At 41.8% G+C, this 144,179-nt stretch overlaps 4 protein-coding genes across 13 annotated transcripts; 3 read left to right on the forward strand and 1 right to left on the reverse strand.

Annotated features, from left to right (window-relative positions):
- Positions 1–398: 398 nt before the first annotated feature.
- Positions 399–3,402, reverse strand: c20h2orf81 (chromosome 20 C2orf81 homolog). The gene is made up of 4 exons (XM_078250497.1): positions 3,294–3,402; positions 1,854–2,106; positions 1,472–1,669; positions 399–1,367 (listed from the first exon to the last, which is right to left on the reverse strand). Exons 2-4 carry the CDS (start codon positions 2,091–2,093, stop codon positions 507–509), a joined length of 1,299 nt encoding a protein of 432 aa, XP_078106623.1. The 5' UTR covers positions 2,094–2,106; positions 3,294–3,402; the 3' UTR covers positions 399–506.
- wdr54 (WD repeat domain 54) lies at positions 3,381–7,578 on the forward strand. 3 transcript variants are annotated; one of them, XM_078250500.1, is made up of 10 exons: positions 3,381–3,452; positions 3,821–4,106; positions 4,598–4,660; positions 4,879–4,945; positions 5,428–5,484; positions 5,574–5,701; positions 5,834–5,934; positions 6,220–6,382; positions 6,847–6,921; positions 7,066–7,578. In XM_078250500.1, the coding sequence occupies exons 2-10, from the start codon at positions 3,882–3,884 to the stop codon at positions 7,195–7,197; spliced, it is 1,011 nt and encodes a 336-aa protein (XP_078106626.1). In that variant the 5' UTR covers positions 3,381–3,452; positions 3,821–3,881; the 3' UTR covers positions 7,198–7,578. The 3 variants fall into 3 exon arrangements, with proteins under 3 accessions (XP_078106626.1, XP_078106625.1, XP_078106624.1); XM_078250499.1 differs by having other exon boundaries at positions 3,451–3,542; XM_078250498.1 differs by lacking the exon at positions 3,381–3,452 and adding an exon at positions 3,647–3,745.
- Positions 7,579–25,609: 18,031 nt separating this feature from the next.
- On the forward strand, positions 25,610–72,179 carry rhobtb4 (Rho related BTB domain containing 4). 8 transcript variants are annotated; one of them, XM_078250505.1, is made up of 12 exons: positions 25,610–25,695; positions 26,447–26,574; positions 48,370–48,571; positions 49,415–49,518; positions 53,504–53,689; positions 54,064–54,883; positions 55,067–55,286; positions 56,362–56,480; positions 65,129–65,279; positions 65,554–65,642; positions 65,864–65,969; positions 66,522–72,179. In XM_078250505.1, exons 3-12 carry the CDS (start codon positions 48,380–48,382, stop codon positions 66,698–66,700), a joined length of 2,166 nt encoding a protein of 721 aa, XP_078106631.1. In that variant the 5' UTR covers positions 25,610–25,695; positions 26,447–26,574; positions 48,370–48,379; the 3' UTR covers positions 66,701–72,179. The 8 variants fall into 8 exon arrangements, with proteins under 8 accessions (XP_078106631.1, XP_078106636.1, XP_078106632.1 ...); XM_078250506.1 differs by lacking the exon at positions 25,610–25,695 and adding an exon at positions 25,890–26,372 and having other exon boundaries at positions 26,429–26,574; XM_078250503.1 differs by lacking the exon at positions 25,610–25,695 and adding an exon at positions 25,890–26,372.
- Positions 72,180–80,794: 8,615 nt separating this feature from the next.
- LOC144518105 (uncharacterized) lies at positions 80,795–115,714 on the forward strand. Its single transcript, XM_078250511.1, is given in 17 exon segments — positions 80,795–81,143; positions 99,656–99,711; positions 99,973–100,085; positions 100,930–101,004; positions 106,780–106,923; positions 107,159–107,236; positions 107,411–107,562; positions 107,687–107,741; positions 109,435–109,509; positions 109,709–109,817; positions 111,164–111,703; positions 112,266–112,402; positions 112,404–112,662; positions 112,839–112,937; positions 113,050–113,183; positions 114,318–114,369; positions 114,484–115,714. Coding segments are annotated over 17 exon segments (2,307 nt in total). The 5' UTR covers positions 80,795–81,051; the 3' UTR covers positions 114,621–115,714.
- The last annotated feature ends 28,465 nt before the right edge of the window (positions 115,715–144,179 follow it).

Below are 144,179 nucleotides of genomic sequence, written 5' to 3' on the forward strand. Positions count from 1 at the left end.
ATTGTTTTGAGTTTCAGGTAATGTTCAAGAGGGATGAAAACACAATTTTGTATCACAGTAAGTGTTAATATATTGCATATGAAAAGCATGGACTTGAAAATAAGAGTTCTGATGAGAGCCCCCAGTCTTAATATTCTATAACCGAATTTCCTTTCTTCACAGTGGTAGTTTTTTTGTGTGAGGTACTTTTATCTTTACTATATGTTGTGGGAGGCAATGATAGAACACATTTATATATTGTAATTGTTTATTAATTTCAAAGAAATAACAACACATACTGTATTCAGTTTATCAGGTACTGTTTTTTTAATATGTGAACAAGTGTATCTCACTACTGTATTGCAAAGATAGAGAAAGTAGAGATGCAACAAATACATGGATTGAGTCTAAATCTTCAATTTCTTTTTTTGCCTACCCTATATGACGTGTTCTTGTATTAGAAGGGTATTTTTATTTCCTTAACATGAAGATCATTCTGCTGTAAATACAGCCACAGACATGTATCACTACATTTTAAAGTCACAGTCCTTGGACTGAAACAATGGGGTGACCTGAGGTGGTGGACCTGTAGTAAACTGATCAACGGAAAACAGTGGCACAGCTGCATCACTTCGTATCGGCTTCAGCTTGGTAGACTGGGCAGGAGGGTAACATTTGAGAGGGTTATTTTCAATTGCCTGGGGATCCAACAGAGAAACACCCTTGGCCAAAACCATTGTGTCCAGCCTCATAGACTGAGAGGACACAATCCCTTCATTTCTTTGTCTAGAAGGAGACAATGTCTTCAGCCAGACATCGGCCTCATTTCTCCTCTGAAACTTTGCTGGCTGATCCTTGGAGCTGGTTAGTTGCTTCAATGAGGTAGCTGTCTCAGTTTGCTTCTTGTTATATCTTGGTTCTAGTTTGGATAGTCCACTTGCTTTCTTGGAGTTGGGTTTTGTGTAGTTGCTATCCACAATCTCATACTGAGGAAAGATGCAGTGTTGAGGCAGGCAGGAGGGATCAAGCCTTGGTATGGGTTGGAAGTTCTTATGCTGATAGAATGATCCAGTCTTGTGGTTATAAACAGAACATGTCCAATCTTTACCTTCTACATCCACATCCTCTTTTTCTGCTGAACAGGACAGGGGTGGCAGTAATTTGCCTGGAACAGACATGGGAGGTAATTTAACCTGCTGCTTTTTCCTTAGACCAATTTTTGTTGAGTGGTGAGGACTATGCACTTTAAAGCACTCGTAACGGACATGCCTCCTGTGATTTGTTTCCTTTCCAGGTTGCTTTGGAGAGCTGTTTGTTTGGGCCATAACATTACATGGCTGATCGACTCTTGGTTCTGTTTGTACTGGGACCTGGCCAATGTCAGCCTCCTGTTAGAAACGAATACATGAATACATACTGTAGATACGGATACATATAACCTCTTGGTTGAAATTTAAAGAGAAGACTTGCAGAAGAGACATATCAAGAGTACCTGTGGTGAGGCGGGGTGAGGTGTAGCATTTACAACAGGCACACATCCTTGAACCCAGGCATCTGAAGTTGGCATAGGCTCTGAGTCTTCTGTTTTAGATGATTCCTCTGGTGCCTCTCCTTCATCTGGGCACAGGATTTGCTGCTCTAGAATCTGTGTGAGGTAGCTCTTGGCCCAGGATGCGGAGAAAGGTACTAGCTTAAGGGCAAAGACAGACAAAATCAAGGATGTTATGTACTTGTATTATGTGTGGTCAAAATGGAAGACGGCAAGTTAAAAAAAAAGAATGTATTGGTCTCTCCACAAGTGTCAATCAGTAAGATTATGTTCACACTGAAGAGAAATAAAAATAAAAAAGTTGTATATGCCTTTTCAGTTTTACCTGTCTTTTAATTTTTAATTTAAGACAGCGTTCCATGACTTTGCTCAACACGTCCTCTATGATCACCGCCACTGCCTCATCTGCATCCTCCCGGATCAACATGTCTGTCCATTGGGCCTGTGTTAAGCGACCAGGGATTATATCTTCCACTTTCAGGTCTGGCGTTGGAGGTGTGTTCACTGGGACAGACGACTTGGGTCTTTGCTTCTCAGCTTGGGACTTGGCTGCAGAGCGGGGCATCTTGGCTTAGAGGCTGGTGTGAAATATGAAACACAAATGATGAATGACAGAAAACTGATGTGTGTGATGATGAACAGTTTGATATATTTACTGGGCAAAAAACTAAACAATTAAACATGGAACAACATCAAAACATCAGTTGGCATGTTGCTATGAAACATGTATTTTGGTAAACATTAGCACACTCTGGTGGATGTGATCGAACTTGACAGTTTTCCTTTCTCCATGGGAACTTTGATGTTAAATTATAATGACCGGAATCATTACAGGACTTTCATTTGCATATCAACACAATCCTTCCGCTTACTGTAACTCCTTGCAGAATTTGAACAGTAACTAATGTTAGAGTTTGGACAACAATGTTTGAGAGGCACAAATTCAATCCATTACTAAGACTGTGTGAAGTGCTTCCTATATTAATAGTAAATACTTAAAACTATTCATCAAATCGAGTTGCACCATTAGAACTTATAACAGTCTTAGCTATAAGTTTTTAGTTAATGTGTAAGTGGTTTTCTAGAAAACATATGTAGTGACGTCCAGTTAACAGTAATCAAGTTACCTTAAACCAAGGAAACAGTCACTGTAGAACCCTAAACTGGAACAGAACTTCCAGAAACAACAACTTTTTGGGGAGCAAATGATAGTGACTAAACTAAACTGCCATATATGTATTATTTTGTTTTATTAATGCATGAAGAAATACATATTTTAGAGTTGGTAGTTTTCATGCTGTGTATGAGTGGGGAATATCCCATAATAATTAGCTAACTATTGTGCTAATCGAGATAGCATAACTTTTAGTGAAATGTAATTAGCTAGCTACCCTCCCAGTCATTAAACATCATTTTAATCAAGTGTCATGTCGACCATTTTTTTTCACGTTATTGAGTTTACTCTTCAATCTAGCTAAACAATTCACATAATATCAAGCAAGCTAACGTTATGTTGCCAGTTGGTTCAGTTAGTTAGCTAGCTAGATATCGTTACACCCATCTATGGCTAAAGTTACACCTGCCACCACTGGGTCTAGCTATGTGTATTTTTTTTCATGTTATGTAGCTAGCTAGCTAGCTAAGCACCATTCGAGCGCAACTCTATAGGCTAACGTTACTTCCGTTAACATAATACATCTATGGTTACTTCTTACAATGAAATGCTGTTATAACGTTAAAATTTCAAGTCTGTTTACAACCTTACCATACACATTCCTTTGTAACGTTACACCCTATCCGTGTAGTCTACGGTTGCTCAGCAACCGAGGACGTAAGGATGACGTTTTACGTAGAGGTAGTGGCGTTGTCTCTATGGCTGCAGACGACGCGGAGGGTAATCCTGTTGCTAACAAGAGCTAAAAAGGTGCTTCGTTTACGTTAGCTTTATATGTAAGGGTCGATAACGACAGCGCCAATGGAGGCTGGACCAATTGTTATGTAATCTAAAGCAAGAGTATGTGAAATGTGTCTCACAAAAGTAACGGTGTCCTCTTTTATTTACGCTGCGTTATTGCATTTGGTTTCTTGCTACCATAACAAGGTTAGCTTGCTGCTAGTCTCGCATTGCTAGTCGGTCTTATCCCTACAGCGCTGCGGAAGAAGTATGCTAACTGCTAGTATTGAGTACATAGCGTTGCCCTTTGCCATTAAATTACGGTATGTTTTTTTAATGAAATGGTTCATCTAATTTTACCAGACCTAATTGTGGTGACCTTTACTTTCTTCTCTTAGACTGACACCAGATTACCTACTGCCATTTCAACAAACCGCTCTGCCAAGAGAAGACAGCTCGATGTATCACAAAGAGAAGAGCATCCAGGTCAAAAACAGCGCCTCGGCGCTGTACAACAACCTCGGCGTGCTACGCATCGCCCCGCGGCATCTCACCTACTTCACGGTGGTCCATGCTAACGTGGTCAACATGGTCAGCGCGTCCTGGGACGGCCTCAACTATTCCCACCGTCAGCTGCAGTCCAAGGAGCCCAATGTCGCCACAAGCACATCACTCATCATGCAGGTCAGGCCATACATAGTGCAACTTCTGCTGTGTGCTCTTAATGTCTTCCGCTGTTATTGTCCACCGTGAGAGCAGGTTGGACAGGGTGTGAGTGTGGTCCTTGAGTCCCCTTTAATATTCTTTCTAAATGTACGTGCAGACGGAATGCGTTAGGACAGTGGGTCAAAACACTGCATTTGAAATGAAACAATGGCTAGGACTGTTTCTGTTTAATTTAAGGGGGCATGTGTTCAAATCAAATTAATAGAGTATGAATTAAATCCTGTTACCCAATATGGATGTGAATGACCTCAAACACTTTAATGTTGAAAATAAGCACATAGTGTTTCATTTCCACTTTTTTGTGCTGCAGTACAGTGCTAAACTTGACAAACAGTTATGACCGGCAAATATGAAAGGTGAATTTTAACATTGTTTTATTGTGGCTTTTGCTCTGGCATACTGCATTTGTATTCATAAAAATAAAGAAATCCTGTGTTCTCTTGTAACAGGCTGCGTTTTGTCCTCTGCCCTCTCGTGATCTGCTGGTGGTGACCTCTCAGAAAGGCATCCAGGTGAGTTTTTGTGTGTGTCTGCTCTCCTCTGCGGTCATCGGCAGTCTCCACATTTGGAGGAGGCACTGCTGCTTCTGCTACTTTTATACTTATAGGAGCTGGGGTTGTATATGGGACTGAAGTGTGTTTTGTGGAGTGTTTCGTAAATGTGAACTTAAACAAAAGTATGAATGAGTGTTTTTGCAGCCTCTTGCATTCATATACATCCATTGTTTTAGATGTATGAATCTGATGGCTCCATCATGGTGTACTGGCATGCACTCGATACTCCGGAAACACCTACAGGTAAACTTACAAATAAACTACACATGTAGGCGGACCTGTCTCAATTATTTGCATGACAACTTAGAAAATAGTCAATATTTTATATGATGCAATGCAATAAGATGATACAGTGTGATATGATACAAAGGAATATATGACACGAGTTTACTTGGTTGTTCCAGAAACTGTGCAGTTTATCCATCCTCATAACACAACCATATTTAAAAACATGTTTATTTCTATTTTATTATAGTGAAATAAACAATTATCAGGCATCTACATTATTATATCTACACAATCATGAACAATGGTTTTCTGCTTTGTCAGGTTTACTCATAAATACTACTGGCTTTTTTTGCCCACACATTTGTTTGCATGCACATTTACACACGTTCATATACCGTATGCATATTTGTGCAATCACGCATTTGTGTGCGAGAAAAGTATTAATCAAGAGTTTTACACTAAATTGAGTGCACTCACAGAACTTCTTTGTGTCCCAGCTCAGGCCGTATTTGCTCGGGGAATATCAGCAGTGCGGGACAGTTATATATGTGTGGGTAAGCACTGAGTGGAATATATTTAAGTACTGTATATTCAAAATACATGGCAAAACTCTACAGTCTACTGTCTCTTTCTCTCTCTCTAGGCGTTTCATCCGGTGCAATTCTAGTATTTGATGTTCCCAGTAAAGGCAGTAATATTACCCTGTCTGAGGTCCTGAAGGAGCACAAGGAGTCCATCACTGACATGGCCCCGGAGTGCTCTGGCAGCCAGGTATGGTGTGTGTGCACTTGTTTATTGTGAATTTATTTCCATGAATGTCAGACAAACCGATAAATTACTACTTTATGTAATACGTCTAGGAACTACAACCATTCCACTCTGTTGCTGTCTTCCTCCCTTCAGGAATGCATTGCTGATCTGGTCAGTGCAGATGACGGGGGCAACCTGTGTGTGTGGAAGTCTGGGGAGGACTTTCAGCTGCTCAACAACATCCCCGGCTTTGAGTAAGATGTTGACTGTATTATAGTATCATTTCTGGTGTGCAATGTAAAATTGAGCTAATATAGAGTGACTTATGGTAAAACTGCCACATCACTCCTCCTCTTCTACTCTTTCTTTCCTCTTTATCTCTCTCCGTTCTTCACGCATTGTTGTACGTATCTACTCTGTTCCCTTCCACTGTCCTTTGTTTCTTTTTCATTTCCCCTCCTCGCTCTAATCTAATGTCCATTATCTTTTTCTTTAATTCCCTGATGGCAATCATTGTCCATGTCCCTCGCTGCTCTCAGTATGAGCTGCTCATCTGTCAAGTTGTGGAAAGGCACAGTGGTGGCAGGTTATGGCACAGGCCAGATTCGTCTCTATGAGGCAGTGACAGGCATCCTGCATGCTGAGATCAACGCCCACGCTCGCTGGATATACTCACTGGACATTGCTCCTTTTTCTGGGCTGGTGAGTTGAATGAACCAATTTGATAAAAATTTGTTTCTTTCACTGACTCACTGTTTATTATGTTGGCATTAATCATTTTGGAAAGTGTGAATACACTGGGATAACTGGAAACTGACAAAACTAATTTTGTGATTGTTCTGTCATTCATTTTTTACATATTGTAATTTGGGTATTGTTTTATGATCATATTATTTTTATGATCATATTATTTATTTGTACTGTAATTGAGATCGTTCTTTTTATTTGTGCTGTAATTAGGAAAAGAGAGCTTGCTCTCAATGGCCCTCCCTGAATAAATAAAGGTTGTAATTTGAAGTGGCAAAAACAGATAACTATATGATTTTTTTAGTGAAAGTTAATAATTAGTTAAATTATTAAGTTTATTTAGCTCTAAAGCATGTTCAGGGAGTCTTCATTGTTTTTTGTGGCATAGCTAATACCACTTGATTTTGCCTTTGCTTTAGCTTCTGTCTGCTGCTGAGGACTCTCTGGTCAGGGTGTGGCACCTGACAATGACCCCAGAGACCAACAGTGTTGAGGTAACTGGTCTAAACACAGAATACACAAGTTATTTTCTTAATACGTTCTGAATCAAGGCACAATTGACGGTGGTTTGCCCCAGGTTTAACTTATACTCACTCTCAATGAGACCCTGACTGTGTGTTTTCCTCATTTGCTTTCAGGTTGCCCATTTGCACAATGAGTGTGTGACGGACACTCAAATATGTGGCGCCAAGTTCTGTGACGGCGATGGTTATGCTTTTGCGGTGACAGGCTATGACCTGAGTGAGATTATCCGTTACACACAGTCGTAGGACTTTGCTTCCATTGAAGCTAAGTATACTATTAATGTGAATTTGGTATGTTGGAGTGTTTCTGGAAAGATAACATGACCCAGAGGAAACAACAGTCAAAAGTGGCCAGGTCAGGGTCAGGTTGAGATTCTGTAAGGACGGGGGTATTTAACATAATCTGGATTCATGGCATTTCTGTCTATATCTACAAAGGGTAGAAGGAGATTAGCATATAACAAGATAATGCAAAAGTAATCTGTTAAAGTTTCTATAAATATTTTTAAGTACAAATGTTTACATGTATGTGAATGTAGTTTTTGAAAGTTACAAAGATTCTATTATTCTTTCTGATATAATTATTGTTTCAAGCAGCTGTTACCAATAAACATTTTTGTGAAGAAAGCTGCCGTTTTTGGTTTTAATTTTACACTTCACAAATGCACCAATAGATGGTGTAGTACACACAGATTTCACTAGAGTGCAGGGTGGAGTTGCCCAAAAGGTTATAGACTGAAGACAGACTTTTTGAAAAACTTTACATTGTAATTAAATACTTTGTGCAGACCACAGGACAATAATGTCAAGCAATTAACATGAGCACATCACAGAGGGAGGTCATAGACATTTACTTTTCAATGTATTGGCTCCTTTCTTAGATAAGATAAACCTTCATTGATACCCAGAGGGGTAAATTCAGTTGTTGCAGGACAGCAATAGTACAGATACATAGAGAAAGTAAAAGGAAGAAATATGTATTAGCAAGATTGTCTCCTATGCATCTTCTCTTCCAGTCATGTCCACAGTTTAACATGTGAAAGACTACAATGTATAATTTTATTTTTACTTTTATGTATTTGTTATTATAATTTTATTTTACTGTCCAAATAATCTACATTTGAGGCAGGTGTGTTTATGTGTCTATGATGTATTTGTTACCCTTTGCTTTCTGGTTACACATTATTCTTTTTTTAATTGTTAACAGGCATTTAAATTGGATGAAAAGAGCACTGTGTTCAGTGCAGTTACAGTAGAAACAGAAGGTCTATTGTTGTTTCCTAGAAATTACAGAAAAAAGGCCTTTTATTGAAAACAAATACAACTTATTGAAACCATTTTCTTTCAGGAATACTGTGCAAGACCAAACATTACAAAGTACAACAGAGATATTGGTTTCTAGGATCTGTTTAGACGAGCGGAAAATGCCTTAATTGAAAACAAATCTTGCCAACTCAGCTGTAAAAGCAGGACTTATGAGTTTTTTAAAGTTTACATCAGGCAACCAGGTATCATACGAATCCCACCCACCTTATTGTGACGAGATAAGAAGAATCAGGTCAGCGAGGAATTGTGTGTTGTTTGTCAGTTTAGGGCTAAGCGTGTATTAAATCCCTGAGTTTTCTGGTTTGCAGTCAAAACTGGTCACATAACATCAACTGACAAGACTGTTTTGAATCCACACACAAGTCAGTTTACGTAACTCAGATTTGGTTAGGTACCAACTGACAGTCATGTTAATGCTGATGGCAGGGTCAATTGTAAAGAATAAACGTGCACTACAGTGACATTAACACACAAAATCTTAATGGAATCAATCATTTTCAGTATGTCATGTCGTGTCATGCCTCCCAGTTGCCTGGGGGTTGGGGTGGCTAACCGCATGGGCTAGAGAGGCAGTCAGTGGTGGACTAAACTGTCAATATGAGGTCCCAAATGACACTGAGATAATATAAGTAACTGGAACAGTACGGAGGGAGGGAAAGATTGGTCAAGAGAGATACATGAAATGAGCAAAGATGGTAAGAGCAGAGGAGGTACAGAGCGGAGTAAAAAAAAAACTTCAAGAAAGGGCTGAGAGTAAAGAAGACATCACTTTTCACAGAAAAACATGTGGAGACAAACAACAGCAGTCCTTTATTCCTTGTTAACTAAGTCAATAGTTCTGTGAAACGCTTTAGTCCGTACACAGCCCCGAGGCCACTCATGCTGTGTACTGCTACAATACTTGTCAATAGTCGGCTCTTAGGTGTTACACACAGCTGAGCACACAATGTTGGGGAGATCAGACTTTAACATGAGCTGTTCTCAGATATGGATTTGAATCTATGTGGACTGTGAATACATGTGTGTCAAGTAATGAGGGTGTTAGAGCAACATTCTACCACTCATATTCCCTACTTTGAATTATTTTATTAATGAGAGTCACATGAGAAAAATAGATCCTGTAAGAACTTCAACAAAAGGCCCCTAGTGGTACGACGTGTCACTTTGATAAAATCGCAGATAACCACACTGATCATAAGACTTTTTGAGAAGTCATCATGGCATGATTGAGTCACTGGACTTTTAGTTTATATCCACGACGTTCCACTTCTCGGATTGGTCCGTTGCCGCCGGAAATTCCGCCGGATGTCACTCTTTACGGCCGGATGTCCGTTATCTTCCGCTTTCTTTGTGTTGGCATTGTAAACTCTGGTCGATTTCTAAGGACTATGGTTAACTGCTCCTCAGATCTCTGCAGGGTGAATCCAGACAGCTAGATAGACTATCTGTCCAATCTGAGTTTTCTGTTACAAGACTAAAACAACCCTTGAACGTACGTTCACATGTTCCACCAAGACAAGTTCCTTCCCGAGGCTATTTTGCAGCGGCACCGGGGCCCCGTCCGACGCTTAGCACCGCCCAAGACGATTGTGATTGGTTTAAAGAACACGTTTTTTTCCCATCCCGGAATTCTGTGTGAACTAGCCAGACCTGCTTCCGCAGCACTGTGGAGGAAGGTCTGGCAACGCGAGACTACATGGGCTTATTATCAGATGTCCAGCTATTAAGGCCTTTATTTTCAAGTCTCTCACTCTTATGAATTAAAATTGATTCACGAAAAAGACACGTTTGTCAGTGCACAACTGTACATGGGTATTGACCAAGCATGGATTGTCAAATACCATCAGGGGTGTAGCACAAAATTCTGGGCCCTGTAGAAAGGCATTTTCTATGGGCCTCTCCCCACATCCACAGCTATTCATTCTAGCATCTTTTTGGGCCCTCCTCACATGAGGGCCCTGGGTACTCAGTCCCCTTTTACCCCCCAGTCCGACGCCCTGAATACCATGCAACAATACAAGTTGATTCATCAGGGCTAGTTGTGATCTTTTGTGTTAGTGGGTGGTAGTTATCTGTATGTGTGTTTGTGTGAGCGCCACAGCATGAATATATTTTGAGGCTGTTTGTTTGTGTGTCTCTTCATTATTCTGGTGCAGAAAGAGCAATTTATCCCATGGCCATCCAGCCTTGTGGCAGCTGCCTAGGCCTGTGTTGCTAAGCCTACTGGGATAGAGTCTCACCAGGGAGGATGAAGTGCCTAAAGCCTCTTCAGCCTGCTGCCACAAACAGACCAGCTCTCTGACGAAGCAACCAGGAAACTGTCTCCTGTTGACATGCTGTATAAATAGATCTTCCATTTTCAAAACACTTAAAATGGGAAGGAGGGGGGGTACTACAAACTGACAGACCTGAAAAACTGTCACTGCTGACTGACAGACGTGCACACATAGAGGTGCAAACCAGATCTAGGTCAAATAACATTTGCAAATGAGCATAAAATAGCATGTGTCAGTTTTTTGTATATTTTAGTTTGGGATGGTGATGGCATGATGGGCTGGCCTGCTAAATATTGCATGATTGCAGCTAAGTAAATATTGCTTGTAAATGGTGTTGCTAATAAAACAGATTAATAGTGTTTACTGATAAATAGATCCCCCCCAAATGGTCGAGGCAGATGGCCACCCACCAAGAGCCAGGTTTTGTCCGAGGTTTTTGCCTTGATGCAGCTGCAATACAGTAAGTCCAATTGTTCTTGGGGGAATTGTTGGGTCACTGTAAATTATAGTGTGGTCTAGTCCTACTCTATCTGTTACGTTTGCTGAGATAAAGGCTGTTATGATTTGACACTATATTTGACATTTGAATTTAATTAAAATAACATGCAATACCAATAACTGCACTGTATGTAAAACATGCACATGTACAGTAGGACTGTTGGTTTTCAGTATTTTTTAGTGTTGGCTAAAATGTTTCTGTAGAATTGAAACACTGCCACTGTATCATAGAAGTACCAAAAAGATGGCATTAAATCCCTTGTGAATTCTTAGTCTTGTTTACATACTGTAGAGATATTTTTAGATTTGAACCTGCATAACTGATTTCTTTGGCCACTTTGGAACAACATTGACATATCATCAACGATAAAGTTGATATGTTGAACTTGTTAGCGAACAGTTGCTTAATACACATTTAGCTGTTACACAGCAACATTATCGTACATTTGGAGTTGTGTTTCTGGTCACCTGGCAAAAGGTTTTCATTCTCTTTTAGCTCTGTTTTTGGTCTCCACCAACTCCTGAGGGAAATATCTGACTCTTTGTCTTGGTTACATGAGCAGGTAGTGTAAACAGTGAGTTTTTAAAACATTTTTGCTGAAAACAGCTGCCTGCTGCATGCAGAACACGACACTATGAGAGCGGTAAGAGTGAATCAAATCAGTTACGGATCGTGCTGCTGAAACCCGCTATAATGCCCTGAAGACCAAGGGGAGCTAATTCACTGCATTATTGTTTTCACACTGCCATTAGATTATGTTACTATAAACATATTGATTATAGCTGCTTTAAATAATTTTTTTTGTTGCTAATTTAGACTATTGGGGCACTCTGCTAATATTTGGAGTAGTTTAGGCTGGTTACGTTACATTATTTTTATATGGACTTTGTAATTATTCTATGTGACTGACGTGGTCAAATGGTATGCAGCACACTATGGCAGGTGGAACAGGTAAGAAGAGGAGAGAAAGGGTGTGTAAATATTTGTTATTTTGTCTTGGTGATTATGATAATTGGAATATGGAGTGACTGAAGTGACTCACCCAGTCAGCAAACATGCATCGACAGAAATGGGTGGATAGCAGGTGCAGTGCTTTAGCTTTGATTTATTGCTACAAACTCCATTATAGTTGAGCCATGCCAACCTGAACCCACCCACCGCTGCACCCACAGCTTCTCTGCATCATTAAAGGAGAATTCCGGCCAATTTTTACATTAATCTTGATCGCTATAGCTATGCGAGTACGTTCGATAGAAAGAACCCCGACCCGAATCAGTGCAGGTAACACGGAGAAGCTGCAGCTACGTACTACAAGCGTCCCCTGAGCTAAAACGGCAGGGGTCGGGGCAAGCTTTAGAGTGCCTTTGTGCCTCTTAACAGACACAAAATGCAATTAATATGTCTGTGCCACATGAACAGGGCCCTTACGTGTCAACAAGATGCGTTTTAAACTCAGACATTGTTTAAATTCACCTACCCTGGTCCTTGTATCGATCCTGCTGGTAGCTAGCTTGCCCTGCTAGCTGATAGCCGTTAGCCGTTAGCTGCTAGCTGCCGTCCAGTGAGTGTAAGACAGGCTTCTGTAATAATCATCCCAATAACAATCCACGGAGCGGTGGTGGTGTGGATATGTCTTCCAGAGGACAGGTCATGTCACGTCTTGAAGTGTATTCCCCCCTAAAATAAACAGTAGTGCGGTAGTAGCTGTTAGCTGCTAGCTGCCCTCCAGTGAGTGTGTACAGCAAGATAGCCGTTAGCCGTTAGCCGTTAGCTGCTAGCTGCCGTCCGGTGAGTGTATTCAGCCAGGCTTTTGTGATAATTATCACAAAAGCTTCCCACAGCTTCTCCGTGTTACCTGCACTGATTCAGGTTGGGGTTTTTTCTATCGAAAGTACTCGCGTAGCTATAGCGATCAAGATTAACGTAAAAATTGGCCGGAATTCTCCTTTAAGCTGTACCATGGAAAACCACACCCACACATGTCCTTGCAGGACAATCCCAGGTGTCAGGCAAGGTTAGGCGGGGCAGCTTAGAATAAAAAAAGAGGACATGAGGCCATCCTTGAATCCAGGAGGAATTGTTTTATCTGATATTATACCATTTAAGTTGTTAAAAAATGAGAGGTGAATACATGGTTAAGTGGACACTGACCACTTAGGTGTAGTCCATTATACGACAGCTATTAGTCCGTCCGTCCTACCCTCTCCGCAAAAGCACACACACACACACACACGCACACACGCACACACGCACACACACACACACACACACACACACACACACACACACACACACACACACACACACACACAACTTGCATATCCCCAGTAACATCATTTAGAAGGCATGGGACTTAAGTGCATTAGATTAGAGTAAAATAAACATGATCAGACCTTGCCATCTGCACAGGGATAGCATGGTTGCCTAGCACTGGGCACTGTTTGAATTGTCTGACGTTGTGCTGACGTTGGAGTGTGTGTGTGTGTGTGTGTGTGTGTGTGTGTGTGTGTGTGTGTGTGTGTGTGTGTGTGTGTGTGTGTGTTTATAATTATGTGTGTATGTGGCCATATGTGCAGATGGCACCATTGAAATGATGATGGATTCATTTTCTACAGTCTTCCAAAACAAAGTCAGTCTTGTCAGATTTAAAGCAGTGTTCTGTGTACAATTGTGTGTGTGTGTGTTTAGTCTAGGTTTAGTTTTGGCGGATATTTATTATAATACTAATATGATCAGTGATAATTACTGTGAAATGAGCCTGGATAACTTGTTTCCACACCCTCACACCCTTCTTTCAGTAAATAAGATTTTATCATTAAATTAATATAGTTCCATTATTGGAACAATAAACAAAACTAGCCTGGCATGTTTGTGTTGTTTATTCTACTCAGGAACATATAATATAATATTATAGATCACTCTCATGGTTCATTTGTAGACATTTGCTTCAAAATCTCAACATGTGGTTGCTTTTAATTCCCAACCACTGTTTTTCTCACACATAACCACCTCTCTCATCACCTTGAGCGAGTGGATGAGAGAGTTATTGAGTCTCAAAATAGAGTCACAGCATGATAACAACAATATCCGGCAACCCATATATTGTGCGCCGTCAGTGACACTGCTAATAGGGTTAATATGAAAGAGATGAATGGGTGTCCTCAGGGTACAAACAGAATTTGAAATACATAAACATTTCCATCAAATATTGGGTCATATGTGTTCTCTGTTTCTCTGCATTGGCACATAGGTGTGTGTGTGTGTGTGTGTGTGTGTGTGTGTGTGTGTGTGATACAGTGTGTGTCAGACAGAGAAAGAAAAGAGAGAGAAATACAAACTTTAGGAGTTGACCAACTTGGCATTCACCTCATTGCGCACACACCAATCCTAATTGGCAACAGTGAAACATTACACAGAGGTTATCTGTTGAACCAATGGAAAACGTGTACAGATCATTAATTTTAATCATCTCACGGTCAAGATGTACCATGTTCAACAGTAAAAAAACAAAAGAGTGCATTTAGCATTTAAGAAAAATGTATGGTAAGGGAACAAATGTGCATGGTGACTTTATAATATTTATTTTTTTATGGTTATTTTTAATGTAGGTAAAACAAGTGGTTGCTTTTTAATGTTACCTTAACAGTACCACCACAAAGACAGTAGATTCATATAAAACCTGCTGTGTTTCAACAGAGGGTCTTCAGTTCAGCACTGGTGTGTGTGTGTGTGTGTGTGTGTGTGTGTGTGTGTGCGCGTGTGTGTGTGTGTGTGTGTGTGTGTGTGTGTCACATTCTTGCTCATGTGTGTGTCACATTCTTGCTCATGTGTGTGTCAATGGTTAAATAGGAGTTCATTATGAAAGTACAGTACAAGAACAAAGCATTTTAGTTAAACAACATGTATTTACTTTAACTGTTGGATTCATTCTTCAGAGATCGTGTAACTTTTGTCATCATGGTCAGGAAAGCTCTAATTCAGGTGCATGCTTTTCATTCGTCGTTGTTTGAGTAACCTTGTCCAGGGGTACGGTAACTCAACAGCTCATATCTAGTGATGCTCTACATTCACACCTGGCTGCATCCCAGTATGAGCATGATGTGGTCTTTAACTGCTGGACACTGTTGAACACTGTGTCTATAATTATTAACAATTCAATAACTTTTTTAGTTTTTTTTTTTTTAGATCTTCCCTGGCTTGCCACACTTTCTTCTCCCATAAGTCTCTACTTAGACAATAATACTGTTTTAATATTAAGCATTTGGAACTGTAAACTTCTCATATTTAGCAATGTAAACATAAAGAAAAACATTATGGTTGCAAAGTATTTATTCAGCTATTAGTTTTGATTAGAATTCTATTTTTTCTAATGAATGAAAGCATAAGGATAACATGCGTTGGTTAAGATATTACGACTACATTTAGTTAAAGTTTCAAACACACATTTTCATATCAGAAAAGATGGAGTGGTGCCCTACTGACCCCCTTACCCAAAAACATTCCACAGCTGTTCTGTCACTCACCATTAATTCACATGTACCACCAAAACACACACATTACTGTAAATGTGTGCCCATATATACACACCCACACACACTATTTTAAACTTTAATTGACTGGCTCTGACTTAATTATTGTCAGTTAATTGTCCCTGGACATGAACTATAAATGACACCTTTGAAAAGTGTGCGTCATAGTATCATGTATCAGTACTCTCACATGGTGTATAAGAGAGCGAGGCTGGGAAAGAGTCTTGCCTCTGGCTCTGACTGTTATATTGGAACTTTTGTACTCTTTGTGCTTCATGTTGCATAGGGTAAATTGTTTTAATAGAGGATTTCAACTCCTCTGATAATGCCAATAATGCCAAAACATTCAGAGAGGTTACTGTATGAAGGAGGTGTTTTAATATTCCTTCTCAAATTATAACATATTTAATCACAATGACAACGCTTAAGATGGGCAAGAAAGGCTGTAGGAAGAGAAGGATGATTATCATTGTTTTGATATAAACCAGTGAAACTCTAAAAGCAGGGATCTGTGTCAAACACACACTCTGCAGGAGATTAAAAACTTCAAAACCACAATACTGGGTAAAGGATGCGGCTTTTGAGTAAATCCTGTCTTTTAGTTTTGTTTTATTAACTTAGTACCTGTCCCCTCCACCCATCTGGCCTCCTGCCTGCCAGCCAGGACACAGTCAATGGCATGTGGTAAATGGAGCAGAAGTACAAACACTGCAATCTGCTCATTTATCCTGAGAAAGCTGTCCGACCTCCGTGAAAAACGCAATGATCTACTGTTCCACCCTTCCATTATGGCCAGTCACTCTCACACCACATGACTGCGTGGATGGAGGGAGGGAGAGGAAGAGAGAGAGAAGTTTGGCTATGAGAGAAATCCAGAGGAGAAGAGAGATGTGACAGACCTCTTGCTCGACTCACCGGTGAGAATATCATGACACACACAAACACACACACACACACACACACACACACACACACACACACACACACACACACACACACACAGACACACACACACATACACATACACACACACACACACACACACACACACACACACACACACACACACAATCACTTAATCCAAAGGAGACTTGAAGGACCAGACCGTGCATAAACATCTCCAGTTCATGGGTGTGCTCCTGTATTTTTCATTAGACGAACGAGAACAACAAAGACTTTAACAGCTCATAAATATAAAGCCCTCTGGATAGAATCTCAAACCTCCCGTTCCCTGCTGAGCGTCATAGTCGCATAAACAAGAGACACAAAAAGAAAGACGGAAGGAAAGAAAGAACGACAGAAAGAAGAAAAGGGAGAAAGATGGGAAAAGAAAGACAGGAGGAAATAGAGAGATAGAGAAAGAGATCAGAGTTTGTCTGAAAAACACAACCAATGGATGTCAGGGCAGAGGGAGCTGGGCTCGTCCCTGTTTCCATGGCAACCCAAATGTGCTGTCGTTGCAGTGACGCCAGTTGGGAGCATTGCGTTGCGGCCGTGCTGATATGAGCCACACGTGCCAATGTCCAGCTGACAGCACTGAGCATACGCCCGTGTCTATTCATAGCACCTATAAGTGACACTCGGGATGGACACAAACAGCCCAGAGTGTGACCCAAGGAGGCCAGGTGCCCAAAACTGAGAGGGTGCCGGCCCAGGATTGGACAGCACCCCTTTATGGAGGTGGATGGATGCATGGAGAGATTGAGGGATGAACTCATAGTAGGGGTTATGTCATCCTTTCTCTGATCTCTGTCCACACTGACAAAGTGACATCTGGCCCCTCAGTCATCACAAATAATTGCACAAATCCCTGCTTTTTGGAGGTCTCTAAACATATATGCACATGCACAAATTTGTCATGAGGGGTCAAACAACATTTGTTTAAGGCCCAATGGTTCAGGGTTTAAGTTCAGCTTTATTTGGGGCAAGGTCCAAGTCAGATGCAAAAAAGTAGCATATGAAAATGCACAACATACTGAAATATAGACAACATAAGAACATGGTGCAGAAAACATACTAAACTTAGCACAAAAAGTAAGGACATTTGTGTTTGGTAGATTATTTCTCTGTGGTAACAATGCTTTTTGGCAATAAATCTTAAACCGTTGGAAAGCCTGTTTAGTTCCTTTCAAATGGTGTCCCATTTGTAAGGAACATGCATTTGTGGGATGAGCAGCAGCGCTGAGTATGTGGGTTGCACCCATGAAGAATTTGCCAAATCTTCTCTGCCATTTCCAAACAGGTTATTTTGCTGTTGCTATTGACACTTGTTTTGAGGCTTGCCATCATTGGAGGCAATCTCAATGCAGAGAGATATAGAGATGAGATTCTGCAACCAGTGGCAATCCCATATCTCCACAGTCTGGGACCGAACTCTATTCTCCAAGATGACAACGCTCGCCCCCACGGGGCAGGGTTTATCAGAGACTACCTCCAGAATGTGGGAGTGGAGAGGATGGAATGGCCTGCCAGCAGTCCTGACCTCAACCCCATTGAACTCTTGTAGGATCAGTTTGGGCGTGCCGTTCATGCCAGAGTGACCAACACAACCACGTTGGGTGACTTGCGACAAATGCTGGTTGAACAATGGGATGCCATCCCACAGCAGTGTGTGACCAGGCTGGTGACCAGCATGAGGAGGAGGTGCCAGGCTGTTGTGGCTGTGTATGGTTCTTCCACACGCTACTGAGGCTTCTGTTTGTGAAATTAATAAATTGTTAAATTGCCAATATGTCTTGTTTCTTCAAACTTCAGTCATCCAATCCACCAAACACCAAACGAGTCAATGGCAGAATAAGTTGTTTGGCATTAGCAGAGAAGATTTGGCAAATTCTTCATGGGCGCAACCCACAAACTCAGCACTGCTGCTCATCCCACAAATGCATGTTCCTTACAAATGGGGCACCATTTGAAAGGGAACTAAACAGGCTTTCCAACGGTATAAGATTTATTGCCAAAAAGCATTGTTACCACAGAGAAATAATCTACCAAACACAAATTTCCTTACTTTTTGTGCTAAGTTTATATATGATGGTATCGCAGAAAAAACAACCCTAAAAATGCATAGCACCAATCTAGGAAGTATTAAAGAAGGTAAGGATGGTGTTGTAGAGTTTAAGGGGAGGGTTTTTCCAAACTGCCAGTTCCTGGAATAACAGTTTAGTGACCTGTAGTTGATTATTATTTAGGACTCTAATGACCCACCACTTCCTAACTAGGCAGAACACTGGGGTAAGAGATGGTTGTGCTTTCTCTGTGTATGACTCAAAGTCATTACTACTTCATTTTAGTTATAGTTCCTGTTTTGTTCTGGGATGTGTAATTGACAAAGATTAACATACACAGTATCTTTCTTCTACATGTTCTTGTCTTTTGTCTTCAGAATCATGTTTTGAATCAAATTAAATCAGCTTACATTTAATTGTGTGTAAATATAAACATCACAAATATGGAGAGCAACTTACATTTTAACACCCCTCCTCCCTTCAAAGCAGAGACTCAATGTGCGAATAAAAGTAGAAAGAACTGTTCTTCTGACAAGATGCCAAAAATAATGCTACTTTCACTCAAAATGTAACAGTAAGTCTCTGTTGAAATGCCCTGGAATCTCATTTTTTTCTGACATGCATACAAAGTATTTAAATAATTTTGTATTTAAAAGAAATTTGATTTAAAACATATATATTTTCTCTTGAGACTGTGGCTCAAATCAACTGGAAAATCTCATGAGATAATTGTTTGCAAATCAATAACCATGCCACAAAGTGAAGTTGTAATCATCTTTCTGAGCACAGCTGAATATGATGCCAATTTACCTTCAAACCACACAAATGTGGTACAGTTGGCAAGAGGGCTGGAAACACCAAGTCAGTGCCTCCTTTGTGAGCGATTGTTCAAGCTCAATTGATACTTCTGTGACACTGCTTTGTCTGAGAGATCAGGCAGAAGAATAGCAGAGGCTCTGAGGTGAAGAGAGGCCCATTGTGGTCAGTCAGCGTCCAAAGTTCGATGGCTGGTGTCGAAGGCCATTGTGACTCCTAACATGCCACAGTGGAGGTACAGAGTTGCTGAGTGAAATTGATCTGAGCGGGGACAAAGATCACTGTTTTGTGTGCATGCGCTTGTATGTGTATTTGTATGTGTGAGTCTGTGCTGTGTGCTGTGTTTGTTTGTCGAAATTCAGCCGACGCAGGCCTTTCACTCCCCTGGGATCAGCAGTTTGCCCTCTCAGGAGAGAGACTGACAGAGAGAGGGGTGAACCATGTGGACGCCCCCATTATGCCCCTATTGTGCCCATGTGGCTGCATCAATAGTGCTATAGCAGAGGCCACTGGCAGTGGAAAAGTGCTGTACAAGACACTTTGAGATAAAGGTTCATTACACCTGTGTGCTGCATGAAGAAGAGAGGGGACAAAAGGCCTAATGAGAGCAGAGAAGTGGACAGACTGAATACACGCAGTCACATGACCGTCAGTGTGTCATACTGAATGTCAGCAGAACACATTAAACAAAGTTTGTAGAACATAAATTAGGCATATTCTTTTTTTTTTAGCATTCACAGTAGTAGTTCATCTCAACGGTATCCATTTGATGGCTACAGCAGGATGTCGCACCACCCGTCTATACTAGTGTGTGTGCATCTGCGTGTATGTGTGATGAATCATCCGTGCCTGCTGGCTACAGCCTGAGGATGGTTGCCTAGGACTTGCATGCATGCTGAGATCAGAGCAAGCCTGGGCAGGTCGCTTCATTCCCTTCACAGGACAATGGCTATTTCAGATGCTTGGCTGAGCAGGAGTCTTAGAGAATCTTTGAGACACAAGAGGCCTCTCACAGCCCCAGCCTGACATTTATGTTTTTGCCAAGTTCAAGACAGAGTACATGCATACACAGAGAACAGCATTCTTTTTAGAAAGGCTGATGCAAAAATGCTTTTCTGACAGCTCAAATAAAAAGGTTGACACTGAGGCCTGAATTAGAAGTGCTGATTTTTTCTTGTTGTGTCATTTTGTACATTACATCCTGTCCCTGACTGTTTCTAAGTGGAAAATGAATACTTTGTAATTTGATTAGATCTCCATATCTGAGTTCAGCAAAACCTTGAAAACACCAAAAGAGTCTATACGCTTCACACAAGCTGTCTGGCTGTTGTTAGAACGTGATGACTGCAGAAGTCGCTTCATTCAAAGGGACCCAAAGGAACCCATACAGAAGGATGTTGTGTACTGCTGTCATGATGCCAGTGAGTACACTGTTCCAGAGGAGATGCTGGGGTATTACTGGGCATCTCCTGGGTATCAGTGTCAGAAGAGCCAATTAGGAATGTGTTCAAAACAATTAATCTTCCTTGCATTTATAAAATGTCTATATCTTGATTAGACTGAGCACAAGCTTCTTCTTTTTTTAAATCAATTTAATGCTTCATTTCTTCTCCGGGAACCATCACCTTATCGTGGTGGAGAGGTTTGTGTGTCCCTATGAACCTGAGGGCTGTGTTGTCTGGAGCTTTGTGCTCCTGGTAGGGTCTCCCAAGGCAAAGTGGTCTCAGGTGAGGGGCCAGACAAAGAATGGTTCAAAAATCCTATGAAAAATCGAGGAAGGGATGAAGTGACCCTGCCCGGAGGAAGCCCGGGGCCCCCGTCTGGAGCCAGGCCCAGATGGAGGGCTCGTCAGCGAGCGCTCTGGTGGCGGGTTTGCCACGGAGCCCGGTCGGGCACAGCCCGAAAAAGCTACGTGGGCGGACATCCCTCCATCCCATGGGCCCACCACCTGTGGGAGGAACCGCTGGGGTCGGGTGCGCTGCCACATGGGTGGCAGTGAAGGTCAGGGGCCTCGACGGACCAGACCCGGGCAGCAGAGGCTGGCTCTGGGGACGTGGAATGTCACCTCTCTGTGGGGGAAGGAGCGCCGCTACGTTGGAGTTTAACCCGGTGGACGAGAGGGTCGCCTCCCTACGCCTGCGGGTTGTGGGAAAAACTCTGACTGTTGTTTGTGCATATGCACCAAACAAGAGTTCAGAGTATTCGGCCTTCTTGGAGACCTTGAGTGGAGTCCTGCATGGGGCTCCAGTTGGGGACTCCATAGTTCTGCTGGGGGGACTTCAACGCGCACGTGGGTAATGATGGAGACACATGGAGAGGCGTGATTGGGAGGAACGGCCTCCCTGATCTAAACCAGAGTGGTTGTTTGTTGTTGGACTTCTGTGCTAGTCATGGATTGTCTATAACGAACACCATGTTCGAACATAGGGATGCTCATAAGTGTACTTGGTACCAGAGCACCCTAGGCCAAAGGTCAATGATCGATTTTATAATCGTTTCATCTGATCTGAGGCCATATGTTTTGGACACTCGGGTGAAGAGAGGGGCGGAGCTGTCAACCGATCACCATCTGGTGGTGAGTTGGGTCAGGGGGTGGGGGAAGACTCTGGACAGACCTGGTAAGCCCAAACGGGTAGTGCGGGTAAATTGGGAACGTCTGGAGGAGGCCCCTGTCCGACAGACTTTCAACTCACACCTCCGGCGGAGCTTTTCGTGCATCCCTGTGGAGGCTGGGGGCATTGAACCGAGTGGACAATGTTCAAAGTTTCCATTGCTGAAGCTGCGGTGAGGAGCTGTGGTCTTAGGGTCTTAGGTGCCTCAAGGGGCGGTAACCCACGAACACCGTGGTGGACACCGGTGGTCAGGGAAGCCGTCCGACTGAAGAAGGAGTCTTTCGGGGATATGTTATCCCAGATGACTCCGGAGGCAGTTGCAAGGTACCGACAGGGCTGCAGCCTCTGCCGTGAAAGAGGCAAAGCAGCGTGTGTGGGAGAAGTTCGGAGAAGACATGGAGAAGGACTTTCGGTCGGCACCAAGGTGCTTCTGGAAAACCGTTCGCCACCTAAGGAGGGGAGCGAGGGAACCATCCAAGCTGTGTACAGTAAGGATGGGGACGCTGTTGACCTCAACTGAGGAGGTAATAGGGGCGGTGGAAGGAGCACTTTGAGGAACTCCTAAATCCGACTAATACGCCCTCTATGGTAGAGGCAGAGCTGGAGGATGAGGGGGGATTGGCATCAATTTCCTGGTGGAGGTTGCTGAGGTAGTTAAACAACTCCACAGTGGCAAAGCCCCAGGAATTGATGAGATCCGTCCAGAAATGCTTAAAGCTCTGGGTGTGGAGGGGTTGTCTTGGTTGACACGCCTCTTCAACATTGCGTGGAAGTCTGGGACGGTGCCTAAGGAGTGGCAGACCGGGGTGGTGGTTCCCCTTTTTTAAAAAGGGGGGACCAGAGGGTGTGTGCCAATTACAGGGGTATCACACTTCTCAGCCTCCCGGTAAAGTCTACTCCAAGGTGCTGGAAAGGAGGGTTCGGTCGATAGTCGAATCTCAGGTTGAAGAGGAACAATGCGGATTCCGTCCTGGTCGTGGAACAACGGACCAGATCTTTACTCTTGCAAGGATCCTGGAGGGAGCCTGGGAGTATGCCCAACCAGTCTACATGTGTTTTGTGGATCTGGAGAAGGCGTATGACCGGGTGCCCCGGGAGATACTGTGGGAGGTGCTGCGGGGAGTACAGGGGTGAGGGGGTCCCTTCTCAGGGCCATCCAATCTCTGTACGACCAAAGCGAGAGCTGTGTCGGGTTCTCGGCAGTAAGTCGGACTCGTTTCAGGTGAGAGTTGGCCTCCGCCCGGGCTGCGCTTTGTCACCAATCCTGTTTGTAGTATTTATGGACAGGATATCGGCGTAGTCGGGGTGGAGAGGGGTTGCAGTTCGGTGGGCTGGGGATCTCATCGCTGCTTTTTGCAGATGATGTGGTCCTGATGGCATCATCGGCCTGTGACCTTCAGCACTCACTGGATCGGTTCGCAGCCGAGTGTGAAGCGGCTGGGATGAGGATCAGCACCTCTAAATCGGAGGCCATGGTTCTCAGCAGGAAACCGATGGAGTGCCTTCTCCAGGTAGGGAATGAGTCCTTACCCCAAGTGAAGGAGTTCAAGTACCTTGGGGTCTTGTTCGCGAGTGAGGGGACAATGGAGCGGGAGATTGGTCGGAGAATCGGCACAGCAGGTGCGGTATTACATTCAATTTATCGCACCGTTGTGACGAAAAGAGAGCTGAGCCAGAAGGCAAAGCTCTCGATCTACCGGTCAGTTTTTGTTCCTACCCTCACCTATGGTCATGAAGGCTGGGTCATGACCGAAAGAACAAGATCCAGGGTACAAGCGGCTGAAATGGGTTTCCTCAGGAGGGTAGCTGGCGTCTCCCTTAGAGATAGGGTGAGAAGCTCAGTTATCCGTGAGGAGCTCGGAGTAGAGCCGCTGCTCAGCTGCGTCGAAAAGGAGCCAGTTGAGGTGGTTCGGGCATCTGGTAAGGATGCCCCCTGGGCGCCTCCCTAGGGAGGTGTTCAGGCACGTCCCAGCTGGGAGGAGGCCTCGGGGGAGACCCAGGACTAGGTGGAGGGATTATATCTCTAACCTGGCCTGGGAACGCCTCGGGATCCCCCAGTCGGAGCTGGTTAATGTGGCCCGGGAAAGGGAAGTTTGGGGTCCCCTGCTGGAGCTGCTACCCCCGCGACCCGACCCCGGATAAGCGGATGAAGATGGATGGATGGATGGATGGAATTTAATGCTTCAAGTTAGAGTTCGCAAAGTTGTCTGTTAGTGACAGAGGACAAACAATTACAGGTTCAAAGGGCTTAAAAAATATGGTTTAATATCCTGTGTCGCTGTCGCTAATGCTATGCACCTGTAACCCAGTCAAGGAAAGTTTTATTTTTTATTTAGTTATTGTTTACATCTCATTATCAATTCATTTGATTCTGGTAGTCCTCCTCCCTGAGAAGGGTGGTGACCTACTATACTATACAATAGCATTTTTCTAGACTTGAACATCGACATTTATCAAATAGATTAAAAATGAAATGAGTGGGTAGTTGTAAGGATAAAAAAAAGTATGGAAATTCTGTTACGCAACCTTGCACAAACAGGCAAGTTCGGCAAGTGGACATGATGAAGTCAGCAGTGTGACCGACCGAGCAAGTAGGACCTGCTTTCAAGCTATAGAGGCGCTGAGCACCAGCCCATCTGAAGTGCTCTTGAGCAACATCACAACATCTTTCTGTAAATTTTCACACTATTTTATGTACACGTGTAATTATATTACAGTATATTAAGTGTTACATTGTATTGTGGATAAGGCCGCTACTAACAATTAGTGTTGAGTAATCCTACGAATATTTTCTTGATTAATCGATTCATTATTTGGTCAATAAAATGTCAGACGGCTATCACAGTTTCCCAAAGCCTAGAGCCTAAGGCGATGTCTTCAAATGTCTTGTTTTGTCCAACCAAAAGTCCAAAACTTAAAGATATTTCGTTTACCATCATAATAGACTAAGAAAACAAGTGAATATTCACATTTAAGATAGTGGAAACAATGAATATTTGGCATTTTTGATTGATTGATTATCAAAATGTTCCATCACTAATCAATTAATTGTTTTCAAGCTTTAATTAAAAAGTTTAAAACATACACAGGTCGACTAATACAATGAAATTTAATTAGCCTAAGCCTAAGCTATAATGTAGGTCTACATGTAGATAGCCAATACTGTAGCAGGCAAATCAAGGTTTTCATTCTTCTGAAAAAGGACTTTTCAATTTCTTAAGATGGTAGGAGTCATAAAGTGCTACAAATATACTATACAATTCCTAATTAGAATATGAGACGCACATGAGACATATGTCCCAAAATAATATCATATCCATTTTATATGTCCCTATAGGAATATAATGGATCTTCTACTAACTCCTTGCTGTGCGCACTGCCCGGCCTGGAGGCTGGCACTCTCTCTACTTTATGAATGGATGGGTGTGACACTGGTGACCAGCAATGAGGCTGTCGTCATTGCGCTCGTTGATTGGCGCTGGCGTGCAGCGGCTGAAGGCTGGTCTAAAGTGAAACATAACTGGGCTCTGCCACGGCATGGGAGAGACAACGAAAGAAGGAAAGGGGAGGAGAGGGGGGAGAGAGAGAGAGAGAGAGAGAGAGAGAGAGAGAGAGAGAGAGAGAGAGAGAGCAGCGTCAGCCCACTCCCCAGCGAGGACTAAACTTCTGGCGAGAAATTTGGTGAGATAGGGGTCTATAGGATAAAAACATGGGTGCGGTAGAATAAACGGCAAACTGACTTTTATTTTAGGATGTGTTATTTTTTTTAAAGTAATAATAATATTAGCCTAATAATGAATAATATGAATAATTAGAGATGAGGTGAGATCAGACAGATGCGATAAGGATGCAATGCATGCGAGCTGATAGAAAATCGTGGGGAAATCCCTCGTGCATCTGTGATGTAAGGTCAGAGTCGAATCATTATTTAAGAAAAACAGACTCATCCAGCCATACCGAGCAAGCTCTGCTGTGTAAAAACAAACAGACTGACAAAAGAAAGTCGTGGTAAGGGCTCCCTCCTCCATGTGCTCCCTCCTTGTAGGTGTGACAGAAACAACAAAGGGACGTGGAAAAAGCTCGCATCAGGACCACAGGCGGACAATAGCCCAGACAGATCGCAGAGCACAATAGCGGGGGCCCGCAAACAAGAGCATGTCTGCTGCTTTTTTTGCAATATGCAGCAGTCTTCATGTAGCCTAATTACATTCCTCCTGGCGTCTCTCGGCTGCAACAGTCGGGAGTCTTTTTCTTCTGTCAGTCCTGTCAGATCTTCAACAAACAAACGCATTTAGAAGCGAAGCCGATAATTTGACGACGTTCAAGTCCAGGCTGGGACGGAGCAAGTGTTAAAACATGTGAGTTATGATTAGATGTTATCATGCAGAGATGAATGCTCTGAAGTGATGCCTAGTGTGTTTGTGCCTTGCAGGAGAAGCAAGAGACGATCGCTGCCGAGAATAAACTGAAAGGAAAAGAGCAGCGGAGAGGTGGGAACTGAAAGTGGACTTCGAGGGGAAAGACACCTGAACTGATTCCAGAGGTGAATGTCTTTTGAAGGTAGGAGGCATGGGGATCATTGCCCTGTGTTTTAACTTGTATATGCTTGCAACAAAATGGTCTATAGTGCAGACCACATGTAGAGAGATAAGATAAGGATTGCATAACGTTACAGATAGTTTGGGTTGTTCACAGTTTTAGCACTTATGGACCAACTTCAGGTTGAACTTGCCTGATTTTTTTTAACTTCGGACAGAATTTGTTAACATGTTTGGGAGATAAGACCCTAAAAAAACACATGCTTAGACCATGATACAAACTAAAGTGTATGAACTCAATTAGGGTGTGTCACTTTAAGTCAACCCAAGGCAAAAATCTGCACATGTGGCTTCTGACCTAAAGGGGCAGTTTTATTTTATGGCAAGTCAACGTTAACTGCCTTATATGCGTTTGTTCTTAATTCTTTTTAAAGTATAGAGATATTGAGTTAAAAATGGCATGCTCACAAAAGGATATTTCAAAGATATACAATGTTACAGTGAGGAATGATAGTGGCCTAGGGATAAATATGTTTTAGAAAAAAGCCAATACACATGACTTTTTATAAAAATCAATGAGGATGTGATACTATACAGTATGCAGTCAATATTATAATGGTTTTTTTAGAACAAAGATGCCAAAATACTTAAATTGCCACAATCTTAATACCATCTCACTGTAAGTACCTCACACTCCGTGTATTTCCCTGTGGGGATATTTAATAAAAGCTTGGCTAAGCCCAGGTCAGCTTTAAACTACTATAAGCAGGTTCTCTTTTGCGATACAGTAAACAATCAGTGAGTTAGTCTGTGCTTCGCAAAAGTTTAGTTTGCTTGGCTTGGTTCCATAATCAGATATCTCCACCACCTGCAGCCTGGATGAGTGAGTCCAGATTGAAGACATAGCTGAGGCGTGGAGTCACTCAGGGTCCACAGAGCAAAACAGTGGCTACTGTAAGCCAAAGAACACAAAGGCCAAAGCATGGGAGGACACTTGGTATCTCTGACTATGGCTCAAACAGCATCCATTTATCAGCTCAACCAGCAATGCCCACAAGAGTTTTTTTTGTTTGTTCCTTCCTTCCTCTTCATTTTTCTGACACTGTAAGAACAGAACAGATGGTGGGTGTGAGGGGACGGTCTGATAGAGTTGACATCAGTTCCTCCGCTTTGTCCCACTCTTCTGTGTTTTTCTATTAGCTGTGGAATTTGAACCATTCTTCCTTTGGGGTGAGGCCTGTTCCTCTGTCTGCCCCTACTCAAAGGAATAGGGTTGTCTCCAGAGGGGGCTGTGAGTGAGTGTGTGTGTGTGTGTGTGTGTGTGTGTGTGTGTGTGTGTGTGTGTGTGTGTGTGTGTGTGTGTGTGTGTGTGTGTGTGTGTGTGTGTGTGTGTGTGTGTGTGTGTGTGTAACTGGGGCTTTCCAGGAGAGTTGCACACCGAACATTCCTGGCTGCTGGATGGCCATCCAGCAGGCCAAGTCCACACAGCTGGGAGTCATAGAAGAAGCTGTGTCTTTGTGTGAGTTTAGCAATATCGCGCACACACATTCGGTCACATGCACACACCTGCTGACACACAGAAATATACACATTCAGAGTCTGCTTCGAGCCCCCACCTCCCCTTAACTGGAGCCGGAATGACTGGAGGCTGTGAGATGTGTGCTCGGGAAGGTTTGTATTGTTTGTATGTGCATGCATGTATGGCTGCATACTGTAAATGTACGCAAGGATGTGGAGTTGTGATTATTAAAATGCTCCAGCGAACCTTTTTAGATTTCTCAAATGCACATTTTTGGACGCCAACACAGGCATTCACACTTATAAAAGGAAAAAAAAAAACTAAACTAACAGAGACTCACAGTCACCGTACAACAGTGTCTTCTTCTCTTACCAGCACCACATGATGTTTGTCCTCTTAAGTACATTTAGGAGAGAGAGAAAAATCATGGCGGGGAGAGAGAGAGAGAGAGAGAGAGAGAGAGAGAGAGAGAGAGAGAAGCAAGTGATTGTGTTGGTGATGGCAACTGTGCAGTTTGTTTCTCTCTTGTTGGCTGCCTCTTTGGTTGTTTTTTTTAACAGGGTGTCAGTGAGAAAAGAATGTGTATGCAAGAGCAGAAAGCAGAGCAAGATAGCAATGAAAAAGTTAAGGAACATAGGCCTTTTGTGCTGGGAGAAGAGAAGCTCAAGAGAAGAGAAGAGAAGAGAAGAGAAGAGAAGAGAAGAGAAGGAGATTGTTTGAAAATGAATAAGAGAGAAAATGAGCTGTGGAGAGTAGAATGGAGGAAAAAGGAGTGCAGATCCTGAGGAAGAGGGACACGAAGGGGTTTTGGCTGAGGGGAAACTAGAGCAGAGCAGGCTGAGGGAGTGAGAAAGAGAGCAAGTGAGAGAGAGAGTATGTCAGGCGCTAGACTGACTGTAAACATGCTAAAACCTCACATCTTCCCACCCGCATGTTTAAATAGAAAAGCAAATTGTGAAGAAAGGATTTAAATACAAAAAAGAAATGAAATAGAAACAGTTACCCTTCTTAAAGAAAGCACTTTGTTAGCTTCTCAGAGCAAAAAAAACCCTCAAACTCCTTTGAACATCTGTCTTAACTTCCTCTTATGTGATCATCCGCTGCCCTGTTTCACTAACACTATCTACTTTTACTGTATGGTTGCGAGAGTGGGTGTGATTAGTTTTATAGTCCTTTGCAGCTGGTTTGAATTACAGTGAACAAACAAATGTCATCATTACTTTGGTCCATTTAACAATTACAGCAATATTACAGTAATATGAATTAAAATAACATGCATATAAAACACACCTTTAAAAGTCCAGACAGCTCATGTGTGAGGGAATGAGCTGTTTTGTGTGTGGTGAGAGACTTGGATAAGAAGGTGTCGTGTTGTCAGCGAGGACAGGACAGGGCAGGGTTGGACCAAGAGGGCAAGAGGAGAAAAGAGAGCCAGTTCATTTCAGGGAGGGAGTCTTCGACCATTCGTGGCCGCTGGGCTGAGGCCAGGGTCTGACAGGGGATTGTGGCTAGAGATCTAGAATGGCTGCACTGATAGGGGGGTGTATTACCCACACTCTCACTGTTGACAGAAAATGGGGAAAGAGTTCTGGGCCGAAGGTTTTTACAAAGCTTCATTTTTAGTCAATGCTTTCAGAATGTAATTAATGAACAGAATCACACAATTTCATGTAGTTCCTTAAATCAACCTCAAAAAGTCAACTTCACTGGTTATTTCTTAGTGTCACTTTCTGTCCTTCAGGTTCTGTGTCATTTTCTGTCCACCGTCACCTGTAGGAAACTTTGCCTGCTCACATGATCGACGTTGTGTGGCTTCAAAATGACAGATTACCACAGGCCTGAGATAAGACAGGGTCAGGGTCAAGGTCAGCTAGCATTCCAGCTGCTTTAATATTTTGAGGCTGCTTTAAAATGGTTGGTGGATTGACTGGGCATTTCCTTCCTTTACCAAATCTATGCGCCCTCCTGAGTGTTTGTGAGTACTTGCACGTGTGTTCAGAAAGAGACAGCATGTTATGCCACAGACACCAAGAGGCACAGATTGGTTGCTTGGCTGTAGCTCCTTTCTATTTATGTTCATGTTTGTGTGCGTGTACTTCCGTGTATCATAATGGTGTGGATCACTGTAACATATATATCTTCCTGTGCACCTGCGTCATTATGCATGAATATTTTTGTATGTGTACAACTCTGTATGCAATTTGATCCCTGGGTGTCTCTTTCTTTAGCATCTGCTCCTCTCATTTGTGGCGGAAAGCCGATCCACTTGGGTGAATTGGCTCCAAAGTCATATGACTGAGGATATGCCAACTAGGTATTTAGGTGTGTGTGTGTGTGTGTGTGTGTGTGTGTGTGATGAAATGTTGTCCTTTCATCCCCTACAGGAGGCTGACCCACACACTAACCACTTCCCATGTCTGCCCCATATGTCTGGCTTCTGTGTCGTTCACACACAGTGGTAATCTCTAGCCTGCAAGCCTCGGCTGGCCGTCTCTCTATCTTCCTGTTTGTTTTCACATCTTGTCTGCCTGTCTATCCACCTGCCTTCCTGTCATAACTCACATCCAATCACACACACTATTCAGTGGCTGTGGCTTTCATTAATTGAGAATTAATAAACCCAAGTTAGCACCCTTAGCAAAATCAGTGATTACACAGCATGCTTAAAGTCACATAGACATTTGCCCTCATGTCAGTTTAGCACTGCTTGTTGGTGTTGGGACACTTATGGATTTGATGGAGAACAGTGGTTAGGTGGTTTCTTTAGGTTTTCCATGACATTGGGTGTTGCTGTGTTTTGGCAGTTAGTTACTTTGATTGTACCCAGAAAGCATCTCATTTCTCTGAGTGCTCTCATAATACATTTTCCTCTTGCACCACTCCCCACTCTGCCTTCCTCACACCCTAACCTAACAGCATCACAGGAATGCATTCAAAAATCTTCAACACACCCAAACTCACACACACCGACATACATATACAAACACGATGACTCAGAGGAGAACATGAACGCCTGAACCCACATTTGTAAACACCTTCATATAGACATAAACACATTGACACACCCGTATGCTCTCTGCCTGTCTACTGCCTCTGTGTCTTCTCGCTGGAGGCTTTAAACTAATCTGTAGTGTGAGAAACCCAAGGGTGCCTGCTAATCAGGGTCAGGCCAGTTTCAGTGTTGGCAAGGGGACTCATGAAACCACAGGATTGTAATCCATAGTTGTGTTAAGGTTAAGGTGTTTCTCTGTCTATTTTTATACATTTGCATTGTTGTCTTTGCGCTCATAATACCCACATGCATTTGATTGAGGGCTGCCCGATTTAAAGCTTTCAAGGATACAATACACACACACACACACACACACACACACACACACACACACACACACACACACACACACACACACCAGATTTGCTAGATTTGAAGTTGCAGATGAGAGCTCTGTTGTCATCCCAGTCAGTGTTTGTCTGACTCCAGTCTCTGTGGTTTGCACCCCATGAAAATCTGAAATTGACTACACCGTATATATGTGGTTTGGTTAGCCAGTTTCAGCTCGGATCTTTTTTCAGTCATTGCATACTCCAGGAGCCCTTACAGTAATCAAAACAAATTTAAGGAAAACGTTCATAAAAACGTAAAAGTCATGTTTGGTTTTTGTTTTTCAATAAATGAGAGTACAATGGCAATTAGAGTAAGCTATTATATGTCAATCAACCATATTTGTAACTGTAAATCAATACAATTCAATGGCAACACACTGAAACCTGGTTATATTGTGTGAGTTATAGCTTGTGTATAGATCAATCTATATAATATATCACTTTGTAAATCAGTCATAGTCATCTAAGGACAGACCATTTTCAAATTGTCATACAGGCAATAAAATAATCTCCCTCTTTGTTTCTCTCTCTCTCTCTCTCTCTCTCTCTCTCTCTCTCTCTCTCTCTCTCTCTCTCTCTCACTATAATACATCACATTTCAACATAAATATTTAATCAAAATCATTCCTATTTAATATCATGCGCTACTTAATACCGATGCATTTCTCAACAGAGGTCATGTTATGCAGACATATTGACTTCCTGAGTGTATCTATGCTCCATTATGGCTGTTATAGTTTTCTGTTTAATTGCTTTATACTTCCCCCTCGCTGCGATGATCAATAATACAGTAGGGGCATACTGTTTATTTAAACTAAGTGGTTAAAAGCCATAAAGAATTGTAGATATGTAAAGGTTACATTTTGTGTACAAATTCCCAGAGTATCTCAGTGTGTTTCATCTGAACAGTTCTCTGGTCTCACTGACCTCTGTTCACAAGTGGTTTGGATTAGCTGGGATCAACAGTAGTGCACCATCCAAAAGAGCTTCCACTCTGTTGCCCCTTGCCCTTATTCCAATGATTAAAGCCTGTGTGGCAACGTTGCAGCTTGGCAAATGTATGACATGTGGTCACAGTGTGAGGTGACTATTGTATGCCAGTTGTATCACCAGGCCACGGCGCAACAGTGCAGAAATAACTGGACACCAGTATAGATTTTTCCATCACACTATTTTAGGATGCCTGCTGTGCATAGTGTATCCGTTGTGTGTGAGCATGTGTTTGCATGCATGTGTCGTCTTGTTTCATAATATATTCCCGCAATTGGAGATGAATGTTGACCTCCATTTTTGCAGTATATTTGTGGTATTGCATTCCACTGCTGTCAGGTGAAAATCATATCTTTGTATCTGAGGATTTTTGTGGCCAGCTGAAGGATTACATGGCTCCTCTACCGCCTGAGAAAATGCTTTAACCTTTTGGGGTTATAAAACCCACTCAAAGCCCTGTTGAATAAAATCCAAACTGCTTTGCCATTGAGATAAATGCGTTGCTGTTTTGTCTGTGAGATGCAAGGTTTTCACCTCACAACAGGTTTGTTTTTGTTTGTGCAAGTGCAATACAATATGAGGAACTCTAGCAGAATGGATAAACAACATGCAGGCTATTTGAAGTAAACACAACAAAGGACCTTCCTGTTATACCTCAGCTCTCTGTAATGTGGTTTATATGCCTGTCTGTAATTTGTTTAATTTTTAGACTCCTGTTCTTCTCCTCCCCTCCATTTCCTCCTCCTCTATTTCTCTTTTTGTGAGCAACAGTGTTTTGAAATAGAAGCAGGCTGATACTGGATTTTTTTTTAAGCTTAGATATGTATGATTAGTCATGCTGAAAAAGGACAACATATTGGTATATTAATATTTGACATTACCCCAAATCCCTGAAATTTGGTTATTGTGGTTATGACAAGATAAACATGTATTGAGTTAGTTATTTTAGAGTTGATACATTTCACTTAACTTATTACAGTTAAATACCACAAGTTATTACATTTCCATATCTTGCAGCATATACAGCAATACCAATATACTGTATCTTTAATAAGCCAGTAGCAGCTGATTAAAGCAGCACACAAACGTAGCATTCTGGCTGTAGTTGTCAAGGCCTAAAGAGCAGTTCTTCTTAACCTGTAGGTCATTTCTGCTTTATTTCTTATGACTTACTGGATAAGAGTCTCTCTAAACTTATACAAGTTATTCATATAAAACTGTAAATCACTCTTAAGTTGAACTGGTCACCACTTGTGGACATATGCAACCTGTGATGAGGGGTCCCAGGTAGACCAGCCAGGTAGGTCACAAGCCAAAAAGGCTGGGAATCTCTGCTATATGGTACTTTGCAGAGTTTGCGGGGTTGATGTACCGACTGTGATTTTTGCTTCTCTGTGCCAGACTGATGTCTTGAGGTGTTTGTCTTGGCTTCACTCTCTGTTTAATCTGGCTGTTCCTGGAATACTGACTGACCTGTGCCGAGGCCAAATGCATCTCTCTGCTCACAACGTCAGCATTTTACCCTTGCTCCTGTCCCTTCTCCTGGTAACTGTTACATTGCACAATTTCACTCCATTTGAATCATTTGTAAATAATTATAAATCTAGCAATATGACTGGGCCTGTATGATAATGCATTACCAGATGATTGCAACTTGGTGGGGCCCCCCATCATATTAATTACTTATTTTTTTAATGGTGCCTGATGTGTTTTTAACTTTTGTCTTCATGTTGTTGTTGTTGTTGTTGTGTTGTCTTTTTAAGTGTTTGAGCTGGTATTGCAAGACAAATTTTCGCACCTATGGACAATAAAGTGTTATCTTATCTTACCTTAAACAAGCAAACAAGATTTTTCTGTTTCCTCAGAGAGCTCCATTTGCCCTCTCTCACCTTTTCCTGTTTGTTGTCTGATGTCAACCCCAGTCCAAAGTTTACTCTGTTACATACATGAGTGTGAGAGTGTTTGCGGACCCGTCTAAGGTTCATAGAGGTTACCTACATTCCCAACATCACCACAGGTAGTAGTGAGGTGTCAATGCCCAATAATGGATTGAATGTTTATTTGGAAAAACCTCCTAGCAGATGACAAATTACAGTACTTCGTTGTTGGCCACCCGTTGATCTGCCATTAATGGGCTGTGCAATAATGCTCTTAAATGTAGCTTATAGTATAAAGTGCTCTAGAGCATGATGTTAGCCATAATGGTAACCTATCTGCACTGAACAGAACCATTATCTGCTCTCTGCTGGGTCAGTAGAGGCTTACAAACATTCCCCATTAACACTATTAAATATTATCACAACAAACAGCAGTTTGCAATGTATCTTGTATTGTTGTTGTTTCGTGGCATATTCTCTTATTCCTGCAAATACATGGCCAAAGTTGTCATACAATGACTATTAACAGGGCATCTACAGTGAAGTTTAATAGCAAATTGTTCTTCAGCTGCTTGACAGATGATCAGTAAACACCAGACTTTTAAATAAAAGAGATGAGCTTTTATTCTGGACATTTCATACTCGCAAACAGCTGTTATTCAGATAAACATATATATCATCATCAAATAGAAATAACCCTTTTAGGCAAATGCCACAATAGGCCATACCAAAGTCAAAACTAGAAGAGGTAGGATGCAAAAAGGTGTGACCCCTACACAATTTTGTTTTAGTTTAACATGTGAGGTGTTCTCTTTTACATTAAAAAGCTAAGAAATGTCTTTCTAATATCCCATCCATTTACATTTTCCTGGCTATCACCATACTATTATTGTAACAAGCTCCAGGAACAAAATATCCCATCTAAGACACTTTGCAGGTAGTCCATGATAAACTTCCCTATTATCCTGGCTGATTTACTAAATGGCATATTAAGACATAACTGGGGAATATATCTGGTGGATTAAATCAATTTCAAACTGACATTGAACCCACGTTGTATCTGCGGAGTAAGTGTTATAAATCTAATCGGATGTGGCATAGAGAACATGTTCAGTGGATTACCCTTGTTAAATTTGTTAAAGGCATGATGTAGCAGAGATGTTTGACATTGTTATGAATTTGATGAGTCAGAATTCCACCATCAAGTACCAGTCCTAGGTCTACTCTCTGATCTTCAGTGTTCAGTGCTGTGCTTTGTATTTCTGCCATTTGGTGTGTAGTCCAACATCTATATGGGAAATGTACACTGAATTGATAACTACAGGATATTCTACATCTGTATACAGGTGCATTGGGGCTATGGTATTTAAATGATACACTTTAGTATTTAAACGCTCCCTATGGGTAACATTGGACCACCAAATGCTGATTTTAGCATCAGACATCAGACTTCCAGTCTCTCTCAATTTTTTTTCTATAGTCTTTAGCTGCTTCTGCAGTCCATGTCCTTATAGGCTATGTGGTGGTTCCCTTACTAACCTAACTTCTGTCCTCAGCTTCCTAGGTTTACTCCACCCCTGGTCCTATATCCACTTCCTTCCTGACCTTATTTCCACATATATCTTTGTCTCATTCCTCAACCTGATTCTTACACCTCACCTTGACGTCATTTCCCGCCAGACCTTTGACCTAAGCACCTAGCTGATCATCATCCCCTATAATGCCCTGACCTGCACAGCCAATAAATGCACCAAGGCCCCTGACTGTCTTAGCACTCACTTCCCAATGCAGTTAAAGTGATCTTTCACTTTGCTGGAGCATTAGACACACAACCTAGTATACATGTATGTGCCCTGTTATGAGTCAACCAGCCACTGTGATCTATACAGAATTTATGTACATCACTATACAGATATTTTTATCTTCACTCTCCAATGGCTTGCAATTTTGGAGAACCTATTCTAGTGTGAAACCCATACATATATATATATATAAATATATATATATCATGTAGTATTAATTGTGCTTTAACAGGACACGACTTTCCCCAACAAAAGGGCAACACTTTAGGTTTTAAAGATTCAAATGTGCCAGTTTTCCAGCAAAGTGAACTATCACTTTAAGAGTTTGGACCAGCAGCTGAAGAGAGCCTTAATAAGATTAGCCCTGCCACTTCACAGCCACAGCTTAAGAGGCACCTCTGCTGACCTGTGTGCCTATATCCAGCAGAGACTGTGCATGTGTATTTGTTTGTGCGTGTATGTATTATAAAATGATGTTTGTTCATTGATGTTAGCTGGTTCATTTGTTGCAAAAATCAAGAGTCAATCAAGTCACGACTATTTTTGTGTGTGTGTGCGTCTGTACATGAACTTGGGCATAGCAAGACAAGCAAGATATGCCTTTACAACACCAATCCCCTCAAGGCAGAATGCAGACAGTATATTAGGTCTGTGGTATGGACATTTTGTCTATATCACGAGATTTATGCCACTCAAGAATTTAGAGTATGCACTCATCCCTTCAACCTCTCAAACATCCCTTCCACCTTGTCTATCGCCAGGCACTCTAGGCTACTAGGCTGTGATTTTTGGATGAAACAGGCTTAAAACAGGCAAGGATTTTAAACCAACAAGAAAACAATTTGTCAAACAAAGAGCACACGGAATCACTGAATTTTCTCTTCTTAGCACTCAGAGATGTCTTGACGACTGTGTGTCTTGTGCTTGAGGTCATGCCAAGGAAACCATAGCCACAAGAAAGCTGGGGTAACTTGACACGGGCACTCTATGGGCTGATGGTGGAAGAAGTGCTGTTGGTTGTGTTGGTTGGGTGTGCCAGATGCCACATGGCTCTAAATGGGCAGTCTGAGGGCACTTTGCGAAAGCCAGGCACCTCACTGGGAAACATTTAAGTTGGCATTAATATCATAATCAGAGGTCTGTTTATTCTCAGGTGGACAGCAGGCAGTTAAACAATCCCCCTCAAAACTACCCCACCATACACCCTCACCAGGGCTGCCTTTCTCCTTCACTCATTCGTCCCTCCATCCATCCCTTCTATTCAGCTATTCTGACCTCTATCCAGCCTTTGCCCCAGGACCTTAAGCCACTTTACATTCCAGACATGTTCCACCATCATGGCCCATCATCACCAGCACAGACTTGACCTGATCAAACATCAGTATTATAGTCAGTGAACACTTATCTGCAGCCAGGGAGTCAGACTCACCAACTGACTGTCATTCCACATTCGGTAGCAACAGGGGAATAATAACTAATGACAAGTTTGTTAACAGAAATAGTTTTATCTTTTGTGTTCTGTTTGGTATGCTGCAGACCTTGGGAGTTTAATAGTTCATAAATCTAAATCATACAGACTTTTACTTTGTATCCATGATTGGTTTTGAGGGCACAGCTAACTCAGTATTATATCTCGCTGTACAGGGTGCACACCTCACACACACACCCTTAAGGTCAAATTCATATTTTAATTAATTATTTATGTATTATTTTTGGCTAATTGGTTGATTAGCAGTAATTTGGAGGCCTCTGGTTCTCTAAAAGAATGCAGAAATGAAGGTGATACCTATGAAACATGAGAGTTAGTTACCGGTCTAATTAAAAATGCTCTTCAACAGCCTTTTTGACATGAAATAAATTAAACCTGCATAAAAAAGGTTTTCTAAATGGATGTGTTTTTACAAGACATAACACTTACGTTATGCTTATGTGTGTCGCCCTAGAATGAAATAGCATTTAAGAATGAATACATTTAATAGCTTCTGACTAATGGGCTCTGGCATTTTACTCCATTGTAGTGTTTTTCTTTCTGTTGTGAGCAATGAAGTGATATGTCTTCATTAGGATATAATGAGGCAACAACAGCTGTTCACATACATGGAGCTTTCCAACTGACTGTAGATAGGACAATCTACTGATAACTTAGTAAGTAAACAATATCCAGGCCTCTCTCTCTCTCTTGCACTCTGTCTGTCTGTCTCTTTCTGTACTTTCTCTCAGGCCTTATCTAGCGTTGAATGTTTTTCACTTAAACTCATACTCTGCTAACATGCCCATCACCCATCGCCAAATAGGCCGGCTGTTACAAAACACTCTGTTTCATGCCAGGGTGCTGGCTCTGGCAACACATCTCAGCCACCTCCCAATGTCATGTGTGTGTGTGTGTGTGTGTGTGTGTGTGTGAGAGAGAGAGAGAGAGAGAGAGAGAGAGAGAGAGAGAGAGAGAGAGAGAGAGAGAGAGAAAGAGATTAAGAGTGGAAATGAAAAGACTCCAAGTCAGAGATTGACATAGATGTCTGTGTGTTTCTGTGCATTTGTCAGTTGTTTACTGTTCTTCTACCCGGGATCATTTAGGAATGCTCATTTCACTTTCACCCTTCACCTTTGACCTCTGAATTTTCTTCCCAGAGGAACAGATTGAAATTCCTGTGTTGATGCATTTTTGTCTTGTTCCTCTGCAAAACAAAAATGCTTCATCTTGCCAAACAAACAAGCAAATGATCTCATACTGTAGATCTGCAGACGCACATATGATATGTCATGTTTGTTCATGTGTGTGTATGTGTGTGTGTGCGTGTGTGTTTGTCCGGGCTGAAGGTAGAATTTAATCTTTGATACTGTTATCAGTTCCTTGGTGCTGAAGGACTGTTTGGAAGACCCACTGCAGCTCTGACCTACTTGTGTCAGTGCATGGGGCTGCATGTAGACTGTTTTCATTGAGTGTGCGTTGCATGTGTGTGTTTAATAGCGCTGGATACGGTGTGTGTTTGAGGCGAACTCTCTGTGGATGTGGGGATTGTGAGAAGCTGGGTGTTTTGACAGCTTTAGAACAGTTCCAGTACAGTGCTGAGGCAGGGGGTGTGCGGCCTGTTGGATATTTGGGCGAGCTGTAGGGGTGAGAATAGGGTCAGGGAGGGGAGGAGATGAGGAGAGAGAGAGAGAGTTTCATACCAAAATGCTCTGTGTCCATAAAAGTGATACCCGATGTCCATTGCTTAATATTAAATAAACTTATGATTTTATCTGAAATCAATCAATCTGAGCCCAAATATGTTCACTTTCACCATATGACAGGTAGAGAATTTTACTGAAACACCAGCAACTGTTTTGTGAAAACAGGTGTCAGAGGAGTTGCCCTTCTTGAATGTTTGATGAAAAGTGAGATGAAGGCATTTACAGAGGTAATATTAAAGTATTATTATAAAACATTGTAAAGGGTATCCTCAGGATACCAAATTGTGATGTAATGAGCTCGAATTAAGTGTTTTTGTCTAAATAAACAAATTCAACCCTTCAACAAATCTCGAGGAGCATTGGATGGCATTGAATATACTGCGGACTAAACGGCGTATTTGTCCAAGCAGCAGGACACTACCTGTTGAGGTAGTTATGCCAAAGAATGATCTCAGCTCATTCTCCCAACTCGAATCTCACCAAAGTGTAAAAGCATTGGGAGTAGACTTCCCACACATTTAAAAAAAGAGCGATAAAGCATGTAAACAAAGCCGCGCTGTCCTTTCCATATAGCTGAAAAGGCCAGACATAGGCTCAGCCTGTGCTGCTTGAGAATTTTCTCACAAGTACACCTCTCTAACAAAGGGGCTGCCTCGCCACATTTCTAAGCTCTCTCAGTGCCAGTGCTGTTGAACCCCTGCTTTCTCCAGCAGCATTCCAGCCCATCTTTCATGCTGTTTCATTCTGACCATGCCAGCCAGGTCAGGGGCCAGAGTTTTCTCAGGGCTTCAAGACAACACTGGACAAATAGATATACAAAAAGACATCTCCACTTTGTTGCACATTAAACTATTGTTCCCTTAACTGTGGTGCTGTGCTATTGTGTGTGCGCTTTTGCATATTTTGTGCAAGAACATGTATAAAAACACACATCGTTATGAGTTTGTTGGGATAGACTGAGGAGCAGAAGGGTCAGGTAATAGATTTGTGGTTTGCTATAGCATTATCCTGCTTCATTAAACTCTTTCACTCTAGACATACAGACTGGCAGCCACTGCTGATCAACACTGTCACAAAGATGTAAGCTCTCGGTGCAGTGGCCTTCAGTGACAACACTGAGCAGAGAGTGCTTATTCCTCCTTTGTTTTCCGAGAGGTCAGTACCAAAACTTACCAGTAGATGTCTGTCTTCAGTCTCCCACAGTCATGAACGGAAGTTGGTAGATTAGACTGTCCACTGTCCCTGTATGGCCAAACACGGCAAAATGTCCAAAATGAAATGTAAGATAAAATGTAATCTAATACAAATTCCACTTTGCACCTCATATCTCAGATTGCAGGCATGGCTGTATATAAAAGATAAATGACTCAGAAGAAGGTTCCTGTCTTAAAAACATGCCTGGGCAAAGTCTTTAGCTGGATAACATCACATTAACAAAGCAATTTAAGTTTAAAGTAAAAATAGTTTTTGCTGGCAGAATAGTGACATATTTTACCTCCTACATGGCAGCATTTTTCTTCTCTGGTACAGCCTAACATTCCAGAAATGCATTCCCAGACATTGAGATCTTGGAAAAATGTGAAGGCCAAAAAAACCTTTTTTTCTTGGCTCCTGTATTGGCTTTTGTAGAAATACACAAGTGTTGCTATGTGATAGCTAGTTGCTATGCCTGAATACCCAGAATAACCATAGGAGGGAAAAAAAAATCTCTTCATTGCCTATGAGTAATAACTACACCATTGAATCATTTATCCGGATTTTTGTTTGCATAGGGAATTACTTATATGAATGAGCAAGAATTAAAGGAGAGTTCAAGCTGAGATCAGATGGATATTTATAATATAATTTATATTTTTTGGCACATTTTTATTTATATTAGTCTTGGTAAATATGCTTTATGTTTTATTTTTTTAAATGCCCAATCCCTTGTAATAATGAGAGTCATAATGACAGAGAGTCTACACATACAGCTGTGCTCAAGTGTTTCACCAACAAAAGACAGCATGCTTTGTGGGCTGTATTGAGTTAACCGGATGGAAAAAGCACAGTTTTGCAGGATATGATTGGTTCCTGTGTCCTAATCGCTTATGAAACATTCAAGTGGTAATTTTCAGCTCCGTCATTCGACACCTCAAATCTTGTATTAAATTTCTTTGGAGTCTTCAGCCGCTTTTGTTGGGTGATATTTGTGTTAAGGGATTCTATTTGATTGCGTTTCTCTAGCTCTAAGTCTACCAGCACAGCAACACTGAAAATGCAAGCGAAAATGCAAACATCAAGGGTTCAATATCATGTTGGAATGAATGCACAACCCATCCGTTTTATAATATGCCTATCAAATGTTCTTATCATTAATGTCTTCTATGCTTTCTATTCTAACCCCAAACATGTCACGGCCGTGCAGCTGGGGTAGCCTATATGTTACAGTGGAGGCTTAGGTGTGCCGTTCTACTCCAAATAATATTTCTTTCTGAGAGCACCTGAACGCAGCACAATATCAGTTGGTCGACTTGTGTCGTGACGCGCAGTCGTGGAGGCATGCCTAAGAGGAAATCAGCTGGGGAAACACCAACAGAAGGAGGTGGCTTAGACAGAAATACATTTAGGCCGGTTATGTTTACATTTTATCGTAAAGGTGTCTGATTAAAAACACAACAGCATATCAGGTCTACAGCAGCGAGTCGGTAGCCTACTTGTTGAGGACTGTGGGACGCTGGGTTAAGAAGGCAGCGAGGGGAAGTAAGAGGAGAGGATGTGAAAGGGCAGAGGTTCTGCAGGCTGTGTGCTCTCTGGCATAAACAACGGGACCACCGCGACCACGTCTTCATTCTCCGCGCGTTTTTGTCCGGTTTGAGCGACCGGCTGAACCACCAGCAGAGTGGTATGTGGGTCAATTCCGGAACCGTCGGAAGGTAGGGACCCCTCCTGCAGCAGTACAGGTCACATGCTCCCAATGCCCTTCTTGTTGTGCACTAAGCAATCCACCCAGCGCTTAATTTTAATATCCGTTACTCTAAAGATTCAGCAATCATGAGCTGTCATGCTCATTGTCCTTGATGGGTTTTTAATCTCCTCTTAAATCTCTATAATGTCCCTGTAATAGTCTTAAAGGCTCCTATATGTGACACGTTTTACATTATTTTAGCAAGACATGTTACAATGGAAGATGTTTTCTTTAATCCCACGCGTGCTGCACAGACTGCTTTAGAGCATTTCGATTCAGTGAGTGTTGTAGTGCAGCGGATGGGCTTGGCACATTACGCATGATTTATCAGCGCATCATTTGGGATGTAGGCTGAGATCTACCTGCCTTTTACAACATCGATATGTGAAATACATCTTACCGCCGTACTAAACGTGATGTCTAACCTGCATTTTATTTCACAACACAGGGATACTGATACAATAGGCTAGATTGGCCGATTCGTTGAATCGAATTCCCAAAAATATGAATGAGCCAGGTAGTTATGAATGACTGCGGGGGAGAGGGAGAGCACGAGGTGCTTTTCATTGATGAGTGTAGTGATGCTACAGCACCGTATTTAGTGGAACGGAATGCATTGCGGATCAAAAACTGTGGCAATAGACACCGTGCAGAATCTCAGTTTGTAAGAATCCACGCGCACTCGTGCACGCACGCGCATGAATAGACTCACACACATAGGCTACACACACACTGAAAAGAAATGTAATGCTGATCCTGTGGGTATGACGTCATCGGAGGACGTGTTACAGCAGGTGGCTTGACTGCTGAAGAAGCCTCTCACTATACCTGGAAATGAATAAATAAATAATATTGTACACCAGGAGCTTTTAATCTCGCCATATATTCATTTCCACTCATCAGCAATTAATCATATCTGCAGGATTTGGTTACATAAACAATTTGGCACACTTCTCTTCCATCTTGTGCAATCTTTGTCTTTTGGCCAATATATTTTTCTCTTGAAAAGATGTCTATTACTCTAATGGCTACCCTGTGACTAAGGCTCATCCTTTTGTGGAAACACCAACTGTTATACATTTTATTATTTATTCTAGCATTACTAAATATTCTTTTCACATCCTTGTACAAATAATTTATTAGCCTAGTTCTGTTAATGAATCAATGATCAGGGCTGTCATAATGTATAACATCAGATAGATCTAGTACAGAGCTTCTTATGGTTGATGATGATGCCCAACCAGTTTGTCTGTGTCAACAGCTTTGAGATAACATAGTGCAGCACTGACAAACCCACATGGAACGGTCAGCCCGCATTATATGACGTCTTGAATGTTCTGACCCGTGTATCAGGCTGTAGAGGAAGGTAGTAAGGGATAATAGACCTTGAAATTGTGTACTATATGTTTTATGCTTTCTGTGTGTGTTCTCTTAGGTTTGAACCCAGTATGTTATAACATTGACCGCAGAGCTTTGGTGGGAAAAAAGTGTTGTACTTTTAACAATGTTCAGCTCTGTTTTTGGTAGTTTGCAAATATACTGTATAATAGTTTGATAATAAGGGTCCAGGCTATTTTGAGTTGAAAGGACCAGGGCCTTATATTCTAGCCCATTTTTAAAATGTATTTTACATTATGTTTAAATCCCCTGTTACATTCCCGAAGGAAATATGCGGCCTGGAATATCGTCTTCCAGACAGACCTAATCCACCTCCCCTTCGATAAAGTTACACTCATATTTGGGTCACTGACTGAGTACTTTAGCTCAATGTTAAAGTATTCACAATCGCTTTGACTCATTTTAATAGACAAAGAAGAACACTATCAGAACATTATATATATATATCTTTTTTTTTCTTCTTCTCCTAAGCATAGTCAAAACAGTCACAAAGAAAGTACTGTAATGTTCAATGGCAAAGGAATTGACATCTCATACCTGTTTATTTTATCAGAAAAAAAGTCCAGAAAAGAAAATAGTAAAAATGGGTGAGAAAGTGGAGAGGTGATAGAAGAAAAGGGATCCTAGGAGATACTGACCAGAAAAATGTTACATACTGTGTGTGGATACTGGAAAAAATAAGGGTGTGAAATAGAAACGAGAAACAAGTTAAGACAGCTAGAGAGATGGAGAGAAAGCGTAGGTGGAAAATATGGACAGGGGAGGAGGAGGAGGAAGATGATGGGGAGGGTTAAAGGAAATTAGGGCATCAAGAGGAGCCTTCCTGTGTTTACAAAGCATAATTGCAGCAGAGAGAAGAGAGGAGGAAGGCTTTCTTAAGCAGGCTGACATGCTGCTCCCAAAGACCATCTCATTCATTAGGATTGATTGCTTACATATCGCTGTCTGCCACGGGCCGCCGCACAATAATACCAGTACCGGCATCTGCAGTGGGTGAGGCAAGTACGTGCCGGCATGCATGTGTGTATGCATGTCTGTGCTAGTATGTGTGAGTCTGAGGTCTACTGTCAGCCATCCAGGGAGCCAAGCAGAGGCAACAGACCAGGTTATGTAACCAGTCTGTGCCAGCTGTGCCTGTGGCACTCACTGTATAAAACACCCACATAACACACACACACACACACACACACACACACACACACACACACACACACACACACACCTGAAAAGCATACACCAGTACTAATGGGTAGACTTTTTCTTTCATAGGAGCAGACGTTTGACAAAAAATAGTTATAAAAGAATTAGGTTGCATACATGACTACACATGTAGCCATCATTTCTTCCAACAATTACACATGGACACTTTGACCATGCAGTCAAGCCTGCGATAGTGTAAACTCCAAAGCTCTGTGTGAGTGTGCAAGTGTTGGCCCATGAATAAAGTGGGTTGTTATTGGGGTCATTTTGTTTTGCAGTGCTGGGTGGAGGGAGCGGAGAGGCAGGCGGCCCAGACAGGGTGTTGAGGTGAACTCTAGCCCTAAGGAAGAGGACAAAAAAGAGGCGGATGGGGGCTGCGGAGAGCATTGGGATGAGCAGTTGCTGCCAGTGGATTGCTAAAGGCATTGCGTAACAGAGAGAGGGAGACAGAGGGGAAAGCAAACTGGGTGTGGGAGAGCTGTCTGCTTAATGCTTCTCCTTGATTGCTATCCAGAAAAGTGTGAGGTCGTAGATAGATGGATGACGTCTAATAAAAGGGGCGAAGGGGGCATGCTGTTGGATGAGACAGAAAAAACTGGGAGAGGACAAGAAAGAGGGGCGATGGAGTGAGGTTACTCAAAGACAATGAGGGAAGTGAAGGATGGAATAACTGTGAGCTGGAGAATTACAATTGGAGAATGAATACAGAATGGGAAGGAGAGTGGAGGGAGTTTGTGAGTGGGTCAGAATGTGTGGTTGAGTGGGCACAGCTGGGCACAGCTGGGAACAAACCAGACAGACCTAGACAGACAGAATAATAAATGAAGGATTAAGAAAGGAAGTGTATAAAAAAACAAGAGGTAAAGATGCCAGGAACTGTGCAATGAGGTAGAGCTGTAAGCCATATCCTTATGAAACCCCCTCTGGCCTTAAAGCAAAGCCATACTGAGATGCACACTATCCAAATTATGCATGAGCTTCTTTGTCTGTCTGGTCCTCCTGCACCGAACACGCACACACTTTCCAGAGTAAACCAGAAGGTCGGTGTTTGTGTTTTGAGTGGACGTTTGAGTTCCTGTCACAGCGTTCCTATCACTGTCGTCTTGCCTACACCTGTCAATATGCCACTATAGGAGTCAGAAATACATGCACAAAAACTTGGACAGAATCTCATTCTCTCGTTCACACACACATTCTATTGTTACATGCCAACACTTCTTTGCCCTTGCGGCCTCCTTTGCTGCCTTGTTGGGAAGATGATGAGGTCTAGACATCTGTGTGCAGTTAACTATAGGTCACTGGCTAAAAATGAAACCTGAGCTTTGCAGCTTCTCTTTCCACTCCTCTGAGCTGCTCTGCTCTGCTCTCAAAGTCTCCGGCTTCTGCTCATCCCTCTGTCGTGCAATTAAAAATAATTGTTTGTGAAAGCTTATACAGTTTAAATATAAACCTGAGAGTGGTGCATACGTATCTATCAAGTGCAGTGGTGTGCGAGTAAGCAATTGTGTGTTGACTGATGCATGACCAGAGTCTCGCTCTGAGCGCGATGCAGAGCCTCAGATGGAGGATGATATCTGGGAGCTGGGTACTCTTGATCCCCCTGAGAAACTGTCCACACCACCACCAACGCCACCTCCCAGTTACATCATTGCTCGCATGATTCCGGCCCTAAGCTCATTACCACATGCACACACATGCATGCACACTCACATTGCCCATATGCGTACAGACTTCCAGACCGGTCTGACTTCCAGGGGTCAGTAGTAGAGGGTGCTGAACTGTACTTTTGTCTCTTTTTTTCTATCTGTCTCTATCAGCCTTGGTTATTGTTGGTCATGCCCTTTTGATCCCAGTGGCATGACTGACTGATTCTAATGCTGGGCGGACAGTCCCTCTCTTTCTCTCTAAGACTCTAATAATCCCCTCCCTGCCTTGTCTCTCTTGCATTCCCCTTTGCTTATCTACTGTTGCATTGGAAACACTAGGAATTAACATACTATGTATCCTCTCTCCCCCTTACATATTGTTTACATATTGTGAATATTACAGAACCAATTGTGTAGTATGTCAGGCTTCATACTTGGTCCTTCATATCTCTTTTCCTAATACAGCACTAAGAGGGCTGCTGTTTTGGCAGCTGCTGTGACCATTAGGCATATAGCTGTTAAATAAGTGCAAGGTTGTGGTAACTTTTTATTGCTTCTTCTATCTCTCTCCTCTACCTGTAGTACGTGTCTCTGAAGATGTCGCAGCCAGACAGGTGGCAATGGACAAAGGGTATTTATAACTCTGAAAGGCACAGCTTTATCTGTTCCATATGGACCATTCAGGAAACTGCCTTAACTGTTCACTCTTTACTTCAGCTCAGATAGACAAAGGTAGGCTCTCTGTGCTTCCTGGCTTACAAAATTGGGAATCCTTTTGACAGGAAAGATGTCAAATCATTGTCTGAGGTATGTGGGGAAGAACTTAGTTCTATCTAGCAGCAGTGGTATTATGAACAGGTTGGAAGTGTATTTAGACACAAAGAGCAGGTCATGGTTGATTAGCAGGGTGCACACATGGCTCATGTGTCCGATGAATAGATGCCATTTTTAGCTGCTGGTGTTTGTCAGTGTTGCAGTGGCATCCACGTCAATGGAATAGCAAGTGAAGGCCTTTATGAATGTTTCAGAGGCTCTATTTATGGGGCCTTGGGGTGGGTCTTTGAACTAGTTGCTAGGACGGATGGACTGATTAGCCGACTGCAGGTCTTTCGGTGTGTGGGCTGGTTATGCAATACAGCAGATTCTTTCAGGAATGTTTTAGAAAATAGGTTCAGTATTAACATGTGTTTTGACATGTCAGAAATGTTTGTAAGCAGTTTATGGGAAGGGGATTTTGATAAGCTTTTCACAGTAATGTGTGCTTTTAAAAGAGGAAGTCGGTTGAGCTGTGTGTATAACCACTTCTGTCTTGTGCTACGGCGTTAACTGTTGGTCAAACATGCAACAAAATGTCTGCGCCTCCCTCTGTGTAAGCCTACAATAAATATGTTTGACCCCAACAGATGATGCACATCTCCCCCTGGGCTCCTGAATGACCTAAAAAACTAAATACAAATGCATTTGTGAGGGATTGGTGTCTTTTTATTGTTGCCATGTAGATATATCATCACTTTGCATTATGTTTTCTCTGAAGTGAAGATGCTATCAAGAGGGGGACAGATAGGATGATCGACAGACAAGGAGAGAAAAGGATAGAGAGCTCAAGGGAGGTCTCTCTCTTTTCTTTCTCTCTTTGCTGTTACAGAAATAGCTCTGCGGTCCCTCCATTCCTTAGCCTGCGAACCATGTGTTCTGTTGAGGAGTTTGGCAGAAGCAGCTACGGGGGCTTGGAGCCTTAACAACGCTTCCTGGACCGGGCCAGAGTTAGAAGCTACTGTGCCTGGTGCCAGTTGCTTTCATTGCGTTATCAATGTGATTTAAATATTCCATGAATGTTGAATTAACATCTTTTCTTCCACTCTCTCTTTTTACCTACTCTCCAGGGCCCTCTCCATGGATATAGACACAGACTATGAGCGGCCCAATGTGGAAACCATTAAATGTGTGGTGGTAGGGGATAATGCAGTAGGCAAGACCAGGCTAATCTGCGCCCGGGCCTGCAATGCCACCCTCACACAGTATCAGCTGCTTGCCACCCACGTGCCAACCGTCTGGGCCATCGACCAGTACCGTGTATGCCAGGAGGTGGGCAGATACATACACATAAACACACATAGCCAAACACAGTGTGGAATTAGCCACATACAGACAAACTCTGGTACACTTTTGAACAGCAAAATAGTCTTGGGAAGGAACTTATTTTGGTGGAACTTTTGCACCTCTTAAAAGAAAACACTGTTAACTGTTCACACAATACAGTGATGAAGCTATTTAAATTAGCTGGATACATTGTTGATCTTACCAGTGTATCGCCATGTGTACTTCATCCATAGCAATTCCGTCAACCGGCCCCAAAACATCCCAGTTAGATAGTAAATGCCTTAAACAAAAATTTAAATCTTTACAATCATTCACCAAAAGAACCAAGCAGAGCTGCCTTGTTCGCTCGCATGTCTGCCTGTTAACTTGTGCACGATCCAAATTTTCTTCGAATTGCCATTTTCAGTGTGGCTTGCTAGCTTGAAGTTTTTTGTTGTTTATTTCTGCAAGGATGGGGTTTTGAGAAAGGCAACATACAAAGAGTGGAAGGTGAGGGGCAAAGCCTGACACCAGGCTTTGATGTCAGGCTTTGTCCTGGAAATGTACTTCCGTTGATCCAGACTAATGGGGATTAAGTCGCTTTTGGAGCCAGCCTTGAGTGACCAGTCGATGAACTAGTGTTTTTGGCACTTCCGCGTTGGCTTCATTTATCAGCACAGCACGCTTGGGAAAATATCTATTTTTCAGGCCTATGAAATACAACTTAATTCTAAAAACAATGCAGTTTGAAATTGTACCTTTTTTTTTTTCTTCCCATGTGATTGCAAACATCAAAATGAAGTTAAGACCTTTTAACCTGCTTACATATTACATTTCTCTGTGTTGCAGGTGTTAGAGAGATCTCGTGATGTAGTGGATGAGGTCAGTGTGTCCCTGAGGCTATGGGACACATTCGGGGATCATCACAAAGACAGACGATTCGCCTATGGCAGGTGAGCAGATGCATACACGACAGACCGACACGCACGCATGCAGGCATCCAGACATTCTACAAACCAAGACCTAGTTACTGACCCAATAACACAATTACTGGCTGACCCCAAGGTTAACTACATTGCAACACGCTCCTCTTTCATAATTGGTGCAGCCAAAAGAATGCTTTGCTTTGGCTGTAGAATTTGTAAAGCCTTGACACAATTTCCTTGGACAAATATGTGACCAAATTCATTCCCGGCTCATTTAGGAGAAAGTAACTTACAATGAGAATGTAACTAATCTGTCACACCCACATAAACATGCCCACATAACATTGACTTACCCAAAAGTTGTTTTTTGTGTAATCCAGCTGCCACGCTTTTTAGTTGAACTCTCTGCCCTCAAGCTGTTACATCCTTCCTCCACCAGACATGATTGGATCATCACTCTATCCTCTTACTCCCCATCCCTTTATCAAAGCTGCTTTATTGGCATGAATTGCAAAAGTACTTATTGCCAAAGCAAAACCAGCAAATATCAATTCACATGACAGTAACAGAAAAGTGAAGATGCCTACATCATTAAATGAGTTCTGTTAATAGACAATTCATTATTAACCCACATATTTATCTAAATACAATCATTTTGGGTTTAATTTTTTTCTTTTGTAACAATGCTGATTGTATTATCGTTTACATATTATTTTATACCATTTAATCTATTTTATGCATATCTTTCATAATCGAAAGTGTCTCTTACATAGTCATACGCCCTAACCAGACACAAACATCCACACACACATACATGTACATGTTACACTGCCATCTGGGAGTTCTCTCAAGGGTGTGGGTGGATGCACTTTGTGTAACATGTCACCCTGTCACCTTTTTGCAAGTGCATCTGCTTGACAGAAGGTCCGTTTGTGCATTTGTAGGTTGCGTATAGTTTCAGTGTGTGGCTCAAATTCCCTCCCCTCTGTGGTGTCCTTCCACGTTCTCAGTGTCTGTACATCTGCACAGTGATCTGCCTCTCTTTGTGTGTGTTCTGGCGTGTGTGCGCTTGTGTGTCTGTCTGTCTGAATGTCCTGTATGCTTTGTCAGCCTGCAGTCAGCTGATAAAGACAGTGCCAGCTCAGCTGTTTTCTGCCTGCCTCCCTGGCATCTGCAGCTCCAGGCATCAACCTCCCCTCCTCTTCCAGCTCTGTTCATCCACTCATTCATTTGGACCGTGCCCTCTCCTCCAACCTGCCCTCAGACTCCTCCACCTCACCTTTACCTCCCCTCTCCCTCATAATCCCATAATTCCATAATTCAACTCCCATCATTTGCCTCCTCTATAGACCCTTTCAATGGAATTCCATTGCTAGGCAACAACCTGGACCCTTGTTAAACTTCATGTCCAATGGTGTCATTCACATACGCTGCAACAGGAAATCACCTTCATTGTCATTTAGAATGTTTATGTTTACATAACTGTGAAATGGTCTTTAGCCTTGACACTTTGCTGCTCCAAAACCCTCTCCACACCTTCCTCCACTCTCAGCCTTTTGTTGATATCAAAACATCACATTGTTAGACAATACCCAGACTGTCACATGCTTTGTTAGGAGAGGAACATTCTGGTTGGGAAAACAATCTTGGCCTGAAAATAGGCTAAGCCAAACTTAACCTGAGCCAACCTCAACTTAATTTTTTTTTCAGTCAGCAGAAATTCATTTTTGTTTTTTGGCTAAATATGCAAAACAATATCATATTGCACCTGTAAGCATTTGTTCTTGTAAGCAGTTTAAGAGGTGCCATATTAACTTTTATAATACTGTATAGTTGTGACAGACTTAATGACGATGAGGGGTGTCATGCCAGCCTGTGTGATTTCAGAGTGATACACGTATGCCTGCATAAGACCCATTTATCAATTTCTTTATTGCAACAGAAAATCAGATTATCTGGGACATCTCTGTTGTGTTTGTGCGAGGGCCTGTTTCCATATACTGTATGTGTCTCTTCTTACATAATCTGGCAGCTGATGACCTTTGTAGTTTGAATCCACCACATACACACACATGCACGGTCCGCACACACAGAAAGCAATACATAACAGTCACTGGTGGAGCTATTTATTATGCATTTGTGTTGGTGGTAAATAATTAGTGATAGAACAGTGGACAGGTTACATACATAAAAATACAATATGTAGGTCATCCGGGTTGACCTCCAGGTTGAACCTGGAAATAGCTCTGCAGTGCAAAGTAGTTGTACTAAAGGATTATTCTAGCGCTCATTTTTAATTACCTCACCTTCACTCTCAGACTTTCAAATAGCTGCTTTTTATAGATGGGTCAAGATCGGACAGATTTACAGTAAAAGCCTTCTGGGGCTCATATTTCAGTAGTGTTATGCTAACAACATAAAGTTATACTGGCACATAATGGCAGTAAATCCTAGATATGAAAAAAGAAATCATGTAACCATGCAAACAAAGAAACGTACACATAACATGACCTCAAACAGACTATGCCATGGTAATGATCCTTTGACAAAGTGCTAATGGGCATTCCTGTGTGTGTGAGAGTGTGTGTGTGTGTGTGTGTGTGTGTGAGAGTGTGTGTGTGTTGTGTGTGTGTTGTGTGTGTGTTGTGTGTGTGTGTGTGTGTGTGTGTGTGTGTGTGTGTGAGAGAGAGCGGTGATGTAATGCTTTGGTGGTGTAGTGTTATGTTATGTCCTTGGGAGTATAAGCTTTTCAGAGATTACATTAGTGAAAGTAAAGTTGGACTATGGAACCTGTGTCTACACTGTAAACATATTCCTTTGTAGAGAGTTATTTGATTTAGTGCTGTTTGTGCATGTTTGTATGTAAATTAAGTTGTTTTTTAAAACCTTTTCAAGGATGCTTCCTTTTTTGAAGATTTTTTTTTTGAACACTTTAAAACTGTTGAAATTTTGGAACCTCTCTTTGTTGGCCTCATTTGCACAATTTTTTGTGCAAATGATATAAACGTATTCACATCATTTGATTTTAAAGTTAAATAGATAAAAAAGCAGATAATATAATATTTTTTTTTAAATATAAAGTGTAGCCTTTTTCTACTCAACAAATAGACCTGTAAAAAGAGAAGTGTTTAAGTGGGTTCAGGTTTAGCATCTCACATCTGTTATAGTGGTGTATAGTGCATGCCTGACAAATGTCAAAAACAGGATTAGACATTTCATTATCTGCAGCCTATCAATGATGGTTAATGTAGCACAAAAGTTAAACAAGCGATGCTAATGCAAAATACGCCTGGTCTTGTGCTGCTGCGGTCAAAAGCCTTGTGTTGTGTTATTTTAAGAAGTAGATCATTTAGGAATTATAGATTCTTGCACTGTCAGCATTGTGCTGGTACTAAATGTTCAGTCTCACCGACACAGAGAAATTTAACATTACCTAGAAACAGGCACAAACATGCCACATAAGTATCAGCACCAGAGAACAGCTGTAAGTACTGCTGTCTGCTTGCTCAAACACGTTGGTTGAGGAAATTAATTGTGTGTGTGTGTGTGTGTGTGTGTGTGTGTGTGTATGTATGTATGTGTTCTGATCTATTCTTGGCTTTCTCTTGCCTTGGAGGGCTTAGGGATATTTATGTAAGAAAGAGAGAGAAAAAGCGATGGGCCACACAGATCACCATCCCAGAGGCCCAGACACACACACACACACACACACACACATACGTCCAGTGACCCCAGCTCTCTCGATGGCACTGTCCATGCTTCCACAATGCCTTGGGGCAGCTGAAAAAGCTTCTTCCATACACATATGACATAACTGACAAGATGTTCAGTGACTCAGTACTACCCCTTTTTTCTTTTTCTCTTTTCTGCCCCCTTTAAAGACCACTTGTCTTCTCTCTGCTGACATCTCTTGCTCATGACACAACACATCAGCTCTCCTTCTTATCTACGATTTCTGTAAGGTTGTAAGTACATGAAATGAAGACTTTTTCTCCCCCTTCTCTCCCTGTAGGTCAGACGTAGTGGTGCTTTGCTTCTCTCTGGCTAATCCCAATTCCCTGCGCCATGTACGCACCATGTGGTTTCCGGAGATCAAGCACTTTTGTCCCCGGACGCCCATCATTCTGGTAGGCTGCCAGCTGGATCTGCGCTATGCCGACCTGGATGCAGTTAACCGTGCACGCCGACCCCTAGCCAAGTGAGACGCCTTTTTCACCAAGCATCAACAGACAAACTCAGATAGAACATGTGCCACGCTGGCTTTCAGTGAAGGTTGCATGTGGGTTGCTCCAGTTAATCAAGCAGCGTAACTGTAACTGAATCACTGCAGACAAGTTGTTGTATGTTCATTGAGTGATGTTGTGACGAAAAGTGTTTTGAGTAATTTTTTGGCTGCTATAGATTTAATTCATTACCTGTAATCCCAATTGTCCCATCATATAAATAAAGTATAGATACATGTTGTTAAAATTTGCACTGATTTGGAAACATCAGTCTTGCTTTGTGTCAATTTCTAGTATTGTTGCTCAACTTCCTACTTACTTAACATCATTATCTCTCCCTGTCCTGCAGACCCATCAAACCAACCGATATCCTTCCACCAGAGAGAGGCCACGAGGTGGCAAAGGAACTTGGGATTCCCTACTATGAGACCAGCATTGTTGCTCAGTTTGGAGTCAAAGATGTTTTTGACAATGCCATCCGAGCCGCCCTGATCTCGCGACGTCACCTGCAGTTCTGGAAGTCCCACCTGAAAAAGGTCCAGAGGCCACTTCTCCAGGCTCCCTTCCTGCCTCCTCGCCCGCCTCGCCCCATAGTGGGCATCCCAGACCCCCCTCCCACAGAGGGCGAGGGCCCTGATTCCCTTTTCTGCCAGCCACTGTGTACAGATGTTCTTTTCCTTCTGCAGGGTGGTGGTACTCGCGTGTTTGCACACAAAGTATATCTGGCTACTTCCTGCTCCAAGTTCTATGACCTCTTCACCCTTGATCTTGGTGGATCATGCATGGGGCCACAGGGGGAGGAACAAGAGAGCAAAGAAAACTTGGAGAGTGGGGAGGAAGATGAGCAGAGCAGGAGAGGAGCTAAAGAGCAAGCTGGACGCACTAAGAGCCTGGACATTGATAAAGATGGGGTTGATGGAGGAGTGCGGGGCCTGAATCGACCCCAGTTGCTCCAGCAGGGCTCTTTGAGGACTTCCCAGAGTGATAATGCACTCCCCTCTCGAGCCCACTACTCCCTGGGAGCACTAGGGACTGGCCGAGCACTGTTAGGATGGGGAAGGGGGTTCCTGAGTGTGTGTCTGGAGCATGTTGATGATCCCATGACTGGACGACCACGACTCATGACTGTGGTAGCCATGGATGCGCTTATACAGGAAGAACCATTTAAGGTGCTGGAGTTAAAAGCGACAAGATTACTTAAAATATTCACACAGTATTGCAGAAAAGAACATACATCTGTTGATGTTTTTGATTATGATTAGACATGTTATGCATCATTACTGCAGGCTACAAGAGCTTTTTTTTGGTGTTTTTATCATTGTTCCAAAGCTGTACATTTGTTGTGGTTTCAGGCAGTGCTTCAGTACCTGTACACGGGCAGTCTGGACGAGGGCCGAGGGGATCTGATGCAGGTGGCCACCATCGCAGAGCTGCTTGAGGTGTTTGACCTGCGGATGATGGTGGCCAATGTTCTCAACAGAGAGAGCTTCATGAACCAGGAGATCACCAAGGCTTTCCACGTCCGCAGAGCCAACCGCATCAAGGAGTGTCTCAATAAAGGGACCTATGCTGGTAAACTACTGTGCCAACCATCCAGCGCCTCAGTACTTTCAATCGGTGTCATTGTTTTTCCACTTAAACATCAGTATGTGTTTGTCTGTACAGTAGGTGTGTGTGTGTGTGTGTGTGTGTGTGTGTGTGTGTGTGTGTGTGTGTGTGTGTGTGTGTGTGTGTGTGTGTGTGTGTGTGAGTGTGTGAGTGAGTGGTGGATGATTATGCTTAAGCTAATGAGGAGAATGTATAGAGAGAGGCTAATTTCCAGCATTCTCTTTCAGTCTTTGGAAATGTACACTTTTGATCATATATTTGCCATTGAATATTGGCTATAAAATATGTGTTTTGTATGTTGTGGTTTACCTGTTTTCTAAAGTCTAAGTGTTTTGATGACTGTCATTTGAGTCTGCTGGGTTTTCTTGTGTTTCACTCTTGTGTGCTTCCTGTGTCTTGTGTTTTTGTGGTGTTGTCTGTCCCCCTTAGATGTTATGTATGCATGTTGTCACAGCATTTGCTGCCAGAGCCAGACATCAGCTGTCTCTGAAAAAAGCGTGTCTCACATTCACTTCTTTCTATCCTTTCTATGTTGTCTTCATGATTTTAACAATAAGAATCTTCCTTTAAATGCTTATATTGAAAAATGAAGCTATCGGAATAATTCTGCTTCATCCCAGTAATTATTCAGTGATTGAATTAAAGATAAATTAAGTCCTTTGCTTTCTGATGTAGCCAATTACAACATTATTACACTAATATAGTTGCTGTGTTCCTGATCAACACTTTATCCGCCAAAGCTTTAGTCGTGAGTCCACACATAACTTACTCCTTGACCATACCACCCTGCATCTGCTCTCCTTCACTTACTCTGTGTCAAAAGCTGTTCTGTCCTTCTGTCAATTTATCTCTCTGTCTGTCTACCTGTGTCTATGTCTCTGTGTGGTTCTGTCTGTCTGGCCTTCTGCCTATGTGTGTGTCTGTCTGGCCTTTTGGGTGTGGGTGTGTGGCCGTCTGCCTTGTCTGTCTTTCCCCCTCTGTAGCCTGGGCATCTATTGCACACCACGAGATGAATGCTCTTTTCCCACCCCGGTTTTAGATGTGGTCTTCCGACTGGACGATGGCTGCCTCCCGGCCCACAAGCCCCTGCTCATCTCCAGCTGCAACTGGATGGCTGCCATGTTCCGTGGCTCTTTCATGGAAAGCTACATTGAGGAGGTGAGTTCAGACATTCCGGGAAGAGCCCGAGAATGGAGTTACCTTTAAGTTTTGAGCAGGGATTTGGTTTCTGTGTGCTGAATACTTCGAAGTAATCTCGAGCCAGCCTCTAAGGGCAACCTTATCACACACCTGTACTCAACAACAGCAGTAACATCAGATAAAAGAAGAGATTAGGCAAAGGTGAATGGGTTGCTTGGATAATGTTTAGGATGTCTTACCTTTATGACATTGTACAACCTGCACATGTGTGCTTCCAGTATGTGACATGGTTGTAGTTTGGAATTTTCAATTCGTTTTTTTTAATTTTAGTTTTGATTTTTCATTTTCATACGGTTAGTTTTCATAGTGTGTTTGCTTGTTTTAGTTTAGTTTCAGAAATGTTTAGTTTTAGTTTTTTATATATTTAGTTTAAGTTTGACTGTCCAGCCCAAGTATAACATCTCAGAAGTATTTAGCTACACATACATGGCTGGGGAATGGCCTTAGTTAAATGGGATTGACACTGGGTTAACATTTGTAGTTTGTACATATTAGCATTGCGATAGTTATTTGAGTTGTATATATGATTTAATTGTTTGAGTCATGGAGAAGGGGTATGACTGTATGTAAGTGTATACCTTTTCCTACTCCTTTTCTGACGTGATATTTATTTGTTGTTTACTTATGTTCATAAGAATTTATATGTTGAGACTTTGTTTCATAACTGCTGTTCATTTTATCATTATTGATTTTTTAAAAATTATTATTATTTCATTCAAAATGAATAAATAGATCAAATCAAAAAATTTACGTTTAATCTTGTGCTACTTAAGTGTCCGATATGAAGCAATTGTGGCACAGTGCCATCTCTTAGAATGTCAAGTCCATTCAGTTCCTGTGGTTCATTTTTTACTGCTTATTTTCGTTTCAGTTTTAGTTTAGTAAAATAACCCTGGTATGTGAAGGTTTACAGCTCAGGATGTCTTTTATCAGATTGAACTACAAACCGTTGTTTCACCTGCAAATGTAGTCTCTGCAAATACCACATCCCCGGAGGCCTTGCACGCATAATGGCCATATATAGAATTGCCTACATGAAAATGTACATGTACACACACACACACACACACACACACACACACACACACACTTTTTTTACACATCCTGTGATAGCAGAATTCAAATGTTTCACCAACGTGTCTCAGTACTCAAATTAAGCCCAGAATAGACCCTCTTTTGAGGTCAGCAGCATCCTCCAAGTGGCAGGTCGGGTTACTTTAGATGCACTCTTACTTGAGGTTCAGCTTCCGCTCGCTTGGTGCGTCTTCAGGGCCAGTGCCTGTGCACTGGACCTGACCTTATCAAAAATAAAAGACAGGAAGTTAATGTCTGTCTTTAAGTCAGACTCCCCGGACTGTGTTGCAGAACCAGATCCCCTGGAGTATGGTTACTTTCAAAGTAAGCAGGGTTAGGTTAAGTAGATTCAGGCCCTCAAAAGGATTGGAAGTAATCAGAGAGAGACAAGGAATACAAATGACGTGTATGCAGTTTAGGTGTGAAATTCAAGGTTATAGAGGGCACGTTGGAAAAAAACTAAACAATTTTGTTTTTTTGTATTTCCCTAGCCTGGATTTTATTCCAGAACACACCATGTGAGTGGGTGTGGAAAAAAAAGCCTTTGCAGCTTTTGTGGACGGTGGTGAAAACAGGACATCAGCATCACTGAGGGGGCACAGTGTTTGCTGCTGATGGACTACCGGTGTCTATGGTTACACTAAATGGTTCATGTTGATGACCATTGTGGCATTGTTTATGGCATGAAACTGGCACAGCAAAGAAAGCAGGTGTCTTGGAGACTAAGACTCAAAGACTGACTGCACAATGAAGCTGTCAGCACTTGAACATGTGCAGTGAATTTTATTTTATATGTCAGTGGCAAGCTGCAGTTACCAGATTGTCTGCTGGCTCTGGAAGTTACTTCCTCCCTCCTAGGACAGGCAAAGATAAAGCCCAAAAAGTGTTGCACAGGTTGCATTTCCAGAATTGCAATGCCATTGGCTGACTACAAATCGTATTCACGGATTTCACGGATACATGCTAGTTGAGAGGCAGTGTGAGTAGTAAGGAGCTGAAATGCTTACTAAAATACTGGTCTTTCAATAGAAGCAGAAGTTTTAGAGACCTCGACACAGCAGATGGTCTACTTCTATTCACTTACTCTAAAAGAGAATCAATACTGGACAAAGAATTAAAGGTGCTGTAGGTAGGATTGCGAAGATCCAGGAATTAGTCAAATAATTTGAACATCAACAACTTCTCAGTCCCTCCCCCCTTTCCACTAAAGCCCAAAACGGTCTCCTAAGCCCCTCCCCCCACAAGGGAGAATGAATGCGTGTGCCTGAGCAGTGATTTACACGCAGTTAGACACCCCCCCTGGCCCTGATTGGTGCATCTGAACAGGGAGCTGTGGATTTTTGCAAATCACACTACAGGCTGTAGGTGGTGCCAGAGGAGCTGGATTCTTTTTTAAATTACCTGCTTCATGTAGTTCTACTCGAACATAGGGTCAGTTTCAGCAAATATGACAGAAAGTTAGTTTTATAAATCTTACCTACTGCACCTTTTAAGAGTTGATGTTATGAGATTTACAAAAAAAGAAGTGGAAATCTAACAATGACAAAATGAGATCTGGTAAATCAGAGCAATTCATATTGTTCATTAACTTCCAGTGGAATATTATCGATAGTTACGTTATTGTAACTCCAGATTCTATGAGTATAGGCGTAGCCCTCTAAGCCACGCTATGGGTTTATCCCTTCGCGCATGCACAGTCGTGAAGATTTTCTTTCCCGTCCTTGCGTACCGCTCGGGCTTCAACTACGTCCGCAAATACTGTATATAAACAGAGCGGACCCGTTGCTCTGCTCCCAACATAAGCTTTTTCTTCAGCTAATGTAACTGGAGCAGGTGGCCCGGATCTTAGAGGGCTACGCCTATACTCATAGAATCTGGAGTTACAATAACGTAACTATCGTTCTATTTCGTATAGGCTTCGCCCTCTAAGCCACGCTATGGGTTAGGGCGAAGCTGATGTAGTCAATGCCACCTGCGACCCAAAGCCCACAAGTGGAATATAGACTAAACTTTTTTCCCCTCACTGTCTAGCTCTCTCTCATGCACTGACAGGAGACTGTATCAGATAAGCCGTTATCTAGGTAACGGAGCATGCCATGGTAATGATTTGGCCTAGCTGGCTGTAAGGCCCAAGCCGAGAGTGCAGGCATGCATGATTGGTGAGGGTAATACATGATTGATATTTATGGGACGCGCGAGTTCCTCCCAGCCACCCAGAGTGGGGGTGGGAGGACCCCAGGCAGTACACATGCAGCGGCACATATCATGATTGTAGGCGTGCATGGTAGTGAGAGAGGATGTGTGATAGTGACAAAAATATATACATATGTACATAATATATATGTATACATAGGCTACACATATATGTGGGACGCCGCTCTTCTCCCGGCACCCGGCAGCAGACAGAACACACATACGACGGGGCATCAGTCGTCGTTGAGTGAGGATAGGACCGAGTCGGTCAGAGAGGGCTCGGACGTATCCCGCAAATAGAAATGGATGAAAGGGCATGGGGAGGCCCAAGAGGCCGCTGCGCAGATGTCGGCTACTGACATGCCTCTGAACAGAGCTGTTGATGCCGATAGAGCCCTTGTAGAATGTGCCTGGATGCCCTGGGGGGGCTCCACCCCCTCCGTGTTATAGGCCTGGGTGATAGCCTCGCACAGCCAGTGAGACGGACGCTGTTTTGACAGGGCCGCTCCTTGGGAGTGTTCCCTATAGTGAACAAATGGCTGCTGTGTCCGCCTTATGTCCGCCGTGCGTAAAACGTACTGTGATAACGCACGCACCGGGCACAATCGGTGGGAAAACCTCCTCCGCATTGTTGTTATGAGGCGGGGGAAAAAACCCTTGACCGAAAGGAATTTGTTAAAATTTTCGGTGTGAAAGAAGGGTTAGGCTGTAAGGTGGCTGCGCTCCCGTCCCCTCTAATGGAGAGGCAGGACGGCGAAACTGACAGCGCGCATAAGTCGCTCACTCGCTTGGCTGACGTCAGGGCAAAGAGAAGCGCCGTTTTTAGAGACAGCAACCACGATATAGGGTCTGTTTCCCTCTCCGTGCACCAGCGCTGGAAAGCGGACCAACGCGCCACGTAACACGCTGTTGTAGAGGGGGCTCTCGCGCTCTGAATAGTGCGCACCACGGCAGGAGGCAAGCCGCTGGGTTATCACCGGGGGGTGGGATATCGCGCCATCCAGCTGTGACAGGGCGTCCTCGCGCCACGGCAATTGCCGGGGGGCCTGCCAGCAGCTGGACCAGCGTCGGGAACCTGGATGTGCTTGTGCGCCCCAGGATCACCGACAGATTCTCCTCCTGGATGCGTTCCAGGAGATGAGGGATCAGAGGGCCCGGGGGGAAAGCGTATAGGAGGGTTCTGGGCTGGGGATGGTGGGAAAAAGCGTCCACGCCAAGGGGTGGATTGTCCCGTGTGCTCAAGGAAAACCACAGAGCGCACTGTGTGTTTTCTCGTGAGGCGAACAGATCCACCTCCGCTTCCCCGAACCTGCTCCACAGCTTCTGAACGATAGTGGGATTCAATTTCCACTCGTTGTGAGAGGGCCCTCCCCTCGACATTAGGTCTGCCGCCCGGTTTAGTATTCCCGGGGATGTAAACAGCCTTGAGGGACAGCAGATGATTGTGTGCCCACAGCAGAAGGCTCCGGGCCGAACGTACGCCGGCGGGTCATCGTCATCCTCATCCCGCTGCTGTAGCCGGGGGGAGGAGGAACTGAGCGACGCTAATTGTAGCGGGTGGGCGTTTGCTCCTACTGTCTGCATAATGAGAGAGCGGTGGAGCTCCGCGAGCAGCGGTGACCTGGTGTGTGCTTGTGTGAGGAACATGACATCAGCGTAATGTTCAGTGGGAACAAGGGCTGCTCGGTTGAAGGGAAACTGCTCTTTAGAAAGACTGAAGTGGCCCTTAAAAGGGCCGTTGTGTTTCCAGTTTTCAACCGTGGAGGGACAGACGTTCCCCGCGCCCCTGATGCCGCTGTTTGTTGGGTGGCTCGGGGGTTGGGTTAGACCAGGTGGGGGCCGCCTTCATGGTTCCCCGGCTCCGTGAAGCCTGCCGGTCATGTGGGGCCGGCAGTCGCTGCGGAGGGGGACCGGGTGGAGGAGCGGAGCTCGAAGCCTGGGAAAACGCAGCCGCAGCAGCTGCCGGTCTGCCGCCTTTTTGATGCTCTCCGGCAGATCCAAAAAGCGGTGGAGGGTGGAGCTGTCGGAGGCAGAGGGGAAGACCGCTGGAGCGGTGCCCTTGGCCATTCCAGAGATGGGGAGAGCCGCAATGGGAGGGCATCGATCCCCGTTTCGAGGCCCAGTTCTCCCAGGGGGGAGGAGGGACAGCCGGTGACGGAGGCGTTATCCGAGAGAATCGAGCCATCAGACTCATGCTCGTCGACAAAGCCTTCCTCCGGCGGATCCAGGGTGTTGACGGATTGCCGTCTGTCTGCCCAGATGCCATCCCCTTCCCCGCTAGCCTGACACTCCAGAAAAGCTTCCGCCCGTCGTTTAAGCTCTTTAGATGGCAGGCGGATGCAGAACTGGCAGAAGGCGTAAGTGGCGCCAAGGCAGGTTTCACAGCGGGGATGGAGGTCCGGTGGCAGGATGCAGCCGGTCCGGCAGGTGGGACAGAGGTGAACACTGCTGGAAGTAGAGGTTGTCTTCATACTGCTAGCTTGAAGAAAAAGTGGGAGCAGAGCAACGGGTGCGCTCTGTTTATATACAGTATTTGCGGACGTAGTTGAAGCCCGAGCGGTACGCAAGGCGGGAAAGAAGTGGTTATACACCTATTTGAAAGATATATGCTTTAGCCACCTAACTGAGTGAACGAGATGCAGCTGAAGGCTACATTTACATTGCTACGTTTTGGTTTTTAAGCGTATTGAACCGATCTCCGATCTCCGTGCACACAAGTGTTTTTAGCTCCAGTAGAAGAACTAATCTGCGTTTAAACTAACACACCCAAACCGCATATCTCATCAACATTCTCGTATACTGGGCATGCACGTTAGTAGCTTAGTCTCAGAGAACGAGACATCATAACCCAATCAGGCGGCGAAACGTTGGCGTCAGTGTTGGTGCCTCAAAAGGTCTACGTTTGCAGCCGTAGAGACGGCAACAGAACCCCGGAGATTCTAAAACAAAACGGGTCGGAAGTGTTTTCAAATTTCTCCCGTTTAGGGGCTCTGAAACGCCAGAGGAGTGTGAATGTGAGGTGTCAACATAGCAAAAGATATTCGTTTTTAAACCAAAACGTAGCAATGTAAATGTACCCTTAGTCCATTTATAAATCCAATCACACTCACAAAGCACTCATTAATGTTAACAAATCAACTATTCACTTCATCCTAGTTTTACACATTCACTCAGTTTTTATACAGGGGAATATTCTCAAACTAAACAAAAATGTTGATTTCAACAAAATGTATTAAATTTAACTGAGTGGGTTTTGGTAATGTCAGGACACCACATGAACAACGACAGAAATGGTTAATGGGTTATGTATGTGAGCAGATTGTATCATCCTATTATTGTATTGCAACTGTTCCCTTGGGGAAGATCATTATATGAAAATTCATAGAACCTGTAACTATAACTGTGAGAGTTGCATGTGCCAGTGTTGTTCTATTTCCATGCTCATGTCACACTTCCTTCTCAGTATTTTTAGGCTCACAAATTTCAGTGTTCATGCTGCTGTGTGATATCATGACTATTCTATTATTATTTCTTGCATTACTGGTATACAACATTTTAGACACTTCGTACAATGAGCATGCCTGTGACAAACTCCATGGACCATAGTTAAAAGATTTTATCTTTTATATAGACCTAGTAGTCAAAAACCATGAATCAAAAGGCAGGTTTACTGTCTGTGTAGGCTGTTATACAAACTTACCGCTGAGTGTGTCATGGTAAACCCCTGGATTATGTTCTTGTGTACTGGTGTGTGGTTTTGTGTTTACCATGTGATGTGCATCCCAGTGGAGTATTACAAGTTGTCTTTAAAGCTCCTGTCTCGCTCAAGACAAACAGGAACAGGAATTCTGCAGAAATCTCAAGTTTCTTACTATTTCTTACTCTCTCTTAAACTTTGTACCTTATCTGTGGTGGCGGCTGTGTGACTCACTGCTTTTTCCTCACCCACACATTATTTTTGAATTTTGACTATAATGTATTTCTACACTCATTACGTCTTACATTTTCAATTCTTTTGAGGTGAGTTTTTTTTTTTATAAGCCTTTTAGGGACTGATATGTCATTTACACCCTTTTTTCTTTTCCTTTTTTATCATTAGATTTGATCAAATAAAACAAAGTTGCACTAAACTATTAATTGAACTCTAGGACAACAGACTGAGGGAACAAAAGAACACCTGTCAGTACAGCTGATGCATTTTTGATCCATAAATGTCCTGCGACTGTGAATGTGTCCACTCGTTAATGCTTCATGGCCCCAGCTGGGGCTTCAAGCTCTAGAGACCACCCTTGTCTTGGTGTTGTGACTTTTTAGTGGTAACGAGAGGTCGCGCCAAGCTGACATTCTCTTAATTGCCTATGGTAGTGGAGGTTGAAGAGCGTCTCAGTGGGTGCACTCAGGAGCTCCTGGAGGGGTCAGGTCATCACTGTCATCGGCATTCATCATCATTCACCTTCCCTCCGTCCTTCCTGGGCTTAGACTGCATTACCTGCTGCTAAATTGCTGTTTGTCCGGTTTTCAGTAATTGGGCCATAAAAAGGTCTTGCTCTTTTTATGCATTAATGTATACAACTACCCAAAGTGGAATAGAGAGCTTCACTTAAACACAGCATGACCAGTGCCTTTAGTAGTATTGAAGATATGGCGACATCTAGGGGTCATTACAGGTGATTGTTTTTTTTGTTTTTTTACATAGCGGACTCTGGTTTGGCACTTTTGCCCACTATAAAACATTGCCCTAATTGTTCATATGTTGTTTTACCCTAATGTTAACATGTCTGGAGTGGCCCAGTCATCTTTAATAATCACCTAAACATTTTGGTATGTCCTATGTTCATATATTATTTTATTTTATTATTAGAGCATCGTGTGCACAATGTGATGGAGTGTCTTAGGAGAACGTTGATAGTCAGTCTTATTTGGGAAAAGGGCCTGATAGCAGGGTTGCCTGTGTGTGCTTTGGGGTCTTTAGCGTTCGCCATATTGCTCACATCACAAGCCCTCAGACAGCACTTTCATCTGAGCCTAGATCAAAGAGGGACCAGGGACCAGAGCAGCATGTCCTCTGACCTTTACCTCCAAATATCCACTGCACTGCTTTCATTTGATGTTACTTTTTTTTTTTTTCACCCTACCCTCTTTCTAGCTAATACACGTAATATAGCATACCAGTATATGAATTTGCTACTATAATATTTTGTATCTATTTGTATACTTACTACGAATATAATGTTCATGAACGTTATTGTCTATATGTATGCCCATTAATCTTCTTCATTGACTTTTAGCCTTTCATTACTTATGTTTTTTTGTTTCCTCTTGATCTGGTCATTTTCCAGGTATCCATTCCTGATACCAGTGCAGCCTGTATGCGTGGGACGTTGGAGTTCCTGTACTGTGGAATGCTGACGCCCTGTCCTGGTCTGGATCCCATGGAACTAATAATTCTCGCCAACCGTCTGTGTTTGCCACGACTTGTCGCCCTCACAGGTAAAGACTCTCTCTGCAGTGTTAGAAAGGTTGCGAAGAGAACTACCTATCAACTTGAATGTCTTGTTCTGACATCCGTGGCACAATATGGTTTCAATAGAGCTTCATCTGCCTTGACAAACTGCCTTTTGTCAATGACTCAACAGATTGTTCAGTGCACTGCACACTAGCAGACACACTAAGAATGTATGACTGGGAGATAAAAATTTGGGCCCATGTCAGTGCATTTAAACAGTAAGATTGACATGTTTATGTACATTTTGTGCCTCTTCAGAACAGCACGCTGTGGACGAGCTTCTTCAGTTGGCAGCGAAAGGAGGTGACATTGATGGACAAGTGTTGGCTTACCTCGAGCTTGCACAGGTCTGTCCTTGCAAAACTGTCCTTTTAAATAATGGATTTATAATTTATTAATATTAAATTCTAGGTTGTATTAAAACAAATGATGAATAGTAATTCACCATAGATTCATTTGTTGATCCTAATCTGTTCAAATGTTGTCTCTTATCTCACCTTTTAAATCTTACAGGCCTCTACTGTCAAAGCTGTAATAACGCATATCTCCTTTGTTTTCCCTTTTGCAGTTCCACAATGCCAAGCAACTATCAGCTTGGTGTCTCCATCACATCTGCACTAATTATAATAGCATCTGCCGCAAGTTTCCCAAAGACATGAAGGCCATGTCTCCAGGTACAGGCACCTCGCCTCTCTCTGCTCTGATAATCTGCCCCCCTTCCTAAACCCCTTTCACACATGCAGCTTTCCCCTCAGTAAAACTCCTGCAATGTTTGCTTTGCAGTGCTAGGTTGAAAAAAAGTAAGTTTTCTGGGTTAAGCACGCTGCTAAGGAATTATAGCATGCTGTGACTTGTTCATAGCATTTGGTTGGAGCGGGAGAGCTGATTTTCTTTGGTCTGGAACAACACTGATGCAAATAAAGATAGTATAAGGAGAAACAGATGAGCCTCTTTTGAGCTGTTTTTGTAAAAAAATAAAAGATTCTGTCTTGCATCAAGTACATTATAGGGAACATACATCCTCACGTTTCATTAAAGATGTGAATGTAATACATTTTACACACATTGTATACATAGTAGGTTGTAATGTGACCATATTATGTATGTATGATCATATGTTAATATTCTACAATCCCTCGCTGTGCAATAATAATGGTCTTTGTTGATTCTTCCCGTTTTAATTTGTCCTTTTCTTAATGTTTTTAACTTTGTCCCCCTCTCTGTAGAAAACCAGAGGCACTTTGAGAAGCAGCGCTGGCCTCCTGTGTGGTTCCTGAAGGAGGAGGACCGCTATCTGCGCTCTCAGAAGGAGCGCGAGCGTGAGGAGGAGATCTTGCGCAAGCAACACACCAAACGGGGCTGGTGTTTCTGGAGACACCCGTCCTCCTCTCCGCATGTCTCCTAAAGGGTTTTCCACCACTGACTTCTTTACCCTGACCTGGGTCATCCTGCCCACTAACCCCCCTGTAATGCATATAGAGGAGGTCCGCTTTAAATCCTCTATCAGTGGAGAAATGACTCTCAGTGCTACTATGCCTGAATGTCAGCATGTTTGGGGGAATGTATGTGCCTCTTAATAATTGTGGGTGACTTCATTAGTGTATTCTGGTGTGCTTGTTTGGACTTAGCTGAAGGGTATATGCGTGGATGTGTGAGTGTATGTTTGTGGTTGGCATGATTGAGTGATGCTTCCGAGTTGAGTGCTTCCCAGACGCCCTGATCTATAAGGGCCTGCAGCGTCGCAGTGCAGCCCCTTGTCCCCTCCACAAGAGCTCTGTCCCTCCACCAGCACTCACAGTGTCCAAGCCTTTGAGTGATTTGCCTGGGAGCAAGGGCTCGCTCTATCTCTCTCAGTCTCCTTCCTTCACATTTACCTTAATGACTATTACACATTGACCACTGCAGCTTCTCTCGGGGAGCTTATCTCTGCCTTCACTTCTACGCAGACTGTTAGCTGGCACACACAGACCGGTGCAAAAGATCCACCCCTCTAAAACCAGCACTGGATTCCCAGGAACTGACACTTAACAATGTAATTATTGTTTTGCTTTTATTCGTCCTTTTTTATGTATTTTTGCGCCCTTCTAGGACACTCTTATCAGGGGAAATTGAGCACACTACTCCCAGGAAGTGTTGCGATCTTTGATTGCCATTGCAATGATGGGACTGTTAATCTAGAGCCCAGGTTAGGGTGTAAGGGCAACCCTAAAACCGTTAGCAAGTTGGGATGCTCCAGTCAGGAGGCTTGATCATAGCTATTAGCCTCCAGTCTAGTACTGAAGTGGTTCTTGGTGTCCATCGTTCACTCCTGTGCATCCCACCCAGTCCTCCTGCACACCACGCGTGCAAAAAAAACAAACCGCACACGCTCTCCTTGATGAGTTGGATTCACCAATCTGCACTTCAGAGACATTCAAAGTGACCAATCTATAGCAATGATGGAGATGAAGAGGGCTAGCCTTCCTTGATACCTCTGCCATTGAGGAACGATGGATGCAGTATTAAACAAATGCGTTTGAAACGTCCATGACCACTCTGTTGCATTGAAGCACCTCAGCCAGCCTGCCTTTACACCCCTACACCACTAGGGGCAGCACTGCTCAGGGCCCCGGCACTAACCTTCACACTAACAGGAGTTTTTGTGCCTGTGATTGCGTCACTCTAGTTTCAATTACTAAATCAGTATAACTTCAATCCTTGCAGAGTGTTAGGAGAAATCTAAAGCACATTGTTGTGATGAGTAAAATGGACTGTACCTGACGATTGATTTTTCACCTAATTGTGAATACCAAAGCTGTGATTCTTTTGATCTCTTTCTTCCTCACTTACTTTATTTCTGCTTCCCTGCTTCCTTTATGGGCAAGAGGGGATGGAGGAGCAAAGAGAAAGTGGCTTGTGGGAGAGGGAAGCAGTATGATGTAATATTTGAATCCCTCCTCGTGGTGGTGTTTTCAGTCTGTGGTGTCAGGAGAAAAGTGTCACTGCCTTCCATTCCTCTCGCTGGAATTGAAAATGCTGCTTAAGACACAATAAGACAGTGTCCAATAGAACACAGACACGTGATTTTATGTTCACAGTTTAAGCGTCTGTCTAGTTGTTTCGTATTTGCCTGCAATGGATGTGCAGAATAGTAATGATGGTATTAAAATGTGACACATTTCTTAAACCTTAGATTTTCTTTGCCATATGCTTACAGTCTGTAAGTATATAGTTGTAATAGGTCACTCATTTTAGAATGTGTAGATTTCTGATTTTACATACAGTGGTTACAACTTTGTGATGTCTTTAACTGGTTTTGAATTCAAAAAACAGTGTGGTCTGTTATGCTTCCTTGTTAACCAGGAAAATAATATTACTTTAGATTGAATTTGCAATTGTGATGTGTTGTCTCAACGGATTTGATATATGAGCGCAAATCTGAATTTCTTGTTAAGGGTGCTAATTTCTTTGGGCTTTAGCACTGAATATGAAACTTTGTGGTGATGAGTTTTGTATTAGCACGTTGTTCTATTTGTGGGTTTGCACCCCTCAGCTTTACCCAGGCGACTGTAGGAGATAGATGGATTGTGTGAAACATGTGGTGCATTCTGCCGTTCTCCATGGGAGGTGTGTTAAAGTCATGCTCGACTACCCAAATAGAAGTCAGATAGGATCTCACGAGACCCAAGTGAGAATTGAGCAGATTCCTCTCTGAAAAGAGTGAAAGTGGAGTAAAAGTGAACTCCGTCTCAGTCAGCATTACATGCAACCCACATAATTTGGAATTACGCCACGGATATTTTAAAGTCATCCCAGTGCTTTGCTCTGAGAATTTAAAAATTAAATCCAAAGAGGTGTAAATTGGGGGACAGTTTTTTTATGGATTTCCATGGCCTCCATTTTTCCATAGAATGGAGGGCTAATAGATTTGTCTTATTGATAGTTGGTATGACCCTAATAAGCTTCTTATCTTAGTCTGTGTGCCTTATAGTTGGACAAAACTAAAAACTAGTTTGGGATTTTAGCAAACCTGCAGACAGGTTCTGCAGTGGTTGACATGATGGATAGAGTAGACAATCTCTATGATAATTTTAAAACTGTAAAACAGATTATGGTGTGGCTTTATGCACTCTCAGCCATTATCCTTCATTTTTTTGAGCAAACTGGAGCCATGCCAGTGAAGAATCTTCAGGCCTGCTGCTTGTTTTTATGGACAGACAAACGGCCTTAAATAAAACTCTTCGTAGACTGTAGTACAGTAGGTTGGTCTAATCATATAGCCTTGTGTAGTGTGTTTTCTACAGTGGGAATTATTAGGATGTAAAAGGACTAGCGCCTTGGTTCAGAAATCTCCACTGACCAGGTGATTTAGAGGTAGCAATTAAATTGACTAACAGGTTGATTCCTGTAATTTAACTTCAAAACCACTGACTTTGGGAAAGCAAAGCTTTTTAATGAGCACTGGCTGGCCTGTGTGCTGGGAGAGTGCAACCACTTTGATGAAATGTGGTAAATTTGCGTGGTGGCCTAACTTTGTCATTATAATGACACTTGGTGTTGGAATGTACTTTCTTCTTTTTTGTTTATGACTATACCTTTCTGTGCTTAGCATGAATTGTTCCTTATGTAAGATTTTTATTTAAACCCGATGATTGTAGCCTGATATTTCCACTTAGGTCTTTCAAAATTTCCCACAACTCAATAACATGAATAACATGACTTGTTCAGTGTCTTGTTTAAGGCCTAGATGGCACTGAAGCCCACAGTAGCTCTCATCTTGCTACTGCATGCGGCTTAATGCACAACTCAGTTTGCTATAATCTCAGCACAGCTCAAGGTAGCATCACTAATTATACAACTTTAAATAATATGCTGGGATATTTGCTTGAAAAAGTAATGCAGATGATCTGTTGCAGCTGTGCTGCTGTCCCCTTTATTCTGTTACTGTAGTTATTACAATCAATCAAGCTTATTCTTGGGATTTTTAAGATATCGGGAACAGGGCATGAAACTGAAAATTATAAAAAGTTACTATTGTAATGAACATATTTTAAGAATGTTCTAAATGGCTGAAAGCCAGGTGTAATGTTTGGGCTTTAGCCTGTATGTAATGACAGTGGAATTGGGTAAAGCATGATGCCTGTTTCTGGGGTTACATAGAGGCTTCTGAATATCCAGAAGTGTGTTCAGTGTTTCTTAACCTTTGGTTGGGACCCTATCTGGGGTCACTTGGAATGCATATGGGGTGGTGGGAAATAAAACTGAAATAATAATATGTATTACATGAATTACTGTAGGTTTTAAATATATGTCCTAATCGCTATAATACTTATTTGGATATTTGAACCTCCAGTTCATGACAACTTGAGTATTCTCTTATTATCGGTGTAAATCCTGGGCCGGAAAAGGTTGAGAAACCCTGATATACAGAGAGGGGGAGATGGAGATGCCAAATTTTGAACCCTGTTAGCTTTATTCGGCCCTCAAAATTTGCTCCACGCTGACCCCAACAGGCCAAAGTCACATTCTGATGTAGGGTGTAGGGTTGTGTTATTCATCTGGATTGTCTTGTTCTATCGTATCATATCCTTTTCACTGTCACATTCTCCTCATTTATTTGAGGTGGAGCTTTTCTTCCTTTTTTCAGCAGGCCTGACCTTCCTTTTTAAATTTGAGGCCTAGTGACTGAGAGAACACATTGTTTTTAGTCGTTGGTGTCTCCTTTCCTGTGCCTTCAGTGAAATCTCACTCTTTTGGCTCTGTACAGACTGGCAGCAATGCACCTGCAGCCTTCTGTTTTAAAAAAAAAAAGTTAATTAAGCCAAGAAAATACACAAGTGAGCACAGAAATAAAAGTAGGCAGCTTTTGTTAATGTACAGTATCTCAGCATAGTTACTGGCTATTTGGGTCATAGTGATAACTTCCAATGATAACGCATAACGTTCAGTATGTAATATCATCTATGCTAAAGCTACGCAACTTAAATTATGAAATGACCAAGAAACCCAGCAAACCAGCAGTTTTAAAACAATGTTTTCGCACTCTTTCAGGTGCCTGCACTTTCTATTATGTAGCCTAATACAACGTTTTTGATACGTATGCTAAGTCTTTATATTTACCAGTTTTCTTGATCAAAACTAAAGTATCTTATCACTTTTCCAGTTTCTCGTGATCTGTTTCTCATATTCAATAGTATACCCTATTACTTCCACTATTTAGCTGCAATGTACTATGTTGCAATCATGCATGAAGTCAGTGTATTCTAAATTGGGGGAGCAACATCTGGGGACTACTGGTTGGATTAAAGGCAGATATTAGCTGTGACAACTATATATATTATGCTTTAATGAAGATAGTTGTATATTATTTGAGAAAATTTGAGTCACAGCTTGAATAACCTCTCACCTTAGAACTGCTCACCCTTCTGTATCTATTTGCTAGGCTAGTGTATACATAGGATTTTATGCGTAAAGAGGCCCAGGACAGGGAGAGTGTTCATATAGACATACATGGTGTGATTAATCCCTGGTCTATACTGTCATTTTTAAGTGGATCATATATACTGTATAGTATTGTTATGCACTTTTGTTTTGACTCATATGAGTTTTATTAACATTTACTGCTCATGGTATCGTGTGTATTACAATAAAAAGGCAAAAGAAAGAGCACATCACACTCACAAACTATTAAGGGCTTTCAAGAAAATACACAACAATCAGAATGTTTTGCTGCTGTTGCAAAAACTGTTTTGAAACTAAAAGTTTGTAATATTTTTGAACCACTGTGATTTGTACAAAAATTTAAAAAAAAGTAAAAAAAAATGTTTTTTCCTTTCTTTTCTTTTTTGCCATTTCAGTATTTTGATGTTTGACATGGATTTTATTAAAACTGTTAATCTTTTGAACTTGTCTCACAAGTGTGTTATTGTGTGTTTTCTGTAAAATTCATAGACTTAAAAATATGTATGTTTATGTATGTAAATTAATGTATGTTCTTTGTTCCACTTCCAAATTCCAGATGTAATTACGTTGCAAAGAGATGGTCATCTTTAATTTATTAAGGAGAAAATATAAAATACCACTGATAGTTCTGCATGAAAAGATTAGAGTTGAGAAGAAAGAGTAACATTGGAAAAAATTATCTATATTCCATATAAACATAATTTGTTATGAGTAATCTAATGATGGATTTTTTCCACTATGTTACCATATTGTTAAGTCTCGCTTTGCCAGACCATCCACACGCTGCGGACGAGGGTCTGGCTAGTCCACCCAGCATTCCGGGATGGGAGGAAAACGTGCTCTGGTTTATTGGCATTTCTTTAAACCAATCACAATCGTCATGGGCGGTGCTAAGCTCCGCACGTAGCCGCTGCAAAATCGTTGTGCGAGAGAAAATTCAGATTGGATAGATAGACTAGCTAGCTGTCTCAATTTATCATGCAGAGATCTGAGGAGCCACCATAGTCCATAGTTAACCATAGTCATCATAAATCCACCAGAGTTTAAAATTCCAACACAAAGAAAGCGGAAGGAAATAGACTACCATATTGTAGACAGGTCAACATAATAACATTTTAATAGAATGAGAAGGAAAACAAAAAATACAGTTGCTTCCATTCTTTCTGTGTTTTTTGTTTGTCTCTCTCAACCCTTTGTCTCACACAATGCATGCAGACTTACACACACTGCAAGTTTGATGCAACTATGCCACTTAGTGGTAAAAAAACAACTGTGCAACCTTACTGTGTGAGATACAGATTTTTTTCACATGGGTTAGGTTGAACACCTAGGTCTTCTAGCAGGCTCTCAATGCTAAGTGGGTGATTCTTTGTATGATTCACGAGACCCAGAGTTAGGTTGGGGCCCTCGGACCTGCCAAGGATCATGGATATTTATTGTTTCAAGGCCAGGACTGAGCTGCTGTCAGGAGTTCCCAGCATTAACTCATGTTGAGCAGCACACTGAAATAAGCATGTACACCATTATCCTTTATTGGTCTTGATTGGAATTCAAATTAAATTAAAATAAACACCTCAAACACCCTTACAGATTTTCCAAACACAATCAGCCTCTGTCTCATCATTAATGCTTTATTTGTTTCAATATTAAAAAGCTTCTTCGTCTTCCAAATCACCAGGCAGTTGCTCTCCTTTATATTCTTTTGACATTATCTTGGAACTTTGGATGAAAGAAAGACTGAATCAGCAACTCTAACCCAGTGGCTCCCTGAGTACATGAATCATCAAGATCTAATGCTGTGAGCTGTGACTTTTAATAGAGTGTGCTGGTAAAGGATCCCAGAAAGCCACAGAAACATGGAGGGGAGTGGGTCGAGTGTTGCCATGGTGATGTTAAGTGATGTGGCTGATGATGAGTAACTTTAGAAGAGTGACGAGGGAAGGTGGCGGTTGCGGGTAGTGGAATATGTGTGTCCATGTGCCATCTTGACGTGTGTGCATGTGTGTTACAACCAGACTCTTCTAGGAAAACACAGCAGTAAAGCTGCCTGCCATGAAACTCTTAACAACCAATGACGTACACCAGTTTCCCTCTTATTCTCTAGTAAATGGAGGAATTTACTAGCGTGCTTTTTGCAGCAGAGACCTCAGCGTCATCTATGGTCACGAGCATCAGTTTGAACACTGATTACAGACCTTTATGCTGCGTCAGCTGTTTGATCGGTAGGCTGTGTTCAAGTTTCCCACCAACCTTGCCGCTGCTCTCGCACCGCAGCCTCGTAGAACACAACTTGAGAGTCACAGACACGCGCTGACATCATCACATCTGGCTCTCATTTTCCAGCAGGGTTCCCTCGGGAGCAGATAAGAAGATCTGAATTTGAGAGCAAAAGACAAAACACTGTCGTACAGTTGAGAGTAGCATAATGGGAATGTGTTGGAGCTCTTCATGGACCATACAGGTATGACATAAGCTGAAATAATCAGATAGACGAATCTTTGCTGATGCTTGAGGCCTTGAGAAATATCATGGAGGGGTGGGAAGAAGCTTTAAATCTCTGAGAGGATGTATGACTTGAACCAACCTTGGACAGCACTATTTAATGTTCACAGTCTAAGCTGATCAGGGGCAAGATCATTTTTCCAGAGCTTTAAAGCTTTCAAGGATACAATAACACACACACACACACACACACACACACACACACACACACACACACACACACACACACACACACACACAGATAACACAAGCATGCACATGCCATGGATATTTCCAAAAGAAAGTGGACCAACAAGTAATACCACCGTACAACAGAGGTCCATTGCTTGAGGAGTGACAGACACATTCCTCCGTATATTTCACCCTCCTCCAAGAGTCATCTCATGTCATCTACATGTTGTTGGTCCAGACCTCCCGAAGGTCTGCTCCATAAACAAAACTGTCTAACCCCCCCCACACACACACACACACACACACACACACACACACACACACACACACACACACACACACACACACACACACACACACACACACACACACACACATGCATACACCTCTAAATCAGGGCCTCTCAAAGCAAAGTTTATGAATACTTTATCATCCTGACACCACGGTCTAATTTCAGGCCTGTTTAGTATGCGAAAGCAGACATGGAGCTCCTTTTTTTAACAGAGATTTGTGGTCTATTTTTGTTTCTGCATAACCCTGCCGTTTGTTTATGCTTGTCATATTTTACTGAAGCAAGGCAACCTAGAAACCATGAGGAAGTCAAAGGCTTATGTTTATTCAGTTTCAGTAAGTAAAGGTGAGACAAAGTGAAGAGAGAAAGAAGCAGCAGGCTGTTTTTTAGGTACTTGTTTGTGTTGAGAGTGTGCTTTAAAATTGCGCACAGTTCACGCATGCACACACTCTCCCACACTCATGTACACACTGAGATTCAAGGGAAAAATATCTCAAGGTTGTTGTGGAGGCCGTTTGCAGAGCAGTGACCTCACCTGGAAACCTGATGAGAAGACACTCACTCTGTCTCTCTCTCTCTCGCTCTCTCTCTCTCTCACACACACACACACACACACACACACACACACACACACACACACACACACACACACACACACACACACACACACACACACACACACACACACATACACAGGCAAATGTTATGTTTGACTTGATGTGCATTCATGCACTCTGTCTTTCTCTTTCTCTTCCCAGCAAGTGCCTTTTGTTTCCAATTTTGCCACATATCTCTGATGTTTCCTTCTTGTGTCATGCCTGTCTGATGCCTGCATTGACCTCAATTGTCTTTCAGTGCTAAGTCATGGTGTTGTGTGTAATATGTGTGTGCACCACATCATATTACTAGTGTCTAACTTCTACTATCATTGCCACTTGTAAGCCTCTCCCACATCCACCTCATTATCTACCTCCAGGAAAAGCAATAACATCCACTGAGCTCGCATTACCATGCAGGAGGAGTTCTTCATGTCTGCTGAAGTAAAAAACACATATATTATCTCATCTTTTGCCACAGTTAGTTAGTGATGTTTTTGTACGGTGGTATTAAGTTGTTGGTCCACACACAAGTGCCCACCAGTCCACATGGACTTATAAGAACCCAAAATACCGGTAAATGTGAAACATTTGTCAAGCAAGAACACAACTTCTCACATAATACCATCACATACATGCAAACATGGAACCTCTGAACCACCTGCCATAAAAAAGATTTCCCTTCCTACTGTAAAACACAGCTCATTTACTCAGAAAAACAGGAAGGAAGGACAATTTAAGTGTAGCCTTAAAATTCTCATATAATGAGCAATACAACATGAACTGGTTTTCTATAGCTAATGTTGGTTTACACAAGCTACAGTGCTTGATGGCTTCCATGGAATAAATATAAATGTACAGCAAAGGTCTGACTTTTAAAAAATACAACTGGCACAAATGGCACTGAAAAGGTTGGACACATTCCAGCAAGACAATGGGATAATGTCATAGGAAAGGCTATATTTACGACAACTTGAACAGAAGATTACAACCACTGCAACTGTTCATACACAAGCAAATATGACAGCACGTTCTCACACATAAGGAGTTAGGTAGATCCTGGCCTTGCACAACATGCAGAGAGGAGCAATGGAAAACATATTATTAGTGAAGTGTAGGGCAACAGGAGGACACAGCTCAAGCTGTGACCCCTGAACTCAAACACATCTTTGACCTTTTAACACCACCCATCAAGTCTGAGCACACGTAAACCTGCCACGAAAGCCTAGCACCAGGAAAACAGGATTTGGACAAATTCATGCCTACAAGGAAGTGGCTTGTTTAGTGGCACACATTTATTTTGTCCATTCAGAGGAAGATCACATTTTGCATTTCATGAAATGCCACCGATCATTAGACAGTGGAACAGTTGCATGTACAACAAGAACTTGTTAAAAGTCAATGAATTCTCTGAGAGACTTGCTGATGAATGAAAGGGGTTTTAATTTAAGAGTGCTCTGAGAGACTATGAGAGGATGCTGCTTGTGACTGGACCACTCAACACTCTGTTAGTTTAGACTATGTCAGGAAGGCAGGAAGCTGAAAAAAAGCCTGTGACAATTAGAGGAGTTTCAGTAAATGAGGAGAAAATCCCCATGCACGCGCACACACACACACACACACACACACACACACACACACACACACACACACACACCACCCACACACATCTCCAACTCCCCACTGGACATGCAATCATTCTCACATTTAGACCCCATCTCCAGCAACAGCTGCCACCGCACCCCTGTAGAGGAAATGCCAAAGTCCTCTGAAGTGGAGCATAACAGCACTGCAATTCACATCCACAGTGAAGCACTGAGAGGCTGGAAGGGCAGGAGAGCCTCTAATAGCAGGAAGTTGTAAGAATAATAGCGGCATGGAGATGTTTTGCCCCCTGTCCCTCTGGCATGCAAGCTTTGGCCCAAACAGCATGGGTCCGAGTGTGCTGCATGCTTGCTTTACCCTCTGGGGTCTAAGCCATTTTCCCCCCAATATTTGGGTCGCCTGGTTTCCTTGTGTAATAATGCGTGTGTAACCTCAACCCTGCGATGCACAATCAAGTTATAGACATCATTTTTTTCAGGACAACCTGGGCTAAACGGAAATTGAATCTCACAGAAATGTATTGACATCACATAGATAACAATGATGAACAAGAATTTAGGCTTCTGAAAATTGTTCTACCAGGTCTTGGAAATCAGGGGAAACAAAAATAAACATTGTAACTAACACAAACAAAAAAACTATTTAGATTTTTTTACCAGCAAAGTCCATACGCTTTTATCCAAAAAGTTAGTTGTTACATTTCCTGTCTGCTATATGAGACATTAGGAAGCCAAATCACACTCATTTACACATCCAGGGCTGCCTGAATGACCTGCAGCTCTGCTACACACACACACACACACACACACACACACACACACACACACACACACACACACACACACACACACACACACACACACACACACACACACACACTACAGGCCATCCTGCTTGTATCAGGTTAGGGTTATTGGCTGAGTGAGCTGCCTTTCTCCTGACATCACTTCATGTCTATTTCCCTGTTAATAAGTCACATAAAATATGTAAAATGCCAATAAAAGCTATTCATCCATGCTCCTTCCAAGCACCCACGGCACACACCTTAAAATACTATTAAAATGCACAAATGATAATGTAAGCATTATTAATTGCATTTACGCTATATCATAATTTCGGCTCAGTCGTTCCAGGTTTAGTATATGAAGCAGCAAAGTAACACGTAAAGTGGCAGCATCTGCAACATTGCAGCTACCGACTGCAATAAAACACCAGAGAAGGAAGAAGATAGTCAGGAAATCAGCCTCTGATTGGTCAAAGCACTCAACTGACAACATTCCAAGGGGGTAAGCTTCTCCTCGGAACGCATAGCTCCTATGGCGCCATTTTGATGCTAACAAGCCATCACCCCCCATTAGCATTCCATTGACTGTCATTCATTTTGACGTCACTTTGACAGTGAATAACTTTACATCTGAAGCGTTTCAAGACTCTATTTGTCCATTGTTTATTTCTAAAGAAACATGACAATGTATAAAAGGCTCCATTACCTTGTACCTCACGTTATGACTCCATTTTTGTAAAAATAGGCTAACAATTGTGTCATAACCACACGACTTACTGTCGCATAGTAGAGGAATTACCGTATAGTACAGGAGAAGCTCGCAGGCAGTTTCAACTTACATTAGCTGTTTAAATTTCATTACTAATGCTAACTAGCATTTTAGTTAGCAATAATTAGCCTGTGCCTATGTTATCTCCTTACATATACCTACGCTCTCCATCTCTGCAAGATTGGGAATGATTGAAATTTCTCTTGGCACAGCTACCAGAACACTTACAACTTTTAGTAACGCTCAGCCATCACTGGAAAAGTGCTTCTAATACCCTTCACTGGTCTCCGTCGAGAGCAACGGGATCTCTTGGTCCATTTTATATATATCAATGCAACATTCTAGTAAAGATGGCCGTGGCTAACACCATACCTTTTCATCTAATACATCCATGCTTTTTATACGGAAAGATGAATGAATTCCATTCAGTTGTGGATTTATCGTTCTGGATTTATTGTGCAAAGTCTCAGTAAAGACATTGCAGTTCCAGGCCGGAATATAAAGCTTATGGAAGGCCAAGGATCACACAGAAGACGTCTTTGGAAAGGCCAGAATGTCATCCTTCATGCTAAACAATCAGAACGATACCCACTTGAAGCGATGCAGAGATATCAAACATTACGCCACTTGATTTATGGATTCATCATTATGGATTTATTGTACAAAGACACTGTAGTTCCAGGCTGGATTAAAAAGCTTCTGGAAGGCCTACGATTTCTCTGCTTCTAAATAAAAACAGTACGTTTCTACACTGTATTGATCTGGAAATATTGAAAATGACGTGATGAATATCACAAGTATGTATATGATGTGTAGTTCGATGTCGAATAGTTACAGTAAGGGTTTTACCAGATGTGGGCTATTTAGGGAGAAATGTATACTTTTCCAAACAAAGAGTGATAAAGTGAGGCTTTCATGCCAGATTTATGTCACTAGTTTTACTACTTCTTTAAATTATGGCAATTTTGTTATGCATCTGTAACACCAGATTTCACAGTGGCTTGCTCTTTTCTAATGTAAATACTGAAACTGTTAAAGTATATTGTATTTGCATTATAGACTTATTAATCATTTCTGTGACTCTGGCACCATTGGAAAAAAGAAGTTGCAACCCTAACAGTGAAAAATTACTTTTTCATTATTTGAAAAATACAAACATTTAAATGGAAACGTATTGCCTTAAAAGGATGTGGTTATTTTCACGAGTCATTGTGTCGGGTGACTGTGTCAGTCCAATATTCACCATGAGCCACTGTAAACTGTTTCCAGATCAAATCTTAGCAGTGAAAAGCATGGCATGGTGTATTAAATGTTAGGAAGGTAAAGTCAAACCCACCCTGAGCCTGACACATTACAAAATAAAAACTTGTGACTTTTATCCTCTACATCTGTCCTGGATTATCTAAGAATGGCTGCTAAGTAAATTAGAGAGCTCAGGAACATTCCCATAATCCAAGATCTTAAACCCCCCACACCACTGACCCACAGTCGAAGACCAGTACATGAGTGTGTACGTGCGTTTGCATGTCAGGAGTGAGTTTGTCTGGAGTTCACTGCATGTGTGAGCCATCAGTGCATGGCAGTGTTTGTCTGTGATTGTGTGGTTAGTTTGTACGTGTGTGTGTGTGTGTGTGTGTGTGTGTGTGTGTGTGTGTGTGTGTGTGTGTGTGTCACACTGTTGGGCAGCCATTGAACAGACCCCCAGCCAGTCTTAAACACTGAAACAGCCTCTTTTTTATGTGCAGCCTGCTTCAGACTCAGTTCCCATGAAATTGGCCCTTCTTCGTCTCGTTCGGAGATTGCCTGCACTGTAAAGGGCTTCTCTGGAGTCTGCCAAGGGCCAGTCGGGGCTGACTCAAAGACAAAAAGAGACAAAGAGAGACTGACAGATCCAAAGCTGCTGCACTGCCCCTGTAGCCCCTTTAATCAACAATTCATAATCTGGACTTTAGCTCAAACAAAAGCTAAGCCATCACAATTATAAAAAATACAAAAAAATCACAATTGTGTATATTTTGGTGGATTGTTCTATGCTGTTGACCCTCAGCTATCATTCATTTGCTAGCAGTATTATGTAAATAGTGGTGATGTGGTGCAATAACCCCAATGCTCTGCTTTGCTTTAACACAGCAACGTTTGTAACTCAACTAAAAAAGGCAGGCAAGTTGCCCTATAAAAGACAAGAGTTACTAAGTGAATATCAGGATATGAGGATGCCCGAGACAGTTATGATCTGTAGGTAGCTGTGCGGTTGCGTTTCCTCCAAGTGACCCAGCTAGTGAAGTCATTATGCTTTCCACTCTCTCAACGGGAGGTGGGGCTTTATAGTGAAAACGTATTCTACCCCGCTGCACAAAGACCAGTGTGCAGTCGCAGTCTCCTCCACGCTGTGAGTACGCAGCGCCTGCACCGATCGCTCCACTTTGGAACTTAAGACCACATTGCATGAACCTGCATACCTATACTGCTGTTTTCTCGGCCGTGAACGACCCTCAGTGTTCCGCTGTGGCTGTTTTCCAGCAGATACTCCGAGCCCGAAAGCCGTCGGGACCAGTGAAGAGAGAAGCTGCGGAGTGGTCTGGAAACTTTTGCCATCATGAGCTCGCAGACGGTCAACCTTGATACCTACAGCCTGTCGTTGCTCACGGCCAAAGAGGACATCCTCAACCCCCGTTCCTCCACCAACTGGTAACACATAGTGCTCCTGAACCAAAAATTGCATAGCTGCCTTCCATACCAGAATCCTATTCTTCTGCATCTTAACAACAATGTTACATTTCTTCATTATGCTGCGTCAATATGATGCGAAATTACGAGTACGAGTAGAGTTAGTAACTTTAATGAAACTTTCAGGTTCTCCATCTTGTTTTACTGAGTGAGTCGTAGTTGTTAACGCATAACCAGGTTGGCTGTTGCGTAAGAAGAGGCTTGATTTCAATTAATCCAATGAGGGATAAGGAGGTGGCCAGCACAGGGGCAGCACGCAACCTGGACTATAGTCCAGTAATGGCAAATACATGCAGGCTGGTTTAGTAGCACAGGGTTGTTATTGACTCTCCCCATCCACTTAGAACTGATGTGAGGTGTGGATTGCCGTCCATTACGCACGCCAGGCGGCTGTTGTGGCTCCAATCGCAGCACCTGGCCGGCGGGCCCGCTGCCCTCACCCGGGCTTTGCGCACCGTGACTTTGCTATTCTCCCCCAGGAGCTGCGAGGCTTCATTCTTTGTGCTGAGGATCATGTTTCTGCTGATGTGCTGACCTCTGACAGGGGTTGTCTTTCAGGGAGAGGCTCTTTAATTTGACAGCATAGTATGCATGCATGAGTAGGCTACCATCCACATGACTAACAAATAATAATCTTTAAAATGTTCAGCAGTTACTAAGATGTGTACAATAAGCTAAAGTTATTTAAGAACACAATATTAAAGACCAACCAGTATAAGCAAACACAATGAAGTGTTTTACCAGAAGAACTCACTGTTTGAAATGTCATCGTAAATGTAGACTCTAGATGATTTTAGACACATGGGGAGTTGAAATAATTCATTCATTCTGCTCTGGCATATGTGAGACCACGTCATGCTGTAACCCGACCACCTAACACCTGGCTAATTTCTTGTGTCACAGAGTTTGGATGGTCTGTAACTATGGTGACCTATCCATCTTTTCCAAACAACAGCATTCTCCCTGTCTCATTCTCTTTCTCCATTTTTTCTCTTCTCTTATGCTATGTGTGGTATTGTCATCTCCAGCTACAGACATGTTGTCACTGGCTATACTCAGCTTGCACAGGAAGAATTAGATACATCATGGCCCAGCTCTTTCCACATATACACCCACTTAGATGAAGTTATAGTTTCGAGAAGGAGGCCAAGGCCCAAGCCCACACATGTGTGCTCATGTGGAAGTTAAGGACTGATTCTGTCCATCTCTGTTTCATCTTCCTCTGCCGCACATCTCTCGCTGCCACAGCGTTTCCCTGCCCACTTTCTCCCCTACCTTCTTCCTGGCTTATCATGACGCCATGCAGACTTAAGGAAATAGGATTCAGAACACTATGAGTTAACCTTGGCATGCTGAAATCTGACATCTTCATGAATGGGGTGGAAATAAGTTCCCCATCCAGGCAGAACATGCTCAGTTTCCATTCTTCCTTGCATTTGGAAAATCTCTAAAAGTTTCCATGTTTAGTATCACCATGGAGGTATGTCCCATGGCAACACCTCCACATTGATACTTCACTGATCTAGCAGTTTCTCATTGGAGAGTATTTCCCTAAAGTTTTAGTGAACAGCATATCCTGATTGTATCTCTGCCAACCCACTGCCTGTCAAACAATCACACACACGCACGCACGCACGCACGCACGCACGCACACAAACGTGCAGATGCATCTTCACTGCATATTCACAACAAGCACGTGTTTGGTTGAGCTTACAAGAGAATAAAAAGAGACAGAAAGAGAAAGAGAAACCCCTCAGCATTCACTGAGCCCATTTTAGAGGGCTAAATAACTCTGCTGTGACTGAATACAGAGGTGGGAGGGGGACATGATGATGTCATGATTCCCACTGTCAGTCCACAGAAACAGACACCCACCTCGCGTGTGTGTGTGTCTGTGTGTGTTGAAGGGATTTTATGTGAGTTTGCATGTGAATATATTTGTCTCTGGATGTGCATATGCGTCCTGCAGACTATTAAAGTGTGTTGGGGGTGTCGAGAAGTTTACACAGAGAGGGGTAGGAAGCTTGTTTTGTTGAAAGATCCCGCCCCCACTGTGTGGCCTTGAGGTTCCTGTGTGTATTATCTAATGACCTTGTGTCCTGAATGGGAAACAGACCCTTTTGTGGGAGAGACTCTGAAGAAAAGAGGAGCAATTTCAATGCATCCTTCATTCAGACTTCTCTGCTCAACATACAGCCTTGGAGCTCTCTTCTCAGTCTCCCAGACCACTGAGGACTACAAAGTGTCTCACTCGTAGGCTGGAAACCTGCACTGTCTGCATATGTTTACTGTTAGTGTGTGCTTTGAGAGACAGAAAGAAGGGGAAACAGTGATAATGAGTGTTCCCAAGGATATCGTCTAATCCTCTGTATAGGAAATACTTCTAATTCTTAGCAGCAGAAATTATGATTTATGTCCAGTTAACACCAAAATAAGTGACTCAAATAGACACTTTAGGTAAGGTCAGTGTAGCCATGCGCAAATGGAAATGTTCTTCCTGTAAGCAACCATGCTGACATCTTTCATACGAGCCTTTGCTTTTCATTTTGTATGACATGATGACACTTGTAGTAGATTGTAGTAGCACGAACTCAAAGATGTTTTTTTTTTTATTTATTTTTTACAATTCAATAGAATACCTTAGTGAGTAGTTTGTTTTGCACATTTTACACATTTTTAACCCAGCCAATAATAAGAGCAAAGCAGCATGCACTACCAGAGGTGTCTTCCTGCCAAGTATCAAATTGAGTGCAGCACCAGCTTAGCCAAGCATGATAAAGAAGGGGGGAGCAATCAATTTAGAAAAATGTTTACAGCATTGTTTCAGCCTTGCAAAACATATCAGATGTGAATTCCTATTGAGCCTCTCTCTATTCATCAGACTTGGGTGTGGGCTGTATCCAGACATATGTGGTTCCCTGGTGACTTTGAACCACCTTCTTCATAGACTTTTTTTCTTGCTGTCCACACTTTGATGCTGTGTGCCGTGTTAAGTGTTTCACTATGTTCTCTTGCAGGGATTATCACAGTCCACAGGCAGTGACGCATAAAGTAAATATCTGATTCCATTGTAGTAACAGAGTGATTCAGTTTAGACAGAGTATTCAGAGACCAATCAATCTTGTCTTCATTCATTCGGGGTTGAAAGCCTAGATCTAGAATTAGGTCAGCTATTTTATTTCATTTGTATGAATGGAATATACTGTACTGTAGCCATACTAACAGAAATAAAACTGCTTAGAATGTGACATTACAGAGTGTATTAATATATTATTTAGGTGGCATATATAATTGTTACTAGATTGCTGAAAGAGACACACAGTTTACTTTACCAGGTTCCTCATTGATTGTGTAAAAATTTAAGACAAAGACAAACTTACAGTTTGATGTTGAATGATGTAAGGCCTTCACTTGTGATTTTTTTTTTCTGGCAGAATGGTAGCTGTATATTGATTTGTCACCAAATGATAATGGTCATGGAATTCCAGATATAAAGTTTCATTTTTAACATTGTTTTGAAATAAAATGTAACCTCTGGCAACACTTGTTTTTTAAAAAAAGCCTCCACTTTATTTCAGTAACACTCTATAAATAATATCCAAATTCTTTTGTAGCTGTTAGAAAATAATCCAACATGGCATTTATTCCACTGAATGAATTAGTTATCTGGCTACGGATCATTTCTTTTTGATTTCACCTTCATTGAGGTTGGATTTTGACAGTCTGTGGCAAACTTAATCACTCTTACCCATTTTCATTTAAGAAGCAGCACATTATCCTCTCTTCTCCAGGCCTCTGATCTCCTCCTATGAAGGGTCTCTCCTGTTGAGAAATGGAGGAGCCTTTATTTCAGCATTGGCCTGGGGTGTTTGCGCTGCTGCTGCTACTTGCCAGAATTTCCACAGGCTCATGCATGATTAACCAAGACCTAAAGAGTTCCTGGGTCTAAAGTTAAGCACTGCATGGAATACACCTGTGGTTGTGGGGAGAGGACGGGAGGGAGCAAGGCAGGGCTGCCATTGTGTGTGGATGGAAATGCGTAAGTGCTACTGCTTGTGTACAGTATTTCCTGACTCCAGAGCGAGATTATATGTGCAGCAAGTCCGCTATCTTGTTTGTAAAGATAAACAACCATTACCATCACACTGTTCATCAAGAAGTTACTCACTGCCTGAACTACGTTGCACTTGGTTCTGCTTTTTGTTCAGTTCCTTAATTATCCCCAAACACCAACCTGTCAAAACGAGACTGGATGGCATATTAATGCTAGCTGTCGACATCTGAGCTGTTGTGTAATCCTCGTCTAGCTTGGGAAAGGTTGTCATAGCTTTTTATGTTGAAACAAATCCTTCTGATCACCTGAGCGTGGAATCCTGCAGACAAAAAACAAGTGTTCTGGTTGGTTTCCTCTATCTGTTGAGGATAGGGTTTCAAAGGCCACACAACGTGTTGTTATCAGGCAGAGTCATGACAGGACATGTTTGATTGATCCTTAATATAAATAGCGGTATACTCTAAATGGGAAGTCAAAGGGCAGTTGCAATGCACCAATGCCCAGTCCACTCTCTCACTATCTCTCTCTGTCGCCCTGTCGCTCTCTCTATCTCTGCTTCCTGTGTAATACTTTTCAGTAACTGTCTGTGAGACATAGATCTCAGTTGGTTTCCAAAGACGCATGCATCCTACCTATACAGTGCCTCATCACACTATTGTTGCTGCGAGAACCTTGCAACAAAAACACCAGTGTTGGTGTATTTCAAATAATGCATTGGTTCCAATATTGGGGCTGCCTTTCACACCACGGTGTGCACAGACTCTGTGAGGGGCAGCAGTGAAAATTCAGGATAAGGATTAATTGTACCCTAAAGGTCACGTCACCGTGGCAGGAGCTAGCAGGCCCGACGAGAACTGCTTTAATTCTTGGCTGGATACTGGGGCACTTGAGCACTAACTTGGGCTGACCAGAGTAGTGCTTGGACAATTCAAGGACTTCTAGTGTGACATTAGGGCAGACGTTAAGCATATAAGTGTCCCATTAGGCCACAGACATATCCTGGTTAACTAAATGTTTTTTAATAAACTATTGCATACCACCAACATAGTTTTTAAAATGCATGGTTTGCACCTGACAAGAGCACTGTGTAGGTTATGCCTTCTGCATATGAATACCCTTAGCTTAGCTAGCTGCTTGTGTGAGCATGTCTGTGGGTGGCATGTTGGAAGATGATGACAATGATAGCTAAAATGGCTGTTATATGTATCTCTGTTTAGATGGACTTGATTCTAACAGTAATTACTAAACAACTGCTTACTACTCCTTTAAACATTGTTTAGGTTCATATGGGGTCTAAGATGAAACTGCAGGGTAATAGTAGGTCTCAGGCATGATGAGACATGACTGCATAAGGTTATACTGCGTGTGTGTGTGTGTGTGTTTATGTTTGGGTTCCTAAGCGTGCAAACTGTTGGGTGCCTGACCACAAATTGACACCGTGTTAAAGTGTGACTTGTAATTGCTCTATAGAAGAGTCAAAAGGTTGGTACTAAATGTTTCATTACTTGGTGGCACTGCAAGGCTATTATTCTTTTCAGTGTCAGTTTTCTATTGTTAACAAAATAACCTCAAGATAAACACAAAAAAGACAATAAAAACAACAACCCTCAAAGTATATGTCAGTCATCCTCTCACCTGACCTCTCTATCAAATCCTCCTTTTGTTCAGTCAAGTGCCTCAGTCGGAGCAGTTGAAGTTAATCCAGATGCCCTCTACGCATTGTTTCCACTGGAATTCTTTCCTTTTTTATGCCTACAGCAGTGAACACAACAAACAAGTTATTGTTTCCCTTTGCAGTTCAAGATCAAGGCTGAGACGCTCTGCTGGAAAACTTTGGCTGTGTGTTTGTGAAACTAGATGAATTGTTCGTGCAAATGATGTAAAAATGGAAGCTGGATTGAGGTGGATTGCTTGTTTAATCTAACTAATTGGTCTGGAGTGTAGAAGAGAGAGTGGTATTTCGAAGGGTGTGTCAGAAGGCTGTCTAAAAACATCTGTATTTTAGTGTTTCTTTAAACATCGGCAAAAAGGGTGTGTGTGTGTGTGTGTGTGTGTGTGTGTGTGTGTGTGTGTGTGTGTTCTAACCCAGCTAGGCACTTTTAAGGGATGACAGAGCAACAAAATGATATCACAGAAATAGATTATTCTGCTGATATTTACTTGTATCTGAGGCCGCAGAGTTTGCCGAAGATATAATCTGTAAAACCAAGCCATTGGCACTGAAGTACATTGCAATTTATATTCTAGCATTGCAGCTATGAGAGTTACCTATATATCTTAATATTGTTGCCGCACTTAGATTGCTAAGTGCTGAAGCAGGAGGTAGTGATGCCATAATGTTCTCTTGTGTTGCTCCCACATGGTCCAGAGTAGCTCCCACACAGCTGTGTAATTGCTAAAAATCTGAATCTGGCCAAATGAGCGTAATCTCTTAAAAACCCTTGCCTTAATTCCAAAAATAAACCAAATATGTTATATCTAGAAAATGCTCTACTTCTTAGAAAAGTTAGGATGTCTTCTAAAGTCCATCACTAAGATCATTCTGACATCATTCGCTACTGAATTAGCCAGAGCATGAAAGTTGTAAAAGGAGTAACCAAGTGCACGCTGAAATGTCTCATCATGTTCTGTGTTGCTGAGGCTCGTCTTTTTTGTAGTACAACACCAGCAGTGTCTGACAGCCACAAATCATTTGACAGACAATAACATTTATTGTTATTTTACTCTTAATTACACAGTTATGAGATCATCAGACACATTCATACGCCCTGATACTTTCATACACAATTATTTGTAAGTGTGCATTGACACATGCAAGAACATAAACACAGACACTGGGCCACTTCACCTTCTTTCATTCCCATAGCTGTCCTGATGCTGTGAGGTATCATCACAGCGTTGTGGACAATTTCTACCACTTCACTATGGTTACAAAGGAGGACCGTGGTTATATTCATGACATTCTTAGGCTTAACTATTAGCATCTTGCAAAGTCACACTGCAGGGCCTTGACTGGGAACTCCACTTTCCTTTTTGCTGTCTTGTTTGTTCACTTGCTGGTGGGTGGAATTGGGTTGAGTTTGGGTGAGGAGAGTCGGGGGGCTCTGTTGTCCTGACGACCCTGGTGGGAAAGCTGGGTTGTTTGTTAAGGGAGACTGAATGAGGTGGGGGAGATGGGTGGAGAGGGACTGAGAAGGGTGGGAAAGGGTTGCAAATGAATGAGCAAGAACACTTTGTTAGAAATATAGAGGAATAAGGGAATGAGAAAGGACAACACGTGAGAGAAAAGAGAAATAATTGCAGTGAGTGAAGACAGATTGAACTTGGTGATCTTGACAAGAGATTGTTGAAAAGCAGAATGATTAAAGTTGGGGGAGTGACAGAGCTAAGAGAACGGAAATATGAGAGGACAGGTGGATGGGTTAAGAGGAATGAAAGGAAAATCAAAGCATTAAGAGAGGCAGCAGAGAAGACGGGCCAAATGAGGTCTAAGCAGTGGCGGTTTTAGACCCTTTTGAGGAGGGCTCAAGACCCGCTAAATTTAATCTTAGCTCCCCTAAAAAAAAATTCTAATAATAAAAAACAAATTCTATTCTAATTATTATTATTATTATTTTTTTTAAATCAATTTCAGTGCTTCAAGTTAGAGTTCGCAAAGTTGTCTGTTAGTGACAGAGGACAAACAATTACAGGTTCAAAGGGCTTAAAAAAACAGGTTTAATATCCTGTGTCGCTGTCGCTAATGCTATGCACCCAGTCAAGGAAAGTTTTATTTTTTATTTAGTTATTGTTTACATCTCATTATCAATTAATTTGATTCTGGTAGTCCATAAAGGGACTTTCGTAGTTTTTTCACATATTCAATATTTTACATTTATCCTCTTATTCGTTGTTATCCAGTGAAATTACTGATTTAGCAGGGGGGGGGGACGTGTCACATTCTCATTAGGGGCTGAGCCCCCCTAAAGGTCTGATCCCAGAATCGCCCCTGGGTCTAAGTGGGTATGTGATACTTGAAAGAGTTTACTTTGTTTAACTAAAGGAAATGGTTGGCGATAAGATGCCATGATGTTTTTAATGATCCCATCATAATCGTGATATAGAGGCATGAGGCTATTCCTGTGTGTGTGTGTGTGTGTGTGTGTGTGTGTGTGTGTGTGTGTGTGTGTGTGTGTGTGTGTGTGTGTGTGTGTGTAGCAGTGTGTGTAGCAGTGTGGGACAGCATGCACAGGAAATGCCAGAGTGATCCCAGTGGACCACAATTTTAGAGGATTTATCGCCACTCTCTCCTCTCCTCTCCTCTCCTCTCCTCTCCTCTCCTCTCCTCTCCTCTCCTCTCCTCTCGGGCTCTCTGAACAAACCATATACGTCCCTGTAAGAGTCATAACAATTTACCCCATAGAGACCCCTGTAATACTTCCATCAAAACACTTGCCCCCAATAACCACATACTCTTCTGCCCCCTTGGAAACCTCCAATACACTGTGGCTGTTTCCCATTGTGCGCCATTGTTAAATGCGCCCCTCTTAGCCTCCCCATTTATACCTATCTTCACCCCCTGGTGCTTTTCATCGTTTTCCCCAGTGTGAACCCTATCTTTGAGTGGTTTTTCTCTAAACTGAAAGTAGCCCTCCCTCTGGTACACCCTCTCCATGTGCCCCATCACTTTTAAGCACACACCCTTGTGTCAGTGAACTTTATGTTTCTCTTCTTATGTTTTCCATCTTCTATTAAACCGTAAACACTGATTTCACCACTGTTTCAGCCCCAGCTGACATACGTAACACACAACAGGAGAGGTCTAGACTGTTTCCTCTTGCTGAATTGATATATGTCCTTTAGCTTTGAGAAAGAAGTGTGTGAATTTCTGACAATCTCTTTAAAACCAGTGAGATTGAGCTTTTTGACACGATGGGAGTGTGAATATGTTGGGAAAATACATGCAGACATTAGGACATTAAGACCAGTACAGTAGAGTGATTTATATTGAGTGAGGTGTGGCTAGTGTTGTGATTGAATCATAAAGATTAAATATTATTACTTAATTATTAATTTTTATTACTTATCATCACTTCTTATCAGTGTTGGGCAAGTTACTTTTAAAAAGTAATTAGTTACTAGTTACTTCTTCCAAAAAGTAACTAAATTAGTTATTCAGTTACAAATTATGAAAGTAGCTAATTACTTCAGAAAGTAACTATTACTTTCAAGTAAATTTTTTAATGCTCATATGTGACCCCACCTCCACCTACCCCTCTTTAATGGAACTGAAAATACATGTGCATCAACTTCAATTATTTATGATAAATCTGAATATTATAATGAAATGGACACTTAATACAATACATTATTAACAGAAACAATGTACACAAATCTAAACTATTTTAATGTTACTGTGGGACAAAGTCTAGACTAGCCTCCAATCAAATGCCATGTATGTAGATATTATGTTTATATAGTGGATCGATACAAATAACACAACACCTCAACAGGCCACAACTGGGCAAAATTAAATGATGCTTGTTAAGCACTATACCAAAAATAAATAACAAATATATACACTCTTTGTAGTGCAAATAACGTAAGTGGCCTGATGTTTAGACTTGTGCGCTGGTGTGTGCGTCGAGCCGGCATGTGTGTGTGTGTGTGTGTGGGGAGTGGGTGATAGAGCGAGGGAGAAGTGAGAGAGTGACAGCGGTGGAAAATCTGTAGCAGGAAAAGTTAACCCTCTCCTTGATTTCATAACGCCATACCTGTCTCTCTCTCGTTGACTGACTAGCTTGTGTTGTTCTTGTGTGTCCGACTATACCTCTGATTGGCTTACCATGACATTTTACTCAACCTCAGCCAATCGTCAGCATTTATGCGCTTGCGTCGTGCACTGCCCACTAACCAAGGAAGAACAGTAAAAAAAAGACTCAGAGATCTAGTTGGTCTGATGAAAAAAACAGCTTCAAATATAGTAACGCGCTGCATTTTTTGGCAATAAAGGTAACGGCGTTATTAAGATGGGAAGAGTAATCAATTGGATTACTCGTTACTGAAAAAAAGAACGCCGTTAGTAACGCCGTTATTTATAACGCCGTTATTTATAACGCCGTTATTTATAACGCCGTTATTCCCATCACTGCTTATTATCCTCCATGCCTTGTCTCTCTCCCTCTTTTCTTTGTCATTAGCCAGTTTCGTTACAAACAAACCTCATCTTACAGTACATGTCATGCCACAACACTTGCCTTTCACACGGTGCAGATTATATTACACAGAGAGAAATATGGTAGCAAAGTAATTAGTACATGTGCAGCTCTGTTTACACAGTGGAAGGCTAGTGTTATCTGTGGATTAACTCATGGCTGTAACACAAGACCAACTGTCTATGCAGTCCCAACACTACACGCACAGTTCATCACAACACAGTGTTCACTCCTGTTCAGCTGTGTCATACCCCCAGTCTACGTGTAACTGGGGTTAGTGTTTAGTGTAAGTGTTTTGTCAGTATTTGTTGTAAGTTTGTTATTTTGGGACATTTTGAATTGACACACAGCAGCATACTTTTTCTCTCTCTTTCACTCTTTGTCCATCCCCCGCTCTTTTTTCATCTGCCTGAGCACAGAGAGGGCTGTTTTCTCTCACTGGTCCTTGGCACTGATTTAATTACTTATTTGTTTAGTTTGTCATATTCTAAACTTCTCTGGCTCCCGTGTTTTGCTGAGAACAGACATTTTCCTTCGTCCCCTCCTCCTGTCAACATTCCATCCAGTCTCCCTCACCCCCCACTGACTCATATTGTATGAACTCTGTTGTTTTACTTTCTTTACCCAAGTTTTCTTACATTTAATTTAATCACACTTTCTGCTCTTTCTTATAATTTTGTTCTCTATCGCCTCTGTCATTTCTGCCACTATTTACCGTTCCCTCCAGGCCAAATACCTTCAGTGGTCTGTAATAGTCTCCAGGGGACTCTGCTGTGTCCTCCACCCAGTCAAATACTATACAGATCAGTCAGTGTTACACAGTGGGTGGATCAGAGCAAGTACTCTTATGGGTCAAATAGGCAGCCAACTGATACTTTACAAATTCACTTGCAAAGCTCTCTTTAAAAGGGGAGTTAAACATGATTTATCGTCAGTATGAGCATCACTCCATCAGTGCAAAACAAAAAAGCAAATACATATTTTGATGGAGACAAAGTACATGTTACTTGAAGTTGTCCTGCTCAATACATGCATGTAGAAACGGATACTTTTAGAGTTTTCTTTTTATTCATGTTTACATGAATAGCCAAAGCAAGATGAGAAAGGACACAACACCTAAGAATACAAAACACAGTTGAGACTTTGGACTAACAGGTCACATTTCTAACCCAGCATGTCTAAACATCCTGTTGTCCAACTGTCTAAGTTTTCAAAAGTATTTGAAACATGCAAAGCAAGCAGTGTTTTTTTGCATTACTTTGTTTGCTCTGGAGTCACTGGAGGTTTCTTGATTGGTAGATTTCATATAATTAGACTTTTTAGAAAAGTAAAAGAGGAAAGCTTTGGCAGTTAATGACAATACAGAATTCTATGAGTAATACTGTTATGTTATAGCTTCAAGCAGTACCATGGTCCTAAAAGTACATCGATACTACATTAGCTCAATAACAGAGCTTCACATGGGACAGTGTTTTCATTTCAATTCTATCAATTGAAGTATTAATATGGATTCATGTTTGATCTGAATGAACAGTTTTGTGTTGATCCGAATTGTCAGAGCATAAGATGAAGCTTTTCAACGAGGTTTATGTTTTTTGCCATTATAGTAATATTACTGCAGGTGCTTGGATTAAACACAAGTTGAACATCAACTTTTTTTGTTTGTGGTGCAATGTCACTGAAGCATTGTGGCTTTTACAGATGTATTGTTCCTTATGTTGCATCATTTTCACTATTAAAATGAAAAGTTCTACAGTTTATTGCAAATGCTATTGATTGGGACTTGGGACCGATACTGGTTTTTCAAGGCCGATAACGATTATTAGTAGTTCATGAAACCGATAACTGATATTTCCAACTGATATGCATTTACAGTGAAAATGAAAATCTTTAAGTCAAAATTAAGATTTTGGAATGTTACAAACTCCAACACAATACTTTGTTTAAATGCTTTAAGCAATAATTTAATAAATTAGAAACTCTCAACATAATCCACAGTAAAAGATAGTCAGATAGTGTTGTGGGTGGGACATTAAGTCAGACTCAGTGGTGAGTGAAACCGAAGCAGAGGGACAGACACAGAGCTGTAGCGGAGCCAAAGTAGTGCACTTTTTAGTTAATTAACTTTATTGGTTATCAGGCAAATAAAAAGCAGATACAGATAATCTGCAAACTGCCAAAAACAGCCCGATAATTGGCCAGGGCCGATAATCGGTCTATCCCTAGTTATTGGATCAAGGTTTCTGTGCTAGGCACTACCATCACATCATAACCTAAATGTAGAGCTTCTGCCAGAGGTTTACATAAAGCCTTTCCCTAAGCCAGCTTTACTTCTGACACAATAATACACATGGAGCAGACCAGACGCAGACTGGAGATTGATAGTATATGTTTTATGAAAATATCATTATTTCTTGCACTATAGGGATTTTGTTGTACACTGCCCTTCTCATGGGGCATTACTTGAATCCCATCTCAGTTGGAGAGGGAGGAGCATGTTAAGTATTGTCTTCAGTTGAAATGACAGCAAAGGGATATTATACCTTACTTCATAAACCCTACACTGCTTTAGGATGTTTGGCTTGGTCATGTGACACCCCACATCATTGTGGGCATCAACAAATGTCCCCTTAGCTATTGTCTTTGGTTTTTGTCTGCTCTATGCCTTGTGACTTTATCAGCACATCAACATTGTTTTCCAATGAGCAATACATTCAAATACAAACTTTATTTATCTATTTAATTAATAACCAAGATGCATTTTATCAGTGACAAGTAGAAGAATATTACTTTACTAATATAATTTTAAGTTGTCCTTTAGGAGACTTCGGTGCCGTGTTTCAACCCCCTTCCGCTCAGCAGCTGGCATTAAGGGGCCCTGTTGCTTGGACTGTAGGGTTTACAGTGGTTACAGCCCACTCTCTGCAGGGCACCTGACTGAACCCTCTGCAGCAAACCATAAGTATGAGGGCCAAGACTATCCCTTTTTGTGTGCTTTTCCCTTCTCTTTGCAACTTTCCTCTTACCTGCTTTTCAAGAGAAACTGTCACATCTCTTCTCTCCTTTGCTCCCTCCTAAACCTGTCTCTGTTTTTCTGGCACTCTGTTCTCCGAGCGGGATATTTACTAAGCACAGAGAGGTGTTCATATAAACACCATCCCTACATCATTTTGACATCCACGTTTCATCACTTAATGAGGGGCGAAAGAGAAAAAAATACTGATTGGGTCACAGCAGTTTTAATTACTTTACTGTGGGATATGATGATGGACAGTCTTCATGCTTTGTGTAGGGGTTTCCTAACCAGAACAATATAAAACCTAATTAAACTTTTTTTTATTTAAACTGTGTATGCTCCCTGGCAACATCTTCCACCACATTCAAATTTGAACGTGCCTGTGGTTTACCATGCCACGTTTTTCAGTCATACTGTATGCATCACCTTAGAGCACACTGTACCACTCTGTACAAGCCAGACAGATGTAGTGGCATTCTCTCTTTTTCCTTTCTCTCCACTTCTTTGGCTTTGATGTTCTATCACTCTCTCATTCCGTCACTTCTTCTCTCTTACTCACATTTCTCAACATCTACCCATAATCTCCACATGTCTCTGCAGTCCAGACGGACGGAGGAATTTGCACACCACTGGGGTCGCCGTGTGGACACTATATGACTACCATGCCGGACAGGGGGGTGTGGGGAGTGGGGGGGACTTTTTCAGCAGTCGAGTCTGGCTGGACTTTTTTTGCCCATGTTTGGCGAGAGGAAATGAGAGCTGTGCGCTGTGGGGACGTCTCTGAGTTCCCCGCTCCAGCACAGACAGAGAGGTAGACGGAGAGACTAAAAATAGCATTTGGAGCCCAGGTCAGCTTTGAGAAAAGAGTAAGAAGATGGGGGGCTGATGGGGGAGGGGAGAGAAAAAACATATGATGTAAAATTAACTGAACAGAAGGTAGCTTGTGGAAAAAGTAGATGAAAATACAAATCTGAAAGAAGTTAGAGCATGAAATAAGCGTTGAAAAGACTGCATTGTTAAAATCACAGGTCTTGACAAAAGCCTTGCATGAGAGTTGGTGGGACCACTGGGGATATGTGTGCAATTTGTGGAACAGCAGGGGCAAAAGGAACGAAAGAATGATCTGATGGAGAGCATAATCTGGGCAGTGAATCCTGGTGGGAGCTCCAAGCCTCTCATCCATTTTCTCATATCTTTCTCTTCATGCGCAGTTTATCATATCGCAACAGCATGCATAACCACAAATCTCTCATATATCTCCCCCGCTGGCAAAGATGGAATAAATGACCCATGAGCCCACAAGATCTTCTTGTCAGAGGGACACAGAGGGAGGGAGTGTGGAGTCGAGGGAGAAAAAGATGAGGATGAGATATTGCTTGGGTTTCTGAAAGAGGTATGTTGTGCTACAGGAATTAAAGTAGGAGGGAAAGAAATATGTTGTATGAGACGGGGGTCAGAATAATGATTTTAAAGTAGTAATGATGGGGAGAAATCAACAGAATATATGGAGAGAGAGAGAGAGAGAGAGAGAGAGAGAGAGAGAGAGAGAGAGAAGGGATGGTGAGGTGAATAAGGAATATGACAAATGGTTATTGGTTCTGGGGCTCAAAATGTATTTTCATAGGTTCATTTTGCTCCGTCTTATCGTATTACAATGCAAAGTACAATGAAATGCATTCCTTGAGAACATCAAAACTAAATTGGATGATAGTGCAATTGAAGAACGTCTCTTTAGAAATGACAATACAAGAGTAGTGTTTATTTGTGTTCATATTACCACACTGAAACGGTTCATAGTTTAGCCTGGTGTAGCGGAATGCCAGGATAAGTGAAAACAAGGCCTTCTGCAGCACAGCTCACCATCTGTTTCTGTTATGTTCATCTTGAAATGGTAGAGCGTAGCATGTTTTGAGGTATAACAGAGGCTCTGGTAGTCCAAAACAAACAATCCCTATTGTTACTGGCTCAGGCTTACAGTATATTTTGTGTGTGTGTGTGTGTGTGTGTGTGTGTGTGTGTGTGTGTGTGCGCGTGTGCATGTCTGTGTTTATGTACTGTATGTATACCTGTGTACTCTGAGATGAATGGCTGTTTATTTGTTGTATAGCTGCATTGAGTGGTTGGCTGTGGTAATGATGCGCAATCATTCCTCATTGTAAATTACTTTAACAAAAAGTTTCAGATTATGCCATCATTGTTTTTTTCTTTTCTTTGCCTCCCTTTTCGTGCCCTTCTCCCCTTAATGATGGCCTCTTTTTCTAGATTTCACATGTCTCTTCTCTTCTCTTCTCTTCTCTTCTCTTCTCTTCTCTTCTCTTCTCTTCTCTTCTCTTCACCGTCCCTCCCTCTCTCCCTCTCTCAGAGCTGAGGTCATAGCTGGCTGAGTCTGGAGGTGGGCTGGAGTACCGACATAAGAGAGTCTGTTTTTCTCATCAGTCAGTGTAGCTGTCCAGAAACCTATATGGGTGAAGGAGTGGGGGTCTATCTGCTCTGTTAGTTAGGACAGACTTTTCTACTACGAATACTCCTGCTATTACATTACAGTAACAAAGATGATCAAGAAGAGAGAGAGAAAAGGGCATCTGGATATAGTGACATATCATGGGTCAGCTACAGAAGAGTGTCCATAAAACTGTGTTTGACACTTCAGCAGGGTATACACTTGTAATGTGAACCTGAACCTTAACCATCTGTGTAGTGTGCATAGAGGGAGAACTGTCCCCCAGGAGTCACGTCACCACACTGCTGGCATATCCAGATTATCCCATCAGTGGTTTACCACAGGGTTTAACATTATCCTCTGTTACAGTAAACGTGTAAAAACATGTAATATCTAGAACCGGGAACTATTGCAGGCCTTCTCGTCAAAGATAATCCACTCATTTCATGTCAACAACAAGGAGTCACTCAACCATGGAACTACTGTGTAAGCAGGTTTCATTTAAATTTCACCCAGGCAGATACTCTTTTAATAAAACCATTGAATGGGGCGTCCTTAAAATGAGACTTTAAAAAAAAAAGTAGAAAAAGGTTCAGGATGGTAACTTGATCCCCTCAATAAACTTTATTGTGCCAATGCATTATGTGTTCTTCCTGAAGGCAAAATAATAACGTTTATTACAGTAAAGGGATGACCCTATTTATACTTAAAAAAAATGATTTAATAGATTTTGATCATTTCTTACTCTGGTTGCTTGTAAACCCCTTGACCTTGTTAGTATCATAGACAGAGATTAAGTAAAGTCTTAAGGAGAAAAATGGCTGGAAATAGGATTTTGCAAACTCCATCTAAGTGAAAGCTCTTACAGAACAAAGAGTCTCCCACAGCACACAGTGTAACGTCATGTGCAAGTCTGCTCCCTGTGGGCGGAGAATTTGCCTATGCAATTAAGACTCCTTCAGAGGCACAGTGACCTGTGAACTTGACTGCTCGTGAATGGTGACCTTTGGGAATGTCTCGAGGACCAGGCATCAGTAAATGTGGATTGGTGTCTAAGCTCTGAATGCTGTTAAGACTAATGAAGGAGTGGAGTGGAGCATGTTGTTCGTATAGTCATCGTTGCTAGACTAATCCCTAAAGACATGTATAACATATAATGCTCACGTAATGCGGGAGAGCCCTGGAGAATGTTTTCACGAATTTCTTTATATTCTGACAAAATGTTATTGAACAATACTTTGTTTGGCTTGGTGACATGATGGATATACAGTAAACACCTGTCAGCATTATCAACACATCAGAACAATGAGAGAACCGTTTCAGCCTGCCTACTCACACATGCAGGGCCAGCATGCAGCTTGCTCAATAAAGGGCGCACAATATGGTTATTGTGTCCTCAGCACACTCACACCCATACCGATTGACTTTTGTTGCTCTTTGGTCTTTGGAAAGACAGAGACTTGTTGTATCAGGAAAAAAATAGCAGAGTGACTCAGAGATGCTAACTGAGTTAGCTGGCCTGTTGTTAGTCTTTATGCCAAACTGCTGCTGTTTTTACTGTGGACTTTGTATAGTGTGCCAAAACGTTATGCTGAACTAATACTTTCTTTTTCTCTCTCTGTCTCTGTGTCTCATTCTCCCTGTCTCTCACTCACTCCCTCCCCTCGACACACATCCGAAAACACAGACCATTCACCTTTGGCCCGTTGTAATAGCTGCTCATGGCCTTACACTCTTCCAACCCAGCTCCAGATGTTATTGACACACCCCCAGGAGTCCTACAGAGAGAAATGTACACAGACACACAGTCAGAGACACAGACACATACACACAAGCTTTGACAATTCATCTCTCTGCAGGCCACCTCGTAAAGTCACTTACACTTACACACATTAACCCCCAGTTGTGCTTCAAATACACATAAATCAGGATTATGTTAGAAGCATGTCATGTCAAATAGCACATGGGTATCATTTTGGACTCTGAACTACTGGGATAGATAACAGCCAGGAGGATGCGTAGCAATACAAGTACCAAAGTAAGAATCCAGTTTCTCTTTTGGTTTGTTTCTCTTTCGTTGATTAGGAAGTCACACATTTCTGTTTTGGAGATTCTGCAACAAAGCTAACATTTCAAAAACAATCACTCTGCACTTAGTTTGTTCAGCTGTTGTATCTCACTGGTCTCATGAAAACACACCATGAGTTGTTGAGTTGCCACGGTGACTTGCAGTTTAAACTGACTAAAGGGTGCGGTAGGACAGGTTTTCACCTGCAAAATGTCAAAAGCCCTGTAGCTGTGAACAGCACTGACTATATTTATTTCACATAACGTGCTGCTGAGTGCCTTCCTGTTTTACGCATGTACTGTAAAGGCCTCTGGGAGTAAAGGCTGTGACACAAGTGCATGTATCACAGCTGAAGATCATTAATTTTTCTTGGTGCATTGTAGAGATGCTTTGCACTGCAGGGAAGCTTGTTATGGTTTAGACAAGTATGAGCAGTAAAACATCTGGCTTTGCATGTGTGCGTGCCTCTGTGTCCCATGTGCCCAATGAGAGACTGAACCCAGCTGTCCACACACTCATGCTTGGATATGAAAGTTTTGGATGAGCCTTTACTCTTGGGCATGCAGAAATCAAACAAGTAGTCATTTAGTCTAGCAAATCCAACCTGTGTTTTGTTGACACTCATTACAATTGCATCTGTCATGTCTGTGTCACCCACATTTCTCAGAAGCTGACCTGTGTGTTTGTCTGTATGTCCACAGGGCAATATACGCATATGATGGAGTCACCAACAAGCTCAAACTGGCTGACTCAGGAGGTAAGAAGGACTGTCATATGTGGTATGTTTGTTAGAAATGCAACATTTGAATGTTTAAGCCCTACAAACAATGCAACTTGTCAGCTTCTTCACTTTGGCCTAAAAGGAAGTCACATGTCTTCTGGCGTTTAGAGAATATTCTAACATTCTTACAATTTGCTATTGAGAGAAAATGTAGCATTTCTGTTGTCAAACTCTCCATCAGTCTCCTTTTTCCTTTGTTGCCCCAAGTTCTCCTTATCCCTCACTCCTTTCTAACAGCGGGCGGTGTGGCAGAGCTGGCAGGGAAGTTTCACATCTCCAAGCCTCAATATGGACTGTGCAAAGTGGGAAGTGTGGAGACAGGAGGCCCCCGGATTGCAATGATCAGCTGGGTGAGTGGCAGACTGGCTCATGGGCTTTAGCTCATGTAGGCACAAGCTTATCATGCTAAAGAAACAAACCTACTAGCAAAAATTACAGAAACACACGTAAGCTTTGTACTTACATATGGGAATAGCAGGTACACACACAGACTTGCATTCATTTAGATACAGCAAAGTAATGTGGCAGGTCCAGGATAATAGGTTTAACATCTTAAGTGGTCACATACAGACTATGCACTGATTCATCTGTAAAATGCACTGGAGAAAATCCTAAACTGCTTCACGTATTCACATTATATGGTCCTGTTTTGACACAGGCTTATGTGGCATCTGACATGTTGGAAAATGCTGTGAGCATGTAGCACATACCTCATTCTAATAGAAAACTTTATGAATCACAGGGCATGTCTGATATTTGTCAGACAGTTGTGGAGCTCTGTTATAAACAGGCAGGTTGCCCCTACCTCTGATTGGTTAAAATCTGGCCATGAATTAGTCCAAAAAACAGAGGCTGGGAGAATGTTTACAATGTTGCCGTTCTGCAGTCATGGTGGGATGGTGTTACATCTGCAGCCAGTCGAATATTTAAAAAAACATATGCATTCTTTTATATCAGGTTTATAAATATGCAAAATAATGCTGCATAGTTATATAATGATATGCTGTAAATTGTACTTCATTATTAATATTTGAGCTTTTATGTTTTCACTGAATCATCTATCCAAATGGTGAAACACAGATTATACTGCAATGTGAATCCTATTTTACCTCAGCCTCTCTTCCTCCTCTTTTTAAGTCCTCTCCGAGAGGTATGATATGAATGTAAGTGTCTACATCCTGTGTTTGTCTGCAGGTCGGCCAAAATGTGGATGACTTCCGAAGGACAGAATGTGCCAGCCACATTCCAGCCATTAAAAGCTTCTTCAAGGTGCAGTAGATCACAGTGTGCTTAATCACAAATCACTAACTTTTGTGCACTTTATCCAGTAGTTTGTCTATTTTATTTGTTCCCCATTAAACCATGCATTAAAGATGATATAGTTCAGGCTGTGACATTTTTAGCATTGAGGAGTGGCAGACGTAGTCCAGTATATTAAAATAACCTGGCACTCTTTGTTTTCGCAAAAAGCCCTGCTATAGTTCTTCCTCTTCAGTTTTTTTGTATCTCTGGTCTCTAGACTTTGTGCTCACAAACTCTATATTTACTCACAGCAGTTTACTTTGTATTGTTTTGAGTTTCCTGTCCTCAGTCCACTTCCTGTTCTATTGCGTTTGGTTATGCGATTGGTCTATCTGCCTTGTCGCTACCAGGGAGAGACAGCTAAGTTTGGGCTTGAAAGCTCCATTGTTTGTGGTGCAACCTGAAGTCACAGCACATTCTCTAGTGGTGATCAGAGAGACAGGATGTAGAGGGAATAGAGAAAAGAGAACCTCAGTTTTTATGATTCAGGTGTGTATACAGTATAACAGCAACTTCATCCATCACCATGTTAGCTGCAACTTCTCTCCATCTGTGCCACTCAAACTGTGTTTATTTAGCATTTCAATCTTACTAGGAGAGGGTCAATTGACCTATTAAAGGTTTACTAGTTTCCATATAAAGGCATCACCCAGTCAACTACAGAAGCATCTGTGGAATGTTTGTTGTTTTTTTGTCTCTTTTTTTTAAACAGTAAATGTCGAGTCTGGGATTTTGTGAGCCACTGTCAGAAAGGGCCTAACCCCTCTGTGAGATTGTGTGTGTGATTGTGTGTGTGAAAGAGCACCATTGGGCCTGCGTACATATTCATAGGGGATTTCAAAATTGTAGAGAAATGATTACATGGTCAATATGGCGTGGAGTGAAGAAAATCGTCTCTCCTTCTGAGAACTGTGGGAAAATTGGGAACCCTAACCTTAGCAAACACACACACACACACACACACACACACACACACACACACACACACACACACACACACACACACACACACACACACACACACACATTAAAGGCCTGCCCTGTGTCACGACTATGCAATCAACTTATGGTCACTACTGTCAGTACTAAGTCAGTTCTCTGTGAATAATGAAAAAAAGGGAACAGAAATTATTTATTTTAGATCAAGACCAAACTGTTGTTAGCTTGAACTGTAAGAATTAGAAAAATAATCTAAGTTTATGTTTCCTTTTCACAGCAGTTCATACTTAGATTTATTAGTTATAGCTGGTTCAGACTAAAAGAGAACATACTGTATCTGCAACATGGACATCATAGCCAAGCATATGGATTTCATTTGCAAAGACTGTAGTGATGATACGTAACTGTGCTATCCTGTCTTCTGTTCATTCTAACTGCCAGCAGACGTGACGTTTTTCACACTATGATGGTCATTTAATCATCTTTATTCATCTTTCCTATCACATGCATTATTCATGAACAAAAATAATTTTTTTGTAAAAGCTGATTTCATATGCTAGCAAAGAATAATGTAAACATCATGGGGAGCTTGTAAAACAGCACAGCAGTCTGCGTCATACCTCTGTCTGGGAAATCATCTGGGTTTGTGTCGTGATAAATTAACTAATCCTGAAACCATTTTGTTTTATAGTTTCTATTAATCTTCACAAATATTTCACCATGCCTGGCAAAAAACAGCAGTCCAAGAAGTGAGACTGTATAAAAATGTATATTTATACCAACTGATACAATAGTTTGTATCTGTGGAGACCTCACAAACGTGTAATCATGTTTCAATGATAACAAGCACCAAATTACTTCTATCCCAGGCTCCATACATTGATTCTGTGTCCATTCAATTTGAGTGGCAATTTCAGTTGATTAATCAATTAAGAGTCGATCAATCGATGCGTCTATCGGTGCTCATTCACAATTCAAAGGTCTCTTTTTAACTGAGGAAAAGTTGTGAGCTTGTGGCTTGTAATTTTAATGGATTTTTAAATTGAGTATAGGATATGCAAACTTTTTCCACCAATGCTAATGCAAAGTCAAAGATATGGCATTACATAATGCATTCATGAAAACTCATAGGCTACCTGTTTTAAGGTCACCTCTCTCGTTTTGATTCTTTTGTATTCTAAAACAATACGTGACTGATTTGACATTGTCTCAGGGGACCTAGAAGGCTAGTTGTTTTTAGAAGAAATGAAATCAAAATAGTAGGAGGTCGTAGGATAGTTGCTGATGTTACCTATGCTACCAAGGCAAGGCAAGGTTGAATTCTGTCCATGTTAATCAGAAAATCAACAGATGCTGCAGCCTTAAAGAATCCTGACTTTCAGCTAAATTCCTACTTGACTTTGCGAAGACTGGGAAACAAAACTACTGAGATAACCCACTTACATAAATTGAGTGACGATAATAACTTGGGGCTCAGTTAGCTTGTTTTCTTAGAATCTTGGCTTAAATTGCCATGGATACAGTAAGTTAGAAATTCCCTCTGTACTTTGTTAGTTTGTATTTGTTATTTGCTTCTTTCTTTCTCTTTTTCCTTTTTTTTCTGGCTTGCTATGCTGCATGTCCCAGCTGGCAGTGAGGGGTTTTTCGTTCAGGCGAGTCTGCAGCAGCAGATTTGGGTACGTTACATACTGTACTCCAGTGTGGTGTTAAGTTATGAAAACTAAAATATGAATAGGGTACAGATGTGTCCATTGTTCTCTGTTTCTACTGAAAGAATAACAAATAATGTGAGTCAGAAGGGTGTGTGTGTGTGTGTGTGTGTGTGTGTGTGTATGTGTGTGTGTGTGTGTGTGTGTGTGTGTGTGTGTGTGTGTGTGTGTGTGATATACAGTAGTTAAATATGAAATGGTTGTAAAACTGGAAATGAAGACACAGGAGAATTTGAATCTTTTCTACCTTTTAATTTGATAATTTAATTTAAATAATCAAACGTAATATGAACATAACTTTATTTGGTGATATGACAGCCTAGTACGATGCCAAATGTCTTTTAAGGTGGAGCAGGAGATTTGGATTGCAACAAAGAACAGTACTTCTATTGTAAATATGGAATATAGCAACATGTCTGGGTCCATTCACTAAACCCTGAAGCACTTTAGATCATTCACGTCTGTCATCTCGCCCTGACACACTTCAGAACAGAGGATTTCCATTCATGTCAACCAACATCGGCCTCTATTGTTGCTTCTGTCTTTCATTAGGAACTCTCATTAAATGGCATGAACATAAAAGGCTAATAATGCAACAATAATCTTATCTTACAGTTTATTAATCAACTAACGTAATATTTTACATTGAAAGAAACTTTTAAATCAGTAATAATTTAGCTAACGGTAACAAAATTGGGTAAGACTTTATTTGAAGGGATGTGCAAAAGACTGACATGACACTGTCATAACCATGACATGACACATGTCATAAACATAAAGGAGTCTTTAAGAATGTTTTTTATGACTCTTGTCATTAAGTGTCATTCAGTAAATGATGACACTTTTAATGCAAAGTTAGCATTGTTTGAGATGTTTTAGTTTTTTGGACAACTTGACATTAACCAAGACAACAATGTCTGTGTTATGACAACTTGACATTAGCCTAGACAACATAACCTGTCATAAATATGTCATAGCAGGCCTAATTATCAAACTTAAAGTGTCTATTTAAAACTGTCATAAGTGGTTGGTTTGGTACATTGGCTGTCATGATACCATTATAATTGTGTCATGAATATTTTTCCTTGACCTCAAGTTAATTTGGACTTGTCATAAAGTTTGATTTCACCATCAAATGCTTTTATAACGGTGTCATCAATAATTCCCTTGACCTCAAGTAAAGTGGAACCATTTGGACTTGTCATTAAGATGTCATAAAAGTTATAAGACCATTTTGACGACAGTGAATACAGTACCAAGGTGATTTACTGAGTTTTTTTTGTCATGTCAGTCTCATGCACACCCCTTAAATTAAAGTGCTACCCAAAATTTTAACTCAGACTGATACATGCAAATATTAACATTGATTATAAGTGAACCATCAATTAACTGGGTTAGACTTCGCTTAAGTATCTCCACATCCACCTACTGCCTCTCGCAGTCTGAACAACTCAGTCTGAGTAGGAGAGAAACTGTATGATGCAGATCCAGAGCAGACAGTTTTTGCAGAGTTGAGCACAATTATATCGAGCTGGTAACTCATATCCTGTCACATCACCTTGGGCTCTTTTTCCTCCCAGAGAGGTTATATTCTTACACCCATAGTACGTTTTCATCGCCGAGGTCATCAATGCCCAATGCCACCAATCCTAAAAAGATAGTTGGTTCGCATGCAACATCCCACTTGGACGTTATACTGGGATTTTCCCATTGACATATCTAGGGCATGGATAGGCGTAATCATGACACATTTGCCTAAATAGAGCAGTTTACTGTTGAAGCAGTACTATGAGCTCACATAGAAAGATTAAAATGCTAAAGCTTTCTGATTTACAACAAAACACATCTTATGTGTTTGAAACAGGTTGAAAAGAAGAGGGAAAAGAACAAGGAGGGGAAGGTGAGAGAATGAGAGGAGGTCTCAAACACTCTAGTTCTAAGAACACAGTTTTTCCTGAGAGCAAACTGTTCTGTTAGCTGTTTAATGTGCAATAGGTTTGCCAGACTGTTAAAGTCACATGCACACAGCTGTCTGAACTGTATGTGTTAAATAATATCCACTTGCTACTGCTTTTATATGAACTACCATTAAGTATAGGTGATACCATCGCTAACCCTGGCAGGTTTTGTACCTCCTGTGCTTATTTAAATACAGTATAAGGCTGCCGGGTTGGTGTCATTAATGGGTAAACATTGTCTGCTACTGGGAGCTTTTGTTGTAGATTGTGGTTCTGTCTGTTCCCATGATTTCCCCAGCATCCCTGGCAGGACTGTGGACTGCTTGTCTGGTCTGTGTGTGTGTGTATAGTTGGCAGTGACAGCTAGAGTGATATGGATTATACACTGTACTGACATGTATTATAGGTCACATTGAATGCTCTGTTCAGTGTCAGTGTCAGCGTTGTCACTCAGATAAAGCTGTGGTTTCCTGTTGGAGGCTGACAGACCTGGCCGTCCATCAACAAGCCTGGACTTACTCTCCATGGAAATTGTTCGGAGGTCCTGGCCACATACAAATCCCTGTATACATGCATGGGTTCAGCTCATGTGACACCTAACTGTGTCATAGAAATAGCAGCAGTGGAACACTATATTCTGGTTTTGTGGTTTTTGATTATGATCTGTCAAGTCTTTTTTTCATATCTCTAAATCCCCCATAAGCTTGACTTCCAGGTAATGAGGAACTGTTGCATGATAAGTGAGGGCCTCCCACTATTTCCTTTTTGTTAAAACGCATGCTTTCACACTCTTTTTCTCACTTTCCCTATCTCACGCCCTATTTTTTTATTTTTTTCCCATCCCCCCTCTGCCATCCATAACCATCCAAACCATTGCATTCCTGTCCTCACGCTAAAGCCAGGGAGTATTTTCGTTCTCTCACAATCCTTGAAACTGAAGCAGTTGCACAACTGTTTGGCTTCAAGTTTGCATAACTCCAAGTCAGACCAAGAGAAAACCACCAGAGGGACTGTGTGTACTTGTGTATGGATTTATCGCTCTCTGTGTGTGTGGCAGTATGTAAAGGGGGATTATATTCACATTTGCCTTACTCTACTTGCCATCTTTTTTTTATTCCCTGACCTCCATGTTTCAGGAAGCGCATGTGTTCATTAGTGCAGAGAAAGTGGAGGATGTGACAGAGGAGAAGATAAGAGCAGAGCTCAGCAAGGCCCAGGCCCATACTCCTACACAGTGGGTGAGAAGGAGCTCCAGGTCTGCAGACAAGGAGGACTTAGTGGTGAGTCCACTGCAATACCTCATCTGCCCATTAGATGGAGACAGAGACTTTTATGTACACATTGTGACACTTTTGATTCCAATATATTAATTCAGCCATGCTCATGAAAATAATGAAATACATTTGAAAAGGTTTTAAGTATAGTGACTTAAAACGATGCAATTAAGTGACAAATGCCGCTCTGTGCATTGGAAAGAATTTGTGGCTCTGCATTCACTATTCCTTTTTCTCATAGGGTACAAACTACAGAAAAACTAATGCTGCAATGGAGATGAGACGAATAAACAGAGACTCCTTCTGGGCACGTGCAGAGGTACGCCAGAGTAGCCTTCTCTCGATTTGGCCACATTTGAGTGGCTAAAATATAGTTCAGCGGGATGTTTACGGCTGTTTACATTTGGAAAGCTTTGAAGAGAGATAGTTTTTGATTTGAAAGTAAAATGAAAGTATAATATATTCTACCATTGTTTCCCGTTGTGTGTGTCAGCGTGAAGAGGAAGAGAGGAAAGAAGAGGAGAAGAGACGAGCAGCAGAGGAAAGACGCCGCCTCGAAAGAGAAAGAATTTCAAAGGAGCGGAGGGATGCAGAAGAGAGAGACAGAAAGATGAATGAGAAGCTACAGATGATTGAGGAGCAGAGGTAAGCGTGATGTCTGTTTCTAGTCAATAGTGCCCTCCAGTGGCTCTATTGTGTATAGATTTGGAAGAACAAAGATTCATATACACAGGAAATGCACTAATATTGATTTTTGCCTGTCTTGCAGAAGAAAACAGGCAGAGCAAGAAGAAGAGCTGCGCAAAAAGGAGAAATTCAGATGGGTGAGTAAAAAGATGTGTACATCTTGCTAGAATTTTACAGCCTTTGCATGTAAAATGGTGCAAAGTGGCCAAGCCATGTTTTCATGGGTTTTACCTTGTTAACAAATGGACACCTGACCTGCTGGCTTCTGGCTTTGTAGTTTGGTCAGACTGGCCTGAACTCACTAAACCCTGCGCAAGACCTGGATTGACCTTTGGCTGAGAGGTCTGATTCTAAAACTGTAATTGTTTCTGAAGACATTATGACTGACCCTTCAATCCATGTAGGGGCCACTAGTGTCTGCCTCAACATCTGCTGATGTGCACAGACTAATGGATTTACTGCTACATGAACAAACAGTGGACTGATTTAAATTTACAGGGATAGGTGAACTATGTACCTACTGCTGATCATTCCGTTTATAATGCCTTTTTTAAGGGACTATATAATTGATAAGATCATTTTACACCTAAAGCCAAACAAATCATCCTGTCAGTCATTGACACACACTCTGAATGATTGCTATGCATAAGTCCCTTGAAATAGCAAGACATGATAGATTTCATTAGCCTGGCTCCGTCCTCCTACGTACTTCCGCTCAATTTTAATTTTCCTTCAGTACTCCGTCTGGGTTTGTGGTATATTCTTGTGTTTTCTCTGGGCCAAATATTTGGCGGTCCAATCAGCGAACAGAGGGAGTGGCTGAGAACGATGACGTTGAGGACGTGTGCTAGAAAGATGTGAGCGAAGCCATTCGGTCCGTTGTGGCCAAATATCCAGAAGTTAAAGCCTGATAAAGAACAATATTTGCTGAGTTTTGTTGGTGGCCATGATGTTGTGGCCCTCCTCCCCACAGGGTTCGGGAAAAGTTTGATTTTCCAGCTCGCTCCGTTAGTGGTGAAGGAGTTGGCTAAGGCTAACGCTAGCGATGCTAATGCTAAATATAAGCCGATAGTTGTCGGTCTCCCCTCTTGTTGCACATGCGCATGACATACGTCACAACCAAACATTAGCGATTGGTTATGGCAGAGCCAAAGTGGCTCTGGGCAGATCCAATAGTTTTAAACTTCAACAGAGTACCTGCCTTCAAGGAAGTTAACACTTGTCAATGGAGAGTGGCCAGACTCTCTGTACAAATGAAATGTACGAGAGTCTGGTAGGACCAGGCTAAGACTTCATGGCACTTTGACATACAATCATACTGAATGCTGAAAGCACAAACACTCAGGGGTTGTGGCTACCATGTTCAAACTGCAAGACTAAATGATGTGATTTCAAATTGTAGCTAAGACACCAGACATTATTGTAAACGAGAGGAAGAGGGATGTAAGTATGACCATGGTTCCTCACTATGGGTTACAAACTCGAGGCTGTCCCTAAGCTTGTTTATGAGTGCAAACTGCTTACAGCATGTTAGTATTTGTGAGGTGAAGGTTAAGGTGGTTATACTCTTGTGTGTAGTGAGGGGTTTTCAGATGCAAGGTATTACTTTCTTTGCCATATTCAGAGTGGGCACTGATTTGTTTTGTATAATTAATTAGGGCTAAATGTCAAAACACTTAAGTTTCACAAGTCTCAAGTGTTTTGTCATCTACTCAAATTGTTCTATTTTAAATGAAGAGATTAAAAGCAATAAAATGTGTGTGTGTGTGTGTGTGTGTGTGTGTGTGTGAATATGTAAATGTGATTGCTGCTTTGTTTTTGCACTGACAGGATCAGGAGCAAAGGGAGCATATGGAAGATATGAGGGCTCGTCTGAGAAGGAGTGAGTCTATAGAGAAAGCAGCAGTAAGTGAATCTTAGACTTTTATAAACCCATACAGCAAACATGACTTCATATTGCTTTGAATTAGCGCTTCATCAAAAACCTGAATGGTACACACGTTTGCCATTAGAATGCTAGATTTTTTTTTAAACCAGCTTCAAAACCTAAACAGCCTGTTTAATTTCAATTTCTTGGCCATTCTGTACTGTACCTGACCTGTAGGAGGCAGCAGCATTAGTGTCCCAGCGCTCCATAAACCCAAGGGAGTTCTTCAGGCAGCTGTCATCATCATCATCACAAAGCCCCACCAGCCCCGGCTCCTCCCGCACTGGTATGTACCAGTAGCTTAAACAGAGAGTAATGCTACAATGTGTAGGGCTGGGTACCGAATTCCATACCGACCGAATTGCCTCTAAAGTATAGAGTATCGAAAAATGCCACGTCATTCAATACCCAATTTCAATACCTAAGGAATAAATCTCATCAACGTCAGTGAGCCAATAAGCACGCAGCGTGCTTCTACCAAGATCTAATAATGTTTGTGATTGGCTGTCTAACGTCACACGTCGTAGAGACACGCAGGAAAAACACTACGTTGCGCACAGAGACGGGGCTCACGTAGTAGTAGCTGAAAAATAAATACAAATATTTGTGTCGTAATGTGTAATGTTGCAATTTCGTTTAGGAATCTGCATCAAAGTCGTGGTATTGGTGTTGGTTCTGGTATCGAATATTTTTTAACAATACCCAGCCCTAACCATGTGTTCACTTGAAGTTCCTGACGAGCTCATTAAAACAGCCCTGGATTGCAGTGCATGCAGTTTTTGGATATATATATATATATATATGTATATATACTCAGCAAAAAAAGAAACGTCCTCTCACTTTCAACTGCTTTTATTTTCAACCAACTTAACATGCGTAAAACTTTGTATGAACATAACAAAATTCAACTACTAAGAACTAAACTGAACTACCTTTTCTCAGACATGTGACTAACAGAAATGGAAAACTGTGTCCCTGAACAAAGGATGGTCAAAATCAAAAGTTGTAAAACATTACATGGAAGAAATCCTCCTCCCTCATGTGGTCCCCTTCCTGCAGTCTCATCCTGACATGCCACCAGCCATACCGCTCGTTCTGTGCGCGATTTCCTGCAAGACAGGAATGTTAGTGTTCTGCCATGGCCAGCAAAGAGCTCGGATCTCAAGTCCCATTGAGCACGTCTGGGACCTGTTGGATCGAAGGGTAAGGGCGAGAACCATGCCCCGCAAAAATGTCCAGGAACTTGCAGGTGCCTTGGTGGAAGAGTGGGGTAACATCTCACAGCAAGAACTGGCAAACCTGGTGCAGTCCATGAGGAGGAGATGCACTGCAGTACTCAATGCAGCTGGTGGCCACACCAGATACTGACTGTGACTTTGGATTTTGACCATCTTTTGTTCAGGGACCCATTTTTCCATTTCTGTTAGTCACATGTCTGTGAAACGTTGTTCAATTTAGTTCTTAGTAGTTGAATTTTTTTATGTTTTGTTATGTTTTGTTATTTTTTAAGTTTTACGCATGCGCAGGCTGAAAATAAAAGCAGTTGAAAGTGAGAGGACGTTTCTTTTTTTGCTGAGTTTATATATATATATATATTTGTAATTACTCACAAACTGTTTTCTTTCTCTCCAGGCAAACCATTCAGACGATACCAGCGCAGCCTGACAGACACAGCCTTCATCTTCTCTAAAGCAGAAGAAAGCACATCATCCTCACCTTACAGTTCACCCCTGGTCTCCCCCTTCTCCCGGGCTCCTCCTTCCCCTATCTACCGCACCACGTCGCCCCCCACAAGCCCCGATTTTCGCCCCGTTACCTCTCCACAAAGGCCCAGAGCCCCCATGTCACAGCCTACATCACCTCTTCGGCCTGCCCCTCCAGCCTCGGCCCTGCCCAGCGTTCCACAAACTAACAACCAAGAGCAGGCTGTTGTTGAGCCCAAACCACCGTCACCCACACAACCTTCTGCACCTCCGGCCTCCCCTACTCTCTTGGCTTCCTCGTACCCCAGTTTAGTAAATAACAAGCTCTCTCAGTCACATCCAGAGGCCCTGCCCGCCTCGCCCCCAAATACACCAATCCAGCCAGAGCACTCTGCTTTCTGCTTCGAGCATGGTGTAGCTCCACAGGCTCCAACCGCTCCTCTTCCAGAGAAACCACAGCCAAACACAGGTAGGGTGGAACAGGACACATTAGTTATATTGGGATGTGATTATACAATGTTATTATTTTTTTCCTTTTTGAAGTAATTGGCAGAGATCGTCTCATTATCGCTAAAAAAACAAAATCAGGGTGACGGTGCAATGTGAAGATGAGCATATTACTCTGCTTGTTACTTTGACAAAGACATTGATCGTTTGACATTAAGTAGTGGTTGTTCATTTTTTGTATTACAGGTTAAAGTGACTTAGGTGCTTTTGCCAAAAACTACTCCCACATACTCCAGACTGTGTAAAGCAGGCCAGGAACTATGAATCGGTGCCTTGTTATACAGAAATAACAGAGCTCAGAATATTGTACAGTCCAGTCACAATTAAATATTCCCAAAGTAACCACATACTTTTAGTCATGCCGAGCCTAACTGGAATGTGCATCAAGAGAACCCGACTTTTGCATGCTTTATAGTTCAGTTCTTTTACCACAGGCATACACAGTCTTCGTGGGCTCTTTTACAACATGTAAGCTTATCAAATTCACAGTTGTGTTTTTAATTATATCATTTACCACCCAACAGACCTCAACACATCCACTCATGTGCACACTGAGCTGGTCTCAGACGTTGGCTACAAAGTGCAGGCTGTACTGGTGGAGGAGGACGAGGAAGAGGATGTGGAGGAGCACGAGGAGGAGACGGCTGAAACACAACCACAGCCTTTGTACTGTTGCCACAGAACCAGTCCAGACCGAGGCAGGAGAGCAGGACAAAGAGGAGGAGGAAAAGAAGAAGGAAGAGGACAAGGAGGAAGAGGAGGAGGGATTAAAACAGGATGATGAGCATGCACTACTTATGGATCCAGTGGAAGTGGTGCAGGAAGAAGAGGAGGCAAAGGAAGATGGAGAGGAGAATGACCAATCAGGAGACAGTCAGGCCCACTCTGAGCCTGCTGAGTTTGCTGAGTCAGCAGTCACTGGTAGCCCTCTTGTTCTTGTGTCCTGTTATTTTGACTTGATTGACATGTTTACACTGCATTGTTACACTGTCACACGCCATTTATTTTTAAATGATGTACTGTAGCTTTCTAAAAGTTCAAAAATACATTTGATAATATGTTGCACAATGATAAAAGATCACAACCATTCCTTTCAGATGCTGAACCAATTTGTCAAGTAATCAAACACGAGACTGTCGTCCTGTCAACCAATGGGATTACCAATGGAGAGGACACAGAGGAAGAGAATGGCATAGGTTTGGCAACAAATCAGTTTAAACAATATTGCATTGTTCAGTGAAAATACATTAAAACATTAATTCTCTGTGGTTGGACTGTGATGAATGATTTTCAACTGGTCTTCCTCAGAGCGATCTTTGAGTCCATCTGACACAGAATTCAGCTCACCAGAGCTGGCTGGCTGCTATGATCTTCATGGCACGGCAGAGGAGGATGACGTTGTTGAGGATAAGGAACAGATGATCTCAGAAAATGGACAAGAGGTACCGTAATACATGTACTTGCACAGTGTCTTACACCAAGCCTTTTAGTCCAAACATTTTATTTTCTTCGGAATTCTAAATTAAAAAAGAAATATTGTTGAATATTTGTTTGGGTCCAAAGGTCATCAAGTCATCATATTTTTTTCTTATTGTCAACAAATCCCACGAAAAGACCAAAACCAAATACGGCCAAATATTTGGCGGTCCAAAAATTAGTCTGTCTCTCAATACTCTCTGACATCAGTACCCTGTCTGTGGCTCTCAGCCCCAAGCTCATTGATTCCTCATGAAGATGTAGATCTTTACCATAGACTGTTAATATTAATGGACAACACATCCGGTTCGGCGAAGTGCTGCAAATGCGGAAGTGCCTTAAACCTGCATTCTATCTGAATTCCAGCAGGGGGCAACACGTGCGGTTGGAAAAGGAGGTCGGTTTCTGTAGAAGTCTATGAGAAAGTGACCCACTTCTCGTTCTTTGGTGTTTTTTGCCCCCAACGTCTCCTTCCAGGCAGCACGGCAACGGTTATGTTTAGGGTTAAGGTTAGGGTTAGCTGCCTGGAAGGCAAAAAAAACACGATCGAGCCCACTTCTTACTTGATTTATTACCTCAGTAAACAATTTCATAATGACTTTATGGTCTCAATCGCCAATTTTAAGTCTTCTGCAATACGGAATGATGTTGATTTTTTTTAATTAGGGTCTCGTTGATTTTAAAATTGGCAATAAAGCAGGGGGCGTTTTAGGGCGTGGCTATGATGTGATTGCCAGTGAAAGTGTGTAACGTAACGTAGAGTGTAAGCAGCTCCTCCCTCACTCCTCCTTCTCGTCTAAAATCGTCACATCCGCAACCAGAATGGCTGCGCCCGTAACGGCAAACTCTATGACTCATAGCAGATCCACAAACCAATGGGTGACGTCACACATGCTCTGTCCACTAATTTGCAGTCTATGATCTTTACACAAACATACTAGATATATCAGGCTTTGGCTACACAAGCTCTTGTCAGTAGATCAATTCATTGGCCTTTCATGGGATTTGGTGACAAATCTGTCTTGTTAATTTTTGTTTAACAAGACATGTATTTCATGATCACAGCCTTTCTCTGACTCCATCTTCCTTTTCCACTTCAGGTTTTAGCCGAGAGACAAATGTGCGTCCGAGCTCTTTATGACTACCAAGCAGGTAAGCTGCCATTTAGAGGATAATCGCCATACATGTGCACATAAAGTGCCTCCACCTACTGTAATTACACTGTGATTAGTGGGTCTTCACCATGTTATCTTGTGTTTCCTACAGAGGATGAATCTGAGATTTCCTTTGAGCCCGGTGACATCATCAAGGACGTGGAAACGGTGGACAAAGCCTGGTGGAGGGGATGGAGCAAAGATGGCCGTCAAGGCTTGTTCCCTGCCAATTATGTGGAGACCATATAGGCAGGCAGAGACACACTAGCACACACAAACACACACACACACACACACACACACACACACACACACACACACACACACACACACACACACACACACACACACACACACACACTCAGGGATGCCATCTCCCCTCACATTTGTGCATGTTTTTTTTACCTTAATCCTCCCACTGAAACTTTGTACTCTCTATAAAGAAAAATGTGACTCCCTGTTTTGTAGAAAGCATAAAGGAAAGTGTGACTCTCTATTTTGATGTTTTGTTTTCAGTAAAACAAAATAGTCTCACAAGTATGCAGAAATTACCCAGCCTCATTTTCTTGGATAAAATAGCAGAGACCTTTTCCTGGACCAAAATAACTTATTTCCTTTTGAGATACAGCAGGAATGTTGGTGGGAGGGATCAGATCACGATAACAAAGGATCACAAACTTGCTTTTATTGTGAGAAACACAAACAGATTTTTATAGTGTATCGTCTTCTTTTTGATCTACACATATAACAAGCATCCCATTCTGCTCACCATTTGCTTTGTGTGTTACATTGCTAAAAAAAATTGTACTGTTCTTGACTGGTATATATAATCAAGATACATGTATCAGCCATCCTCTTATAATCATCTTCCTGTATTTCCTGAGTTATGTGTCACACTTTTTAGTTACTGACAGTCTCACTGCACATTTTAATGACCAGAACAGCAGCATAACAAAAGATAAACAAGCAGAGGAAAAAGGCACTGTGTCGGCACCTGTATCGCTCTATCACACTTTAAGATAGGCTGTATTTTGTTCATATGGTGACGGCCTTTCACACATTTTGTGTCATCTTAATTTTTCCTAGATTTTACGAAATTAAAGCATTCTGTCGACACAGACATTAAAAAAAATATCTTCCTATTGTAATCTTCTGTAATATCTTAATAATCTGCACTGTATATAATAATGTATAAAACAACATCAAAGATCTTCTCCTTTTCTATACTTGGCTTGTGTTTGTATGCTGTATGCTTGTTTGATGGAATGTATTCTGGAATTGTTCTTTGTATTTACTCGAAAACTTACAAATATATAGCATCTACAAACTCAAAGTGCCTTAAACTGTTTGTCTCCTGTTTGATTCTTCATGTTTATGGTTTTAAACAAACAGACATAAACTGTAATGGCTATTATCATTATTGACAGCTGTTTTTGAGTGTCCACGTCTTTAAAATTTTAATTTATAGCGTCTCTAATAATTCGTCATGTTAATGGCCGTAGTCGTGTGCTTGTAAATAACAACAAATGCCCCAATCAGACATTTTGTAGGAATTCTAAAATTGGCCTATGTTATGTATAAATATGTCAGAGTTATTCACTACTTTTAAATGAAGCAATTAAAAAATATATATATAAATAAAGTTGACATAAACATACCTATAACAGTGATCATGAAAGTCTCAGAGAAGTATGATTTTTGATTTTGTCCCACGTAAGAAGAGTTGATCTGTAAATGGTTATTCCTTGACGAGAGCAGATTTTCAGAAAGAGTTTAACATTTTTTTGTATGCGTGATATTGGAGTTTTTCCACAACTAAACTTGATTTCACTAATACATTTTTCTTATGCACTTAACTTCAGTGGTGGAATCTAACTAAGTACTGTACCTAGTTCACCTTTGAGGTAAATGTATTTCCATATTTCCACTTTATTATACTTCTAGTCCACTACATTTCAGAGTGAAGCATTGTACATTTATCTGACACAATTAGTTACTTAAAAGATTATTAATGCATCATATATTCCACTGATACATTGTTCTATGATATTACAGGTTAGGCTAGCCAACAGTATATAAAGTAATATACATAATGTAAATGTAGCCTACCAATAATTGTGATACAATATGATTCAGAAATAGGCCATTATGCGTAACTAATAATATAGTAATGATAATCATATAATTGGTACTTTTACTTTTGTTACTTTAAGTATATTTTGTTGCTAATACTTATACTTGTACTTTTACTTCAGGAGGATTTTGAATGCAGGACTTTTACGTACTGAGTATTATTGCTACTTCAGCCACCACTGCTTAACTTAGGCATTCATGCCCAAATGCATTGTGTAGAAGACATACAAGTTGTTATTTGCAGTGCTGTATTTAGACCTATAGGTGGAGACATTGCCTTTTCCAATACTTCAGTGAAAACATTATTGAGAGAGAGAGAGCTCCCTGAAATGAACAGATTCCTCAGGACAAAAGGCAAAATATTTTGACAGGCAGAGAGGAGGCTCATTGTTACACACATTTTAGAAGTGGAATTTCCAAACATTTGCAAAGCTAAAAATTGCTAATGCTGCTACACCTCAAACAGGATTTTCCCCTAGGGCAATAATGATTGATTCAACATGACATTAATATTTCTTAACCATACACCTTTAATATTTATGTGAGGGCTAGGTTACGCTCTTGTAGTGCCAGTTAAATAACAGTGTTTGGCAGATGGGCCTCTGTTCTGAAATAGAGTGGTAATGTTTGACATGGGTCTCAACCTTCCTGAACTGATGCCTGTTGACAGACTGACTAAATCTATCCAGGAGACTATTCTGCCGAGGTTATCCCAGAAGGCTAATCATCAGTGATATGTGTGAAAAGGTGATGAGCCTCTTATAAAATACTAATTGGGTTGCAAGGAGAAGACTGTGAAAAGCTCAAATGAGCAAGATTGAGAGATTTAAGTTTTTAAACAAGCAGAATAAAAATAAGAAAAACGATTAACATTAATCATATAACACCAATGTATGTACTTTACAAATTGGTGTGCATGAGAAAGATAAACAGTGAGTGAAAGAGAGGACATCTGTGCACAGGGAATGTAAAGGCAAATTGATCTCGACAGTTGTGTTCCCTCTTCTCTCGCATCGCCATATCCCTGTTCCCATGGTCATCCCCGCAACTCAAGAGATCCCTTGTCTCTTCAGATTAAGCAGAGTGATTGGGAGACACCGGCTAATGTGCCAGTCAACTTTCCCTCCCCCTTCCCCTCTATCTTTAGGCAGTGCCTTCATTCTGTGACCCTCATCAGTAACAAAAACCCTTCGTCTAGGGTGCTAAACTAACAGAGAACACCCCCTTCCCTCCTCCTGACTTTCCCTTTATCTCTTACTTAACTGACAGACCCTATCTGACCGGTGGAGGACTGACAATTGTGGGACGGCCGAGGTGAAGTGGCGGTAGGGAAGTGCCACTCAATGTAGTGTTATCAGCACAAAGGCCAACGACAGACACCTAATCTGACCTGGCTGCTGATGGCTCGTGGTTTATTGGCTGGGTTTCAGATTCTGGCAAACCTTGGAGGGAAGGATAAGCACAGACACACACAAACGCATGCACATGGGCACGGACACACACGTGAAACACACATTCATGTACAAACAACCACAGACGCCCGCTATTCTTAGCCTCCATTTCAGAGGCAGCCTTCCCTCTCCTTGCCACTACTCAACCCCTGCCTGTCATTGCCTAACTAATAGTTTACTACAACTTTTTTATGATTAATTATATGTTTGGGAGAGTGTCAGTTTACGGAAGACAAAAATCTTACCACAGCAGTCTCATAACTCTGTGTTCAGCCTTCTGTCTTCTCTGTACTGTAGCTGCAGGCACCTGCATGCAAGTGTGAGCAAATGGGACTTGTTTTCTTTTTGGCTCATTGTTCTGCAGAAGGAAGCATGAAGGACAGGGTCACCCCGTCTGTCCTGAAGGCTTCAGGTTACCTTACCAATATGTGTGCTAGAGGACCGCCCGGTTGGATCTTCCTCACTCCAAAGTGCTATGAAAGTTACAGTACCCACAGTGCTCTGCTTTCGTAAAGGTTTGGCATGCAGAGCTATTTTTAAAAGACTTTAGAAGCTCCTGTTTTTTCTCTTCCCTTGCTGAAATAAGGATCAGTGTTTGTAAGCACCTGTATGTAAGTGCACTTCTTCTTGGCTCATTGTTCTGAAGGGGCAATAGTTACCACAGGCAACATTTCATCCATCGGATCAAACATTACCCGCCGGCAATGTACACTCCACTGGAACCCTTGGTGCTGTATCAAAATGTGAATCCACCACTGATGCTGTTTGCTTCTGAGACAATCTCAAGGCTACAGCTGTTATCTGGGAAGAATTTCTCTAAACTATTATGCTTCCTCAACATAAATCAGCTTTAGCTTGGTGATAATTCCATCTGGCGTAAGTCTTGATTAAACCTTTGCTTTTAGACATCTCTCTTGTTCTTGACATTGTCATTTTCTGTTTTCCCTTTAAAGTTAATCTTCAAAACCGCTGAAGTAGATAACGCCTCGGAAGCTCCTGATGGCTCCAGCCAAGATTTTACTGTCAGCATAGAAACCGGCCCATTAACTTCTGAAGCCCTCTTTGGCAAAGCTCCCTTTCCCCTCCATTGCCATCAAAAAGCCATTTCCCTCGGCCAGTCTCACACAACCCTAACAATGAACAGAGGATTATAACATCTCTCTGTCTTGAAGCAAAAAAAAAAAAAAGTCATTGGTGAAGACTAGTTGGCAGCATTTCCTCCACGGGATTTTTCCTGACATGATTCCCAAGAGGTGGTTTTTGCTTTTACGATACAATTCCTGCGCTTACAATCAGCCAACATGTGGCATTGTGATCCAATCACAGAGATTTTTTTTCTGCCTCCAGTTTGTTAATGGTTAAGTCTCTCAGTCTATTGTGAAGGAATCTTCAAAGTGGTTGGAAACCACAGGGGAACATTGGTAGTTGTTAATTAATGCAACAGATTCTGTGCAAATGCTTTATTGTCCTGATTGTAAAGATGAAAAAAATAAATCACGCTTTAAATCTACCAACAGGCGCGTCCAAATCTGTTACCTCATCTTCAAGCCGTTATCCTGGACAATGAAATGCTGTTGTTTCTCTGAAAACCATAAGTGATTTTTTTATTAACGCTGCTGTGGTTCCAGGAGAAATATCTCCCTTTCTGGTTTAGGTTTATTGGATTTTTCTTCATACTGATCATTTATGTTTCCATTCAGTAAATTGACGTAAAATGCTTAAATGATCTTTTCTGGTCTTTATGACTGTCATTGAATTTGAAAGAAATGGGAAACATGACAGAGGTTGTGGTAACCAATGAAAGGCAACTAAAGCAAAATTGGCCAAGATGAATGACGGGTAATAGGGTTTAATCTTAAGATTTTCTAAATTGCTTTCAATCCAGTGAATTACTTTAAATGTTTTGGATTGCTTGTGATTGTACACATTTTCATATTTTTTTAATGAAATAAATAGTAAAAATTCTGTGAAGAATAGTGAAATATTGTCAAGTAAATCATGACCTCAAACTGAAGACTAAATTGTTTTCAGAAGTTACCAGTCAGCATATAAACATGAAGTCCTAGTGGTCAATAATGGGGTGAGCTGTCCCTAAAGACTAGCAGGAGTGAAAGCACGCGCACACACGCGCACACATGCGCACACACACGCGCGCACACACACACACACACACACACACACACACACACACACACACACACACACACACAAACACACACTGCCTGTGGCACCACAATCACTGCCAGATGCTGTGACTTTCTCTCAGACAATTCATTTCACAAGTATCTCTGAAGGAGCAATGCCAATGGTGGATTTGAGGGAGACAAATGTACATAAGCATGTGTGTTAGTGAGTGATGCGGATATGCCGGTGGCAGTGCGTGAAAAGGACACATATGAGATCAGATAGAGTTAAGACTAATTCACAGCCTGGCCTGAGGACATTAAGCAGGATAAAGTGAGACATCTTTTCTCACACCATTCAGGCTAAGCCCATGGGGACACATTGTTTATTTCTTGGCTGAAGTACATAACTTTAGGCTATAAGAGTGGCTTTGAAAAAAAACATGGCATCATTTCATGTAGCTGCAAAAAACAACAAAGGCAAAAAAATGCTTGTTTTAATGCAAAAAAAAAAAAATCCATCTAAGCTAACCAGTTTAAATTGTTTTAACCCTAAAATAAGACAAGAACTTGTGCTTTGCACTGCTGTTCCAATGATTGTGATGTTAACCGTGCAGATTTATAGTGGATGAGACACCCAGAGCCAGCCCTTGGCAGGCCAGGCACGGTGCCCGCCCCAGGGGAGGTGGATGATGGAGAGCAAACAGCTAATAATTAATACCATGATTACACAGGCTGTAACAACACAGGGAGACAAACCTTCACACACACACAGGCAGGGACCTGACCAAGACAGATAGCACAGGAGCATGCAAGTACACACACAGATGCACAAATATACAGACACAAGCAAGCATGCACTGTATCTGTCTCTCACACAATTAATACTACAGCATCTAACATCTCTTTGTTCACACTAAGATCAAATGTGAAAGCCACACTGGAGCATTAGAGCAATAAAAACTGTAATTTTATAGTTCTGTTTAGATTTTACAAGGTTTGTGCAGCATGGAAATTAAAGCCTATCTTCTATTCTATTCCGCTTTGCTAAGATGAACCACTGGTGTTTGGTGTTTCACTGTAAACAGAGCGCCAGTCGCTCTGTGTCAGTTTGGCTGCTGTGAGACATTTAAAGTAAATAAATCCAGCGTGCTAACCATCCACTAAACCCTAGCTGCCATGTGTAGAGCTGATACTATAATTCAAAGGCTAAAAAGACCATAAAAATGTTTAGGCTGTAACAATACCGCCCAGACCCCCCTGTGCATGTGTGGATGAAACCTCCCATCCTATACAGCCATTACCTAAGCCACACAGTAGGATAACAACATAAAAACGTCACGGTCACCCTCATTAGCAGTCGGGCTGGAGTTCCTTTGATTTGTACGTGCATGCACGAGGTCTGCAATGGCTTCCATATGGGCACCCCTTCATTTTTTTATATAACCAGCATCACGTTACTCCGAGATGAGGTGATCCCAATTTTTTCAAAACCTCAAGTATTTTTCTAAACGTGCTCGACATGTCCAGGATTTCCTACCATTTGAAGGGAAGCAGGGGCGGTGTGTTTTTTTACTACAGTGCGGCTTGCGGAACTCCCTCGTAATATAGTGTATGTGTGTGTGTGTGTGTGTGTGTGTGTGTGTGTGTGTGTGTGTGTGTGTGTGTGTTATGAATCCAGAGAAGGAGAGAAAGACAGGTTGTGCGCAGTAATGTGTATGTCTGCATAAGTATGTGTGCGTGTGAGTAAAGTAATGCCAACCATTGAGGGGCCATGCAGGGCCCGGGGCCCACAGCCCTTGGCCACCACTTCCCCTCCCTCAGTGCCACATTGACTCTGTTTCCATTACCACAGTGGAAGGAACAATAAAGGGCTGATGTGTGGATGTGTGGTCTACTAGCACAGTCGAGGCTTGGACAGCCCAGGACGGATTGGACTAAGCTAGTGGGAGCTTTGGTTTGTGTGTGTGTGTGTGTGTGTGTGTGTGTGTGTGTGTGTGCTGTGCATACTGCATGTGCTCTACCTGACAACAGCTTGTAAGACACAGGAGAGTAGAGGATCACTGCAGCAACTTAGGGCTCCTGCACTCTGCCTGCGTGGCGTGAGCGTGGCGTTTCTGTTGCGTGTCAGTTGCGTGGCGACTGCGTGGCGTTTTCTATGTCTTTACACACCAGAACCGTGTCTGACGCGGCGCTGCTGCTGCTAGCCTTGTCTGTACACATGTAGATATGTTTCCCATTGATAAAATGAAAGAATAGCGTGCTCGTCAACTTTATTTTGTCACTGTTTTTGTGTTTGTACATTTGTTTGCACATATTTCGATATATATATATATATTTATATATATATATATATATATTTATATTTCAATTCCCTTTCCTACGGTGGCCGACAGGGGCAAACGCCCTGCAACTTAAGAAAACACACACAAATAGACAAAACACAAGCAAATTAAGAAAACAACTTCATTAATTTGACAACACATGTGCAGCATTCAGCAAACGCGCTGCAACTACACACAACGCAACCAAATAGATAAACACGCTGCAAATATGAAACGATGCAAAAAGAAAAGCACACAAACCCAGAAAACAAATGCAACAAAAAAACGCTGCATCCAGATTACACAACGGAAGTTCTCCAGACCTCTAGAGGGAGCAGCTAAGTGGAACAGCTGGATTTTCGAGAGAGAGAGAGAGAGAGAGAGAGAGAGAGAGAGAGAGAGAGAGAGACTGCATAGACTGTAAATATTAAGTCTATGTTTGAGATATGTTTTCTCTCGTTTGGTGGGTGTGTCTCGGCTCAGATGATACTCAATCAGCAGAGACGTCTGTAAACTCACGGTGATAAAACATTTAAAACTGCATCAGCGTTTAACGTTGATGTTTGTTTAAGCCATATTACATGAGAGGGTTTAATTTCGAGGTCCGAAAGGCGCATTACTGTATAGTATAGGCCTCCTCAAGTGTAATATTGTGATTATACAACAACGGTTATCAACAAAATAAGTGATCAATCTGTATTCATATTGTGGAGCAATTCGCTCTTGAAATACAAAAAACAAAAAACAGACAGGATTTATAGTCCCTCCCTGTTTAGTAAACCAGCCGAATTACCGTGGGATTTATCAATCTGAATAAATCCTGCACATATAAACACAAAACTGCTTTGCTAACTCCATCGTGTTGTAAGTAAGACATCTGCTGAAAATGTTATTGTATTCATTAGCATGATTGCTGTACTGTTTAGTTCAAAAACATCCAAAACACCAAAGTACAAAGACATAGGGACCAGATGTGAGCTTTTATTTTGAAAAGCCGAAGCTCGGGGATGGCACCAGCCGGGAGGGCATGAGACGGGAGCAGAGACTGTGTATTACTAATATATTATGTTATTAATAATAATAATAATAATAATAATAATAATTTAATATACAGTCAATGGAGTTCTCCAGGCTGCAGCCATACCCGACTCTAATAAAAAGGTAGAGCACTCTCTCCCCCTGAGGGGTCGAAAATCCAGCTGTTCCACTTAGCTGCTCCCTCTAGAGGTCTGGAGAACTTCCGTTGTGTAATCTGGATGCAGCGTTTTTTTGTTGCATTTGTTTTCTGGGTTTGTGTGCTTTTCTTTTTGCATCGTTTCATATTTGCAGCGTGTTTATCTATTTGGTTGTGTTGTGTGTATTTGCAGTGCGTTTGCTGAATGCTGCGCTTGTGTTGTCAAATTAATGAAGATGTTTTCTTAATTTGCTTGTGTTTTGTCTATTTGTGTGTGTTTTCTTAAGTTGCAGGGCGTTTGTCCCTGTCGGCCACCGTACTTTCCTGAGATAATAAAGTCCATGTTATTGTTTTATCAGAATCCAACTGAAATACAATTTAAAAAGGAGTTCAACAGATTTAGCTAAATTGTTAAAATGTTAAAAGTATAGGCTATCCTATCATTTGCTGCACTCAAGCAGTAGTATACTTCATGTTAAACATAAAAATATACTGATTTGATTAAAGCAAAGACAACGTCGGCAGTATTGACGGTAAAATAGGCTACAGAATATTTCGTTCTGTATTGACAGGTGCAATATTTGAAAATCGATAATTATTTATTATTATTTTTTTAAATTACATTTATATCTGCATTTATGTCAAAACCTAGAGACTTTCAAACATCAAAATGTCATTTATTAAATGTATTTGTGTCAAAATGAAATATAAACATCTTTTTGTATTCTATTTTGAGTGGAAACGCTTCCAACACACTTGCGTGTCGCATGAAAAATAGTCGTCGGTCCTATTTCTAGCATGCACGTGTTTTCGGCCTCTCTCGGGCTGCGCCTGAGAAGTGCGTGTGACGCAGGCAGTGTGCAAACCCTAACCTGTTAACATGGGAGCTGAAATAAAAACGGACACGCCACGCAGCTGACACGCTCACGCCACACAGGCAGTGTGCAGGAGCCCTTATACGTTTTTGCCCCAGTCTAATTTTAAAGCAACACCAAAGCACTTTTCCTCTTCGGTCCCCCTACAGATTGGAAGCACAATTGTTCGTTACCACTGTCGTATGTCTCATTCAAACTACAGATCTGCTACCCCATCCAAGACTGTATGGCTGCAGCCTGGAGCTTCCCGTCTCATGCCATCTCGCCTGGTGCTGTCCCCGAGCTTCTACTTTTCAAAATAAAAGCGCGCGTCTGGAATAAAATACTTTAAAACATATCTCTCTTATTTTTCAAAGTAAAAGCTTCCCCGAGCTTCTACTTTTCAAAGTAAAAGCTTGCGTCTACTATGATGCTAATGAATGAAATACTTTTAAATATATTTGGTGTTTTTTAACTAAACAGTAAGATAAATGCAGACTATCATGCTAATGAATAAAATACTTGATATAGTTGGTGTTTTTTTAACTAAACAGTAACGGCAATCATAGAAATGAATAAAATACTTAAAAATATATGTCTGTCTATAAAATAAATGCAGATTATAGGCAAACAAAAAAATTAATTCTATGGCTGCAACCTGGAGCCTCCCGTCTCATGCCCTCTCGCCTTGCTGATAAGCAATTGTATTTGCAGCAATGTCAAAACTATAAAAATAAAAAGGAGTAGTGGAACGAGTGTAACATGTTTATTTTTATATTCTTGTGTGTGCAGATCCTTGTTATCCATCATCAGGAAATCCGGTCAGTGTATGTTTTGGTCATTCGATTTTCATTTCATTAACAGATATTAAAAAACAAAAAAAAAAGAATGGCTATTTGATTTTCGTTTTCAAATACTAAATTTAAAACTGAAATACAAGACGTTTTTTCCTTTTCCTTGTCAAAAGGGAATGTGAACATTTTAAACATGCTTCGATTTTCATTTCCTATTTCATATAACAAAAAATTAAATCACTAAAAAACAGAAATTAAAAAATGCCTTTTTCTTTCATATTCTGCAAAGAAAAGAAAATATGAATAAAACACGAGCGCGGCAGATTGGTCTGATTCCCAGCTTAGCTAGAGCGGGTAACGCTAGCTCTGCAGACGGACCAGAGTCAGTCAGCACCGGGGAGCGAACACAGAGCGAACCAGGGACCCAGGTCATAGGGCTGGTTGCTAGCTGCTAGCTAGCTGCAGCGGCAGCAGCGAACATTATAACATTAGACCCAGCACCGGAGGTCTGATCCCCATGATCTGATCCCGAACCGCTGGAGACTTTCTGCCAGATCAGCAAGCTTAACGACAACAGAAAGTTTGCTGGGATCAGACTTTGGCGCTGTACGGTAACGTTAATGTAACTTTACGAAACTCTTTTACGTTAATGTAACAGTAACGTTACAGCCGTGAACTGAAAGTCTATTTCCTCAGCTGGTTTGACTCTCTTCGGGTCTGCTGCACGTAGAGACAAAGAGTTTAGAGGAAGGCAGGGAGAGTCGGTAATAAATAAATGTATCGAATCGAATGACCAAAACATTCACTGACCCTCCTTGATTGCAAACGTATTTTTGACCCGCTGAACTTACCATTGGACACGCCTCGGCATGAGACGGGATGGCATGAGACGGGATGGCATGAGACGGGATGGCATGACATGGGACGCTCCAGGCCGCAGCCATACCCGCCTCACCCGATCTGGCAAACTTACATAGTGCGGTTATAGCCAATAGAGGGCCGCAAAGAGAATGCAGAAGTGAACCCTGTTACGCGTTGATGAACCACTGAAATGATTTTGGAAAGATTATTTTAAGGTACAAAAGAATCTTTGGTGTTGTTTTAACACCTCAGCCTGCTCGGATCAGGTAATCATTTACCCTACTGTATAGTTTTCCTATAGCTAAATCATTGTTGAAACTGACAAAATTAAATTAGATGGAAATTTAAACCTGGCAGTGATAACAAACAAAAATTAGCTTATGGTACGCAAAAGAGTTTCTCATCTCTTTGTTTCTTTCTTTGAGGAGATGATGACACATTTGATCCTGTCTCGCAGTGTCACATGTCAACCTCCTCATGCCCTATCACTCTGACAGCTCACAGCCCGCGAGGCAAAGGATCATGGGTGCTGTGTAAGACACAGCGGGGAGGTCGGAGGAAGGCAAGCTAAATGCATGGTGTGTGTTTCTGTGTGTGTGTGAGTGTGTGCGTGTGTGTCTGTGTGTGACTATGTGTGTGCATGTGTGTCAGTCTAAAGGGATGGATGCATGCCAAAGGCGAGAGCAACACCATGTCAGAGTGCTAGCAGACGATGCCCATTTCAGATACACTAATTCAAACAGTCAGCTCAGCCATGAAACCATTTCCTCCCATGATTCCTCCACTCCTTTCCTCACCGCTCCATGTGCGTCAGCAGGGTATTGCAAGGTGTAGCAACAGTCATACTTCAAATGTTGTTACCTTAAGATTATCAGGTTGTAGCTGCCTTCAGGAGCGTAGATATTGAGCTTTAAAGTTTTAAGAATCAGAATGTGCTTGACAGAAAGCTAATTAAAGTCTAAACGTTTAAAAAATAGAAATAGGACCAACGGCTATTTTTCACGTGACACGCAAGTGTTTACAGGCAAAATAGAATACAAAAAGATGTTTACATGTTATTTTGACACGAATAAATTTAATAAAAGACATTTTGATGTTTGAATATAGGACTAAACTGTGTGCATCTGTGCATAAATGTTTGGTGACCCATGTCAAACAAATAATGTTTTGTCGTTCAACAGTGATTGCAAAACAATGTCCTCGGAAATTTAGTCAACATGAGTGAGTTTTGAAGTTTTGATGGCAATTCATTTTACTAGCTTAGAGTTTTGGTGGAGCCTGCTGCTGTATGTCTCTCTCTCTCTCTGAAGCTCCACATGCTTATCAATAATGTGGGAGCCCCCTCAGTGGATAACCTATCAAAGCTACTGGTCATGACACTCTAAGTTGATAGGGTCGTGTAGGGGCATTGCATTTCTTGGCTTCCATCTGTATATGTACCCTACAGAAGGCATTTCCCCTACAGCAAGTAGTTAATGCTGTGTAGTTAATGTTTTTTCACATAATAATAGATGAATGGATTTAACAAACAACTGTTTAGCAGAATATTGCAATATATATATATATATATATATATATATATATATATATATATATATATATATACAATAAGTGTGAATATTTATTTATTTCCATATTTGTCATCCAGGTGTGTTTCACCTTCTATGTGAGGAACCCCAATCTTTAAATATACTAAACTGTGTATCATGAAGTAATTACGTTTCTCATCCATCAGTTCAGTCTTAAAGGGGCGTTATGCAGTTTTGGCCATTTCTTCGCTGTGTTCTCGCTTTTTGCTCGCATGTTTCTCTATAGAGCTCCCCCTACAGCTTCGAAATAGATATTTGGCAGCTCTTGTGTTTACTTGTGTCTGACTCCTCGCTCGGTGAGTCTTCCGTTTCCTCTTTCTCTGTTCCTCTGACAATGCTTTCCTAGCTTTCTGCTTCTTTTTTGCCGGCTCAGCCATGACAATAGTGTGAAAAACTCCATCGCTACCTTGTCCTGAATGGGCATATGTGTGCATTTCCATGAAGCAATTTGCCGGCCGAAAGTCGCAAGGGTGGTTTTACGGCTCACAGGCGCTAGGGGGAAGCGAGACGACCACCATTCAACTCGAAAAAAGTCATTTAACCATTCCAATGACTCCGAAGCTGTTCAGTTAAGGTAAATTAAGCTAAAAAAACCAAAAAACTGCATAGTTCCCCTTTAAGATATCTGCTGTAGTTCCAAATCTGCATTTGTGCAGTTTTGCCATGGAATCAGACGTGGATTTGTTCTTAGTATGTACTTGTTTAACTTTTGATCCAGCTCCCATTAGTCTATATCCACGTCGTTCCACTTCTTGGATTACTCCGGTTCTGCCGGAAATTCCGCCGGATCACACTCTTCTGCATTCTTTGTGTTGGAATTTTAAACTCCAGTCGATTTATGTGTACAGACAAAGCTAGCAGCAGCAGCACCGCATCAGACATGTTTCTGGTGTGTAAAGACATAGAAAAATCCACCCAGCTGCCACGCAGCTGACACACAACAGAAACACCACGCTAACGCCACACAGGCAGTGTGTAGCCGGCCTTAGACTGACCAGCTTCTTACATGGCACCTAGTGGTCCTTTTACCATGAACATCTATCAAAACACATTTGCATATTTCTATTGGCTGGTATTCTCTTCCCTGCTCCACACACATACGCAAACAGACAGAAAAAAAGAAACTAAGCCATCGTGTGTTTCCAACTTCCTGGCTAAGCTTACTGTAATATGTGGAAAAGTGTCTTCCTTTGTTGACATGATGATGCCTTAAAAGTCTGTCTACAAATGTGGAGATTTAGGAAATAAAATAAAATGCTGAATGACAGCATGTCAGTATGAATGAGACAAAGTCATTGCCATGGTAGTGATGGTATTGAATAAATAAATTGCCGGCAGTGTAATTGCCCATCAGAGGCTGGAACATACTTTATATGCAATCTGTGCAACAAAGAACATTATGTAGTTTAAACTAGAGAGCAATCATATTACATACAGTTAGTGTGGAAATTGTGATGGCCTCATGCACAGATATGAATAGTAGGCCCATAATAGTTGTGGCTTTGCCTGAATGATCCCTTTTGAACCAACAGTTGGTTATAGCATTGCCTTTAAATCGATTTAGCTGTCCGCCACTGTCAGACAAAAAGAGAACCACCTCCTTTTAGTGTTTTGGTCAAGATATAATGTGTTTCACAGGTGTGGGAGTCTTGGGGTAATTGGTAATGGGCAGCGGCAACTGGGGCCCCTGTGTGCCACCTGGAGAATCACACTATCCCCGCCAACCACCACCCATTTAATTCTCAAGCACCCACACACACACACACACACACACACACACACACACACACACACACACACACACACACACACACACACACACACACACACAGTAGTTGCAGAAGTATGTTCCTTGAAAGCAGAAAGAGTGAAAACTGGCTCTCGATGTGGATGTATAAATAGTCCTCACACTGCACAACATGTTCTGTTTTGATGTAATTATGGTGCAGGAAGAGCCTGGTTTAGCGGGGAGCGCTCTTGGGCAATCGTTGTGGGGTCGTTAACAAGGGATTTGGTAAGGAAAACGGTTGCACCTGCCTGAGCTTGGTGTGTTTTGGAGTAGGGAGGAAAGGGAAAGACGTAAGGAGGTAGAGTGAGTGAGACAGAGCAGTAGAGAATGAGAGAAACTCATTCCAATACACACACACACACACACACACACACCCACACACACACACACACACACACACACACACACACACACACACACACACACACACACACACACACACACATAGTGCGTTTCACTATCTTTGTGGGGACCTGTCATTGACATACTGCATTCCCTAACCCTAATTCTAAAACTAAGTTGTAACCCTCAAACAGCCCTTTAAAGTTGTGGGGTCCAGCATTTTGGCCCCACAACGCTGTCCGGACCCCACAAGTATACTGTATTCCCGGTTCTTGGACCCCACAAATGTAGTTAAACAAGAACACACTCACATACACACACACACACACACACACACACACACACACACACACACACACACACACACACACACACACACACACACACACACACACACACACACACACACACACACACACACACACACACAAACACACACACACACACACACAGTTACAGACACACTCATGCTGTTGCAGGAACACCTGGACTTGATGACTTAAACCTGCTGTAAAGTGGAAAACAACAAGTATTTATAGCTAACACAAGCTGGGGCATGAAGCAGACACTTTATCTATAATCTGATTCAAATGGATCATTTAGGCCCCCCACGCCAGTCAGTGTCACTTGCCAACATGTTGGATTGATTAATTTGAGAGCCATAGGCTTGTTAACAAAAGTTGAGGAGACATTTCATTGGCAGACATTTCAGACAAGCGAATGGAGGACAACATGAGGTAATGCTCTCTGTGCCAAGAAGAAAAGAAGAGGCTGAATGTGATGTGCAAAACTTTGTACAGGTATCCATAGTGACAGAGCGCAATATCATTTTAATGTGACTCAGAGTTACACTGTCCTACAGAGTATGACTATAGTTTATAAAACCATATTGATACAGGATTACAGTAAAAGCCGAAGTATGTGAGCTGAACACAAGGGGGAGCACTTATCCTTTCCCTATGTTTCCCAGGCCGTACTGACACCGTCACAGCCTGCCATCACTTCAGAGCGAAGCAATCTTTTCCTGTCCATTGTTCCCTCTTATAAACCATGAAGTCCTGAGTGTGTGTATGTGCTTACCTGTGTGTTTGTGTGTGAAAATATACTGCACAAAACATTTTTCACAGTCTAATCAACCTAATCACACCTACCCTCCCCCTTCTCACACACACACACACACACACACACACACACACACACACACACACACACACACACACACACACACACACACACACACACACAGCATGCTAATATGCAACATTGTACCCTAACAAACTCAAACTTTTCCAAACAATTGAAGTAAAAGTAAAAAAAAAGACATATATACGTAAAAAAACAAACACAACTTAAATACTGGAATGAAAGCTGTAACCTTTTCAGGACATGTAAGGCAACTATAGTAATTCCAAAACACAATGGAGCTCAACACGCTCCCTCTTAACACTTGTTCAGGCCTGTGGCATTGAATGATTTGAATTCTTACTCTAGTGAGTTTCCCCCTCCGTGAATTAATTAGTCTTTGCCAAAGCGGGCCACATTTGTCATTTGAATTTATGCTAATGAGTGCCGAGGTCTCGTGGAAGAGCTGATAGGCCGGAGCAGCTGCTCTGTCCTTGCGGGGCCTAACTGTCTCCCCCTTTTTAACTGCTTCATCTCTCTGTCTACTCCTCTGTCTGGCTCCTCATCCCATTTCTCTCTTTCAGTTTTTGTCTGCTTCCCTGCCCCCTCCCCATCTCCTCTGTTCTCTCTCCCTTCAGCTCCTTCCCCCCTCTCTCAGTCGCTCTCTCTCTCTCTCCTCCTGGTCTCTCCTCCTGTGGCCTTATCATCCTACCTCCTCCTTTTCTCCAACCTCCCACTGGTCCTGGGCTCCATGACCTGTCAGTGGAGAGGAGCCTGTCCGTGTCCCAGGCTGATAAGGCAGCTAATTATCCAACACTTCACACACCAGGGGAAGTGGATCTGCAAACAGACAGCCACAGGCATACAGAACTATATGGGCTGCAAAAACAGTGTCAGACATATGCATTCACAACTAGGAACACAAGGCAAGACCACAAGTTATAACAGAAGATGGATAGATAGATAGATAGATAGATAGATAGATAGATAGATAGATAGATAGATAGAACACATTATTTCCACATAGATATCAATTGGAAAAAACCTGAACTAAAACCAAATCGTAAAACACAAGACATTGGTTAATAATAAAAGGCACACAATATTTGTGTCATAAATATCCCCAACAAAGAGAGAAAGAACAGAGAGGACCCTCCTCTCTACTCCTGTATTGTACTGTTCTGTAACTGAAAGCTGGTTCAAAACTCTGTGGCATATCTTGGCAGCAATTTTAGGAGCTGAGCACTCCAATCCAGCCTCCCAGCCTCCCCATTTGATGTAGCAGAAATAAGCACTTTGGTGCTCTTTCTGCAATGTCCAAATGCACCATTGGTAGAGGGAGAGGTTCACATTCTGTAATGCTGTATTTTGATGTTTGCTTCAAGTAGTGGCCAAGTGGTTGAAACAGTGTGTTAGAGGACAATCCAACTAGAGACTATTATGCATTTTCCTTTTCTGTCCTTCTACGTAGCAAGTAAAATGTTCTTTCACTATGCTGGTTTTGGTTGGTGTGTACATCTGTACATTATAGAATACAACATAGCATTAGAATGGGACTTTGACAGTGTCTTGATCCAGTGTAATCAATTACTATTAACTATAGCCTGTATAAGCAATTTTCTATGATAATTACCTATTTCACGCTGGTGTGGTTTCAAGGCTTCTTCCAAAGAAATTATAGTGACCAACAGAAGATGATGGAAAGTTTACATAGTAAATGCTCACTATTTTGTAAGATTTGCTTTGACTGCTGAGGAAGTCAAGTCAAACTATCATACGGACCAAAATTCACTTACTGTAGAGCTCCTAATTGGCTTAACATGGGATGCTGAGCAAACACCATATTTATACTTTTTAGACTTAATCATATTACATTGGGAACTTTATGTGTTTATCACATCGTTCCCAACACCCTAGAGTGTCTTCAGTAATTGGCTCAGATACATTCCACCTACTCAAAGAGGAGAGTGAGGACTAATGTCATTTCGAGGGGATTATTGTGATCTTTCAACACATCTTTGGGGGGTTAAGCATGTTGTTAAAGAGAGGAAGGGAAGAGCAAGAAAAGTGATAAAACCCCACCATACAGCCTCTGTTTTAACTTTCACATTTTCTCCCCTCTCTCCCTCTCTCTCTCTCTCTCTCTCTCCGATCTCTCTCATTTACTCCCTCACAGCACCAAAAGCCATATTATGTGCTTGTCAAGATGGATAAACCCCTCAGCCAAACGTTCAGATGAAAACAAATAAGTAGGAGACGTTCATGTAATCGCTTCTGCCAGAGAAAGGCTTTAAGAAGAACATAAACACTTTCTGGAAATGTGCCTTGCATGTACTAATTCCCTCACGCTTTTGTTTGACTCTCATTCAACTTCAGGACCATTTCATACTGCGCCGTGATGAGATGTCACCATTGGAGACACGCTTAAAACTACTTTGCAACACGGTTAGCAACACCGAACAAAAATATGAGATCATATTACCTTGCTGCTTGTAAAACTGTCATGATTATATTCTGGGGAATTAAGAAAAGAATTCTTTAATTAACCTGGCTACGATTACGAACGTGGAGACGGGGAAAAAAATAAAAAGGTTTGCTATTACTTTTTTGTGAACAAACTCAGAGTGCCACATTAATAGGTCACAGATCCCTTTTTTGTTTGTAGTGGTGTGTTTTTCTATGGGACGGCTGGGCCCTTTTCACATGAGAAAAGTCCCCCAACTGTCATTGCACTCCCACAATCTTTCCAGCTAACCCCTCTGGTAAGTTCCCATGGTGGTCCTTGGACGGCTCACAGATGAACGCTCCAACTGCCTCAGTCAGATAGGGAGTTAGCTTCAGTTGGCACACCATAGTGTGACTTTAAATTCTTGTAGGGGATCATGGAGATTAGAATTATTGACCCACTGTATGCAAACTACTGTGCTATATTGTACAAAACATGTCAAATTTTTTTTATTTTGTGTGTATTGTTTAGCATATATTATAAATATTACTATAGTCAAGTATTTAATGATCCCCAGAGGGGAAATTCAGGTGTAAAGTTAAAAAATATCAGATCTGCATTAACAGCAAGCGCCTTTGTCCATTTTACCCCGTGTCTGAAATTGTCTTGTGCAGCAAAAGTAAAACAGAAATAGCAGGCAGCACAAGAGAGGGAGAGAGATAGAGACAGAGAAAGGAAGACAGAAAGAGAGAGAGCGAGAGAGGCAGTCAAAGAGAGAGATGAAGAAAAAAATACAGTGACCGAAAGGATGTTGAAAAGTTTCAGAGAAAAAGCTCTCCTCCTGTTAAATATTTAAGTGATAGGACACTCAACTTTCCTAACAACTTCCCTGAGTTTCTTAGACTCACTCAGTGTACATGCAGGACATAGAGTCAATTTCTCTTCTGAATGCCTGCCTGAAACTAAAAGGTCTGTATCTTTGCCTCGCCTCAGTGCTCACAATTAAAGCTTTAAAGCAATGTCTGTTTCAGCTAAATGTCACATCTATATCAACAAATCAAGTAAACCTTACATGACTTTTAACGCTAAATCTACAATCATTTTCTGTTTATACAGTGAAATGGAGCAGCTCGAGAATCGATTTCTCCTCAGCACTCAGACGTCTAAAAAGAAAAATAAGTCCATGTGATGTGGTTGGAATTTTAAGGAAAACCGTAAAGCCTGGCAATGGGTAAATCCCAAAAACTAACACTCAGCTTGTTAAAAGGGAGCATTGAGAAGTCAATGCATTGGACTAGCCTGATTTCAAAGTGATGTAATACACACAGAGCGCAAATAGCAACTGGATGAAGGGCTGTGGCCGTGACCTCTGTGTCTAGGGAACTCGTTTTCATAGTAACTAAACACCAATGAAATATCTTCCCTGGAATGAGCCAAGCCAGAGCACCGACCTTCCAATAAAAGGGATACGGATATGTATATATGCTGAACAGGAAATAATATTGGGGATGAAAAATACTGCACAAACCTGTACTGATGACCTCTTTAATTTCCTCTGAACTGCATTTCATCTGCCACATATTCATGTATTGAGAATATGCTGGAAGACACATTTGTTGAAATAAAAATAATATATAACACGTGTCTCTGCTGTGTGAATCAGTAACGTTTTATAGAGCTGATAAAAAGCTTCTCTTTGAGCATTAATTTGGTGTGCTGAGCAACTGTTTTTAACCTACTGAGCCTCAGATTACCTGTGGTTAATAAGATACAACACTCTGCTTTTTTGGACAAGAGGACATTCTGATGTACTGAAAGCATATCACAATGTGAACATTGATTCAATTCAGTTCAATTACTCCTCAATAGGACAGCCAAAATAATTGAGCTGTGGACAGCCATGTAAGCCTGGTTTTAGGCCTGTGGCGTGTTAACTAAAAAGCAGGCAGAGCATGTCAAGCCTGTGGGCCAGCTGGCAGGGCTCTAGTGTTTGTGTTGTGCTAGTTGGGATGTCAAGGCTAGAGTGGGCTGAAGGGAGCTGGAGGGGCTACAGGAGGACCAGGCCTCCTCCAGACTTGGCTGCTCTGACTAAATGGACCAGATCAATCACATTGGACGGCCCTGTGACAGTGAGTTAAGGTTTTGCGGCACGGCACAGTGTTTCCGGACGCAACGGCCCTCAGCAAGGCTAGCTGGCCGGCTGGCAGACGCACGCAACTGTTCCTCTCGCTTTCCTTGGGCTTACCAAGCAGATGGCGATGGCAAGGACGGAGGCGGCAAGCCTGCCGTCAATCCCAAGCCCCCATTCATCCAGAGACAAGTGATGGGAGAGATTAGGTTGTGGGAGATGTGGAGAAAGATGGAGTGGATGGTGTGGATGGAGGGTGGACTGGTGTCAGCCAGGTTTGGGCTGGATCACACACAGCTGGGCAGGGCTGGCATGGCCTGAGGCTGGATTTGTGAGGCGTGGCGCTGGATAGTGGTTTGGGGATACAGTGGCAATGGAGGTCCCAGACAGTGGTGCAGTATGGTAACATGTCTGAAGTCTGCCTGGCACCGCCTCTGTCGGAATGTGTGTGTGTGTGTCCCTAGAGGTAGTGCCAGCTCTGTGTTTGGTGGCATCGAGAGATGGTGTAGGGCTAGCCTCATGCTGAAACACTCAAGAGGCAGAGTTGGAGGAAAATATGACCTACATTGCCGTAAGGGAGGGAGGGTGCTTAGCTTTCACAGAGACTGTCCTCCCCCGAAAAAAACGCCAACACAAGTCGTTTGTTCAAGCAGCAATTAAGACTTATATTTAGGTTTATAGTGGCGTTGCCCTCTAGTGGCCGTAGTAATTATGACGGGAGCAATGCAAAAATAAAGTGACAAAGTAGAAGCGCCAAATTCCGCATAATAAGGCAGGTTGGGGTGGTTGATGAGTCAAACAAGCACAGGACTAAAACTACGTCACGTTCTGTGTCACATGCATAACCGGAAGTAAAGTAACGTCTGATTTGAACCCAAACCACAATCTTTTTCTGAACTAATTTTGGTGCCTAAACCTAACCAAACCTCATCAACATTAACAACGTGTTTATGCCATTATGTACAATTTTATCTCAAATACATTCTTTATATACAATCCTGAGCAGCCTACATATTCTAATAAAATATATTCTATAAATTATTATTTTTCTGCAAAGTAGTTATATTGTTATTATATTTCAAGGTTGGCAATGTTTTTTTCTTCAGTTTCATCAGTTGCACAAGTTTATAGCACTGGTAAAAGATACACATTAAAGAGTATGACCTGATTTTTAATAAAAGTGTCTGAAGAAAAGAGCCACTGAGCGTCATGGTTTACACAGAGCAAATAATACCGGATAGGAGAATACAGTTATACCAGATGCTGTCCCTTGGTAAGTACGAAGCTTGCAATCTATACAGTTGGATGGTGCATGTAAAATGCCACAGGCATTTTATTCTTAATCCAGATTTGATCTGATTCTTTATTGTGTTACACAAACTGGGGGGTGGGTGGTGGGGTATTGGCTTGTCACACTGCTTTGTTTACTTTTTGACAATGAATCCTCCCACTTATTTCTATGCAAGCGGCAAAGATTGTTTTTATTCCTGAGAAGCCAAATTTCAAAGCTCCCACGTATACCATTACAGCTTAACAGAGGTTTCTGTGAAAATCTGCAAAGTATTCACTATGCAAGAGGCTTTGCTATGTTCATTGATTTTTCTATAATAGTGTTGTCAAAATTGACTTTAATTATTATTCAATCCATGTGTATCAAGAGAATCTAATCCAGCTATTGAGCATCCATCATTCCTTTGAATGTACAGTACATCTGTTTGACATCATTAAATGGACTGAAATGAATGCCGTTACAAAATGATTTCAAACCATGCACAGTGGTTATAATATTGCATTTTGGTAATAGTTCTGGCCCTGCAACATAAAAATATAAATTGCCATTCATGATCTGTTTCTTAGTTAAAGATAAATACAGTATAGCCAAAAAAGAAGATGATTTCAACATAAAAACAAACAACATAAACATAGACAGTTCCTTGAATGTAAATGCAATGTACATTGAACAACTCTATTAGAACTAAGCCTTTATTGTTTTTACACTTTTTCCAACTCTGTAGTTTGAAATCCAGTTGAGATCCTATGGAAAAGTATTCAACTCATCTCCCCCAATAACTTTGGATGATGACCAGCACAAACCAATGGGTTTTAAGACACGTTACAAATATTTATCAGAACCGTCACAGCCGCCTGTGTCTCGCCATGCTCTGGACACTGTAACTAATTGGAGATCCTTTTTTGTTATCACTCCTCTCTTGGTGGTTGAAATGTAAACAGGGTGTTATGAAAGTGCCCTTATGGCGTGGAGGGAAGCGAGCGAGGCCACTCTGGCACTTACACGGCATGCCTTATAAATAAGTAATGGTACTGGACGTGTAGCGGTTAGTCATAGAGGAGGAAGGTCTGCGCATCAACCCCACCTCTGTTTGCCTTGTACATATTTCATAAGATGCTGGGGTAGAGGGAAGTGGGAGGTTGTGGGGCATATGGGAGGGTGGTTGGAATAAAAGGCAGCTCACAGAGGCTCCTCTCTGTTCACTGTCATGGGTCTGTTACTATTAATAATACCAAGTGTCCTCTCTCTTTCTACTGATACAAGTTCATGGTGTTTTTCTCCTCCCTGCCTTCCTGGATTTGACAACAAAATAGAGCCAGTCACCGTTGTGCCCACTGTAACCCAGACAGAACACAGTACAGGTTGCACAGTGTTAGTTTTAACAATTAAGACAACGTTTCCTTTACAGACTCCAGATGACCATTTGCTCAAGGGCTCTGATCAAAGTTGGCGTGGAAAAGTACACACAAGCTTCCATACTTCAGACTGAGAAATGAAACAGCGTAAATCATATACCCATAAATGTGTTCTATGAGGTCTGCTTTTTTAAATGAGTATGTTCAGTCCATTTTTTATTTTTTATTATTTGCATTAGTTCGTAAAATTGAGCTTTAGAAGTATTATTTTTGGTTAGTGAGCTTTGGTTACAGTGGCATGTTTTGATTAGAAACCGTAGGGGCTAGTCGATCTTCTTACCCCTCCACTCACAATCATGTTGTCTATTAAATGGAGCTGCAGATGAATCAACTGAAAGTCGCTAATGATTCTCCCACTAATCAATGGCCTTCATGATAACATAATGGAGGTCATGTTATCTGGATGGATCAGGATCCTGTTTACAGTTTACTCACTGTTCCAAAAACACCTTGAATTATTGATTGGAAGGAAGGAAGAAGTCCTTCAGAGCAATATTATCTAAATAATATCCAACAGAAGACCATATGCAAAAAAAAGCAAAAACTGAACCACATTGATTAAGTGTCCTCTAGGGAAAATAAATTGTTATTATGCCACCAGTTCACACAGTTTTCCGTCTTTAGGTCCAAATAGTCACCTCTGGCACACTGATCAAAGAAGATATAATTACAGGAAAGAATGACACATACACGCACACATAGCTTGAATTCCATATATTAAATAAAAAAAATAAAAATAAAACTTATTGTCTCAAACTCCAGTGCTCTCATGCTGTACCGAGCGGCATGATGAATGGCCATGCTACCGATCAATCCCAGACAAAAGCATGCTCTCATACAAATGTTGATCTTGAATAATGTTGATAGTATTTTCACCAGAAGAGTAGAGCAGAGGAGCATGAACACGCCACATATCTGAAAATCTACTCTAAGTAAAAGTGCTCATCTAGGCCACAGCTTCAATATCACTGGCCACATTCGTACATACAAGAACCCAATTTTCCTCTTTCTTTCCCCCTTCCCTTTTTTTTGGGTAGACTTTGTTAAGCGTCTTTAACCTTCAGTTTCGCACCTGCCAGTTTTCGACTGATCAAAGAAAATTTAAATTTAAATTTAATATATATATATATTTATATAAAAGCACACAATCAGAGAAGAGTACCTAACCTGTTGCCAGGTTACTGCTAGCCTGCAAACACTGCCTCTCAAGTTGGAACAAAGACGGAACAGATAGCTAGCAGAGCCACAGCAGCACACCTCTAAATATAAAGTCTTCAGCTCTTGTCTGTTTGCAGTTCTCTCCTCCCTCTTTGGAGGAGGTTAATGGGAGGCGATGGTCACCCGGTCTGTTGCCAAGGGCATGTAAGCCTCAGGCCAACACACATCTGACTGCCCATTGTGTGTGTGTGTGTGTGCGTGTGTGTGTGTGTGTGTGTGTGTGTGTGTGTGTGTGTGTGTGTGTGTGTGTGTGTGTGTGTGTGTGTGTGTGCGTGTGTCTGGGTATGTGTAATTGACCAGTATGTGGATAATGTTGGATTTAAACCTACTTTGAGAACAAACAAGCCCATTTACACAACTACTAGAGACTAACTAACACTATCTAAGCTGCGAGCTACTTCATAAATTACACAGATGCAGCACAAACAAGGTGATTATTCCAGTCTTTTAATGTCCTCATAGGTTCATGGGTCATGTAAGGACAGCCTATTCAAGCATGTAATTCAGTTACTACTAGGCACTTCAAACCTGTTTCTTTGTGTATTGTTCAACTAAAATAGAACATGTATCTTATTAGAGTATATAATAGCTGTTACATTAGGACATAATGTCACGAGAGGTGTTAGTTTGTGTACAAGTAAACTTGTGAAACTTAATGTATGCTGGTGCCGTATTGTACCTAGCGTTGAGCTATGTGGGTCAGACATTGTGCTCCTGGGGGCCAATTGCAGCCTGCAGCTGAGGGATTTGGCTGAGTCAGCATCTCCAGTCCACTCTCTGGGACCAGGATGCAGCACTGTGTTCCACTGTGACTAGGCAACCAACGTCAATGTTATGTGCACACATGCAACTGCTGTGCCTCTCTCTAATTTAAGTCTGGCTGTGTCCCACTTTTACTCCATGCAGTCAGGACAATACAGCTATACTTTATACTTTATATATAGAAATAGAAAAAAACTCACTCCTCAATCCAATTTTTAGTTCCTGCATTGTTGTATGACGACCCTTTTTTATTTTGAGATATCAAACTGGAAAGATGGAGACTTAGAAGATGGTTAATTCCTGCGGAGACTAAATGTCTTACTTTTTTGTCTAACTAGATGCCTAATTGAGGGCAGTGAAAAGTCAGCCATGTCTTACCCACATTTCTCACTATTCCTCAGTTAAACATAAATATTGAAACATGCTTGGGTATTTTACATATCAAACGCACACTCAGGTCCAGTGACAAAATATGATGTAGCTCTAATCTTCTTTAATTAAATGCCTAAAACTAAAATAGGAATTCAATACACATAACCATCCAGCGGCGTATATTGTAAATCCAAAATGTTGAATTGTTTTTTTCAATTACAACACAAAAGTTAATTTTAAACTTGTGTTTTTTCAGTCGATGTCCACCCCCACACACACACACACACACACACACACACACACACACAAATCCTCCTCAGTTGCTACACAAGTTAAAATCAAACGATGAAGGTTGAGGATGCAGAGATTTGAAAGGGGCTGACTAGGGCTGATATATAGAGCTCACGTCTTAATGCTGGGGATGGAAGAGGACTGAGTTGTTAGAGTGATGAAAATGGATATATTGTGTTCCGTAGCTCGCCCTGCCAACCTTGTGATGAATAATAAAGGTTTATTCATTTTCTCCATCTATGGTTCCATGTGCTGAAACCTCACACTGACGTTTCCCCATTTCTTCTTTATGATAGGATACATGCAGGTGTCAGGGAAGTACAGAAAAAAGGTTGTGTTTTTTTCAGTGCAGTGATGGTAGTTATTTTTTGGGTATCAAAAACATAGGGGCAAGTTGCACAGAAATCATAGTTTCTATGTGAGGAACCATCTTCTCTGCTCTCTCTTTCTGATCAGGCAGGGCCACATTACACAGATTACTACAGATTATTACTTTACTTCAGAAAGGTTAACGTGGATACAAGGCTATTACTTAATCGCTCAGCTTGTGGCATTTTTATCCACTGCTGGCTTCCTCTATAATTACTCAATTCCAACAATTCCATCCATTGCTCTTATTCAGCTGTGATTTAAATAATTATACAGTGAACCATTTCTGAGCCAAGTGGAGCGCCTTGGATACTCTTATGGGTCACTGTGATTAAGAGGTAGTAAGTAATTGCGGGAGGTTTTGGAGTCAATTGAGGCTGATAGCATTGACTGTCACTGGCCATCTGTCTCTCTCGCTGAATCAACACATTGGTTATGACGGACATCAGAGAATCATTGGGTTATGTAGTATGGTTAGGCTGTGGCAGTTATTTGGATTGAGCAATTTAGTGTGCTGCAATTCTATCTAACAGGGGCACTGATATGTGCTATTATGTAGAGACTAACTATTGTGGAGCTTGTTGTAGACTTTTCCAACATGTCTACGATCAGATTTCTAAATCCTAAACTTTAAAAAAATGATTGTCAATATTTTAAACACAATAAACACACACACACACACACACACACACACACACACACACACACACACACACACACACACACACACACAGGGAAAAAAAAACACTAGATTTGTCAGTCGGGGTTGTCTCATAAAGTCTAAGATCACAATGTGAATCAAGACAACTGCAAGCAGCAGCGTTTCATTACATTTCATTTACAACTTCCACTCCATCAGCATGCCTTTATGGGCCCCCAAACTCCTATTTGTGTGGCTTTGCTATTGCATACTCTTTTGTGTATGTGTGTGTGTGTGTGTGTGTGTGTGTGTGTGTGTGTGTGTGTGTGTGTGTGTCAACAGCTCACATTTCAGAAGCTGCCCGCTTTTACAGTTACTGCCGATGACAATGCAGTGGTACACAAATTACATACACTTTTTTTTTCCAGCCCTCCCCACAGGAATAACAATTTGTATCGCCCAACGTAAACACAATGCCATAACAAGGGCTCATTATGAGGCGACCAGATTCATTTTGTCTGTAACAGGAGAAATTTAACAGGAGATTTAACATGACAGCTTTACAAGGATACACATTTTTCCTTGATGCACTGCTGAATGTTTACATGTGGTTTATGCCAATATCAATAGCATTTCACTGAATTACTGGATGGAGAAAAAAATATGTGCGTGCCTCTCCTTTGATGAGATATGAGAGTCATTAAAGCACTTGATTTAGTTCCTATGGTTACATCAGATCAGTCTTACAGTGGGTGATGTAGTGGACCAAGGAAATAATGACATGTTATTTTTCTAAATTAGATATATGCACTGTATGTATGACTGCTTGTTAGGTGAACTATGATAGGACTGTAATGTGACAACAAAAAATCAAAGTAACCCAGATATAGTGAGAGTTAAATGCTCTCAGTAGAGTTGGAGGTCTTTAGTCAATGAAAATCAAAGAAACTGGCACTCTCCTTCTGCACCCCCTCTGTGCCTTTGTCTTCCTCTAAGCCCTTGGTAGTGCTCACCAGACAAGTGCAAGAGGCCGCTTGCTGTTAATTTAATGCTCTTCAGCAGAGAATTTATTTTAGCAGGGATACAGTGCATCATGCCTAAGAGAAGACTTCCTGACCCACAATCTGCTTAAGCCCCGACCAAGGGCACGGTGAGTTACGGCTCCCCACAGCATGGTGTCATGGAGAAAAGCATTGAGGAGAAGAGGTCTGGTGGAACAACGAGGCGCGTGGCAATCGATTTCTCCTTAGGGGAATCCAACACAGAAACCGTTGTCGCATTACTGATTCGTCTCTTCCACCTCTCTCTGCCCTCTATTGCTTTTTCTTTCTCCTCTCTCGCAATCTATTTATTTATCCTCTCTTCCGTCTCTTTTTCAGGCTCGCTCTCACCTTACTCAGGCCCACCTGCCAGCTTCAGATCTGGAGGGGTTACTCCACAGTATCTGCTTCCACAAATCCAACAGCCTGAGCTTTGTGACTCGGACCTGACCCAGCCCTAATTAAACACAATTAGATAAATCCCATGGACTCAGGCGTAATCCTCTGGACTGCAGCAGGAGCAAGAGAGAGCACAAGAAAGAGAGATAGTCGAGGGAAAGAGGGAGACTTGGCAGGAGAAGGGACAGCACATCCCTGCAGAACAAAGCCAAGCAGAGCGTCTAATGTATCAAACACATGGATTAGCGGTTAGCTGGGAGAGCTGGGGCTGAGCGAGAGCCTGCGGTTTCTAGCTTTCTTGGAGGCTGACTTGGCCCAGTGAGAGACAGGGGGCCCCGGTTAGTCTTGTGGGAGGCCAAAAAATCCAATTCTGAATGTGTAAATTGACAACTGTATAAAGATAAGTAAATATATCATAATTCTGTCCAGGAGGATTTATTTTTGTTCGAAAAGACAGGTGCTGTGATCATTAGTATTCCACATTCATGTAACCAGAATCCCATGATGAAACACGGAAAAAAGGAAAGACTGAGAAGCAAAATAGGACTGCAGATGTACTCATGCCATGCTGAACAGATGCACATTTCTTGGTCCACTTTCAGTGACAAGTAATATTAATACTTTTCTTCTTTTTCAAGTAGGCATACACCAGACTTAGTGTTTAGTTTGGATGGGGAAAAAAAAACATTATCTCTCTTCAATACATCCTCAAGCAGATACTTTTTTGGACAGGCATTTCAGAAATTACTTTTTGAAATTTCAATTTGATAACAATCCATTCATACAGAACAGTAACTGTGAGCCTGCTTCTTACGATCATCTTCTCACCTCTCGTATTGTGTTACAAAGGCTGCAATATTTTCATAACCGTAGAAAGATAA

The sequence above is a fragment of the Sander vitreus genome, chromosome 5, assembly GCF_031162955.1.
Source record: "Sander vitreus isolate 19-12246 chromosome 5, sanVit1, whole genome shotgun sequence".
Lineage (NCBI taxonomy): Eukaryota > Metazoa > Chordata > Actinopteri > Perciformes > Percidae > Sander > Sander vitreus.

Bases quoted from the DNA above. Each gene is read 5' to 3' on its own strand.
- wdr54 (XM_078250498.1), top strand. From the start codon at position 3,693: ATGCTAACTGCTAGTATTGAGTACATAGCGTTGCCCTTTGCCATTAAA. The intron at 4,661-4,878 runs GTGAGTTTTTGT...CCATTGTTTTAG, and splicing joins CCTCTCAGAAAGGCATCCAG to ATGTATGAATCTGATGGCTC. The intron at 6,922-7,065 runs GTAACTGGTCTA...ATTTGCTTTCAG, and splicing joins CAGAGACCAACAGTGTTGAG to GTTGCCCATTTGCACAATGA.
- c20h2orf81 (XM_078250497.1), bottom strand. From the start codon at position 2,093: ATGCCCCGCTCTGCAGCCAAGTCCCAAGCTGAGAAGCAAAGACCCAAG. The intron at 1,670-1,853 runs GTAAAACTGAAA...TTTGCCCTTAAG, and splicing joins AATTAAAAATTAAAAGACAG to CTAGTACCTTTCTCCGCATC. The intron at 1,368-1,471 runs GTACTCTTGATA...CGTTTCTAACAG, and splicing joins CTCACCCCGCCTCACCACAG to GAGGCTGACATTGGCCAGGT.
- rhobtb4 (XM_078250502.1), top strand. From the start codon at position 42,182: ATGTGGGTCAATTCCGGAACCGTCGGAAG. The intron at 53,690-54,063 runs GTGAGACGCCTT...CCTGTCCTGCAG, and splicing joins GCACGCCGACCCCTAGCCAA to ACCCATCAAACCAACCGATA. The intron at 65,280-65,553 runs GTAAAGACTCTC...GTGCCTCTTCAG, and splicing joins ACGACTTGTCGCCCTCACAG to AACAGCACGCTGTGGACGAG.